We start from the raw sequence: 142,131 nt of genomic DNA on the forward strand, positions 1-142,131 counted from the left end.
TTAGGCTCGCTAAAAGTGAGTTAAGCAACTCCACCATACTTACATCGTTGGAGATACTCTCACATGTTATAAGCTAAGCTTATGTAAGAGACAACACTATAAACTTTACTTGTCTTCCTTTTTTCTAAGAAAATTTTAAAAGTGAAATACACGTGAAGTGATGTTACCTAATAAAAGTAGGACATAAAACAATCTAATCCAAAGGTGTCTTTATAGTTCACATAAAGTTGCAGGTTGCACTAGCTGTGTGAATGCTTAGGAGGGTTGAAATGTTCAATTCATTGTGGATCTTTGTGTTTTTGTTGAAATGTTCAATTTGGCAAGTTAAATCACATTAATCTATTGATCAGATTTTTAACTAATTCAAAACACCAGCTCAAGGGGAAAATTGAAAAGTTATATACGGCGACTAATTAACCATACAAATGGCTAGTTACTATATGACTATGAGCAAATGTATCATCTATGCAAGGAACAAAATCTGATGAAAATTTTTACATTTCTTAACAACAAAATGTTAAGATTGTAGGTAGCTTACCAGAAGGAATGCGCTCAAGTATCTTTAAGTGCAAATAATTGAAAATAAACATGATTAACTAGTTTCAAAAAATTTCAACATATGATTTTTTGATAGTTTAGTTTTCAGTTCTAACTGAATATTACTGTACGTCAAATTTTTTTAAAAAAAAAAAGCAATTTCCTATGCAAGAACAAAAACACAAAATAATGATTTTTTCCTTCTATCTAATATGAAAAATAAGAGCATTGCACATTGTTTGCATCTAGATTATAGATATTTTCTAATTTTGCTTATCTACTATTTACATGAATACCTACCAAGAGATCTTTACAGCTTTTGGTATTTTCTTTTTCAATACTCAAGTTGAATGAGACTGCACCTCAGGCTTTTTTCTTCAAGCTTCCAGCAAATAGTTAAAATCAATAAATAAATAACTATTAAGTAAAATATTTGATGTCCAAGTGATTAATGAACATAAGTCATCCTTTAATGTGTCAAAAATTGACCACACAACTTTGTTTTGATTATAAACTTAAGCTGATTAGAACCTTTTTTTTCCTTCTTATTTGTTCCATCAAAAAGAGAAACACCATGAAAAATAAAAATAAAAAGATAACAACAAATTCCAAGAGTCATTGAAACAACATTTAGTTACCTCAAGAACACGTATGATGTGGAAGATATCGTCGAATTCCTCTAAGAGGAACCTCTCTTGTATAACAACTTCTGCTAATGTTGATAACAACTCAGCAATCTTATCAGCTTGATTATCAACGATTTCAATTTTAACTCCTCCCCAGATGATAACATGACTAATGTAGGGTTATCAAACATACCAATGGTGAAAAAGTAGATAACAAAGACTCCATGGAATTTGTTAGATCAAATGCATGCCTTTGAGCAATGGATGCTAATTCTATATCCTGTAACTGTAAGCTTAGTAATACAAATTCTGTAAATGCAAATTTTTAATACTGGGGTAAGGCCTAAGAGTGTGTTTGGAGTATAGTTGCATTCAACTGAATCCACGTTAAACTTAATGCACCACTCGGATAGCGTGAATAGAATGTCAATCCAAACACACTATAAACGTCTTTAGTTGGACTCACCATTGCACCATCCAAAAGATGAACTCTGCACGCAACAGCATACAAACACTCGTATATTATGGTAATTGCAGTTACATGTCGCTTTTCTATACTTCCCCACACTTGCAATAGCTTCATCTACCAACCCATTACATACACAAGTGAAGATAAAGAATTGAAACTCTAAAGCAATAATGGCCTAATGCAAATGCTATATCTCAATTAGAACCCATTTGAGCCAATTCATTCTTAATTAAGTGAGATACACTACCACACTCACTTGAGAATGTAGTACATCATCTAGCTTCAACTCAAGCTTTTCTCTCTCAAACTCTATCTTCGATAGCACCACTGAATATCGTAAATTGGCTAGACCATCCAAAGCACCTATCAAATTTCCCTAAACACATAAAAATTCACAAAAACATTAATCCCACCGGAGATTAACTATAAAACCATTTCATAAACCAACAATCCAAAAACCTTACACAAAGAAACATAATAATTAAGACTTATAGGTAAATAGTCTAGTCCAGACAACATAAAGGATTTCCACACCATGATTTAATCACAAATTACCATATATGAAAAAATTGTTAATTTTTATCATAACTATCTTAAAACTTATACTTAAGTTTATAATCCAGTCACAAATTGTTATGAACCGTAAATGTGTTGATTTTTTTATGCCTAACATGATTTATGTTTCAAGCACAATTATCCTAAAAGTCGCATCTAACACGTCTTTTGATTGGTTCATTGTATCCTTACATAGAAATTAAACTCAATAATTTTATATTGGTAGAATGTTTCATTTTGTCTTAAATTTGAAGAAACAATCACTTACTTTTTCGAAAGTGTGATCAATATACCATAGCCAGAAGAGACATTCTACGATTCACAGCATGAGCTCTGGCATTTGCAAACCGCCATTGGTTCAATCGGTTATCAAGTAGACGCAACTCATGAACCACCTCGTCTTTGAAGATTTCTTATGCTTAAAGAGATCAAAACCCATGCTCAGAATCTTCTCCATACTCTTGTGTTGAGGCCTCAAGCTTATGTGGACTTGCGGCAATGGCCAGTGAGACTTGGAACTCACGTACCCAATAACCGAATTGTTAGCCTTCTTCATCGCTTTGTGGATCTTCGCCACCCACGAATCATCAGAACCTCCCCCTCTTGTTGCCATGTTCTTAGATGAAACTTTCCTACCTACATATCTCGAACTCCATGTTCTTGGCAGAGAATCCAAATTCAAAATTCGTGTTATCTGATTTTGTATCAATTGGGTTCTTAGAACAATGAAAGTTTTTGTGAAGGGTATTTTATTTTCGTCCAAAGAGATTCCGGGAGCAATATGAGAACTCAGTTTCTTCATTGAGGAAGAACAAGATTTTCCAAAGAAACCACACCTGGTAACGTCCTCATTTTATTGTTTTCTTCGAAGCCATTGGTGTTGTTCCTTAACTCCATGTAACTCCTCTGTTTCATGAAAACAGAGAAAACAAAGCATGTTTTGATGATGATGATGGTTGTGGTGGTTTTGTTCACTTCCTTTGAGCCTTCGTTGCCTACGTGGTCGGCGAGAGTGGTGGAGTTTAAATTATTATTTCTTAATTTTGTAGTAAAAAAAATCTTATTTCTTAATTTTAAAAATTCTCACCTGAGTTTTAACCATCATTCACTTTAATTATTTTATACTATATCTTTTTATTAATATTTTTTTCTTCGATCAAATACCATGGATGTTTCACACATTGAGTAAACTAATACCTTGCGGTATTGATCCATACATGAACCATAATGAACCAACCTTATGACTTATTTTTTCAGTAATATAAAAGACCAAAGTAAATAACATTCTGTAAAATAAAGTACGAAGTACAAATAGCTGGAAAATTGTAAATTCACTCAAAGCTAGGTAACCAATTGAACCAAAATGATCTATAGGTGATATATGCAAATGACAAAAAAATATTTAATTATATATATATAATTACTTTCAATACTTATATTTTTAATAACTTTTTTACTGCATTTTTTAATAACTTATTCTTAAAAAATAGAATAATTATTATTAAATTTTAAGTTAAATTTATTTTTAAATTCAATTTGTTTTTCTAATTTTTTTTGAATTTGATCATTTAATCTAAATTGTAAAAATTATACTTTATGGAAATTCAAAATCATCACTAAGTAATTTAAAAAACCACAAAATACATATTTCCCAAAATAAGAATTGATTTTAAAAATTAAAAAATCATAGTAAAAAAAAGAATCAAATTGAATTTAAATAATAAATTAAAGAACTAAAAATTTAATTTAACCTAAATTTTTTATTATAAATTATCAAAATAATATATATATATATATATATATATATATATATATATATATATATATATACTTCTTTTACACCAAAAAGTTCTTATTCAATTAAATAAATTTATATTTTAAAATCATTTTTTTCTAATTTTTGAATAATTATTAATAATATTATCCTAAAGCAAAAAATAGTTAACTTTCTTTATAATTTTTATTTTTTATTTTTTTATGATCTAGTCATGGGTGTTAGGATGTGGCCAAAATACATATATCATATTGTTCACAACCCATGCAGGCCAAAATACAAATAAGCACGTGTAATGTTGGAGGGTCTTGGCCCCCGTGACTTTTTTCTAAACTTCTAAAATCAACTTAATATTATTATAGAAAAAAGGTATTTAGTGATTTTATAAAAAAATTTATATATTCATCCAATCATAATTTATTATGATAAATTTGTTGATTTTTTAAATAATTATTTTAAAATAATTCAAACGATAATTTATGATTAAATGATAATATAAAATTATTTTAGATGGTTAGTATATGGACATTAAACTTGTATTATTATATCAGAATAAAACATATTTTGAGTTTATGTAAAGTTTAAAAAGTATTAATTTTATTCTCATAAAATTTTGTGTTGATCCTTGTAATAATAAAATACATTTTTGTCGTCCAAAATGTGAAAAAATCATCCAACAAGTGATAAAAAATTAGAATTTTTGAAAATTTTTAATCATCATAAATTATTTAATTCATTTTAAAATATTTTAATCATCACAAATTATTTAATTCATTTATAATTAAATTACATAAGTTGGTTAGTTAAATCAATATCTAATGGAATTATCATTAATGATCAATAAAAATATTTTTTTATTTTTAAAGAAACTAAATTAATACAAAAGATTTTACATGATAAAATTAATATTTTTAAAAATTTATAGAGATTCTAAACATATTTTACTCATTATATAAAACTTTTCGTCTTTTGTATGTTTTATTTTGTCAGCTTTAGTAATTAACTAAAGGCTTTGTTATACATTGGACGTGGCTTTTTTTTTCCTGGTATTTCACTTTATATATAATTATATGTTTTAAATATATTTTTTATTTTTGTAAATTTTTTTTCTAATCTTTATAAAATGTGTTTATTTTATTTTTCATTCTTAAAACATGTTAGATAACCTTTGAATAGTACAAAAAATATTTTGAAGAGTAAAAATAGTAGTATCTAAAACATTTTAAAGATGAAAAACAAAAGAAATACAATTTATAAAAACTAAAATAAAAAAATTGCAAAAACAAAAAAATATATTTAAATCTAGTTATTTTTATTATTTTATTAATTATTCAACCCCGGCGGTTCTAAAGGACAAAACTGCATTTAAAAAGGGGACAAATTTATGAGCCAGCAAATCAAAATTGACTTATTTTTATTATTTTTGCTTGCTACAGAGGTAAAAGTAAAAAATTGATCACAAAAATACTTAAAGCATTAACTTTTGTAAAATTGATTAGTTTATTATGTTTCGGTTATTTGCTCTCTTTTTTACAAAGAAAATTTAAGTTATATTTACAAAGAAAATATTATTAATTAATTGGAAAGAGTTTTAAATTTTATATAAATACTCTTAAAAAATATAAGATAAAATTTGAAAGACCATTCAATATTTTTGATTAGTAAAATATATTTTGATCAATTATATATATAGAAGACACATATTAGATGAGAACATATTTTAAGTGAGAGTTAAAATTAAAAATTTATTTAACATTAAAATCATTAAAAGATTTATGAAACAAAACATCAAAATATCTAAAGATTTAATTTGTCATCCTCAAAGATCTCAAACATATTACTAATATTACTATTATGATGACAATCACCTTCTAACCATTTTTAGCATAACTGTCATGGATGTCACCCACAACCACCATCATAACAGTGAAAAATTTAAATATATTTTTACTCCATATCAATATGACTAAATTCTTCAAACATTTTACTGTTAATTTTGGTTTCATAAATTTAAAAAGTGGGATCAAATTTGACTTAAAATAGAATGAATTAAACCTATTTTATAAACTAGAAAAGCTAATTAAACTTTTAGATTAAAAAATCAAATTAAACTTAATAAATAAATTAAGAGACTAAAAGAATAATTTAGAAGGAGAAAAAAAGAAGCTGAAGACGTTATTTAAGCCAAACATAAAATATAAAAATCAAAGTTAACTTGGTGTTGGTGGAACTTATCTTTGGTTTTCCAACCAAAGGTGTCACTAGCAAATACACGTGTTCCTATAATCCCAGGATGCATGTAACGATCATAGCCCATTGTCTTTTAAAAAACCACCACTTTACTTCCCCTGGTTTTGCAACTTTTCCCATGTGCTTCTCTCTATATAATAAAGACCACCTTCATTTCATTTCCTCATTCATTCAACTAAAAGCAAGAAGAATTACTTGAGTGTTTTCTCTTGTCACATACAAGTCATCTAAGAAGAATTACAAGATCATCATCACAATAACAAGATGAGTTCAGGAATTAGAGCATGGAGTGTGGCAGCAAGTGTTGGAATTGTGGAGGCCTTGAAAGACCAAGGCATATGCAGGTGGAATCATGCCTTAAGATCAGCTCAACACCATCTCAAAAACCATGTTGGCTCATTCTCTCAGGCTAACAAGCTTTCTTCTTCTGCTATGATATCCACAACACTAAAACATGAGAAGGCAAATCAATCAGAAGAGTCTTTGAGAACTGTCATGTACTTAAGCTGCTGGGGTCCCAACTAGATATCATAAGCCCAACAACAAAATATTCTTTTCTCTTTTCAATTCTAGGAATCAAGCAAGCTTAATTAGTCTCAAATGATGATGAGTATTGAAAGAATATTGCTTGTCTTTATGGCAGTCATTATGTAAATTTTGATATTGATAGTGTTGAGCTGTTGCCAAATTTTATTTGTAGTGTTCTTTATGGTAAAGATTGGCAAATAACTCGTTTATCAATTGTGATTAACTCGTGTACTTACAGAAGGCTCTTTTTCATTCATTTCAGCAATCTTACTCAAGATATGGTAAAGATTGGCAAGTAACACGGTTATCAATTGTAATTGTAAGTTCATTAATTAAAAGACAGAACATCACAAACTATTCGGTTTGATTTTCATGTATAAAAAAAATTTTGATAACTTTATGCCTTTATATTTTATAAATCTTTGGATAAATTGCATTTCCACACCTTAAATTTAAATGATATGGTATTCGAAACCTCTTTTTTTTTTCTTATCCTTACGCAATCATCCTCAATTAGTCAAATTAGGAAAGGCTAGTCACAAATTAAAAACAAAATCTGTGTTGACAAAATAGATACGTAATGTTACGTTCTTATATAAATTTTTTTAAAATAAAACTGAATCAAGTAAAATATAAAAAGAAGAAAAGAAGAAGAAGAATAGAACAATTCGACGTAAATTCAAAGAAAATGTAATTTTCCGTAATAACTAACAAATTATTTTATAAAAGTGATTACAGCCATATAAATTTCTAGTTGAGGGTAAAATTGTCCCTTTTCAAATTCTTCTTATATTATCTTGTTAGTAAATAATATGCAGGTTTGATTTTCAATTTTTTTCTTGGCTCGTTAATATGTAAATTTTACTGTAATTTTGCTTTACCAAAATAAAAATCTCCTTGTAATCATCAAACTCGTCATGGCAAAGTTCCTCGCAAATAGATTCCCTGACCCTATTGATTGTCAAATTCTAACAAGGAGATGGTATTGGTAGGGTCCAAGCTTTGAAGGAACTGGTTATGTTACTTAGTGTTATTGTTCAATATACTTATTTACTTGCATTGTTTTTCTTTTTATATCTCTATAAAATCTAATTCTTTCCTTAACACTACCTATATTGATTGTACTGGTTATGTAAGGTCTCCGCATAATTAAATGTCAAATAATATGTAAGGGTAATTTAGTCTTATTATATGTTGATTTTATATTTTCTTTTGTCTCTTATACATTCGGACTTCACCTTTTTGTTGAATAGAGCTAAATCTCTTCATCTTTATTTTTACATTCTCTTTCTCCCTTGAAAGACCAAGGTATATGCAGGTGGAATCATGCCTTAAGATCAGCTCAACACTATCTCAAAAACCATGTTGGCTCATTCTCTCAGGCTAACAAGCTTTCTTCTTCTGCTATGATCTCCACAACACTAAAACATGAGAAGGCAAATCAATCAGAAGAGTCTTTGAAAACTGTCATGTACTTAAGCTGCTGGGGTCCCAACTAGATATCATAAGCCCAAAAACAAAATATTCTTTTCTCTTATCAATTCTAGGAATCAAGCAAGCTTAATTAGTCTCAAATGATGATGAGTATTGAAAGAATATTGTTTGTCTTTATGGCAGTCATTATGTAAAGTGCCTAAAGTGGCATGGTTTAATTGATATCACAAGATGCAAAGTTAGCTGCACTTATTAAGTGAGACTAATTAATTAATTAACATATAGGCTCTCAACAAAGGGTCCATTTTCAATAATTCAATTTGCTTCCCGTGCCGAAAAAATCGCTGGCTTTCCTTGCCATTGGTTTCAAAAAACTTTTGACATTTACCTTAAACTCAATGAGAATTGTACATGGCAACACATTAGTATTCATTGCAAGCTATCAATATATAGTTCAATATTTTATTTAGGTTAAATATGTAATGATGAACCTAACTAGTATGATTTATTAAAATGAAATTGCTCTCTTCGACATTCTTCAGTTTACCGAGTAAAATAATTCACACTTGGGCTTGGAACTCTTCACAGGAATTTGCAAGATTTAAAAAAATTCTCTCTATATTTCAATGTGTCGCGGTTAAAAAAATTATAATCTCACTTGATTATACTTTATTTTATTTCAGAAACAGCTAATAAATCATACTAAGACATATCAACAGCGCCATGCAAGGCATTTCATAGTTACTTCACAGAATCAAGCAAGATGTTTACATTAACATTGTACTTTTCTAAAGAGTAGTTCGACCATGGTGTTTTGGAAGTCATTCTTCCACTCTTACACGTTTGAACTTTGAACAATCTCTCTGAAGTGAACTTTTTCAGCAGAAAAAAATATCACACCTGAAAACCAAACAAATGGCCAAAATTAGGAATAAAGACTAGCCTTTTATCATTTAATATATCTAATAACGAAGCTGCAATAATTTATACAAAATAAAAATGTTTTCACCAATAAAAATGCTCACCTCAGGAGTTGTGACAATGTTGTATGTATACATGTATATAATTTATATTTGTTTTACGGGAAAGATTTCTTCATATACTATTAGGGCATATGATCTATCTCCGATCTTTCTTTTCTTTTTTATTCCTTGCAGGGTTTGTGAGATTTTAAAAAAATTAAACACTTTTTCATGCGCTAAACAACTAGCTAATTATGGATTTCATCTCACACCACTTCTCTTTACAACCTCTATCTTCTAGATTTTACTCTTAAGTTAACTTTGTTCAACAAAGTACTTTAATTTGTTGAGGAGTTGTGGAATTTTGTGAAGTAGTTAATCTCATAATAATCTAATTCAACAAGAGGATTTCTTTAGCGAATTAAAAATTCTTATAGGAAAATCTTCTACACAAATTCCACAACCCCTCAACTAATTAAATTACTCCGTTAAACAACGATAATTCAAGAATAAAATCTAAAATATAAAAGGTAGTAAAAAGAAGTATGTGTGAGATGAATTCTATAATTACCTAGCTCTTTAGCACATAAAAACGCATTTAATTTCTTTAAAACCTCGCAAATCCACTGCAAAGAAAGGGAGAAAAAAAGAATGGAGATAGTTCAGATGCCCAAGAGTATTATTGTTGCCAGTATTGGAGCTATGAGAGGCTTTGAAGGATCAAGGGTGTTTGTATAGGTGGAACTAGGCTGTAAGGTCAACTCAAAATTGGCTTCAAGTGAATGTTATTGGGACCTTGAGGATGGTCATGAACATAAGTTTCTGGGATTGGGGTATTGTAATTGAAAAGAAAATTATTTGAACAAGGATATGATAGAATAAACTGCAATACTACTCAATGAAGAAAAAATTGGGTGTAAAATGAGATGAAAGCTATGTCTTATATAGATGATTTTCACTGCCCAAGACACTTCAATCTGAGTTATCTTTGAAAAATACGTTGCATTCAAATCACAAGTTGTAGTGTATGACGTTACTTTAGACTCAAAAGATTGGTGTTACTTAAACATTTTTATGAAAAAAAGTAAAACATAGACGTTAGCATAAATGTTTTAATTAATATTTAGGATATTAGTATGCCAAATATTGAATAATTTATTTAATTCCTTAAAAAAGAAGCGGTTTCATTAATATAAGATGCCAAAATAGTGTGCGTTTTGTCTTTATTTTACATTATTTTAAATGAAGTCATAGTATGGGTGTGGTTGGTTCTTCTTTGCCAGCTATAAAACTGAGTTGGTGTTTTTTTGCCACCTATGGCAATTTATTTTTATTAAATGTGCAATATTAATATAATATAATTTTTTATCTTTTAATATTAATTAATTAATTAATTAAAATTAAATGGATGAATGAATAAAAAATCATTACGAAAATTAATTTTTTAAGTCGATGAATTGATTCCCTCTCCTATGTATTTCTCAGCCAATGAGGAATTCAAAGTCATGTATTTTTTAAAAAAAAATATTTGTCGAGTTGGGTTGTTTTTCTATTAAGTATTATTTTAGTTTTCTCTGAATAAAATAAAGTATTATTTGAGCATATAAACACAGTGAACGTTTATTTTAGGTTTTGAAAGGGTAAGGATTACTAAGTCGTCATATTTCATTATTCTCTTTATTTTATTTTATTGTAAATGAGAGCGGCTAAAACCCCAAAGAAACAACAATCAAAGCCCCGAGGAGAAAACGTGGAAGAAGCATATGCTAAAATAGCAAAATATAAAAAAGAAGGAACAACTCAAAAAATCTTTAGGTGGCCCTCCATGGAATAAACATAATTAGCTAGCAAATTCCCATCTTGATTAGTCTCCCATAAAGTATCAACCAACAAGCTAAAATCTAAAAAACTCGTATAAGATATTATTGTGTTTATATGAGTGGAAATTGTTTATTTAATGGAAGAATTTATGTTAAATTCTTATTATGTGTGCAAAAAAAATTTGTATTAGTGAAAATCAATCGCCACAAGTGGAATCAATTTTTAACCAAATGGATTGGAAGACATGAGAGATATCTCATCCAGCACAAAAATAAAAACCAACAAGCGCGAATCATGAGACTCGGAACAACCGTGATCGTGACAAAGGAGAGATCAATCACCATTGAGAATCTCATTCCATAGTGAATGCTACATAGCTCAAAATGAGTCTACAATATCCAATATTTGCCACAGAAAATAAATTTAAACAGAACCCTTGTGATCTTGAAAGACACCATCATCAGCAACTGCTTGGCTTGAATTAAGCTTGACCGAACCATCACAGTAAAGTTCAAAAATTAAAGGGTGGTAAAAAGAGATGCATGTGAGATGAATTCTATAACTACCTAAACGAAAAACATGTTTATTTTCTTTAAAACCTTGCAAATCCACTGCAATGGAAGGGGAAAAAATGCAGATAGTTCACATGCCCAAGAGTATTAATTGTGGCTACTAGTACTATTGGAGCTATGAGATACATTGAAGGATTAAAGGGTGTTTGGAGGTGGAACTAGAGTGTAAGGTGTTATTTTCACATCATTTTAAAATTGTCTTCAAGAAATTGTTGTTATGACCTTCAGGATGGTCATGAACATGAGTTGCTGCGACTCTACAAATATGATGCAACCGTTTCAATATGAGGTGTATGTAGGGTAATTAAAACAATATTCCTGTAATTTGTGTTGGGTATCTCTTATACCTTTTTATAAATATATTTCATATATCTTTGCTGATTAAAAAAACGAGTTGCTGGCATGGGACTGGGGTATTTTACTTGGAAAAATTGTTAAAACAATAATATGATAAAATAGATGGCAACTGTAATGTTAAATAAACTGTAACAGTACTTCTTAAAATGAAGAAAATTCTGTGCCTAAAGTGGCATGGTTTAATTGATATCACAAGATGCAAAGTTAGCTGCACTTATTAAGTGAGACTAATTAATTAATTAACATATAGGCTCTCAACAAAGGGTCCATTTTCAATAATTCAATTTGCTTCCCGTGCCGAAAAAATCGCTGGCTTTCCTTGCCATTGGTTTCAAAAAACTTTTGACATTTACCTTAAACTCAATGAGAATTGTACATGGCAACACATTAGTATTCATTGCAAGCTATCAATATATAGTTCAATATTTTATTTAGGTTAAATATGTAATGATGAACCTAACTAGTATGATTTATTAAAATGAAATTGCTCTCTTCGACATTCTTCAGTTTACCGAGTAAAATAATTCACACTTGGGCTTGGAACTCTTCACAGGAATTTGCAAGATTTAAAAAAATTCTCTCTATATTTCAATGTGTCGCGGTTAAAAAAATTATAATCTCACTTGATTATACTTTATTTTATTTCAGAAACAGCTAATAAATCATACTAAGACATATCAACAGCGCCATGCAAGGCATTTCATAGTTACTTCACAGAATCAAGCAAGATGTTTACATTAACATTGTACTTTTCTAAAGAGTAGTTCGACCATGGTGTTTTGGAAGTCATTCTTCCACTCTTACACGTTTGAACTTTGAACAATCTCTCTGAAGTGAACTTTTTCAGCAGAAAAAAATATCACACCTGAAAACCAAACAAATGGCCAAAATTAGGAATAAAGACTAGCCTTTTATCATTTAATATATCTAATAACGAAGCTGCAATAATTTATACAAAATAAAAATGTTTTCACCAATAAAAATGCTCACCTCAGGAGTTGTGACAATGTTGTATGTATACATGTATATAATTTATATTTGTTTTACGGGAAAGATTTCTTCATATACTATTAGGGCATATGATCTATCTCCGATCTTTCTTTTCTTTTTTATTCCTTGCAGGGTTTGTGAGATTTTAAAAAAATTAAACACTTTTTCATGCGCTAAACAACTAGCTAATTATGGATTTCATCTCACACCACTTCTCTTTACAATCTCTATCTTCTAGATTTTACTCTTAAGTTAACTTTGTTCAACAAAGTACTTTAATTTGTTGAGGAGTTGTGGAATTTTGTGAAGTAGTTAATCTCATAATAATCTAATTCAACAAGAGGATTTCTTTAGCGAATTAAAAATTCTTATAGGAAAATCTTCTACACAAATTCCACAACCCCTCAACTAATTAAATTACTCCGTTAAACAACGATAATTCAAGAATAAAATCTAAAAGATAAAAGGTAGTAAAAAGAAGTATGTGTGAGATGAATTCTATAATTACCTAGCTCTTTAGCACATAAAAACGCATTTAATTTCTTTAAAACCTCGCAAATCCACTGCAAAGAAAGGGAGAAAAAAAGAATGGAGATAGTTCAGATGCCCAAGAGTATTATTGTTGCCAGTATTGGAGCTATGAGAGGCTTTGAAGGATCAAGGTTGTTTGTATAGGTGGAACTAGGCTGTAAGGTCAACTCAAAATTGGCTTCAAGTGAATGTTATTGGGACCTTGAGGATGGTCATGAACATAAGTTTCTGGGATTGGGGTATTGTAATTGAAAAGAAAATTATTTGAACAAGGATATGATAGAATAAACTGCAATACTACTCAATGAAGAAAAAATTGGGTGTAAAATGAGATGAAAGCTATGCCTTATATAGATGATTTTCACTGCCCAAGACACTTCAATCTGAGTTATCTTTGAAAAATACGTTGCATTCAAATCACAAGTTGTAGTGTATGACGTTACTTTAGACTCAAAAGATTGGTGTTACTTAAACATTTTTATGAAAAAAAGTAAAACATAGACGTTAGCATAAATGTTTTAATTAATATTTAGGATATTAGTATGCCAAATATTGAATAATTTATTTAATTCCTTAAAAAAGAAGCGGTTTCATTAATATAAGATGCCAAAATAGTGTGCGTTTTGTCTTTATTTTACATTATTTTAAATGAAGTCATAGTATGGGTGTGGTTGGTTCTTCTTTGCCAGCTATAAAACTGAGTTGGTGTTTTTTTGCCACCTATGGCAATTTATTTTTATTAAATGTGCAATATTAATATAATATAATTTTTTATCTTTTAATATTAATTAATTAATTAATTAAAATTAAATGGATGAATGAATAAAAATTCATTACGAAAATTATTTTTAAGTCGATGAATTGATTCCCTCTCCTATGTATTTCTCAGTGAGGAATTCAAAGTCATGTATTTTTAAAAAAAAAATATTTGTCTAGTCAGGTTGTTTTTCTATTAAGTATTATTTTAGTTTTCTCTGGAAAAAAAATAAAGTATTATTTGAGCATATAAACAGTGAACGTTGATTTTAGATTTTGAAAGGGTACGGATTACTAAGTCGTCATATTTCATTATTCTCTTTATTTTATTTTATTGTAAATGAGAGCGGCTAAAATCACAAAGAAACAACAATAAAAGCCCTTAAGAGAAAACGTGGAAAAAGCATATGCTAAAATAGCAAAATATAAAAAAGAAGGAACAACTCAAAAATCTTTAGGTGGCCCTCCATGGAATAAGCATAATTAGCTAGCAAATTCCCATCTTGATTAGTCTCCCATAAAGTATCAACCAACAAGCTAAAATCTTAAAAACTCATATAAGAGCTAATGTTACCACCAGGCACCAGCAATTGCAACTTTTTTTGGTTTCCTCTTTGGTGCGGTTTCATGGCTGAGGAACATATTAATCGAAGATAATTCTCCACCGCGTGTCATAGTCATCCAAGACTCTCTTCAATTACTTGGGAATGGGACCATTCCTTGCATCACCCTTTTGCTTGGTGGTAACCTCACTCAAGGCTTGAAATCATCAAATGTCAAACCGCTGACCCTGATCAGCATCATCATAGCTCCACTTTTCTTACTACCTGTTATTGGTTGATCTTTTTTTTTTTTTTTTTTTTACTTATGACAATGATGTGGAATATCTACCAATTTCGTCAAAGAATTTGACTAATCAACTTTAATGAGATTTCTCATTCAAATTATATTTTTCTTTTATTCACAAGACTCGAATTACTTAAGAAAATGAGTCCAATAACACTCGAATCAACAACTCGTTGGTATCCTTTATTTCAGTATGTGCTAGTGATGCAGTATGCCATGCCACCAGCTATGAATATTAGTACCATGGCTCAGCTGTTTGAAGTAGGAAATGAAGAGCGTTCAGTTATCCTCTTGTGGACATATAGTGCTGCAGCCATAGCACTCACTGCCTGGTTAACATTCCTCTTGTGGCTATTTCTTAAGGTGTCTTCAGTTCCTGGCTTCACTGCCTCTGAAGCCATCAGAATACTTTTCCAAAAAAAAGAAAACTCGTCAAAAGATCAACTCTTCTATGCAGAACCATATATTATGGCTGTGTGGCTGACAATTTTATACAGAAATTCTCTTTCACCCCTTTTGTTCTAGTCAAGGTCACATAAAGAAAGAAGAATGGCATGCTTTCAAATTTGAGTGAAATTTTGGCAATGCTTGACCCATGCCACACAACAAAGAAGTTAGCAGGTTGAAGTGTTTTGGCTTTCATGTCCCCTTTTAATGTAGTTCCCCCTCCATTGAAAAAAGAAAAAAGTTCACCTAAACAAAAGATATCCGGTTAAAGATTCTTATTATTTTTATTAAAAATAAATAAAAGAGAGGATTGTTAGACCGAATGTCTAAAACTTTTATAATGTATCTTTAGATAAGTGAGTTCATTCTTTGAATATAGACTATATAGTGGAGTTATTTTAATGCCTTAAAAAAAGTTAAGCAGAAAACAAGCAATTCAATCATCTCCTCCCAGAAACCGGGGGTATGCATTAGTATATTGATTTTATTAAAAATAATGTATCCTTGATTTGATATCCTAAGATGCAAACCGTGTGCGGGAGTAGTCTCCTACTAGTGATTAGTAAAACCAGGTGCAACTAACTAGCTGGTGACACTTTAGTGAACTCACATGTCATGTGGTCCTACAAAAACCACTGCCTTCACATGCCACTGCTTTTTCCAAATATTAGGCATGTGTTTCACCTCTACCTACTACTTTCCACTCTATATATAACTAACCCCTTCTCTCCAATTTTTTTCATCCAACCAAACATGCCAGTTTTCTTACGTTATACTTTTACAAATCAACTTTGGTTGTTTTCTTCTGTCATCCCAGAAAAGCAAGGAACTAGTAGAAGATGAGTTCAGCACAGAGAGCTTGGATTGTTGCAGCCAGTGTTGGAGTTGTTGAGGCCTTGAAGGACCAAGGGGTGTGTAGGTGGAATCACACTTTGAAGTCAGATCAACATGTCATAAAGAGCCATGTTGGATCATTTTCACAGGCGAAGAACCTTCTTTCCTTTTCTTCTTCTATGGTTTCCACCTCTTAGAAAAATGGCACTTCTTCACTCTTGTCAGTGTATGTATGACAATTAAATTATATCTTTAACACAAAAGACAAAAGAAAATGAGAAAAAATGGTGATAAAATAAGTGATCTCTAGAGATAGAAAAAAATAATAATATAAAAATATATTATATCAATAATATAACTTTAATCTAAAGGTGTATATTTGCATAATTTTATTGCACGATCAAGTAAAATGTTGTTTTTTTATGAAAAGAAAGTATCTAGGGTGAAGTCTTCTTCCAATATTTTTGTTTATCTATAAGAATTAAAAACATGTATCATGGGGGTTTATAACATTCAAGCGGATCCAGATTTTTATAAATAAAAAGTAAAGATTCAATTATCATGTACATTAAGATTCGGATAAAAAAAATGCTATTTTTTCTCGTTCTTAACATATTTAAAAAATAATAATGACATTTAAAAAAATTTAATATTAAATATTTTACTATTAATGGCATTTTAACTTATTTAAATATTTTTAAGTTCTTTAACCTGTGTTGCCTAAAGGCACACGCCATAACAAAATCCAAACTTTATCTATAAAAAAAATCCAAACAAAATAACGTTAATGGAAGTCATGACTTGTTAAACTAGTTTGTTGTTGCTTCTCTTCTCTTATAAGGGATATCTAATTCGTTTTTCTCTCTATCTTGTGGCTGCGAAGGGTGCTGAAAGCAGGTTGATATTGTTATATATATAAGTGGAAGAGGTTTGAACAGTTGCAAAGAAAATTTGCAAGTCGTATCACCACCTCTTTTTTAAAAAATTATTTGAATAAACTCAGACTTAGATTTAGGTATATGTATATTTTTTTTCTTTGAATAAAAATTATATGTATATTTCATGAAAAAAAGTATAAATATACCTAAATTTGAGTATATATTAGTATTTTTTATTTTTGCAATCAGGAAATATTTTTTTAAAAAATTATTTGACAAAACTAATTTTCCTTTAGGTTGACTTATTTTAAAGTAAAGTTGTCTCCAATTCTGAATTAATGATGAAACTGAAAATTAAACCCATATCTTGATTAAAGAAGGTAAATGTCAAACCACTGTATACTAACATATGTATACTGGTTTCCATCTTTTGGAGTCAATTACGATAGCGAAGTATTTTATCTATCTAGCAAAGTCCAAGCTATTCAAGGATAAGGCTTAGTCAATAATATCTATTTGGATAAACTCTTTTATAATTATTTATAAAAAAAAAAACTTCTCTTATATCTAATTATAATAAATTTGGAAAAATTTGATGAAAGAGTTTCATAAAAGTAAGAGTATATAAACAAAAGAGTTTAACTTTTATATTATCAATCAATAAAAAATTTTAATTAATAAAAAATTAAAAATAAATATTATAAAAATTAATCAATTTACGTACCACATACATAATAGTTTGTTATTTGATGTCATGGATCATTTTCTTTTTAAACAAAAGACAAACTGAGACATAAAATATTTAATAAAAAATGAAAAGATTTTCTAATGACAAAAAAAAATCATAGGATTTATATAAAACGAGATTATTCTCGTTTGCATTCTTCAGTTTACCAAGCAAAATAGATTCACTTGAGCTTGAAAATCCTGACAGGAATTTACAAGATTAATTAATTTCTGTCTATGTTTCAATATTTCGTGGTAAGAAAATAATAATTGCTTGATACTTTTATTTTAAAAACTACCAATAAATCCTACTACGACATATCAGTATATAGTCGTATAGTCGTGCAAGGCATTTCTTAGTTGTTTCACTGGAATAAGCAAGACGATGCTTACATTAACATTATACTTTTCTAAAGATCGAGTAGATGACCATGACGTTTTCTAAGTCATTTTTCCACCTGTACATGTTTTTTAAGACGATGTTTACATTAACATTATCATCTAATTCATATTTAAGAAACTGATTCATTTAAATTATACAAAATAAAAAATTTTCCACTAATAAAATTAAAATACCCACCCCAGGAGTTGTGACAACATTCTATATGCATACCATATCAGCTATATTTGTTGTATTCAAAAGATTTCTTCATATACTATTGGGGTATATGATCTAACTCCAATCTTTCTTTTCTTTTTTATGATATTTTCTTCCTTGCAGGGTTTGTGAGGTTTTTTAAAAGAACTAAAGTCATCTTCATGCGCTAAAGAACTAGTTAATCTCACATTAATTACTTCTTTTTGCAACATCTATCTGTTAGATTTTATTCTTGAAATGGTATCATATAATTGCAGGAAATGCAATTCATACTAAACAAAAGTGTTTTGTATCCCTCCAACACAGGATTTAGTACCAATACATTTGAAATAAAAGTCAGATTACTACTACAAGTCATAAAATGCCAAGATTAAGAGACAAAGTAAAATCAAAATTCAACATAATAGATTAAAACTGCACCTTCTACACCAGAGTGATAGATACCAAGACCAGCCCAATACACAACCATTCATGGGTGTCAAGTCATACACATTCAGATAAACGGGTGTTTTGCCAGGTCCATAGCCAGCTGAATTGACTTTGCGAAATAAAGAAAAACGGGTCGCCGATTTTCCTTTCAAATGAAGTGGTACAATAGATTTCCATCCTTTCTTAGACTTGAATTTCTTCTTTCCCTATAGGGAACACCGGCATAGTACATGCATGCAACAAACATGTAACCACAAGCATGTCTGTTTACGTTCACATCTTCAGTTAATAAGAACAGAAAACTGTTTGGTAAACTAAGATTTTGCCATTCATTTCTTTTCTAAAGACAATCAACTCATTCGTTCATTTTAAAAGTTAAACAACTTAGTTATATAAGATAAATTGATACAGGAAAATCCAATTAAAGATACATTCAGATTTGATAAATGCACTATTTTAAACGGAAAAAACAAAACACCTTACATATTGATACAGACTCCGCAGGCTTGCATACATGTTAGACAAATTTAGTATTCAATTTAACTTCACCGATCAATTTTAGTAATCAGTGAACATCTCTCTCTTACTTACTTTGCTGGAAAAAGATTGTCAAATTATAGCAAAAAGAAAATCATAACAAACTTTATGTGAGATATGATAACTCGAAATGACAAGGGAATTTTGAGCCCGAATCACTTTGCTCCCCCTCAATTTTACAAGATCTTCCAAACACTTTCCAGAAGCAAAAAGCCCAAAAAGATTGTTAATTTCAGTGCAAATACCTTCATGGCCACAAATGCATGAAGCAAAATCAGAAATGAGGAGCATATACATAACAGAATCAACATGATGATGATGATGACGACGATGAAAGAATGGAACTTGCAAGTGTTTTTTATTTCTGAAAAGGGTTAAGAGCAACCAAATCAAGCAGGGCATAAACTAGAACCAGAAGGGGAAGGTTCCAGCTTCAGATCTAGCACAAGGAAGAGTACAATACAACAATGAAACTAGTGAAAAAGTAGTGGTACAGAAAAAAATGGTCCCAAGATGCCAATGCAGCAACTGCAGAAAGAAACAGTGACCTCAAAAGGCAGAACCGAATATTATTACAAATTACTGAGTGCAGAGAAAGAAAATGAGAAAAAATGAAGAGGTTACAGCTGCAAGTTGAAAGCGTGTTGCCATTATTGAGAGAGAGAATAAAAAAATCGATGAAATGAAGTGAAGACTCAGATTGAGACGTGCAAAGGATCATAACTGTGGTTTGAGACTGAAAGAAAGAGAGAAAAATCAAAAAACAAGAACACACAACAACCAACCTGAGGTTTAGGAAATGGGAGCGTTGACCTCTCGCTACCACTCTAGAGGAGCTCATCTTCGTCGCTGTCTCTGGTGGAAGGAGAAGACGGAAACGGAAACCATGTTCCTCGTGGGAGGAGATATTTTGAGTGGAGCTAGGGCACAAATAAAGGAGTATGAAGAGAAGGGCATGTAGATTGAACAATAAGTTCAGGATATTAATTTGAAAGACAGTTTTAACAAAATGGTTTTTGATTATTTAATTTTTAAGATAGTTTTAATAAAATCATCTTTGACTACTCAATATTTAATATGGTTTTTAAAAAAATCATCATACCTCTCATGTTATTTATAAAATTATTAGGCGTCACATTCTAATATAATTTTATAAGAACGACACGTTGTACAAAATCAATTTTTTAATAGTACTTTTTTACAAAGTAAGTCAATTTTTTAATAGTACTTCATTGAACAACTGTAATTCAAGAATAAAGTCAAAAAAAATAAAAGGTGGTAAAAAGAGATGCATGTGAGATGAATTCTATAAATACTTAAACGAAAAACATGTTTATTTTCTTTAAAACCTCACAAATCCACTACAAAGGAAGGGGGAAAAATGCAGATAGTTCACACGCCCAAGAGTATTAATTGTGGGTCCTAGTACTATTGGAGCTATGAGACACATTGAAGGATTAAAGGGTGTTTAGAAGTGGAACTAGAGTGTAAGGTGTTGTTTTCACATCATTTCAAAGTTGTCTTCAAGAAATTGTTCTTATGACCTTTTAAGGATGGTCATGAACATGAGATGAGTTGCTGGGACTCTACAAATATGATGCAACCGTTTCAATATGAGGTGTATGTAGGGTAATTAAAACAATACTCCTGTAATTTTTGTTGCGTATCCTTATATCTTGTTATTAATATATTTTATCTTTACTGATTAAAAAAAAATGAGTTGCTGGGACTGGGGTATTTTAGTTGGAAAAAATTGTTAAAACAATAATATGATAAAATTAATAGATGGCAAATGTGATGTTAAATAAACTGTAACAGTACGTCTTAAAATGAAGAAAATTTTGAGCCTAAAGTGGCATGGTTTAATTGATATCATAAGATGCAAAGTTAGTTGCACTATTAAGTGAGACTAATTAATTAACATATAGGCTCTCAACAAAGGGTCCATTTTCAATAATTCAATTTGCTTCCCGTGCCGAAAAAATCGCTGGCTTTCCTTGCCATTGGTTTCTAAAAACTTTTGACATTTACCTTAAACTCAATGAGAATTGTACATGGCAACACATTAGTATTCATTGCAAGCTATCAATATATAGTTCAATATTTTATTTAGGTTAAATATGTAATGATGAACCTAACTAGTATGATTTATTAAAATGAAATTGCTCTCTTCGACATTCTTCAGTTTACCGAGTAAAATAATTCACACTTGGGCTTGGAACTCTTCACAGGAATTTGCAAGATTTAAAAAAATTCTCTCTATATTTCAATGTGTCGCGGTTAAAAAAATTATAATCTCACTTGATTATACTTTATTTTATTTCAGAAACAGCTAATAAATCATACTAAGACATATCAACAGCGCCATGCAAGGCATTTCATAGTTACTTCACAGAATCAAGCAAGATGTTTACATTAACATTGTACTTTTCTAAAGAGTAGCTCGACCATGGTGTTTTGGAAGTCATTCTTCCACTCTTACACGTTTGAACTTTGAACAATCTCTCTGAAGTGTACTTTTTCAGCAGAAAAAAATATCACACCTGAAAACCAAACAAATGGCCAAAATTAGGAATAAAGACTAGCCTTTTATCATTTAATATATCTAATAACGAAACTGCAATAATTTATACAAAATAAAAATGTTTTCACCAATAAAAATGCTCACCTCAGGAGTTGTGACAATGTTGTATGTATACATGTATATAATTTATATTTGTTTTACGGGAAAGATTTCTTCATATACTATTAGGGCATATGATCTATCTCCGATCTTTCTTTTCTCTTTTATTCCTTGCAGGGTTTGTGAGATTTTAAAAAAATTAAACACTTTTTCATGCGCTAAACAACTAGCTAATTATGGATTTCATCTTACACCACTTCTCTTTACAACCTCTGTCTTCTAGATTTTACTCTTAAATTTACTTTGTTCAACAAAGTACTTTAATTTGTTGAGGAGTTGTGGAATTTTATGAAGTAGTTAATCTCATAATAATCTAATTCAACAAGAGGATTTCTTTAGCGAATTAAAAATTCTTATAGGAAAATCTTCTACACAAATTCCACAGCCCCTCAACTAATTAAATTACTCCGTTAAACAACGATAATTCAAGAATAAAATCTAAAAGATAAAAGGTAGTAAAAAGAAGTATGTGTGAGATGAATTCTATAATTACCTAGCTCTTTAGCACATAAAAACGCATTTAATTTCTTTAAAACCTCGCAAATCCACTGCAAAGAAAGGGGGAAAAAAAGAATGGAGATAGTTCAGATGCCCAAGAGTATTATTGTTGCCAGTATTGGAGCTATGAGAGGCTTTGAAGGATCAAGGTTGTTTGTATAGGTGGAACTAGGCTGTAAGGTCAACTCAAAATTGTCTTCAAGTAAATGTTATTGGGACCTTGAGGATGGTCATGAACATAAGTTTCTGGGATTGGGGTATTGTAATTGAAAAGAAAATTATTTGAACAAGGATATGATAGAATAAACTGCAATACTACTCAATGAAGAAAAAATTGGGTGTAAAATGAGATGAAAGCTATGTCTTATATAGATGATTTTCACTGCCCAAGACACTTCAATCTGAGTTATCTTTGAAAAATACGTTGCATTCAAATCACAAGTTGCAGTGTATGACGTTACTTTAGACTCAAAAGATTGGTGTTACTTAAACATTTTTATGGAAAAAAGTAAAACATAGACGTTAGCATAAATGTTTTAATTAATATTTAGGATATTAGTATGCCAAATATTGAATAATTTATTTAATTCTTTAAAAAAGAAGCGGTTTCATTAATATAAGATGCCAAAATAGTGTGCGTTTTGTCTTTATTTTACATTATTTTAAATGAAGTCATAGTATGGGTGTGGTTGGTTCTTCTTTGCCAGCTATAAAACTGAGTTGGTGTTTTTTTGCCACCTATGGCAATTTATTTTTATTAAATGTGCAATATTAATATAATATAATTTTTTATCTTTTAATATTAATTAATTAATTAATTAAAGTTAAATGGATGAATGAATAAAAAATAATTACGAAAATAAAAGCCCCAAGTCGATGAATTGATTCCCTCTCCTATGTATTTCTCAGCCAATGAGGAATTCAAAGTCATGTATTTTTTTAAAAAAAAATATTTGTCGAGTCGGGTTGTTTTTCTATTAAGTATTATTTTAGTTTTCTCTGAATAAAATAAAGTATTATTTGAGCATATAAACACAGTGAACGTTGATTTTAGGTTTTGAAAGGGTAAGGATTACTAAGTCGTCATATTTCATTATTCTCTTTATTTTATTTTATTGTAAATGAGAGCGGCTAAAACCCCAAAGAAACAACAATAAAAGTCCCGAGGAGAAAACGTGGAAGAAGCATATGCTAAAATAGCAAAATATAAAAAAGAAGGAACAACTCAAAAATCTTTAGGCGGCCCTCCATGGAATAAGCATAATTAGCTAGCAAATTCCCATCTTGATTAGTCTCCCATAAAGTATCAACCAACAAGCTAAAATCTAAAAAACTCATATAAGAATTTATTTTGTTTATATGAGTGGAAATTGTTTATTTAATGGAAGAATTTATGTTAAATTCTTATTATGTGTGCAAAAAAAAAATTTGTATTAGTGAAAATCAATCGCCACAAGTGGAATCAATTTTTAACCAAATGGATTGGAAGACATGAGAGATATCTCATCCAGCACACAAATAAAAACCAACAAGCGCGAATCATGAGACTCGGAACAACCGTGATCGTGGCAAAGGAGAGATCAATCACCATTGAGAATCTCATTCCATAGTGAATGCTACATAGCTCAAAATGAGTCTACAATATCCAATATTTGCCACAGAAAATAAATTTAAACAGAACCCTTGTGATATGGAAAGACACCATCATCAGCAACTGCTTGACTTGAATTAAGCTTGACCGAACCATCACAGTAAAGTCCAAAAAATAAAGGGTGGTAAAAAGAGATGCATGTGAGATGAATTCTATAACTACCTAAACGAAAAACATGTTTATTTTCTTTAAAACCTTGCAAATCCACTGCAATGGAAGGGGAAAAAATGCAGATAGTTCACATGCCCAAGAGTATTAATTGTGGCTACTAGTACTATTGGAGCTATGAGATACATTGAAGGATTAAAGGGTGTTTGGAGGTGGAACTAGAGTGTAAGGTGTTATTTTCACATCATTTCAAAATTGTCTTCAAGAAATTGTTGTTATGACCTTCAGGATGGTCATGAACATGAGTTGCTGCGACTCTACAAATATGATGCAACCGTTTCAATATGAGGTGTATGTAGGGTAATTAAAACAATATTCCTGTAATTTGTGTTGGGTATCTCTTATACCTTTTTATAAATATATTTCATATATCTTTCCTGATTAAAAAAAAATGAGTTGCTGGCATGGGACTGGGGTATTTTACTTGGAAAAATTGTTAAAACAATAATATGATAAAATAGATGGCAACTGTAATGTTAAATAAACTGTAACAGTACTTCTTAAAATGAAGAAAATTCTGTGCCTAAAGTGGCATGGTTTAATTGATATCACAAGATGCAAAGTTAGCTGCACTTATTAAGTGAGACTAATTAATTAATTAACATATAGACTCTCAACAAAGGGTCCATTTTCAATAATTCAATTTGCTTCCCGTGCCGAAAAAATCGCTGGCTTTCCTTGCCATTGGTTTCTAAAAACTTTTGACATTTACCTTAAACTCAATGAGAATTGTACATGGCAACACATTAGTATTCATTGCAAGCTATCAATATATAGTTCAATATTTTATTTAGGTTAAATATGTAATGATGAACCTAACTAGTATGATTTATTAAAATGAAATTGCTCTCTTCGACATTCTTCAGTTTACCGAGTAAAATAATTCACACTTGGGCTTGGAACTCTTCACAGGAATTTGCAAGATTTAAAAAAATTCTCTCTATATTTCAATGTGTCGCGGTTAAAAAAATTATAATCTCACTTGATTATACTTTATTTTATTTCAGAAACAGCTAATAAATCATACTAAGACATATCAACAGCGCCATGCAAGGCATTTCATAGTTACTTCACAGAATCAAGCAAGATGTTTACATTAACATTGTACTTTTCTAAAGAGTAGCTCGACCATGGTGTTTTGGAAGTCATTCTTCCACTCTTACACGTTTGAACTTTGAACAATCTCTCTGAAGTGTACTTTTTCAGCAGAAAAAAATATCACACCTGAAAACCAAACAAATGGCCAAAATTAGGAATAAAGACTAGCCTTTTATCATTTAATATATCTAATAACGAAACTGCAATAATTTATACAAAATAAAAATGTTTTCACCAATAAAAATGCTCACCTCTGGAGTTGTGACAATGTTGTATGTATACATGTATATAATTTATATTTGTTTTACGGGAAAGATTTCTTCATATACTATTAGGGCATATGATCTATCTCCGATCTTTCTTTTCTCTTTTATTCCTTGCAGGGTTTGTGAGATTTTAAAAAAATTAAACACTTTTTCATGCGCTAAACAACTAGCTAATTATGGATTTCATCTTACACCACTTCTCTTTACAACCTCTGTCTTCTAGATTTTACTCTTAAATTTACTTTGTTCAACAAAGTACTTTAATTTGTTGAAGAGTTGTGGAATTTTATGAAGTAGTTAATCTCATAATAATCTAATTCAACAAGAGGATTTCTTTAGCGAATTAAAAATTCTTATAGGAAAATCTTCTACACAAATTCCACAGCCCCTCAACTAATTAAATTACTCCGTTAAACAACGATAATTCAAGAATAAAATCTAAAAGATAAAAGGTAGTAAAAAGAAGTATGTGTGAGATGAATTCTATAATTACCTAGCTCTTTAGCACATAAAAACGCATTTAATTTCTTTAAAACCTCGCAAATCCACTGCAAAGAAAGGGGGAAAAAAAGAATGGAGATAGTTCAGATGCCCAAGAGTATTATTGTTGCCAGTATTGGAGCTATGAGAGGCTTTGAAGGATCAAGGGTGTTTGTATAGGTGGAACTAGGCTGTAAGGTCAACTCAAAATTGTCTTCAAGTAAATGTTATTGGGACCTTGAGGATGGTCATGAACATAAGTTTCTGGGATTGGGGCAGTGTAATTGAAAAGAAAATTATTTGAACAAGGATATGATAGAATAAACTGCAATACTACTCAATGAAGAAAAAATTGGGTGTAAAATGAGATGAAAGTTATGTCTTATATAGATGATTTTCACTGCTCAAGACACTTCAATCTGAGTTATCTTTGAAAAATACGTTGCATTCAAATCACAAGTTGCAGTGTATGACGTTACTTTAGTCTCAAAAGATTGGTGTTACTTAAACATTTTTTATGGAAAAAAGTAAAACATAGACGTTAGCATAAATGTTTTAATTAATATTTAGGATATTAGTATGCCAAATATTGAATAATTTATTTAATTCCTTAAAAAAGAAGTGGTTTCATTAATATAAGATGCCAAAATAGTGTGCGTTTTGTCTTTATTTTACATTATTTTAAATGAAGTCATAGTATGGGTGTGGTTGGTTCTTCTTTGCCAGCTATAAAACTGAGTTGGTGTTTTTTTGCCACCTATGGCAATTTATTTTTATTAAATGTGCAATATTAATATAATATAATTTTTTGTCTTTTAATTTTAATTAATTAATTAATTAAAATTAAATGGATGAATGAATAAAAAATCATTACGAAAATTAATTTTTTAAGTCGATGAATTGATTCCCTCTCCTATGTATTTCTCAGCCAATGAGGAATTCAAAGTCATGTATTTTTTAAAAAAAAATATTTGTCGAGTCGGGTTGTTTTTCTATTAAGTATTATTTTTGTTTTCTCTGAATAAAATAAAGTATTATTTGAGCATATAAACACAGTGAACGTTGATTTTAGGTTTTGAAAGGGTAAGGATTACTAAGTCGTCATATTTCATTATTCTCTTTATTTTATTTTATTGTAAATGAGAGCGGCTAAAACCCCAAAGGAGAGATATCTCATCCAGCACAAAAATAAAAACCAACAAGCGCGAATCATGAGACTCGGAACAACTGTGATCGTGACAAAGGAGAGATCAATGACCATTGAGAATCTCATTCCATAGTGAATGCTACATAGCTCAAAATGAGTCTACAATATCCAATATTTGCCACAGAAAATAAATTTAAACAGAACCCTTGTGGTCTCGAAAGACACCATCATCAGCAACTGCTTGGCTTGAATTAAGCTTGACCGAACCAGTACAGTTTATACTGACTGTTACAAGGAGGGTTCCAACAAATGGAGGTGGAAAACTGTTGGAATTTAAACATTTTTAAAACTAACTAAATGGTGATAACTAGTTTCAATGACATCCACTTGACAAATGTAAAAATCTCATAATACCTGGTTAAGAACCAATATATCATTGTTCGGTATTATTGTATTCGGTTTGGTTAAGTAAAATTCGGGTTTGAGGTTTGTAAATGAAAAAAAATATGATTGAGAAAAAAGATCTTATTAAAGGTGATAAATTTGATTTTTTTCAACGAAAATTAGTTATCAGCAAAGCAGATAAATATTTTACATCGATGTAATAATGACCCAAAAAATTAAATAATTAGAGAATAAATCTAAAATAGTTATCACTAATCAATAGTTCTTAGCTTAATTACTGTTTTAGTCCTTAAATTTGAGAGTATGATTTGTTTAGTCCTTAAAATTTAAAAATAATTATTTTGTCTCTAACTTTAGCATTTTGTTTTTTAGTTTCTGATAACTGCTAAATAATTGTATTTTGATAGTAGAAAATTAGTCAAATATTGGCCTGAAATTAATTATTTAGCAGTTATTTGTGATTAAAAGTTAGAAAATTAATTAAATTGAATTTTTGGGTGCAGATATAAAAATTGGAGGTGTAACAAGCAAAAAGGGCAGAAAAATTGAAGAAAAGAAGAAAATTTGAAGAAGGCCCAATCCAATACGCGCGCTCAGCGCGCGTCACGGGCTAAGCGGGCCAGGAAGTACACGCGCTAAGCGCAGGGTGTCACGCTAAGCGCGCCTACGAAGGCCCAAAGCCCACTTCAGCAGCTATAAATAGAGAGTCAGTCCAAGGGACAAAACACACCACCACAGAACCCCCTCTCCTAGGGGTTTCATTTACTCTTTTTTTTTTTCTTTCACCCCCTTCTCATTGTAAAGCCCTCAATGGCCATGAGTGGCTAAACCCCCTTAGTTAGGGCCTGACAGGCCTAGAAGCCAATGTGATGTATGATGTACTCTTCACTATTTATCAATGCAATACCAGGTTTTTCTTTTCCGTTTTTACCTTGCATACTCATCTTTATATTGGTTAGATGCTCGGGAGAGGGTAACTTCTAAATAAAATTTAAAGAAGATATGCATGCATTAGTGTTAGGGGTTAGACGCTTGGGAGAGGATAACTTCTAATAGAACAAGAAGAAAAGATATCATAATAAAATCATTGTTAGGCATAGAGTGATTGCATTATGCCCATGCGTCAAAGCAAACATCTAGAATTAGAACTTCATGCATTTTATCTATTGAGTCTTTGCAAAGGCATTTGGGAGATAGATAGGTAAAATAGGCTGGCCAATGTGAGGCATCAGGGGCAAGTAAATGAATAGATGTGGGTAGGATAGAATCACCCGAATTGGTAAAGAAAAAAATCATAAACTCATACATCCTAGGCAGACAAGGCAAGTCAGTTCCTAACACTATTTTATCTTGAATTTATCTTTTTTTATCTAAATCTTTTATCTTTCTTATCTTTCACTTTTCTAATCTTCTTCCTTTTTCTTTATCTTTTAATTTTATCTTTGATCTTTTCATTTATCTTCTAATTTTATCTTTTCTTATCTTCTATCTTTTTCTATTTTTTATTTTAAATTTATTATCTCTTGCTTGTAGATTGAGTTTGTATTAATCTAAGTACAAACAAAGTCTCTGTGGATTCGACACTCGGACTTCCGAGTACTTTACTACTTGTGACAAATTTGGTACACTTGCCAACGAGTTAACAGTTTCTAACATAATAAATTGACATTTTATGACAATTTTTGGTACTTTGTAACAATTTTAAGATGCAAATTCAAACGAATAAAAACTACAAACTAATTTATGGCAACTAAACAATGCTACAAAATATCAATTATTATGTCAAATACTACAATTTGTCAAAATTCAGGAAAAAAAAACAATTTTAAATTTAGGAACTAAAAAATGCATATATTCCAAATTCAAAGACTTAAATAGTAATTAAATCTTGTTTTAAATTAGTTTTGATACCAATAAAGACCAATTTCTATACTTATTTTAGAAGGTGTTGGAACCAATTTTGCAAGAAAATGAATTGATTTTTTTAAATTAAATCATAATATTGATTCATTCTAATTATGCACTTTGTAATTATCACAAAGTGCTAAAAATCATTACAAAATACTAAAAATCATCATAAAGTATCAATTTATTATATGAGGGGCTAAAAAACAATATATCAAAAGTTAGGGACTACAAAAATATTTTTAAATTTCAGGGATTAAAAGAGTAATTAAAATAATTGTTTACAGAAAATAATTAATTTTGATCTTGCAATCAATTAACATTAATTAAGATTCTATAAAGATTAAAATATACTTTTTATCCTTGTGAAATACCCAAAGTTCATTTTAGTCCTTGAAATTATTATTTTTTATGTCTGTGTATTTCGTTCTTGTAAAATTAAATATGTGACTTTTTGATTGAAAGTTAAATATGAACAAATCCAAACTTAATGATATTTTTTATTTAAATTTTAAAATATAATTTATGGGGATTAAAAACTATCATGTGAATCCAGAGGTTCTTCGTATGTAGATTTAATCTTGATTTTTTGCCACCATTGACGTTCCGCCGCATTCGTGTCGCAATTACAGCAACATCAGCCTCGATCAAAATTTAGATCACACCAGTGAAGCGCTACAACCAGCATCGTCATCACCATCGTGTCTTCTACGGATAATGTAGGCATGGATGGAGATGGAGGGGTGGTTGAGGAAGCTGACGATGGAGAGAGGACGATGAGGATTGGGTTGGCGTCGTGGATATGTTTTAACACGTGGCGGAGTTTAATTGGCTAATGGACCAACATATTTTTACAATTAATAGGTAGTTTCGAATAAACCTAACTCTAGCTCTGATTAAAAAATAATATTATAATTTTGTATGGATGAAAAATAGATGAAATTTTTTTTACGACTAAATCCAAACTTTGGTATTTTAACGGGAAAAAAATATTTTTAATCTTATACAAACTTATAGCTATTAATAAAACAAAAAATTTAAAATTTAAAAAATCAAAGCGAGAATTATTTAGGCATAAGGGGATTTTTTTTTCTCTATTATATTTTATTTTAATCAAAGCATAAAATATAATAGATTTAACTACAAATTTTCCTATCTAAATATTATTTTATGAATTTTATCATTGAAGTTTTTTTATGCCCTTATCCATCATTTTTTTCTTTTAAATTTTACATATTTTATTGATATCTTAAATGTGTAATAAAGTATTCATGTCTCTATGTAAATGATATCATCTTATCATCAAAGTTTTCAAAATAATGTTATTTTGTTAACAATATGTCATTGTTAGGTATTATTGTATTCGGTTTGGTTAAGTAAAATTTGGATTCCAAGATTGTAGATGAAAATAATATGATTGAGAAGAAAGATCATATTAAAGGTAATCAGTCTGATTTTTTCAACGAAAATTAATTATCAGAAAAACAGATAAATATTTCACATCAATGTAATAGAGACCCAAAAAAATAAATAATTAGAGAGTAAATACAAAATAGTTATCACTAATTAATAGTTCTTAGTTTAATTATTGTTTTAGTACTCGAATGAGAATATGATTTGTTTAGTCCTTAAAATTTAAAAATATTTTTTTGTCTCTGACTTTTAGCATTTTGTTTTTTAGTTTCTAACATAATAAATTGACATTTTAACTTTGTAACAATTTTAAGATGCAAATTCAAACAGATAAAAACTACAAACTAATTTATTGCAACTAAACAATGCTGCAAAATATCAATTTATTATGTCAAATACTACAAATTTTCAAAATTCAGGAAAAAAACAATTTTAAATTTAGAAACTAAAAAATGCATATACTCCAAATTCAGAGACTTAAATAGTAATTAAGTCTTGTTTAAAATTAGTTTTGATACCAATAAAGATCAATTTTTATACTTATTTTAAAAGTTGTTGAAACCATTTTTGCAAGAAAATGAATTGATTTTTTTAAAATTAAATCATAATATTGATTCATTCTGAATTTGTATTTTGAAATTGTCATAAAATGCTAAAAATCATCATAAAATACTAAAAATCACCATAAAGTATCAATTTATTATATCAGGGATTAAAAAATAATTTATCAAAAGTTAAGGACTAAAAAAGTATTTTTAAATTTCAGGGACTAAAAGAGTAATTAAAATAATTGTTTATAGAAAATAGTTAATTTTGATCATGCAATCAATTAACATTAATTAAGAGGATAATTTTATAAAGATTAAAATATATTTTTTATCCTTGTAAAATACCTAAAGTTCATTTTTAGTCCTTGAAATTTTTTTTATCCGTATTTTGTTCTTGTAAAATTAAATATGTGATTTTTTGATTCGATGTTAGGTATGGACGAATCCAAACCTAATGATATTTTTTATTTAAATTTTAAAATATAATTTTAGAAACTATCATGTAAATATGGAGGTTCTTTCTATGTGGTTCTAATCTCGAATATTTTTTGTGAACGCTGATGTTCCACCGCATGGTGTCACAATTGCAACAACATTGATCTCGATCAAAATCTAGACCATGTCAACAAAGCATTACAACCAGCATCGTCGTCACCATCGTGTCCTCTATGGATGATATAGGCGTCGATGGAGATTAAGGAATGGTTGAGGAAGCCAGCAATGGAAAGAGGACAACAAGAACTGGGTTGGCATCCTGGATGAGAGAGGGGTATATGTTTTAACACATGACGGAGTTTAATTGACTAATGAACCAACATATTTGTATAATTAACCGGTAGTTTCAAACAAACCTAGCTCTAGCTCTCATAAAAAATTAGCATATTATAATTCTCTAGAGATGAAAAACAAACAAAAATTCTTACAATGTTAAATTTAAACTTTGGTATTTTAACGGGAACAAAAGATATATTTTAGTCTTTTACAGACTTATAGCTATTAATAAAACAAAATTTTTAAAATATAAAAAAAACGAGAACTATTAAAAGCATAAGGAGTAAAAAGATATTTTAGACTTTTTTCTCTATTTTATTTTTAATTTAATCAAAACATAAAATACAATAAATTTAATTACAAATTTTACTATCCAAATATTATTTTATAAATTATATTATTGAAGTTTTTTGCCCTTATCTATCATTTTTTTTCTTTTTAATTTTTACATATCTTATTGATCTCTTAAATGTATAATAAAGTGTTGACGCCTCTATATAAATGATGTCATCTTATCATTAAAATTTTCAAAATAATATTATCTTGTTAATAATATGATAATAAAATACATAAAAATTAAAATATGATGATAAAATATATGAAAAATAAAAATTAAATGATAAATATGTGTAAAAATTAAATATATAATAATAAAATGAGTTAAAAAACTTCGATGATAAATTTTGTAAAATAATGATAGTTAAACTTAATAAAATGCGTGGTTAAGCCTAAACAATAGGAATTAAAACTGCATATTTTAGAATAATAACAGATTAAGAGAATAAAAACAGTAGACAGAATTAAAAATAAGGAGGCGAAAGTATAATTTAAGCCTCCAAAATGTAAAAATAAAAGCGAATTTGCTGGAACTTTATGTTTGGTTTGGCAAGCAACGGTGCCACGTAAAGTTAGATAGCAATAATCAAATACACGTGTTGCTATGCATGTAACTTATTCTGAATCACAGCCCATTGTGTTCCCCAAAACCACACTGGTTTTCCCATTTCCATCATTGCTATTCTCATGTCATGTGCTTCCCAGTATATAAGGACCACCTCACCTTCTTTTCATTTCCTCATTCATTCACAAATCTTAGTTACTTTATCAGTATCATTCATTGTCACTACGATTGTTCTAAAAGCAATTATTACTCTTGAGAAGAATTAAAAGATCATCATCACAATAACAAGATGAGTTCAGGAATTAGAGCATGGAGTGTGGCAGCTAGTGTTGGAGTTGTGGAGGCCTTGAAAGACCAAGGCATATGCAGGTGGAATCATGCTTTAAGATCAGCTCAACACCATCTCAAAAACCATGTTGGCTCATTCTCTCAGGCTAACAAGCTTTCTTCTTCTGCTATGATCTCCACAACACTAAAACATGAGAAGGCAAAGCAATCAGAGGAGTCCTTCAGAACTGTCATGTACTTAAGCTGCTGGGGCCCCAACTAGATATCATAAGTCCAATAAGAAAATATTCTTTCTCTTTTAATTTCTAGAAATTATCAAGCTTAGTCACAAAGGAAGATGAGGGTTGAGATTTCTGGGGTCACATTGTATAGTATTTAAAGTTTGTTTTGCTCATGTGACAATCAGTTTGTAAATTTAGATAAATGATAGTGTTTAGCATTGCCAAATTTCATATGTCTTCTTTAGCTTCTTTTTTTTCCACTTCCAAATGCCCAATTTTATGATGGTTAAATATCAGTTGGTATTAAAATTTGTCAACTCAAACCTCCTTAAGTTCGATCGATCTTGGCTTGTGTGTACAGAAAAAGATGTCAATTCTTCAAATAGATTTCAATATCTTGAGGATAAAGGATCTCAATATCTTGAAGATTAGTCTTTTTGGCTTTCGGTCGAGAAATAGATTTATATACGATGTTGATGCTACTGTGAAGTGTCTTCTCTATGAGTTGATGCTCTGAAATTCGTTTACAACATATTTAAATCAACGCTGGATTTTGCTACAGAAGGATGATTTTGGTGTAATGTATATCTGATATATCTGTTCTGTTTTGTTTTATTCGATAGCACCATAAATATAAGTTTAATTAAAACAAGTTTTCTTTTTCTTTTCATCCAACAACACTCGTTGATAACTACAATCTGACACAAACATCACTTGAAATATTAAGAGTTTATATCTTTTACGTTATTTTAAAAATAATTTCTATTTCCAGTTCAATAAATTAGTTTGACAATTTCGTTAAAAATACTAATGTAGATATTGGTGAATGTTTTTTTATTAATCAAAATTAAAGAGGAATAATATTGGACGAATGTCTATCCATCTTTTTATAACGTATTTTTAGATAAGTGGGTTTATGCTAATAGTCATTCTTTGAATGTAGTCGAGCTATTTTAATATGTTGAAAAAAGTTAAGCAACAAAGAAGTGTGGGAAAAAAGTATCCATTATTTTATATCCTTAGATGAAAACCGTGTGTAGTGTAGGAGTTGTCTACAAGTGAAACCGTGACTCTGTGTGACTGCGTGGAATTTGGTCCTACCAACAATAATTAACTAGTACTAGTTTGCTTACCCCTCACCAAAACAAAAACCAGTGGCTTCACCTGCCACTGGTTTTTCCAAATATTTCGCATGTTTTTTCCCCTTTACTTACTTTTGTGGAATCTTTATATAAGTAACCCCTTCTCTCCATTTGTTTCATCAAACCTGCCAGTTTTCTTCTAACAATTACCTCACACTTTTAGATATCAACTTTTGTTGTTTTCTTCTGTCATCAAGAAAAGCAAAGAGCTACTATTGATTAGAGAAGCACAAGGAGATGAGTTCATCACAGAGAGCTTGGATTGTTGCAGCCAGTGTTGGAGTTGTTGAGGCCTTGAAGGACCAAGGGGTGTGTAGGTGGAATCACACTTTGAAGTCAGCTCAACATGTCATAAAGAGCCATATTGGATCATTTTCACAGGCTAAGAACCTTTCCTTTTCTTCTTCTATGGTTTCCACCTCTTCAAGACTAAAGGGAAAGCAATCAGAGGAGTCCTTAAGAACTGTTATGTACTTAAGTTGTTGGGGTCCCAACTAGAGAACAAGATCAATAGGGATATAAAAAAAAAAATTGATTTTTGAAGCTAGGCCATAAAGACAATATAGAGGCCTGAGATTCTATGGTTGTATTGGTTCTTGTATAGCGAAAGAGGTACTGTTTGTCCACTGTGACAAATTGATGATGTAAACGTAATTATAAATGAAAAGTCAGATTTTTCCAAATTGAAAATGCCTTACACTTCATCATTTATCCATATTCTCACTTTTAGTCTGAGAACTTCAAGTTTAGTATAGCGATTGGAAGCAGCAGCCATGCTTACAAAGGAATGCGCTCAAGTATCTTTTAAGTGTAAATAATTGAATAATTAAATGAACATAATTAATTACTCTCAAGAAGCTCCCAACATATGGTTTCTTAGTACTTTTTAGTTCTAACTGAAGAATACTGGGTCAAACTTCAAGTAAAATAAGCAATTTTCTATTCAAGCACTAAAGCCCAAAATAATGATTTCTTCTCCTTCTTCTCTAATCTGATAAATAAGAGCATTGCATTCATTATAAACAAAAATAGAAAACAAGTATTAAAAGAATGAGCTTACACGAATAATAATATATTGCATAACAAAGTTTAAAATGTTTACGCAAATAAACAGAAACTAATCCTGCATGCTCATAAAAAATAAAAATAAAAATAAAAAATTTGAGAGGTTGTATGAACAAATGCTAATGCTATCTATGTTAGCAGCATTTATATACAAATACTTCTTTACCATTGAACATCGTTTGTAGTTTATTGTTTACATGTTGATTATATGTATTTGTTAATTTTGCTGATCTACTATTTACTCGAATACCTAACATGTAATCTCGGACAGTAATTGCAGCTTTTGATATTCTCCTTTTCAACACTTCAGTTGAATGAGACTGCACATCAGGCTCCTTTCTTTAAGCTGTCAACACATAGTGAAAATCAATCATTAAGTAACTAAGTAAAACATTTCATGTCTAAGTAATAAATGAACAAGTCTTCTAATTTGTCAAAAATTGACCACAAATCTTTGTTTTGATTGACATAAACAGAAGCTTAACTAAGCTGAACCTTTTTTTTTCTTCTTATTCATTCCATCAAAAAGAGAAACACCACTGAAAAATTAAAAAGATAACAGCAAAATATCAAGAGGCATTGAAACAATATATAGTTACCTCAAGGACAGACATGTTGTGGAAGATATCATTCAATTCCTGTAAGAGCAACTTCTCTTGCGCGACAACTCTCGCTAACTCTGATAGCAACTCAGCAGTCTTACCAGCCTGATTATGGAGGAATTTCAATTTCAATTTTAAGTCATCACCAAACAATAACAAGACTAGTGCAGGGAGATATAAGGTTGGCCCAATAGTTGGGGAAGGGTGAAGGGAGAAGTGAGGGGAGAGAGGTCATGGGTTAGAATCCCTCCAAGGCTCCAATTGAAATTGCTAACAAAAACCAACAAACTAATATTTGTCAAAAAAAATAAAAAAACAAGGCTAGTGCAGTGTTAACAAACATACCAAGGGTGAAAAGGTAGATAGCACTGACTTTATAGAATCAGCTAGATCAGATGCACGCCGCTGAGCAATGGACACTAATTGCATATCCACCTGTGAGCATAAGTATAAGATTAAGAATTCTTTAAACAGATGTTCTTTTTATACTGAGGTAAGGCCTAATTGTCTTTTAGTTTACTTACTTTTGCACCTTCCAAGAGAGGAACTTTGCATACAACAGACTGCAAACACTCTTTCATTATGGTAATTCCAGTTAGATGTTGCCTTTCCATACTTCCCCATGTTTCCAACAGCTTCATCTATCAACCCATAACAAACACAAATTAAGTAAAAAATTAAGCCTCTTAAGATAATAATGGCATAATGCAAATACGCACTTATCAATTAGAATCCATTTCAATCAATTCAATCTTAATTAAATGAGATACACCACTACACTCACTTGAGAATGCAGTACAAAATTTAGCTTCATCTCAATCTTTTCTCTCTCAAGCTCTATCCTCTTTTGCATCACTGAATGCCGCAACTTGGCTAGACCATCCAAAACATATATCAAGTTGCTCTACACATGTACACAACAATTCACAAAGACATTAACCCCGTTAGACATCCAATATAAAACCATTTCATAAACAAGCAATCCCAAAACCTTACACAAAGAAACATAATATTTATACATTACTAGCATGTTTTGATTTAGCTGAGTATGGAAAAATAATTGACAGTATCATTCTATTAGAAAATGTCATGTATGGAGTAAGTTCATTAACTTTCATAATAACTATCTTAAACTCTTCATCATTCTAAGAGCATTCATTGTTTTAAGGATGATTTATGATTGGTTAACAGTATATGCATATTAAAACTTTTAAAACTCATTATGCCTATTAGTATTAAACTATATTCTTTTTTCCGAAAGTTCTTTAGTGAAGGTGCAAAAATAAGTGATTTCTCCAGAATGAACTGAATAAAAATCCTTAACAAATCTGTGTACTCCAATTGAGTTGCAAACTACAAAATTCATGAGTGTGAGCAATACCTCAGCCTGAAGAGACATGGTGTGATTCGCATCATTTGCTCTAGCATTTGCAAACCGCCATTGAATCAACCGGTTATGAAGCAGACGCAACTGATGAACCACCTCACATGTTGAAGGTTTCTTAGTCCTAAAGAGATCAAAACCCATGCTAAGAATCTTCTCCACTCTCTTGTGTTGAGGTCTCAAGCTTGAAAACGACAACGGCTTGTCCTTACTTTCCAAAGACAAAGGAGGTGACCCTGATCTCCCAGGAGACAATGCCCACTGAGACTTGGAACTCATGTACCCAATAAGCGAATTAGCCCTCTTCATAGCTTTCTGTGTAATAAACTTCTTCATCATCCATGAATCATCAGAGGATAAAGGGTCTGAATCAGAAGCTTCTCCTTTTCTACCACTTCTTGTCATCATGTACTTAGATGAAACCTCCCTACCCAATTTCCTCGAACTAAATGTTCTTTGCAGAGAAACAGAATCCAAACTCGTATTATCTGATTCAGAATCAATTGAGTTCTTAGAACAATGAAAGTTTTTCTTGAGGGCATTTTCATCCAGAGAGAGTCTTCCCGGAGCAATATGAGAACTCGGTTTCTTCACCACCGGCGAAGCAGGAAATTTTGCAGAGAAACCATTCCTCGTGGACTTGCCATTAATGTATTGATCTTGATCGTTTTCTTCCGACCCATTGATGTTATTTCTGAACTCTCTGAGGCTCCTCTGTTTCGTGAGAACAGAGAAAACAGAGCCTGTTCTGTTTGTGGGTGTCTGGTTCTGATTCTGATGATTTTCTTCCCTTTCTTTGAGCCTCTCATTGCCGATATGATCCGCGAGAGTGGAGGAGTTTCTCTTCGCTGCCCGGTGGAACCGGGGAAGCGGAGAAGCTGAACCGGGGAAGCGGAGAAGCTGAACCGGGTTCGGGCGAACCGGTCGAGTGTGGAGACATGAACCGGGAACTTACTTGACGGATTCTGGGTTTGGGAGAATAAGGAGAGACAGAGTCATTGGAATCGCTCTTCATGGGAAGAAAAAAATGAAGGATTATAGAAACTGGGCTCAGGAAACAGAACAGAACAGAGTGTTTGCAGAGGTAGCAGAGAACAGAGGATGTTTTAATGTGTGAAACAGTGAATGTAACATAACACTGTAACAGCGAGCGATTGAAAAAGGCGCGGCAAAATATTAATACAGAGATGTGCTCTGGCAAATGTGGAGATGGTTCCTTTTTACTTTCAGTTTAAATTATTCAACTATGTTCTTGTTGAGAATTAGAGACAGAGGAGATTCTTGGATGCAAATATATAAGGTAATTTTTATATAGAAAATTTATCATCTTATCATTCATATTTTCTTAAAACCATCTTATTCTTATAATTTATTATTTGTTGCAACCTGCAAGTAATCATTAGAAACCGTAATACTAATTAGTTTTGAAAATATAAAAAACCGAAAGATTATATTACTTAGATATTGAAGCATGTCGCGGCACGTTAAATAATATTTGAAAATATAAGTAATGGATTCTTATAAATATTTAAAAAATATTTTCTTTATATGTAAATTAAAATAACTACTTTAAATGAGAGTATTTTAAAGAATTGTTCTCGAAGGATAGTATTTTCAGAAATTTTTATTTAATGAGAGAACTTTTAAAGATTTTTTGTTTTACCAAAGACAATTTTTGAGGGATTGCTCTTACTCTTTTATTTCTTTTATTTCTTTTAACATTTTTTCATTTATATTTTATACAAAATTTTAATATTTTTAAAACAAATTATTAACAGTTTAGAATAACAAAAATAATCGTGTATTGTTTTTGTTTTAAAGCTAACATATAAAAATACAAAGAGAAGAGAGCAAAGTAAAAAAAAAAAACTTGAAATACCATTCAACCAACACGTGACATAGTGGGATAGTTTCTATAATATTATTGATAATATTGTATTTTAATAAATCTAAAATACAAGTTATATATTCAAAATATTTATTAATTATAATTTTTAGGTAATATAAAGTAAATTTTTATTTTGCATATTGCACATATTAAGAATGTATTGTAAACATTATATTATGGTCCTAAATTTTTTTTTCAATCCTTGCTAATAATGGAGACATAGATGATAACGATGATGGCAGCTGATATTGTAGCATTAATGGGACAATAAAGGATCATATTTAAAACCTCTAGTAAGTTAGAAGTAGTGGTTGATTGGAGGCAAATATGGGAAAGTGATGGTTTTGTTTTAACAAAGTGGTGAAATTGTGAAGCCAACAAGGGGAGAAGTGTTTATGCTGAGAATTCCGCCAGTTTCTGTAACGCCGGCAGTTTGATTCTCTGAATATCTGCTCTTGTTTCTAACTTTGGAATGTCAAAGGGACTTATTTATAAACTTTAATTATTACTATTAGTATTTTATTTTTAATGTTGATATGTGAATTGTACAGGTGAAATTAAATATGTTAATTTTATGGCTGTAAATTGTAATTATTGATCATAAAATATGTAAAAACAAAATCATATAGTATAATTAAAGTAAATATATATTAAATTATATTTATAAAAATTAATAAATTTATTTACAAAGTATCAGTAAATAGGAGTATTTAAATATAATTATTATCAACGTAATAAGTCGAAATAATTAATTAATATTTTATATATATATATATATATATATATATATATTCAATCAATATAGTTAAGATTATGAAAACTAGATTAGGTAAAAGATATAGGAATTTAGATAAATAAGCGATAAAAGAATTTTAAATCAATATGCAAATTTAAAATAAAAAAGGATAACTAAAAGAGATAAGCATAATTCGTTTCTAAGAAATCAGATCAATCTTCCATAAAATTAAATTGAACATGAAAGGGGACAATTAGTTTAAATTAGATAAGAGATAAAAGAATTTGAATAAGGAGATAACAGAGAAAGAAGATAAATTTTAAGAAAGAAACTGTTGAGAGTGAGTAATATTTGCGACGGGAACACCTATACTTCATTTTTGTTTGAGAAAAAAAAAATCTAAACAAAAATAAACATGAAATAGTGAAGCTCTCTGGAGGCTGTATAGCTTTTCTAATATAGTGAATTACTAATTTAGTAATACCTTTATTCTTATATATTTTGTTTTCAATTAGGAGTATCTCTCACCTCACTCTATAGGAAATTAATAACTCCATAAGAAATTAATCTCACTCACATTATATAATTAAAAAAAAATTGTACACATACAAAATCAAAACAAATTATCTCAGTTAAATAAATTTTTTTCTTAGGGACATGTATAAGGACACAAATAATACTAAATTAGAACATTTTTATTTTTTTTATTAAATGAGAAACAAAACCTACTAAAAGTTTTAATTTTTAATAAATTTTAACTAATCACAGAGAGAATTTAAAAAAAAAAGTGTTAAGAAGAGACAGATCGTTAACATTTTTTAATCGTAGTATGAATTAACATGTACTAAGGGATTAACAATAACTCACGTACCATAATCAATTAAATGAGATAAAATTGATAAATCATCTATGTCTCTAGATTAAAAGAATCCTTTTTTAGGATAAATTAAAAGAATCCTACATGCACGTATTAATTATTGACTAAAAAATTATAAATTAATTTATGATATATACAAAATTGTCCTCATGCACGTATTAATAATTGTCTTTTATATTATTATTTTTAAATTAAAATATCATTAATTACTTTACAAATTTATAGTCAATAAATAATAAATATTGAAGATTTTATAAAATATCATTCTATTTATAGTTTCCCTTCTAAGGAATATAAAAGATTTTTTGTGTGTACAATGAAGACAAAGAGGACCAAATCTAACATGTCATGCATCTATCTCAATTTGCATCACTAGGTTCATCCTAGTGGGTATGAAATGAATAACATGACTAACAACATTAGTTAATTAAGGTAAAAAAGTAATAAAGTGGAATGAGTGAGGTGACCAATCCCACTAATTTTAGCATAATTTTTAATAAATAATACAAATTATTCACAAATTTAATGTTACTAACAAAATTAACTAACTTTATTAATGAAAGTGAATTGGTTAAAAGAATCATATATAAAGGGTGAAGGAATTATTACTCTTTCAATTTGCACACAAGTTTTTTTTTGTTAGATTTATAAGTACTAGAGATAACTAGCGAAAGTTTATAACAACTCATACATCCTACTTAATCACCTGAATTAAGACCCTTGATTGTACACACAAGTATTTCATAACTACTAAATGGAATTTAATTTGATTAATGGGTTAGCAATTATTCAACTTAAAAAAAACTTCTTAATAAAATAAAAACTTCAATATATTTTTAATCTCTCAAATTTGAGAAACTTTTAGATTTGGATCTAAAAACTAATAAGTAGTGTCTCGTTGCGATAAAGGAACCCGCACATGAACACTGCCAGCTAAAGCATGTGCAATTCCAAATCTAGAAAGAACTGAAGTTGGGTGGTTTCACTGTGTTTGGTAGACATGATCGTGAGTCTATTGGGTGTGTCAACCATGGGGTTGGTTTTTGCCTATTTGAGTCAACTTTTGTTGGTTGTTGATAACTATTGTGTATAAGTATATTTTGGGATTAAATCATATAAAACCCCTTTCATTAGCTAGAAGCAGGAGAAGCCATCATTAGGACTCATTCATTCATTTCATTTCCTTTCTTATCTATTTCCTTCATTACTCATTACCCTCTAGCAATTGTAAAGTCTCTCATGACAATGAGAGACTAAAACTCCTTTTTATTGGGAGCTTAGCAACCAACTGCTCTTTATGTAATTATTCTTCCTATCTATTTAATATTATTTCTTTTTCATTATCATTTTCTGTGCTTAATTTTTTTTATGGTTTGATCATCCATATGCATGATAAGTTTTAGGGGTGACACTGGGAAGTGTTATTTTATTCTCTAATAGAACTGAAAATGTATCTAAATAATTCATCTCTAGGGATAGAATGATCTTATTTGGCATGTTATATATCTTTATTCTTAATGTAATTTAACTATTTTACCTCTTAAAGAGATTTGAGAGAGAAAATAGATAAATTAGACTCTTTCAGTTCATGGATATGATTAAAGTATATGAGTAGATGCATATGATAATTGGAATAATCTTAAATAGAGAAAAATCGTCAACATTACATTAAGAGTAGCTTTGGTAAGCTAAGCTCCTAACATTCTCATCTCTTAAGTCAACTTTTCTTCTAATATTGACTTCTCTTATCTTTTTTGTTTTAATTAATTGATTTACTTTTATGGTTGTTTTTCTCTCTTGTGTATTTTAATTTAATTTTATGCCAAAGTATTTTACTATTCTTTTCATAACCTTTTAAACCAATTTAATTATTGTTTGAAAAATTTATATTTATCTACCTAAGTATAAACAAAGTCTCTGTAAACTCGACACTTGGATTTTTATTTTAACTTTACTACTTGTATACATTGGTGTACTTGTCAATTGATCAACAGTTGTTTATGGTCGCATATCTATAAGGCACTTGACGGTTCTTTCACTTTATATTGGGGGGTTTGATTTCAAGATCTACAGCGCAAAAGGGGGAAAATATACCATTTTCAATTGCTTTCCTCATTGTTCTTGTACTTAATAGATTTCGCCAAAAGGAAAAAAAAAAAAAGAGGTTACCAACATTTGGAAGAAAAGAAAAAGAAAGAGAAAAGAACTTGTTACAACGATGGTCAACATCGCCAGAGGGAGAAAAAGGATATGTGAGAAAAATACATCTTGTAGTAGTGGCTAAAAGCCGAATTTGACCGCTATTATCAAGGTTGACTTTAAAAGTGATAGAAGGATCCTTCAAAATCATTGTAAAAAGATAAGAAGATCAAAATGAATTTTTGAAAAGAGAAAATACCAAAGTAAACAATAAATAAATAAAAGATCAAATAAATCATTTAATTAAAAATGATAAACACTTTACTTTTGTACTTAAATTTGTTAGACACTGACGACGATTAGGTCTCTCAAAGATGAAAAATTAAATTTTTGTTCTCGAATTTGCAAAAAGTGTAAACGGGCCCAAGTCTATGGACTGGCCCGTGGGGCCCATGGTCCGCGTGGGTTACGAACTAATTTTTTTAAACAGTTCATGGTTATGTCATATTTTTTGACCCGCCCCGCTTAACCCGCGGACTTTGCGAGTTTGGCCCGCGGGTTGCTCTCATTTGACCCTGACCTAATTATATTAGGTTTGATTTTCTCTTTTTCACTCTAAACTTTTCTTTTAAAATAACAGATAAATAAATATATTAGATATGATAAAGATTTAAAGATAAAAATAAAAGATTTAAATTAAAATATGATAAAGATAAAAAAGGATAAGATAACAAAAATAAAAGATAACAAAAATAAAAGATTAAGATAAAAAAAGATAAATGATAACATGCTAAAAATATTTCTTTTTGATATTTTTTCGATCTTTTTTTCTTTTAATCTATCATTTTCATATCTATAAGACATAAATAATAAAAATATAAATTCTTATCATTTAAGCTAAAAATAATTGTTAAATAAATATTTTTAAAGATATTTCAATATATTTTTATTATAAAAAATAGCTCACATCATATATAGCAGTTATCATTGTAGGCTAAGAACACTTTTTTCTTCACGGTTTTTCTCTACCACGTAATTACGCACGCGCACAAGTCATACGACTTTTTCCCTTACAAGGAAAACAAAACGCGACTCACATCGAGAAGGCTCAAGCTACTTCAAATATGAAATCATTTGTTGGAGATGTTTAAATTTCATATTTTAGATTTATTGCTTGAATTTTCTTTTGTTAAGACATTATTTATTTTATTGATGTAATTGACTAATTATTGAGATTTTATTTACATTTATATTGAACTTAATTTGATTATATTGTATTTTTATTAAAATTAAAATTCTTTTAAAATTAGGCTCGCGGACCTGCCAGTTTGACCTGCAGAGCGGGGGCGGACCAATTTATTTGATCCGTGGAAGAAGCGGGGCGAACTGGCCCGATCCGCTGCCAATGCAGACTTATGCGAGCGGACCTTACGCGGGACGGGCCGGTCCACTTATCCACCCCTATGACAAACTAATCATATTGTTAGTTTTTTCTCTTAACTCAAATAGTTAGATCTACATGATATTCTTAGTTATGACATACACTACTGGATGAAAATAACTTAAATGATATAACTATAGGAAGAATTCAGATGAAAATAATTTTAATGACAACTAAAATAACAATAAATAATTAAATTAAGAGATTAAAATACTAATAAGTGATTAAATTTATGGATTAAAATTACAGCAAGTGATTCAACGAACAAATAAAATAAGATCTTTTTAATACATAATAACAATGTCAACTATCAATCGTCATCGAAATCATTTAGGCACAGTCCTTTGAGTTTACAAGAGGAAACTAACAATAAAATTTATTTATTATATTTTTACAAATTTAAAAACAAAATTTTAATTTTTTTATATTTCACGAAGTATATGTAACACCTAACAAATTGTATTCCCCCATAAAAAAAATAAAAATAGTGAGTTAAAGATAATCCTTTTTGGAATAGGGCAGTAGTAGCACTAGCACCGTAGCAGGAGGCAGGAGGCAGGAGGTGAGTTACCTTATATCGTGGAGTGCAGCAGATTGAGAGCACTTGGTTACCCTTTTCACTCAAAAACAATGCGAAACCTTTTGTAGCCGAAGGCAAACTCAAATAACCATGTCCACCACCACAATCCCTTCATCCCTCTTATCTCCCAGCCTATCCTCCTTCAAACTCTCGTTCCCTTCCACCAAACTCCAACCCTTGAGTCCCCAATTCAGATGCAACCGTATTGGCTTTTCCTTTTCTTCCCCCACCTTCTCTCCGTGGAAGCGTTTCGCTGTAAACGACAACAACAAGGAGAGTGACAACGGCGATGTTTTGACTGGGTTGGATGAAGTGGAGAAAGAGGCGCGTGGAAATAGCACCATGCCCGAACGCTTTAGGTACCTCGCCAAAGAAGTTCCGAGTCTTCCTGTTAGGTGGCCATGGCTTGTGGGTCAGTCCCATTTCTCTCTCTCTCTCTCTCTCTCTCTGCATTTTCTTATTGAGGGAAATACAGAAAAAAATGATTTTTTTTTCTTTTTTTCATTTTCAGCTGAATAATTAATTGTGTTAATCTGATTTGGAAAGTTATTATGAAGAATGGTGTTAGGCATTTTGTGAAGGTTATATTTGATTGAAGGGTAGATGGGCAAATAGGACTGTTTGAATTTTAGTACTGTTTTTTGCGTTTTGTGTACTGGTTAAACATTTTGCATACACAGTCATTCACGGACTGGGACTTTGATATACAAAATGATACAATTTTGGTGGATGATATTGTTCAATTCTGATGAAATTCAGTTCCAAATCTTGACAATTTTAGGGGTGCTGTAATTCTATACGATCTGTTGGAGTCTATGAAGCAGACTCTGACATGGACACTGGGGGACACCCTATACAAACACAAACAGAGAGATTCTAATGAAATGAAATGAAATGAGTAACATATAACAAAATATCTAAATTTATCAACCTTCTATGTTTTTTCAAGTGTATTAGTTGTGTAAAGGTGACAACTTAAGTGTTCATGCCAACAAAATATAATTTTTAAATTGGACACCTAATAAGAAGTGTTTAGGGTTTGTCGATGTCGGAAATGTGTCCAACACAGCGGCACTCTGAACAAGAAAGATGTCCGAGCTTCATAGGTTGGAGTAGTGATTATATAAACTATAAAGTCGATTGGAAGAGGTTATCATGCATCCCATGGGTGATGGGTGTGTATTTAGGTTTTTCCTCCACGAGGGGTTTTCTAAATCAAATAAAATTGTTGTCCAATTAAAACTGAAACTGATGAAATTAGAAAACCATTTTTTTTTTCGTTGTAGTTTGGTTTGATTTTCAGTATCTATTGTTAAAACTGAGTTGAATAAAGCTGACCTACACCTTTAATGTACTTATATCAATTTGAACCATTACATAATAGTATTTCAAACTTTTGATAATGGTAGTATGTGATTCCGTGGGTGTTGGGCATTTTGTTTATGCTTAAACTATGAGTTTAATGACATTAACAATGCATAACCAATTAACACTATGTGACTTTATTTACTATGAATGGTCCACATAATAATATTTATTGCTCTATTGCTCATTGTTATGTAAATATCAGTTTTAAGGGTTGATGATGACATAATTGGTTATTAAATTTCACTTTATTTAGTTGTCAAATTAAAAACAATTTTTAAAGTCATAAAAATATTAAAAAAAATTGTTAACAGAACCCCATAAGATCAGTTTACCGTGGTTCATATTTGATATTGCACCCAAATCAAACCAAACCACAGAATTTCTTTTTGGTATTTGGTTTGGATGGCTTTTTGTCTAAAAACTAAACTATACTAAATTGTGAACACCCATACACTACCTTATTGATGTTGTTTACAAATATGAAACTAACCTTAGATGTGGAAGTCAAAAGTTATATGCTCTTGGTTACCATTTAAAACATTTTTTGTCCCACTGTTTTGTTTCCTTACTGACTTGTTTCCTCTTTTATGCGATCATGTAATAATTTGATTTCACATCAATGTACAGTACTGGCTTTTATGGTCTATGCTTGGAGAGCTGTTCTATTTGAACTGTCAAACTGGAAGAATGGTGCATTTGCAATTGTTCGTTTTTTAGGATACCTCTTGAAATACGCTTTTGCAGTAGTCTACCAATTCATAGGAAGTCCAATCACATTTTCTATTAGATGCATAGAGGATTTATTTTACACAGTTCGGGCTTCTTACTCTTGGATAATTCACAATGCTCCTGTACCAGACCTGACCATCATCATTATGCTGGCATCAATTGTTTTAGCTATTGGTGAAGCTACTGTACCAAACTCCATCAACGACCAACATAATGTTTTGACTGTATCTGGTCTTATTGGCTATGCTGCTGTTAGAGGATATATTTCTGAACTTTTTTTCTGGACCATTCTGCTTGGGGTGTATGCCTTTTCAAAATTTGTCAAGAAGAGAGATGATGTTTCAGCTGCAATGCCTGTTGCAGCTGTGCTTGCTGGTGTTGGGGAGCCTTGGGTTAGAGCTTTGGTGATTATTTCATACACTGCCTTAGCCATATATCAGTATTCCAAAACGTCCACAGGAGGGAAAGAAGTTGGAGAAGTTGAAACAAGACAGATGAGGCTTCCAATTCCACTTCTTCTTGCATCTTTTGCTATTGGTTTGCGGGTTGCTGCTAAGTGGGTTGGGTATCGGCACTTGACATGGATGAGCAGATGACTGCTGAGAATCGTGTATCTGAGTCTAGGAAAGAATGAATTCTGGTGGTCTATATAGTTGAGGTAGGATTATGATATGGATGGATAGGGGTTTATTTTGTTCTCCATGATGCAATTATTGTAGTGTTCTTTTCATGCTTTTAAATAAGCAGTGAATCACAAGGCTGTGCCTGAGAATATAAGTTCTTGTCAGACTTCAGTAAATGCATTTTGCAATTTTGATTTGTGGCCAGTGCAGCCTAGATCTTATTTGTCATACCAACATTGAGTTTTGTGTTTGAAATTTTGTAGAGAATTATTGGAATGAAATGCAAGAGAAAGGGATGGAATAGAAAAGGAATTTGGATTACCAACAAGGCATATAAATTATATCTCAAGTACAAACAATTCTTTGTAAAATAATTATTTTTTTAAAGATCTATTCTATTCTTGAATCTCATTGTTTAAGAAATTCATATGCTTTAGTTTACAACATGTAATATCTGAGTCAAATTTGAATTTTTATTAGGAAGTGTGTTTATATTTACTTATTTAGTACTCTTTCTTTTACATAAATTTAAGTGAAATAACTAATATAAATTTGAAAATTAAGACATTTTATTAATACACAATTAGTAGAAATGTTTTTTTTTTAAATGTAAGACATGAGTCAAATTGAGATATTTTAAGATATAATTTAAGTCTGTTTTTATAAATTATCAATTCTAATTTCTAATATCTGAATGTTCAAATTAAGTTAAAAGTCAAATCTAATTAATAAGATAACACACATCGTTAACACTATAAAGACACATGTAAGACCATCTTTAATGATGTTGATATAGACAATTTAATTTATATGACTTTTATTTTAAGTAATTCAAATAATTTTTTCTTTAATAAGTATTTTTATTAATAAATTGTTTAACTCACAATTATTTTATTTATTTCTCTTATATTTAATACAAAATTAAGTAACTCATGGATAATAGTTGTTTATATAAATAACTCTCCCAATTTTAAAAAACTCAAAATCACATATGACACATCAAAATATTTTTTTAAACATCCCCATTAAACTATTAAGTCTAATTTTCAATTGACAATAAAATGTTTTCTATCTATTCATACATTAAAATCAGAATTATAGTAATCATACATTTTTCGTAATATTATTATTATTTTTTTCTATTTCTCTTCATCACTTCAACTATTTCCTCCAACATTTTCTTCTCTTTTTCTTAGGTGTCTTGTTTTTTATACAGAAACTACGGTTTTTTTTCCTATTTATATAAATACATTTTCTATTAAAATAAATATTTAGAGAAGTTGAAAAATATGTATAAATTATTATAAATCAATAAAATTTTGATATCTTAGTTCAATTGTTAAAAAAAAATAACATATACAATACAACCATTAAAAATTGGACTGAACCCAAATTTGGACGCCCAAACCCAACCCAAATAATTTAAATCGGGTCGGGTAAGGCTTTCTTATGCTACAGCAACACACATTCCACCGTTGCAAAGACAGAAATTTTAGGGTTTTGGTGTGCCTATATAAGCCTAGCAGCGAATAGGGTTAAGCCGCACCAATTCAAAATCATCGACACTCTCTCGAAGTTAGGTTAGGGTTTAGGGTTTTCCTTCAATTTTTCGCAAAATGCTTCTCCGCACGATGCCTCCCGGGCCTCTCTGAAATCCCACATGACGTGAACGCCCCGATGCACGTGCGAAATTTCCGCCGTTCGTGTTGCAATTTAGCCCCAATTTTTTCCACGGCTGATCTGTGTCAAAGTAACGGCCAAATTTTTCCTCTTTTTCCAATTAGTCTCTCTTTTAGTTTCGATTTAGTGTGTTAAATGCTTACTGAATATTCGCCTTGCTATACCTTCAGCTTCTTTTCGAACACCACCACGTGTTCTCTGAAAACGGAGCTAGTCCTAAAGGCGCAAATTGAAACGCGGTCGTTTTCACTTTGGGGGGCGAGGGTGCTTCCTTTGTTCCTCCGAAAACAGCCATCACATAACTTACTACTCAATTTAGGGTTTATTTATTTGTTTGTCTCGGAATTTCTCGGCGATGATATACCTTATCCGCGCTTCTGAGTTTTCTCGATGAAGCACAGTTGGTTAAAATTTGGTTGAATTTCTTGATATGAGCCCTGCTTTGTGATTAAAACATGTTTTTTATGTTTAATTGTTTTCAATTTTACCTTACATGTGGTTTGCTTTATCAATCATTGGCTATGAGGATACATATATTCAGCTTTAATGCCAGTTCTGCTTCTGAAAATTTGTGATTGAAAGAGCTGTTTAATATCTCTGAGCCTCTCGATGATGTTATATTTAACATTTTTGTTTTTTTTAATGAATTTTTATTGAAATAGGGTATTATTTTTAATACTTGACATTTATTATTATGTGATTTGGTATTTGGTGTATATGAGATTGCTGATGATGATATAATCCACCTTGTTTGAGATGTTGTGGAGCCAAGACCCTGTTTACAGGGAGAACCTCCTTGGTGAAGCTACATTCATATGATATCAATGGATTTAACTGAGGCTTTATGCTATGAGAAAGTATACCCTTGATTTAACAAGGAAGCCTTATACCACTAGGAGAAGTTGTCTACATGGATTATATGATGTCATTTAACACGGTTAAAACCCAAAGCTTCCGATTATTTAATCATACATCTCCCTTGATGATTTCTTCCTAGTGATATTTTAGACTAATAGTATTTCTGAATGACTTCGAATTTTACATATAGTTTTTGTTTACCATTTTGTATCTAAGAAATTATTCCTTGTAGCTTGCTAGAAAGTTACCTATTGTAAATTCACCAATGATGTTACAATCCAACTTGTTAGGTTGTAGTTGATCCAAGACCCTGTTTTCAGGGAGAACCTACTTGGTGTTACTACATTTCCAATGACAGCGACGATTGAACTGAGGTTACCTAGTATTTATATATTTGCTTGTGTTTATGGTGTTTTGGTTAAATTTTGATTTTTTTTTTGAGTTTCACTATACCCTTTTCTTGAATAATTGGATCTGGGTCTGAAAAACTCAAAGATTGAGTGTTGTCATCAGCTTCATCTCTTGTTTAACCCACGAGATAGGAGTTAAATAACAGCACTACATATGTTTTAGAAACATTTTATAACATTTTGTGGATGTCTTTGCATTTTGCACTATTTTGAATGCTTGATCTTGAATGGTTAGTTATTTTTTTTGTTAAATTTATTCTATTGTAAGTGAGTTTTCTGTTGTCTTCTCATGATTACAATTTGTGAATTAGTAATCAGTATTCCTGTATTATTCATAATGTATACTTTTAATGAAATTCCGAACTAATGCTATTGATGTAAATTACTTTGAAGTTTTCTGTGACTCAGCGGTGCAAGAGGAAGAGGTATGTACAAGAGATGTCGTGCAGTATCTTTGTAGGGATAAGTGATTGAAGGTTGTGATGTGAGCTTTGCCTTGTGGTTAACAAACCATGGAGCCATTAAGTCAATTTAGAAATTAATAAAAAATTGAAATAATGATATTATGTAAAAAAATTCATAAGACAATTTTTTTATATGTATTTATTTTTCTTAAGTATTGACAAAAATATTTAAATTATATTTAATGAATAATTAAGTTAATAATATTTCTTTGAGATTGTCATGTGAATGCTTTTTCCTAGATTTTATAGAAATGGATATATAATATAGAAAAGTGTATGATATATACAACTGAGATAACTTTCAGAAAATTATAAAATTGTAAAATTATTTTTACAAAATTGTAAAGTTATAATAATAATGAAGGTGATAATGCCCTGTTTTATTTCCTTTTCGGAAGGTAAGAGAAAAGATAAACTTGAAAAAACATGAAATTTTTTGTTAATTAAAATTCAAGTTTAAAACTCATGTAAATAACTTCCTTTATTCTATATTTAATGAATATATTTTATCTCTTAAAAAACTTTAAATTGTAATTTAAAATTATAAATTATATTAATCAGTTATTTTATTTTATTTAATAGTTACTAAATATTACTAATTGGGTCACTCTTATCCAAATTCATGTGGTTTGTTTGATTAAAAAAGGCTTATTTCTATTTTGGTTAGCTTTTTTTTGAGTCTAATCTGATGCTAATTGCGGGTCGATCCCTGAGTTTAGGTCCTTTTGTCAGATCTAGAGTTTACATATTGGCATCAGATCTAGAGTTTACATATGGTACTCCGCTTTTCGAAATAATGAGAAGTATAACATGCTGAAAGTTCAGGAAATATATCCACTGTTAGAAGGACCCAGATATCTCTTGAACTTCAATCTGTATTCAATTTGAGGAGTACAAACCTAAACTTGTTGATGAATGGAGTGAACTACATCTGTCTTGATGATGATTGAAAGGATTTGGTTAATTAGTAAAACCAAGTGTCCAAAGCTTGTCGTTGATAAGTTTCTTGACCGCCAAATGAACCAAAAACTAACCAAAAATATACCCTGATTTCCAATAATGTTGTGACACATCTAATACTCAAAGCCTCCATGATTCCATCAGGGAAGAGTATTCCAGATTTGTTGTACTTTACATTGAATTAAAAAAATATAATTAACATTTTATAAGTTTTTTTAATTTAATTTTATCGCACTTTTTTTTGAGAGGAAAATTTTATCATATAATTTAGTAGTATAATTTAGTGACTTTTAAAATTAAGGGAGTGTTTAGATAGAGTATTATTCATGGACAAAAATAAAGTGACTGTTTGAAAGATGATCTCTTTCAAGCGGAGTTATTTGGCCGACAAAACTAGTCTCACCAACTGCTGAGCATTTTGCCACCTCAAGATAACTATCATAAGAAAAATTAATACAGCTTCGATTTTAAAGTGTTAGGATGGAGAAATTTAAAATTTTAAAAAATTTTAAATTTTAAGAATTTTAAATACATTAGTTATACGTATTTATATGTATTTTTTTATATGTTCACATTTGATCAATATTTTATAAACTTTTTTGAAATTTTAAATTTTACGATAATATTTTATAAACTTTTTTGAAATTTTAAATTTTTCATTTATCGTAAAAAGTATTGAAATAATGAATTTTAAATTATAAAAATTTAAATTTTTAAAATTCTTTATTCAACTTTATAATTAAGAGAGAATAAGAGAATATAAAAGATTAAATTTAAAATGTAATAAATTTTATAACAAAATATATAATTAAGAGAGAATAAGAGAAAAGATTAAATTTAAAATGTAATAAATTTTACAACAAAAATATATAATTAAGAGAGAATAAGAGAAAAAAAAAATTTAAAATATAATAAATGATAAAATGGAAGAACCAACTCGTGGAGTAATTGGCATGTGATAATTTGTTTCAAAGAATAACTTTTTTCCCAAAAAATATTGGACACATTTTTTTAATATACATTTTAGTATTAAGAGATTTTTTTTAAAATGAGAAATGGATTTGAATTAAAATGTGATTTTCAATCAGAAGGAAAGAAGTATGTATATTCAAAAAATTTAATCCTCAAAAGGATAAATATGTAATAAATATATCCGACCGTTTAACTTTCGGTGGATAGGTATGTGATATAGAGGGATGAATTTGTACGAAAATATCGTTTTGAACGAAAATATTTATAATTTTTTATTAGAAAAAATGTTATTAATTTTTTTTGAACTTAAAGTATAGTACTAAAATGTGAATAAATTATTATTATTGAATGAAAATGTCAATAATTTTTTTTATTGGACCTAAATATTGGTGTGATTCTATTAGATTAGTTTGATTAAAAATTTTGTTTCATTTAAGAATAAACTATAATTTTAGATTAAATTTTCGTCCTTCTTTTTATCATTATAAGCACAACATTATAACAATTACTTAAAAAAATATATTGACAAACATAATAATAATGATAATATTGATTATCAATCATAATTTATCTTTCACAATAGAAATTATTCAAAATAAATATGATACAAATTTACCAAAATACATCGTGCATCAATCAGTACAAACTTTTTCAAATTATAATAATTAATTAATATCTATTATTAATAAAAGATGAATACATTCCATATTTCACTTCTTTAAATCTTGATTATTTCATTAGTGGAATAAAGTTAAAATCTGATAATAAGAGAAGTTCAAATCTTCATTATTATGTCCAAGAAGATTTAATCAAATTATATCCAATTGTTAAAAGATAAAGTGAAACTAACATTGATTCAATCAGGAGATCACATGTTAGGACTTACTACCACCTATGTATTCGATCCTGTTTAGCTTTGATTGAAGATTGTATGGTATTTGGTTGAGACTTGCAACTGTAGATCATTACTTGTTTCCCCACAAATTGTTTATGCATTCCGCATCTGTTAATATTTAATATTGCTATCCTCATGAAATAAGAGCAATTAATCATCAAGGAAGTCTGACTTTAAATCTTTCATATTCTCAACCCAGCCTTTATAAGAAGTCACAACTTGGATAAAATCTCATCTTCCAAGTTCATTTGCAGAGCAAAAGTTTACAGGAGATGGGATAGAAGTTCATGTTGGTTAATTTGAAAAATCCAGATGATACTGGATAAATCTGAAGTCGTGTATAACACTTTCAGATTGAATCAAATTTCGGGGTTCAACCAAAATTGTTCAATCGGATAAAATCAGAAGATTATAATTCAAGAGTTTTGTTTTGGTCTTGAATGTTTTGTCACCCGTTATGCTTTCTGAACCAGAATGATTATTTATGATCAAAGAAAATGTGGTTTTTGGCGGTTGATGGAAGTTATTTCTTTTTAAAAATTGTCGTTGATGGAAGTTTTAGTAACTTCCATGTAACTTCCAACCGTTGATGGAAGTTTTAGTAACTTCCATGTAACTTCCAAATGCCTAAACCGAACATCTCATTATTACATTAAAACAAGCGTGCACTCTTATTTTAACATAATAAAAAGATCAATTACACTAAAATGTCCAACAAACCTCCCCCATTTTAGTGTAATTACCGATCAAATCACCAAAGTCATAACATACAACAAACTACTGCATAAATGAAATATCGTGACGATTGAATTTCATCTTAGCAAATTACACGTTTCAAATATTCGAATATCAGGGTGTCACTAAGGATTGAACCCTTTCTATTCATAATAAATACATGAAGATAATTTGCACAATAGTTTATAACATTACTCTTGCTCGACACTAGTTTACTAGCCTGTGTCCCTATCCTTCATAAGCATATCAAAGCCAAGTCCCAACTTCTTGAAGCAGCTAAATTTCATGCTTATATAGGTAGTTCTTTTCTTTCTTGCACCTGCAAATGCAATTTTTCAAAAGAACCATTGAGAAGTTATACTTCAACCTCCTTAACTTGCAGAATCGAACACATACCTTTTGGGATACTTTCGATGATGTGTTCCAATCTCTACATGTTAAGCTTTCCACATTGAATTTAGCACTTAATGTCATATTAGATGGGAATTGGGTATCTTAACATGAGAGATTTCAGATGTACTTTAATCCTAATCCCACAGCCGACCTTTTCACGAGATCTCTACTTAACCCTTTGGTTAAATGATCGGCCAAATTATGTTGAGTTCTCACAGCCCTACATCCCCAAATTTTGAGATAACTCAAATTTGGTGTCTTTTTGTGCCAAAGTTCATATGGGGTAACCTTATTCCTTTTGTTAGGAATTCGGTTCAACAAGTAGCAGGCTGTCAACATAGCCTCACCCAAAATCCTTAGGATAACATGGAATTCACCATTTCTTTCAAGGTTCTATTCTTCCTTTCGGCTACACCATTCTATTGTGGTGTATAGGGAGCTGTAGTTTGATGTATTATTTCAGTAGATTGAAAATAAACTGGATCATAATACTCACCTCCCCTATCCGTACGAAGAGTTTTGATTAGCCCATTTTGATGAAGTTCTACCTCTTTCTTATAAATTTTAAATTTATCAAGAGCTTCATCTTTTGTATTTAATAAATATACATAACAATACCTTGATGCATCATCAATAAAAGTAACGATATTTTTTATGACCTAATGATGGAGTAGCATGCAAATCATACAAATCACTATGAATAAGGTCTGAGACTTTAGTCTCACTTTTAACATCCTTAAAAGGTTTCCTAGTGGTCTTGGTCAACATGCAAGTTTTGCATTTTTCAATGTTCATATCAAAAGGAGGAATCATACTTGTTTTTGACATATCTTTTAATCTTTTGTAATGAACATGTCCTAATCTAGCATGCCAAATTTCTGATTTTGTCATATTAGTTATAGAACTACACGAGGCCATACAAACAGATTCATGAACAAAAGGAACATCAATGTTTAATTTAAACATTCCATTACAACGATAACCAAATCCAACAAACGAACCATGTCTTGACAAGATGTACTTGTCACTTTCAAGTACTTGCTTGAAACCACAATTATTTAAAACCATACCAGACAATAAGTTCTTACGAATACCAGGTACAAATAAGACATTATCCAAATACAAACTTTTTCCGGAAGTAAAAACTAAATTCACACAACCTAATCCTAGGATTGGTTCAGTTGCAACATTGCCCATCTTCACAATAGAGCCATCATCGATTGGTCTAAATTCCTTGAACCAACGATAATCTTTGCACACATGGCTTGTTGCTCCCGAATCAAACCACCAAGCAACGTCATCATCCTGCACATAGAATGCATCAGATATTAGTGATACATAATTTGAATTCATATTCAAATTAAAATTATTCACTACAATCTGACCTTGTTGCTTTTCAGGATCATTAGACCCACTTGGACCAGCCTTGTTCTTTCCTTTGAACACCCGGCAATCCCTCTTTAAATGACCAGGTTTCCCACACTTCCAACATGACAATTTTGTCTGTTTGTTTGGACCTTTGTTCTTATTTCCTTGAAATTTTCGTTTGTTACCTTTAGCATTGTAATTTTGCTTAACTGTTCTACTTTCCTCTACCATATTAACGGAAGAGGAACCTGCTACGTTTTTATCATTGACTTTGTCAATTTCCTGAGCCCTCAGCGACTCCTCAATCATGAAATGACTACCAAGTTGAACCAGAGTCAACTCTTCCTTCTTATGTTTCAAGGTATGCTTGAAGTCTTTCCAAGAAGAAGGCAATTTATCAATTATAGATGAAACTGCAATGGATTCATCCATTTTCAAATCATGTTGAGTAAACTGACCCAAAATCCGCAGCAGTTCATTATATTGTTCCATAACAGGCCTCGAATCAATCATTTTGTAATTAAAGAAATTACTAACTAAAAATTTGTTACTTGAGGCATCTTCTGCCATATACTTGGATTCAAGAGAGTCCCATAATTCCTTAGCAGACTCAACATTTTGATAAATATCAAAGAGAGAGTCAGACATACCGTTCAGAATGTGTCCACGACAAATGTAATCGTCGTTCTCCCATTTCGAACGCTTCCTTGTTTGATCCAGAGTTTCGTCTTCCATAAACACCGGCATCGGTGTACTCAGCACATACACCACATTCAATGTTGTCAAGAGAAAGTGCATCTTCTTCTGCCATCTTCTGAAATCCTGCCCTTCAAACTTGTCCAACTTCGCAAACTTGCTTGTCATCTTCGAACTATCGTTCGTCATCTCGAAAGATTTGATTCAATCTTTTGTTGGTTAATTTGAAAAAATCGAGATGATACTGGATAAATCTGAAGTCGTGTATAACACTTTCAGATTGAATCAAATTTCGGGGTTCAACCAAAATTGTTCAATCGGATAAAATCAGAAGATTATAATTCAAGAGTTTTGTTTTGGTCTTGAATGTTTTGTCACCCGTTATGCTTTCTGAACCAGAATGATTATTTATGATCAAAGAAAATGTGGTTTTTGGCGGTTGATGAAAGTTATTTCTTTTTAAAAATTGTCGTTGATGGAAGTTTTAGTAACTTCCATGTAACTTCCAACCGTTGATGGAAGTTTTAGTAACTTCCATGTAACTTCCAAATGCCTAAATTGAACATCTCATTATTACATTAAAACAAGCGTGCACTCTTATTTTAACATAATAAAGAGATCAATTACACTAAAATGTCCAACAGTTCAAACAGGATGCCAGGTTGTCGTTGTTAATGACAAGGATATTACAGTGAAGGTGAAATCAACGGGAGATGTTTGCTTAGTGTCACATGGGTTGATTGTCTATGTGATTTTGTGGAGGAAATTATAAAAAGATAGAGGAGAGAAGAGAGACAATATGTACGTAGAGGAAATAGAATTATTCTATTCTAATTCAAATTGTTCTAAGCAGTGATACAATAAATAACAAAAGATAAACTAATTAGATAACAAGATATTAGTAAAACAGAATATTAAAACTAACTTGCTCCTTAAAGATAAGAATCACTTATTCACTAGCCTAATCCATTAAAATTGACTTATTCCTACAATATAAGAAACCAACTTATTTAATAAATTATATTTTAAAAACTGAAAAATAAAATATTATGGAGTTACAAAAATATATCTTCAACAACGGTCTGGTCAACATTTCAACTCTACAAGTTATAAGGGACTTTATGGAAGAAATTGGGCAGGTGCTGCTTCATTCCATGCACTTCTGAAATGTTTTTTGCCCCACCCTTTATTCTTGTGTATGTGCGTGTCAGCATGTGCACGTAGTGAGGAAGGTACTCCAGCTTTTTTAGTATATTACATCAGATCCAACATGTAATCAATAATTTTCTCTTGGCTTATAATCACAATCAACTATTGTATGGGTAATCGTATCCGTATAAACGAGAAGTGCAGACTAAAAGGCATGTACTAGCAACTAATGAATGGTTGCGTGTGAAGGGATGTGAAGATGTGTATGCCATTGGTGACTGTTCTAGCATAACTCAACGTAAAATCATGGTATTTATTCTTACTTGTAAGCTTATTTAATATGGCAATGTGCTGCATCCTATCTGATCGAATACAGATATGACCAGCCTAATTGGGTTTTGATGAAGCCATTTGATTATTTCTGATTAGTTCAACAAAGTTGTTACATGTACTTAAATGCTATAATTTCTATCATGAGATGAGAACTGAGGAATTTATGTCACCCTAAGACAGTTATGTAAATGACGATTGAATTTATCTGTCATAATTAACTTGTTACCTTGGTTTCTAGGATGATATCACATCCATATTTGAGGCTGCAGGCAAAAATAACTCCGGCACCTTAACTATTGAAGAATTCCAGGAGGTGATGGATGACATTATCTTAAGATATCCACAAGTTGAGCACTATCTAAATCAGAAGCATCTGCATGATTTTACCACTCTGGAAAGATTTACAAGGGAATGAAAGCAAGGAAATAGACATCGAAGTGTTTAAGCTGGCCCTTTATCATGCAGATTCACAGGTGAAGAGTCTGCCAGCAACTGCACAGGTATACACCATTTCGGCAGTAACTTAATGCTTCCTTATGCAGATGCTTTTTGCTGTCGCATATCTTATACACAGTAAGTTTTTAATGTATCGATATATCTAGGTTGCTGCCCAACAGGGTGCATATCTAGCTAGATGTCTTAACTGCAGGGATCATGCTGAAGAGAATCCTGAAGGTCCTCACGATTTAGCGGATCTGGACGTCATAAGTTTCTTACCTTCAGGTAAACCATGTACTTCATGTTGCTTATAGTTGTGTTTCCTGTATTTTCTGTCTATGGAGTGGTTTGAAGATATACTTTTGTAATGACATAATATTTTATTTTTTCAGTTTTTAAAATAGGATTTAATAAATAAATTGGTTTCCCATATTTTAAAAGTAAGTCAATTTTAATGGATTAGCCTAGCCAATAAGGATTCCTATCATTTTGTTATCTAATTAGTTTATCTTCTGCATTGTATCGTTGCTGAAAACAATTTGATTTAGAATAGAATAATTCTATTTCTTACGCATACTTATTATCTTTCTTTTCTCCTCTGTTTTTTTATAATTTCCTCCACAAAACCAATCGAAAATGCAAGATTTTGTACAGTATGTGAATAAAATGCCAGGGAAATCCAGTATAACTGTTAAGTTGGTCACTAATCCCATTATGTAGTGATTACTTCAAATTTGAAAGCAGAAGTTGATAAGAATTAAGAAACACTGCCGTGAAGGGATTAGATGTCCAATTAGGCAAGTTGTGCACTCTATGGTCTACTCAATGTCACTATGTAAATAAGATTCTTGACAACAAATAATTGCTTTGGTTGATTTTTATGCCATGGCATCCCTATGGAGGACCTTCTTCCACTTCCTGAGATGAAGCATTTTGTTTCTACTTGAAAGTTGAAACCACGTTCGTATGTTGGACTTTAAGGTCTGTTACATATGAGGCCTATTGCTCAACTGTTCAAGCAAAATATAACAATTGTGATTTGTTAAAACGCCTGTGAAAGGATCAATTTTTATTTTTTTTTGGGTGAGCCTGGGGCATCTCCTAGCCAATAGCCAAAGACTACTTCCTTGAGATATTGAGATCCATTTAGTAACTAACCACCCCCAACATATGCTTTTCTATGCATATGGACCTATGGATCGAACCCTTGACCACACGCTTAAGGGGCATGGTTATTTGTCAACTGTACAACACTATGTTGTTAAAATATTTGACCATAACTAACATGCACCTTGTTCAAGCTATATTTTATAATAAGATATGAAAATAACATCTAACCAAAAGATAAAGTATCACATATAATGATCATGATTCAAAATTAAACACTAATTGGGTTCAAAGATGTTTCAATAACCATTTTGTGTTAGTTTTTTCTCTAGTTAAAGACATAATATAATAGGTAATGATGTTTTTATGCCCTTTTCTTTTGCTTGCTTTATCCATGACTAATCAGTGAGAGGTTGGTTACCTTACCTGTTAACAAAAGGTATAGGCATTTGGGACAATTTGCTCCACTGTGTGGGGAGCAGGCAGCTGCAGAACTTCCTGGAGACTGGGTTTCCATGGGCCACAGCACTCAATGGCTTTGGTATTCTGTATATGCAAGGTAATTAAAGATATGCAAAGCATACTTGTTTGACACAGGGCAACTAAGTTAAGTTATGTGCATAACCAGGTACTTTTATCTAATAACTCTTCTGTTCAACATTCAGCAAGCAAGTGAGCTGGGCCACAAGGGTCTTGGTCATGTCTGATTGGACAAGAAGGTTCATATTTGGCAGGGATTCAAGTAGAGTTTAATTTGACACCTTCTTTCCCTCTTGTTAATTTTTGTACCTAATGTATAGTGATATATGTTGATTGAACAACATTTTACTCCATCCTCGATTGGAAACAGTTTGAGATCAACTGTCATTTGATTTTGGTTGAGTGTTTCCTTTTACAGCTTCCATTTTGCATCCATATATATGTGTGTGGATTTGGATTGGATCCTTTCAACATGTTCCTTCCTATATTATGTGAAAGAAAAGGATATGGAATCAAATTTGATGGATTATATCATAGTTATTTCTGTCTTTTTGTCGTGACCAAAGAATTAATTGAACATAAAAGAATTCAGAGTCAAATCTCACGTAGGGTTCATTATTATTTAAAATAAGGAATTTGGAATGACATTGAATTGATTTAGATTTAAAATAATTTAGAAGACAACTTTTACACCAAATTTTACCGGACAGAAGTAAAATCAAATCATTTTTAATTTAATAACTTTAAAAACAAGTGATTTTGTTTCAAAATTAAATCAATCACTTATATGTGGAGTTTGAACTCGTAGAAAAATGCATGGCCAAAAACAGAAGATGATGTAAAAATGGCTGAATAAGAAGAATGACAGAGTGAGAATAATGTATTTAAAGGGAGATCTCATGTCTGCAGTGGGGGTTGGGAATACCCGTACTCTATGATCAAGGAAAAAAAAATATCTGTAAAAGAAAATGAGAATAGGCTACTCCGAGGTTTGAGCAAAGTTGCACTTTGACTGCTTAATTCTCGGATCATTATGTAATGAATCATCATACAATAATAATTTTTAATTACAATGTGTTTTTGGCCATGCATTTTTCATCGTGTTCAAACTCCGCATGCACTGGAGATCTATTCCTCGTACTCGTACAAAAGGGCAAGTGTACTATTTCCCTTGATTTAACAAGTCAACATAAGAAAATGCATTTGCATACTACGTGCCAGTAGTAACAACTTTGACCGTGCCATAGTGTTTGAAACCATACCTTAAAATTCTGTTACTCTTCCGTTGTTCTCTAGCACTCAAATATTGTATTTTCATTTTTTCTTACAAAGAGAGCAAAAGTAACATATAGGAACAAGCACTGAAGAAGACAAATTAGATAGCTAGCTAGGGGTTTCACAATGCGTTGGTCTTCCTTCTACCACACAGCCTCCAGGGTTTTCAATGAGTATCCATCATGGTCCAAGTCTGTTGTTGTATGCACTGTCATCAGGTCTAACATACTCTCAAACGTTCTTGCATTTTTTTCTTCTTCAATATGTTGTGTTCTAGTCCAACTCTACAACAACTTGTTCAATATAAAAAAGGGAGTCTTTGTATATGTCGGGTGAGAAATTATTATATAGACCAGAAATATGTAGTTTTGGTCAATCTTTACATGACATATAATCATATTTTTGAATTTATAAGAAAAAAGTTAATAACATATCATATGAAGATTCGTTAAGACTACATGATTCTAAATCATGTAATAATTTTGGCATTGTAACAACATTATGTGTGGAATAAAGCGTACTTGGTGAAGGTGGCAATGGAGTGACATATTTGGTGGTTTAACATCGTTACCTTGTCATGTCTGCTCAAGAAATTGGTTGCAGATCTCGTGAAGTATCTCATATACTTGGATTGGATAAGACTTTGTTATTTTCGTCGACTTTGTCTGTGTTGATATAATCTTTATTTAACGGAAAATTAAATTGTTACTCTAAACATTATGAATTTACATCAACAATATAATTAGATTCACGTTTTATATATATACTAAAAAGTTGTTTAATTTACGGTAGACAAGAGTTATACCAGTAAAATCAATTAATATTTTTTTTGTTAGTACGTAACAAATTTTAGTGAGTGATTGATCTTCTTATAAGTAGTTTGGTATTGGATTTTCTTTTTGTCCTAGTTTTTGTTTCATTTTATATTTATCTCTTTCTTTATTGGGTTAAGCAGTAGTGGAGGTCTAGTGGCATATTGCGATGCCAAACCAGAATATGCTAATCAAAGTCAAAAAAAGAAGGTGGTGGTGCTTGGAACTGGCTGGGCTGGAACCAGCTTTTTGAAAAACATGAAAAGCAACTCCTATGATATTCATGTGGTTTCACCACGTAACTACTTTGCATTCACTCCATTGCTACCAAGTGTCACGTGTGGCACAGTGGAAGCAAGGAGCGTCGTTGAACCGATTCGCAGTATCACACGAAAGGTATTCCCTTAGATAATACTATCTCTTTTCCTCATTATAAGAAACAAGTTATAATAAATCGATTAGCAAGATATAATAAATTGATTAGCAAACACCAGAAGGTATTCCCTTAGATAGTACTATCTATGTTCTTTATTATAAGAAATAAGTTGTAGTGTATTTAAACTATAACTTGTTTCTTATAAATAGGAACAAAGATATAGTATTGCATAGTGTATTTGCTTCAAAATTATATTTTAGTCGAACCATAGTTATAGTACATACACTTACTTACAAGGAGAAACTGTGTCAACAGAGCGGTGTAAATATTCATTTCAGTGAAGCTGAATGCTATAAGATCGATAACAAGAACAACAAAGTTTATTGCCGTGCTAGTAAAGACAAAAAGTTGGGTGGCCAAGAAGACTTTTCCATTGATTATGATTACCTGGTAATAGCCATGGGAGGCCGTTCTAATACCTTCAACACACCTGGTGTTCAAGAGCATGCCCATTTCTTGAAGGTATATATCTTTTATAGTAGCAATTCCTTATATGGTTTTATTATTATTATTCTCCAAATAGAAGTTTCACCAAGGCGACCTATATTAATGTTTAATGTAAACTAGCACCAGATGTAATTAAGAATTGTATATATGTTTTGTTCTATCTTATCTAGGAGAAATTATTGTATGGTCTAAGACTTCATGTGTTCATAGTCTCCCATTTTTGTAAGACACATAATCGAGATTTTCAATGTACAAGAAAGAGTTAATAACATGGATAAAACTTAGATGCAATACCTAAAGTATTGTTTGTTCTGTTCTTCAATTAGAATTAGAGTCTTATCTCGGTAATAAGCATAGTAAAAGTCTACATTAAAGGATGTCATGGATTACCGAAGTGAATCTTTAATTCTTATTGGAGAACAGTAAAAAACAACACACAAGATATTGTATCTAAGTTTTTTCCTTATAACATTCAATTACGTGTAACGTGGAGATTGATAAGGAGTATGGTGATCCTGGATCATGTAACAATTTCTGCTTTTCCAGGTGTGCATGTGAGTGTATTCATATGAAAAAAGGATCCTTTTAATTAGATGATATGCTAAACTAAACTTAAACTACTCTTGATGCTCTCTGAAGGAAGTGGATGAAGCTCTAAAAATTCGTCATACAGTGGTTGACCTTTTTGAAAGAGCTAGCCTTCCTTCTTTACCAGTGGAAGAGAAGAAAAAACTTCTGAGTTTCGTAGTTGTTGGTGGTGGTCCAACTGGGGTAGAGTTTGCTGCTGAGCTTCATGACTTTGTGCTTGAGGATATGGCTAAGTTATATCCTTCCCTTAAAGACTATGTGAAGATTACTCTCCTGGAGGCAGGCGAACATATCTTAAACATGTAATATATTTTTTCTTCTTTATTAGCATATAAAGATTAGGACAAAACTTAGATACAGTTTCATAATAAGTGCTTTTAGTGTTGTTGTTCAATTAGAATTAGAATTTCATCTCAGTAATCTATGATGACCTTTAATGCAAATCTTTATTACTTGGAATACCGAAGTGAAACTCCTATTCTGATTGGAGAATAACACCAAAAACACCTGTGAAATTGCATCTAGGTTCTTCATTGCATGATTGGAGTTACGATGAACATGTGAAAATTTAAAAATTGTTTTGGATGAGACATATTTTCACTCTAATAAAGCATCCTCTTTTTTCCATCAACAATTTTACCTCTTTGTTGTTTAGATGTGAGAGTCTATGATATAATCCCTTGGTTCATTGCAGGTTTGACAAGAGAATTACAGAATTTGCTGAACAAAAGTTTGCCAGAGATGGCATTGATGTGAGGTTGGGATCTATGGTTGTCAAAGTTGGTGAAAACGAAATCACTGCCAAAGAAAGGTCAAGTGGACAAATTGTTTCTATACCTCACGGAATGGTAGTTTGGTCAACTGGTATTGGTGCTCGCCCTGAAGTAGTTGAATTTATGAAGCAGCTTGGCCAGGTTTGTTTCTCACAATCCAAAGGCAAAATTTAGAAGTAAGTCATAGTCAGTGTTTAAATTTTGCTAGCATTGAAGAATTCTTTATGTGACAGGTTAATAGACGTGCACTGGTCACTGATGAATGGCTAAGGGTGGAAGGATCTGACAACATCTACGCTCTAGGTGATTGTGCTACTATAAATCAACGTAGAGTTATGGTAGGTGCAATCTATGCATTGTGCATTCTATAAGCTTCTTTTTTTTAACCTATGCTCCTTCATTTAGCCTATAATGTGATGTGATTATGGAAGGAAAATAGTATCAGGCTATTATCAGCTAGTAGCTACCACATTATGTAAGTGTGAGTAAAAATTTCTACATTTGATAGATATGAACATGTTGAGTATCAGGCTATTTCCTAACACTTGTTGACTATTGATTAACCATTGACATCAAATGTTACTTTTGCTAGGAATCATTGACATTTTAACAACACATCATGGTGCTGCAGTGATCTGCTATTTCTTTAAGTTCTAATGTAACTTTTTTCTCTTTGTGTGTCATGGTTTTAACAGGAAGATATAGCCGTGATATTTAGCAAGGCTGACAAGAACAATTCTGGAAAATTAGATCTTCAAGAATTTAAAGAAGTTGTTGGCGACATTATTGACAGGTATCCACAAGTGGACATTTATTTAAAGAAGAACCAAATGAAAGACATGGCCAGCTTGCTAAAGAAATCTCAAGAAAGCAATATTATAGTGGACATTGAATACTTTAAAGAAGCCCTTTCCAAAGTAGACTCTCAGATGAAAAATCTTCCTGCAACAGCTCAGGTACATGTATAACATATACCACTTAAGGGCACTGGTTAAGAAATTGAAAGATGGAAGTTTTATTGAAAATTATAGGAAAATGCATTTTTGTGCATTCGAATAAAATACTTTTCCCTTTTACTTCTCTATCCAGTGCTCTTACTTATAAGTTGAAACTTTTCCTACTTATAAACTAGGGGTTATGTTACGTATGCTTTGGTCCTTTCAACTTTGAATCATTATAGGTAGCTGCACAACAAGGAGTCTATCTTGCAAACTGTTTCAACCGCATGGAGGAGTGTGAGAAGTATCCAGAAGGCCCTCTCAGGTTCAGGGGAGTTGGACGCCATCGGTTCCGTCCCTTCAGGTATGTGAGAAATTATTATATGATTCAAGACTACTATGATTCCTGTGAATATCTAAGTGACATGTAACCATGTTTCATGAACTCTTTCTAAATTAAAAAAACAATTGGTCAGGACTTTGAACATGTGAGAGGCTTCGACTATGTAATGATCTCTCTATGTATGGAGATGCTTTGCATTGTACAATTTAATCTTCCAAATTCCAAAGTAACCAAATACTTTATAAAGGGTATTGTTAGCATAACCAACTAGCAACTAGGGTTAACTGCAAATAAAGAACAAAAGTATTAGGGGATTCTAAAATCTAAACTATGCTAATTCATGTGACATAAAGTACGGTTAATTTAGTTAAATAAATAGTTTATGGTTAATGTGTTTGTAATTCACCATAAAGTAAACAAATGGTTAAATTTAAGTGCTCGATTAATTTTGCGTGTGTAACCAAAATGGTGCATGATTAACTGAAATAGTATGGATCAACAACTTGAGGTCTAACTCTTAATTTCATTATTTATTTATTGAAAGGTACAAGCATTTGGGACAATTTGCTCCTCTAGGAGGAGAGCAAACTGCAGCTCAGCTTCCAGGAGATTGGATTTCAATTGGTCAGAGCACCCAGTGGCTATGGTATTCGGTGTATACAAGGTAATCTATTCAACAAACTCGTAAAATATATTTTTAGTCCCTTAAAATATTAATTTTAGTCTCTATAAAAATTTAAGAAGTATTTAGTCTTACATTTATTCAGGAACACCGCTTTTTAGTCCTGATAAAGGACAAACAAAAACCATATTACTTTTGGTAAATTTAGAGACTAAAATGGTACTATTAAAATTTCCAATAAACTAAAACCAATTATTCGAAATATTTGGAGGGATAGAGAACATATTATACTCAAAATTATCATAGAGGCTTAGTGTTAGTACTTAGTATGTTTCCATCTTCTAACGATTCCCAAAACATGCAGCAAACAAGTGAGCTGGAGGACAAGGTTTTTGGTGGTTGGTGACTGGGGAAGGCGATTCATATTTGGAAGGGACTCAAGTAAAATCTAAGATCTCATTGAAAGCTAAGGCCTACTTCATATAGATTTCTTGGCACAGCAGAGTAAATGATCCACAAAAAATAGAAAGAAAAAAATGTGTTTTTTTTATGCAACTTTCTTTTTCTCTTTCTCCCTATCTTATAGTATATTAATTGTAATTGATAAACAACCTTATGTTTTGAATTGGTTTTGGTTGCCAAACAAAAAAGATCACATTTACAGGGTCCACTTCATCTTGTGCAATAAATCAGTTTAGAGTTTTGAAAAGCTTATATGCTGCTAGTTTACCAGACACACTGAAACTCAACCCACAAATTATAAAATAATAAATTTTGCATTGCAACTAAACCATTTTTCAGGGGTTTTTCTAGTCCAGATCATAATGTGGTAAGACGGATATGCGATGCATTATTGGGCCATCAAATAAGGTGTAGTACAGTCTGAAAAGTAGTGTTGTTTGTTAAGCATCTTTAATTTGTAGGGAAGGACAGTTAAACGTGAATGATGCCTTTTTAAAAAGAAAAATATATTGTACCTGTACAACAAATCTGTAGAATGATGAAATAGGAAGAAAAACGGCGAAGATAAATGTTTAAATATGCTTTTAATCTTTGAAAATAATACTATTTTCTCATTTAATTTTTATAAGAAAGAATATTTTTAATTTATACATTTATTAATGTGACACAATTTGGTTTAAACCCAAAAGACATGAGACAAGATTATTTCTCACTTATATGATTTTATTTTTAATGGAGATATTTTTAATGGAGATGGAACTTGGGTTTTATGTTATTGTTACTCTTTACTAAATTAAAGACTAAACCTACATCTATGAGTTTTTAAGAATTAAAAAGCAATAAAACATTATAAAAAATAAAAATAAAAATCCAGATATTTTAAGGAATAAAAATATATTTAATTTTAAAATAAACAATGTGATAATGAGGGATAAAAAAGTATTTGTTTGCAAGTTATATATAAAAAATTAATATAACAGTTAAAAAAAATTGAGATAAACAAGTAGACAAACAAGTATGGTTAAAGTTGATAATCCACGCTAATCCCAAAATCTTGATAGCGATATCAAATCTCAGATGTCATGCTTCTAACATAATCCTAATATAATCCAGAAATCTCCCAACACCCATCCTAGTTAATAAAGATCACCAACTACACGATTTTAAAAATCCCTTGAATTAAACAAAACTAATTTCATACTAAAATCGATTGCTTCTTCAAGGCATGGCCAATCATCATGTTGCATTATATTGTAATTATTTTTCCTGATTATTTTTTTCTTTCAATTTTACGAACTTTGCTTAGAAATTACTCTTACTCCGTAATTGGGAAATCGAAGTCCAATAAGTTCTATACAACTTAAAATTTACAAGTTAATCCGCAAAAAAAAAAATAATAATAATAACTTACAATTTACAAGAAGAAAGCTGAAAATAAAAAAGGGTTGCAAATTGAGTGTGGTAGGACGCGAAGCAGAGGATACTAGCTAGCCCTGGACCCAGCAACTGAAGTACATAACTTTCCGAAGAGACTCGTCGGTGTGGCCATGTTTATCCTCCACCACCACGTCACTCTTCGCGGCGGGTCTAAGCTCCGACAAGTCTCCGGCGGAGAACACCCGTCGCCGGCTCTTTGGGGAGTGGCCCTCCGCCGCGGCCACGGTTGTCGGCATCCAAAGGCGGAGCAAGTAACTCATCTCTTTATGGTTTTTGTTTTGTTGTTTTCGGAGTGGTGGCACGTTGTTGGGGACGAGGAAACTGAAAGGGGGTGTGAGACAGTGAGTGTGTCTTTATAGACGAAACAGGGGGCAGTAGTGGTTTTGCATATGCAGCTAAATGTAAAAGGGTGGTTTTGCTAGTAATGGTGGGGCCTTCTCTTTACTTGGATATTGGAGACATGCATCCAATCTAACACAAAATACACTACAATACTATTTTGGACAATTTTTTAAATAGGTTGGAATTTATTAAGGATTAGGAAACTAAGTGGGTTACTAAATTTATTTAACAAATTACATTTATTTGATTATCTATACATTTGTACATACATTAGATAAAGGACCTAATGATTAGTTAAAGTGGTAGGATTTAGACTCCTTCAGCTTGTGATCAGGGGATTAATTTTTGACTGATGCATTTGGAGAAATCATTATTGAGAAGGAGTAATTTACTTATGATTGTAATTAGATTTTTTTGGAAGAGTTTAAAAAATTCCAGTGAACAACCATGATACTTTTTTGCAATTAAATGCACAGAAAAAAATACATAAAATATAAATTACAAGTAATAGAATACTCCTTAGTCCTTATTTTTTAAAATAAGTGTTAGATTTGAAAAGAAAATTGTGTTACAATAAATGTTATGTTAATTTTTTTAATGTAATATTGATTTTTTTTCACTAATACTTCTACTAACTATCACTTTGACTTTTTAATATAATATTAATAATAAATTTAATTTTGTAAAATTATTACTTTTTTTATCTATTTATTGGTTTTTATTTATATAAAATAATCTAAGATGATACTTATTTTAAAATAAAAAGAATATTATTTTAATTTAATGAATAATTTTAAGTTCAAATTTAGATATATAATTACACTAAATACTCAAATAAAAAAATTATCGCTGATATTGATTTCATTTGACTCACCTCTTATAACACTATTGTTACTCATAAAAGATATTCACATTTAATTTCCATCTTTTTGTAAACTTTATTCTTTGACTACTTTAAACCATTAATTACTCCATTCTGATCTTATTTTCTCAGTTTTTATTCAACACATTTAATGTAATAAAATTTATATTTTTTTATTTAATCTCATTTTCTTTATTCAGTCTCTCACATGCATTTTTCTTTTATTTTTTTCATAGTTTCTTATAAAATAAATCACGATTCTTGTTTTAAAAATACATACCAAGGTCACATTAATCTTTAAAACTAAAAAAATTTAAAATAAACTCCTAAAATTTGAAGTTATTTTATGACTTAATTTTCAATTTAGTTCCCAAATTATTTTAAATCTCTAAATCTTTTTTTTAACATGATTCATATCTAAATCTCTAAACTTAATAATTTATTTTCATTAATTTTTGTCCTTACTTAATATTATTATTTAAGTCCCACGTATCAATAGTGCTAAAAAATGATTTTATTTATTACTGATTCAAAAGTTAAAACTAACATTAATTACTAATTTTTAAGTATATCCTTATGTATATTTAATATCACAATATTTAATATATTTATTATTAAAAAATACTCAGAAACTCTAAAACAACAATTGTTTTAGAAAAAAAAAATAGAAAACTTAATAAAAAGAACCATTAAAAAATTTATTTGACTGTGAAACTGAAATAAATATAGTATCAAACTCAAAAGATTGGAATGGAGATGTAGAATGAGAGGCAGTGAAGTGAGTAATAAGAGTAACAGGTGGCGGGCTTATCCGAAGAGATATGGATGAGTCACATAGGTAGTGGGCCAATTAAAACCCTACACCACCTACTAACTTCACCTTCTGTCTCTTTCTTTTCTTCCTTCCTATCAATCTTTATTTTATTTTTATGCTACCATGCTAACGGATAAGGTTTAAAAAGGGTAATAAAAACTTGTCTAGTTTTATATTTGTGTTTCTTATATGGAAATATCTTTAACTACATTAGCCTCCCTAGTGTATTAAAGAGCTGTGTTTAAAATTCTAGATTTTAATTAGAATATATACTATAAAAAATTTATAATATAATACAATCATGGATTATCTATATTAATAAAAGAAATATAATATACTTTTTTGGTGTTCATAAATTTTGCACAATTTAATCCCTTTTTTTTATTATCAGTTTTTAATCTTTTATTACTCTATTCTAATAACTACTCACTACTCTCATGTGTTTTGTAAGTTATTTTTGTTTTAATTTCTATTTTTTTTAATTTAAAATATGCAAAGGCTCCCCCCCTAATTGTATAATAAAATTAATGTTTTTTTTTGCAATAATTGTGTTAAAAGTTATATGTTATATGTGTGGCAATTTTAATTAGTTAATTTTGTAAACAAATTTTAACCCACACTGTATTAAAATTAATTTCAAAATTTTAAGGCTGTGGAAAAAATTATTAGAGGGCTTAGTCAAATATAAATCTTCAATTATTCCTTAAATTATTTTTAATTTTTAAACTATTTATCAAAGTCTTATATTCAAATGATTCTAACATTTTATTCTCGATAAATAATATGGTTAGTTTATTTAATCTATATATATATTGTAATATAATTGATATTAACCATTTTAAATTCAAAAAAATATTTTTTACCAGTATCAATCATTATAAATTAGCATTGTGTAATGATTTACGTAAAAATTAACATTGAAATGTTAAAACTCTTCATTCTTCCTCAACAATTACTCATTTTTACCATGAAAAATTGTTTTTCAAGTAAGAGTTTGATTTAGGTAAATGTACATAACTATTTTGAAAAGAAAATATACATCTATATATATAAAAATATTTACAATCAGTTAGTTAAAAATCATTCTAGTAATGATTACAAAAAGATGACAATCTCATCATGTATGAAAAATTATATTTAGATAGCAATGCAAAAGATATTAACACTATATATAACAACATTTTAATTAATTCTTTCTTATCATTGAACTCATAAGTCAATTGACATATAATTATTTTAATTTAATTAGTTTTCTTAAATTCAAGTCCTACATATGTAGTTATATTAAATGTTTAGAAAAAAATTATTGTTTATAATAGTCCTATTTGGTTCAAATTAATAAAATTACCTCCTATAAAAAAAGCAACACATATAGACTTCTATCAATAATATTTCTTCAAATAATATAGTAACCGAGAAATTATTAACTAGTTCAAGATTATCACATTATTTATGATTATGACTAATAATCATGTTACACATGAACAATCAAATATATATTTACTAATTCTCTAATAGTAATTAATTGTGTTATCTCTTAATTTAAAAAATCTTAATCAATTTAAAATATTAAATTATTTATGTGCTACATAATTATTGATAAGAATTATAAACAACATGATAATTCTAAATCACCAAATAATTTCCTATTAGACAATTATCTTAATGGTCTATTTATACACATGACATGCTTAAGCCTCCATCCAGTTTAGTTGGATAAATTAATAAAATATAAGTTTGAACTAAAATTAATTAAATATTAATTTAGAATTTAGTTTTGTTTTATATGCAATGACAACAATGAGATAATGTAAGATTTCATGCAAGCTATCCAAACTTTCCACTACTAAGTTCAGTGGCGGAGTTTCACTAATTAACTTGAGGGGGCCAAAGTAATAAATAAAATATTTATATATGCAAAATTTATAATATGTAATTATATTAATTTGTTTCCATAAAAAAATTGTATTAAATTGTGCTCATATATAAATCATTAATATAATATATACTGCCTAGTTCAAGATTTTGCTATGAGAAATACAATATATATGAAATAAAACTATACAACAGTATGGAAAAAGCAAATACATCTACTCAGAGTACTGTTATTTATTCTTTCAAATGCTTAAAAGCATTAATAATTAAATCAGAATTAAACTTTTTGTTAGTTTTTATGCTTGATTGTTGTACCTTTTAAAAAAATTACCCTAAATTAGTATGAAAATAACTATATAACTCAGAAAAAATAAAATAACAAGAAAGTAATGAAAAATACCAACATGTTAAATTAATCGATAGATAAAAGGAATTTTAACACATTTTATTGTAATCTAAATATATTTATTAATATAATATAATATAATATGAAAAGGTTTTGCTGCTTTTGTGCGTTTAAATATTAATTTTGCAAGTCGATTAAATCTGCATGTTATAAAATTATATATCATATACATTTAAGGGGGCAATTTTATTTACTTTTTTAACATAAAAAACTAATCTCCAATGACATAATAACTCCACCACCTTTACGTTCCTACTTGTTCTTTCGAGCCAGCGTAAATATCACAGCAATATAATCTCCAATGACAAAAAACTGACACCATATATGTCACTGGCTCGCCACGTTTGCCAAAGAAGTTAATTAACATAATGTAGAGCAAAACATCATTGAACCTGTATAATTGGTTGCCTTGTATAAATATTAATGTTAGGAAAAAAAATCGTTGGGGCTCATGGCTCCCCTATCCCTTCTAAGATGCGTCTCTGACTAAGTTGATCCTAGTGGATTATTTAAAATTTAGTAATTAAACTATATTCTTATTGAATTTTTATTAAATATACATTAGATTCATAGGACAATATAGACGAGACAATTATATGCTAGTATATGTAAAATTATTACGACTAAGAATAATAAAAAACTAAACAAGTAATTATATCATGAAATATATAGTAAGAGATTTTATTTATATATTTTATAATAAAAGTAAAGAGAGTGATTATGAATAATATAACATGAAGCATTATAACCTAAGCTAATTAACACTTGCTTTCGTGAGAATGAGTGGTTAGCGAATGGCTTTCGTTAGTAGTACAGCATCTAACTTCAATTTGCCAATGAGTTAATAAGGTGGTTTGCAAAAACAAATGGTGATGTTGAGTAAGTAGCTTAACTTTCATTGGACATTTTAAAACTCAGATGTCATAGAAGTATCATACCAAAGATGAAAAACAAAGGGGGGGAAATATTTGAACAGAACAAAGTTGTTTGTCTACTAAAATTATGTAATAAGATAAAAGAGAGATAGAATAGAGTTTATCGCTACTTAGTTTACACATGTTTAATCCAATAAGGTCTATAAAATACCAGCAAATTAATGTTTCCTTTGATTGACTTTGAATACTTACTATAACTCAAATTCAAGATTACTGTGATTATGTGATGTTGAAATAATTTTATATATATATATATTTTTTACATGATTATATCAGTTAATTCACATATTCAATAATTTATTTAATAATATTTTAATCAATTAAAATGTTACTTTTTGAAGTTTTATCTCTCTCTCACATCACTTGTCCTTATTTTATCCCTCACATTCTTTGGTTATATGACAATTTTTAAGAAGGTATGATAAATAATTCCTTTAAATGTATTATTTCACTTGCCTCCATACAATTAGAAAGCTAACTTATATAGTTATATTTAATTATGCTCACATAATATACTGTCACTGATAGACTTTTAAAAAACATGATATATGATAAAAAAATTTAATTTTTATAATAATTATTTGAAAACTTGTACCAAAAATAATTTTTAATTGCTTGATAGTATATTTTTTTTACAGCACACATCTATTAAATTTATAGTTTCTTTTTTACAAAAACTTCTCATTTATTGAGAAGGAAAAAAGAATTTAATACATCAAGATCCATAAGGTTAGACACACTCTCACATAATTCCATGAAAATAGGTACTTATTTCGTCCTAAAATAACTATAGTTTTAATATTTAAAAAAAATCAAATTAACTATTTTTTACACTTTTTAATGAAATATTTAAATATTTATTTTAATTTTGTTCTCTAATAAATATTGTTGTCGTAAATGACTTAATAACGTATTTATTAAATTAAGAAAAAAAGTAAGAATATTTTAGTAAAAATATTTTGAGACAGGAAGTATTGTAAGAAGAGAAACCTTTATTCCAGCAGTTTAACGACTCAAGGCAGTCAGCAGTGTAAAATTATTAGTTATCACCTTCCCTCAATATACTTATCGCAATTGAATATTTTTACAGTTGTAGTGCCTTTTAAATATTTTTATATGAATTTCTAATGGAAATGTGCTTTTCAAATATTTTTATATGAATTTTTAATTGAAATTAAAGTTTCCCTTAAATGACTTGCCTATTAAAAACTAACATTAAATGATGGCACTATTCATCAATGTAAATTTTCAGCTTATATTTTAAAATGAGTTTAATGATGATGCTAAAGACCTAAAGAAATTTTATCTTATCGTCCAATAATAAATTATCATTGATATAACTTTTAAAATAATTGAATGAGTTATAATTAAATAATAATATAAAATTATTTTATGTCTGTGCATATCCTATTTTCTCTTTTAAAATAACAAAAAACTTAAATATTACCCCAAAATTTTATTCTTTCCAAAATTGACACATACCACCAATTTTTTTGATGTAAAAGAGCATAGCTTCTTGCTATTCCCCCACCCACATTTGTATATTTGTGTAACATGTTTAGACTAGAGATGCTACAGTTCACCAATCACCAGCATAAAATCTGGGGCAAACCAATCCACAGCAATAGTTGCGTGAAAGTAAAACATCAACTATGGAAAGATCAATTACATTTGTAGATATCCATCTACAAATTATAAGAGCTGATACAGAAGCATAATTTAGTACCACCAATCATTGATTCAATCGAATCTAAACACGACAAACATGCTACCTAAATAGAACAAAGAAATGCCTTCACAATATCTATTTAGGGAACTTTTACTAGGTCACTCAACCACATTTGACATATGCAGTGGCCAAGGAATTCAATTTCTGGACATACAAATGGGAGAACATTAAGGACACAACCAAAAAAATAAAAAGAAATATTTTACACTGAATCTACCACTTCAACCTGCTGCCTGGCCAGGTATCTTTCTCTTCTTTCTTTCTACACACAAAAAGCAATGAATACGAATGAGATAAAATGAAATGAGAACTTGAAATGTGAATGAGATGAAATGAAATGAGAACATGAAATTCCAATACAAACTAAACCAAAATGAGAGAAAAAGAAAAACTTGATTAATATGTCTGACCCATTCATCTATAACAAGTCCTTCACCAGCAACTCGAGGACCTGTCTCCTCCGGGGGCTTCTTTCTTGCTTCCAATGCAGCCTCAGCCTCAGCTAGCTGCCGTTTAAGCTTATCCAAAGCCTTTGAGAAACCATGTTTCAAATTGGAGAAGATAATTAGTACTAACAGTTCAGTTTACAAACAGTATGATATGAGGTGCAACAAATTTAATGGTAACTGATTGTTGTTACAGTTCATAATGTATGATCAAGCACAACCTACTATGTAAAACTACTTGAGTTTTCGCTCGGGAAATTAGTAACTACATTTGGTGACGGAAAATTTGTTTTTCCCTTGCTAATTTTGGGATCATTAAACTTTAGTTATGGTTTATTTAACATTTATGTTTGAATTTTTCCGGTCACTAATTTTAATTTTTCTAATTATTAGTCTTACAGGGCTAGGGCGTTCAGGGTCCAGAAAAATGACACGCAAAATTTGCTCGTCTGCTACATGATCCCTTTGCTCATCAAACTGCATGATGGATTACATGACACAACTGTAATCAGTATTTAAAAGCATTATCGATGAAGTATGAAGAGTGACGCCAGACACCATGCAAAAGGGACATTAATACATTACCAGTTCTGGTACATAGTCCATTTCGCCTTTCACTTTTAAGCTCATGATTTTAAACTTAACCCTGCTTTTCTGATCAATTGGTTTCTCATTGTTCTCTGGTGGCTCCACAAACTTAAACACTGCCAAATACATGACACAATTGTCAGAGAATTCCCCAACTTGCAAGCATTCACCTATTTGTGTTTAACACTAGTTTAGAAGGATTAATTACCAGTTGCAATTATACTTTCACCAGGTCCAAGAATACCACCCGGAGGGCGCATATAACAACTCTTGGGTGCAGTTGTTTGAAACTAAGACAAAAGAAAACAACACTATTAGTAGTAGCCTCAACGGAGGATAAATAGAACAAGCAACAAGATGGTATAATTATTTCACTAAAGTCAATACACAACAATAGAAGTACTTATACTACAAAATAAAAGCAGGGACACCAAATATGAAGATAATCATGTGCAAAATGTTAAACTTTTTATCTATCCAAATATCACCTAATTATAGCAAAATTTCACAAGAGTTTGAATCTGTTTTAAAATTTTAATGAAAACTGTTAATTTTTAAGAAATATTCTAGTTTCTCTAAAGAAATGTTTCTCCAGTCTTGCCACAGTTGGAGAAGCAGTCCAGCTAAGACACTTTTGACCTCACATTTCGTCATTGTAGAAAGTTGAATCAAAGCTAAATGTTTCCCAAGAATGTCAACACAAATTGACTATAGTGTCGGCAACATTCTAAATTTCCAACACGGCCAAACTAACTAAGCACAATCAGTCTCCAATTTTATCTTATGTGTAACATGACAAAGCTACTAGTCAAATACCACTTTCTGAATCCAATAACACAAGAATAAAACAATAGTAGCCATATGCACCGCACCTTGAAAGCTACATGAGACTTGCAAGTGTTTTTAATTGCGATGGCGCTCCTAACTTGCTTACCAGGTTCATCTTCAAAACAAAGGTCACAGATCATATCAGACAAGAGACAAAACCAACATCCAGTGCAAACTCCACACATCCATGTTCTTCCTATGCATTACAACAAAGCACACACAAAAAAATATGGTTAAACCATTCATTTAGTCCTTATACTCATCCTCATTTTTAGTCCCTACACATACTTTTTTGGTAGGGGTCACAGCTAGAAAGTTTTTGAAATGGTTTTACACTACTAGAAATTCTTCTCTGGACTTAGCAAGACCAAAACTTTAACTTTTATCCATGTGTAGAGATTAAAACTTTTAGTTTTCTCTTATAAGGAGACAATAATAGGGGCCAAATGAATAATTTAACCAAAAACTAAACTCACAATGGGCACATTAGTCATGACCAATCCACTCTCAAGCAATCAAATGGAAACAAGATACAACAAACCACACTTTGAATTAGTTAATGAAACAAAAACACAAAACAGATTACTGATGCTAAAAAAAAAGCAAAAAGATTAATAATGAGAGACATACAAGGAAAGTAGAGCTTGTTGGGAGGATCAAGACGGAGCCTTCTCCTTGTGGGGAGAAGAGATTTAGCCACAGAAGAGACAGTGGTGGAAGGTTGATGAGTGGATCTATCAAGAGACTGAAGAATCTGGCTCTGATGGTGAACACTATGATGCATAGAAGAAGTTGTTGGTATTGTTGTTGTTGTTGAAGAAGAAGATGAAGAAGCATGAGTTGTTTGCCAAAATGGCATGCTGCAAAAGCTCCAAACTTTCCCATCAGAACCCACTTTGTCACTCTCCACCGCCATTCTTCGCCGGAAAATGGGACTTCCGGCAACTGGGTCGCTGGATTGATGCCAAAGTTTGAAGCTTTAGATTTGTGTTTTGTTTTGTGGGTGAAGGTGGATTTTTGGCACTAAGTGTTGTATCAGATCAGATACCCTTCTTGGGTTGTCTTTGCTTATGAAAGCTCTTTTACGTAGTTTGCCTCAGCAGCAAAACGAAGATTGAACGTGACCTTTCGTTGTTCGTGACTTACAACTTTTTCATGTTTTGTCCAAAATGGTGGTTCTTAGTACCTTTATGATTGAGGTAATTTGGCAGCACAGGGAAATTGGGCAAATTTTTATAATTATAAAAATCTAAATAATAATATTTTTTGTATAATTATATTAGAATCATCTGTTTATGTTGGGAGTGCTACTATGCACCCAAAAAAAAATAACAAATAGGAGTGTTTCCAAAGTAGATTGAATCAAGGAAAACTCATATGTTGCAATCATTTTAATTTTCTTAATTTATCCTTCGGATTGGTTCGGATTAAAATTTCAATCTATCTCGATCCAATCCATTTTAAACACAATTTGGATCAGTTGTTAGTTTTATTCTTACTTTTGTATATCTTTGAGGAAAATATTAAAAATAATAAAATATATAATATAATAATAAAAATATCTTATCTATATAAGTCATTATATCACTAATAGTAATGTAATTCTTTAAATGTATACTATTAAAAATAAATTTATACAACTAAATAATAATTATATTTATGTACCTGTTTTCAAATAATTACTAAAAATATCTCTAATTAAATACATTTTTCATTAATAAGCATAAATTATGTGATAATTTTATAAATTGATAAGAAATAAAAATTTAAACATGAGTAATATCATAAATTTGTAAATAAGTTCAATTTATATATATATATATATATATATATATATATATATATATATATATATTCAATTTGTATTAGATTAAATTGGATTGGTTTTTTTAAAGGATTTTATGAATTGGGTTGGTTTATAAATACTCCTCATTTATATCATTCAAACTATACCAAATGTTGAGTTTAATAGAAATGTTAGTTTTTCACACCAAATTAAAGTTTGAATTTTTGTTAATAGAGGTGTCACATTTAATAAATGATTATACTTCAATAAGATTACCTCTAAAGAAAAAGACATGTGAAGAACAAAAAAATAATCATACATAACAAAATTTATAAAGTCATACTTGGAATAATTTATTTTTGTTTCTATGATTTAACTATGTTAATAATCTTAAATGTTACTTGGTTTTTATATTTTAATTTATATTTTTATCATGAGTATAATAAAATTTTTAATATTTTACAATTTATAATTTTTATATTTATATAATCATATGTATTGAATAAACAACCGTAGAATTTTCTTCAAAAAAAAAAAAAAACGTAGAATGTATGAGTATTTGCTGGTTATAATAATTGGTGTGGAAAGGCAATTAAAGCATGAGAATATGGAATTTATTGAATGCCATCTAATCTTCAATTGCTGAATATCCGATTTTGGGTATAGCATTTCACTTTCCCTGAAATTTTCCTTTAAACTCTTCATAAAAAATAAATGGTAGTATTTTTTTTTTTCTTCACATTTCCCATTTCATTCCTAAACACTTCTTGAAGGACTCAGATTTGAGTGATGTGAGTTTTCTGTATTTGATATATGCCTTTGAGGTCCAACTGTGTGTGGGTTCCCGGGCTTTACAGTTGGTTGGATTCTACCCTCTATGCAATCATTTGCAACTTCTTTTTGAGATTTCACTTAAGATTTGGCATCCCCACCTTTTAATTTCCCAAGTAATTACTGAATTTGTATCCCAAAGTATTATTTGAGAATCTTTGTTTTCTTTTTTTATTCGCCTTCGAATCTCGCTACTCAAATTGTTCTGTAATTGTCCACAAAATGATTCAACAATTGCAACAACAAAGTTGTATGATTGTATCCACATGTTTTTGGTTATTATGATTTTTTTTTTTAATTTTTCATTCTCTATTTTGCTAATTGCACACTCAACTCAATTGGTAAACAGTAACATAGAAAAAGGTTGCTTGTTTTATGGCTTGGACCCTTTTAGCAAAAAGCAAATAAGATAAGAACAAAAACGAAATCAGTGTCGATAATCGACTTGGCTTGAAATCTAAACCACAAAAGGTGAGCAAATATGGGGAAAATAGAAAAAGCCTTGGATATATGCTTTTACCAAATTGACATCTCACTCTTCTTTTCTTATCCCTCGATGTGATCGAATCGCACTGTGCTTGAAAAGAACAGATAGATAGATGAAAGGTTTTTTCTTTAGGCTTAGAGACTATTTCAAAATGCCATGATAAGCTATGATGTTAGGACATTACAAGTTGGTGGTGTCATTAAGAATGACAACACTGGAAAACAAACTGGTCCTCCCATGTGGCCCTCTTGCACAACGGCATCTTTATCTCTTTTGTTCTAGATTTATAAAATTCATTATGAATTGGCAATTATTTCAAGCTCTACCAGTAATCTGCCATGGAATAATCCAACAGTCTTTGCAATAAAAAAAGTTACTTTTTCTCTTTATATATGAGTATGTTCTCGGTTGGGATAGATTTTTAGGCAAAAAAGTCATATTCAGTTTTTTAATTTGCTTTTAAATGATTTTAAAAATTAATTTTAATTTGAGATCTAATAAAATAAATTCACACAATACATAACTTAATAACTACTTGAAATTTTCTTTTAAGGATAACTACTTGAATGTTAAAAATCCAAATATAAACAAAGAGAAAAAAAGGAGAAAAGGTTTTAAGGATAACTACTTGAATGTTAAAAATCCAAATGTAAACAAAGAGAAAAAAAGGAGAAAAGGAGTGCAAAAAAGGAAGATAAAGAGATTTAACTCTATTCAACAAAAAGACAAATCTAAATGCACAAGAGATAAAGGAAAATATAAAGTCAACAAATAATAAGATTAAACTACCCTTACAAATAAGAAAAATAACAAAAATTGGACCAAACCTTTTTTTAGAAGATACTGCAAAAATAGATTGATTGGGAGTGAGCAAAATTTCTTTTTTTTTTAGTTTGAAACTTAAGTGGAGTCTCTTAAGCTAATAACTCATTAACCACAAAATGAACACTTGAAAGGAGATTGCGGTGCAATTTCGTTCTACAGAATCCTTCAAAGTCATCTTGTCAAGTGATCACAAACATCTTCTCATGTTTCATATTATGTGAGTTGAACCCCTATTGATTACAAATCAGAGTTGTTGATCCAAGTGAACATCTTTAAATTATTTGTTTCTAATAACCGTTAATTATGAATATATTTTGGGATTAAATTATATAAGAATTTGTAATTTTCTCCCTTAATTCTTTTTTTTAACTAATAATTGTTAAATTAACATCATTTAAGTTTTGGTGCAAAGAATATTAAAAGTAATGAATTTATAATACGTAGTGAGTAAAATAAAACCTAAAAAAAGCAGAATAATTAAGAAAAATAGGATTAATTAAGGAAACCAAGAAAAAATATGACTAATTAAGAAAAACAGACTAATTCAGGAAAATAAAGACGGACTTAGCACGAGAAACCTGCTTAGCACTAAGTTAATCTATACCTATAAAATAATAAAATAGAAGAAAAAACACCCAGAAGTGAAAGGCTAGAAGAAGGAGAAGTAATCATTAGAGGTTATTCCTTCCCTCTATTCCCTTTCCTTATCTTATTTCATTTCACTAAATATTTTCCTCTTGTAATTGTAAAGTCTTCTATGACTATGAGAGACTAAACTCCCTTTGTTGGAAACTTGGCGGTCAACTACTCTTGATGTAATTTCTCTTCCTATCTATTTATGAATATTACATTTGCATTATCTTTTCTTGTGTGTAATTTTATTGCTTGTGGCTTGATCATCCATTTGCATAGTAAGTTTCGGGGATAACGTTGAGAGGCGTTATTTTTTAATAGAATTGAGAAAAAGTATCTAAATAAAGTCATCACTAGGGATAAATTGATATTTGTTTAGCCTGTTGTATATATCTATTCTATTCTTAACGTAATTTACTATTTTAGCTCTACAAAGGAATTTGAGAGAAAAAATAGATAAATTAAGCTTTTTCATGTGGGAACCGAAGTTAGAGTATATTAGAAGATGTAAGTGTAAATTAGAATAATTATAAAGAGAGAAAACATCAAACAATAGCTCTGGTAGGTTAAGTTCCCAACATTTTCATCTTCCGAATTTAACTTCTATAATAATTGACTTTTCTTTTCCTTTATGTTTTTAATTAATTAATTCAAATTCTTGTTCAATTTCTCCTTTTGTTTAATTTAATTTTTTGTCAATTTAAATTATTGTTTTTTCATAATCTTTTCAAATCAATTTTCTTTAACCTCTTTTATTAATAAAATATTTATCTACTTAAATACAAACAAAATTCTTATGAGTTCGATACTCGAATTTTCGTTTTAACTTTAGGACGAATTAGTGCACTTATCAATCCATCAATAGCTTCCCAAGATTTTAACTTTGTTTCATATTTTTCGTCCTATTTATTTATTGGTTTAACAAAGGCTCTAGATACATATCCTCACATCCTCTTGTCTTTCAAAAAGTTTCACAACACATAACTCCAATAAGAATAATTTTACCCATTCAATTGTGCACTAATAGATCGAAGATAATCACCCCTTTCACCAATCACTGCTAACACTCACAAGTAAAGAACAACAAATTGAACAAAAAAATTGATTTGTGCAAAACCCTAGGTGCAGAGCTTCAGATAATGTCAACGAAAAACTGCAAATGGGTTCTCGAATAGTTTCTATTTTCTATTGTGAATGACTATCGCAAATGTTCACAAATAGGAACAAGAAAGGTGAAAACCCCCCAAACACAATTGCTTATGTGAATAATGTTTCTCCCTCTTTATATCTTCTTTTGACGATCCAACCGTATAAAACAAAGAAAATCACGTGTATTAAACTTACTGTCCAAAAATCATCATGATTCAATACTGAGCAAATGTGCAAAATTGAAAAATTATTGTCTAGTGAAATGCAAACTATGCGAATTGTACTATAGATAACTAACAATTGGATTTATGAAAGTTGTGATTTAAATCGAACTTGTTCTGGATATCATGTTAACAATACAAATATAAACACAGAAGGAAAAAAAAAAAGAGAGAAAGAGAATGTAAAAATAAAGATGAAGAGATTTAGCTCTATTCAACAAAAAGGTGAAGTCCGAATGTATAAGAGACAAAAGAAAATATAAAATCAACATATAATAAGACTAAATTACCCTTACATATTATTTGACATTTAATTATGCGGAGACCTTACATAACCAGTACAATCAATATAGGTAGTGTTAAGGAAAGAATTAGATTTTATAGAGATATAAAAAGAAAAACAATGCAAGTAAATAAGTATATTGAACAATAACACTAAGTAACATAACCAGTTCCTTCAAAGCTTGAACCCTACCAATACCATCTCCTTGTTAGAATTTGACAATCAATAGGGTCAGGGAATCTATTTGCGAGGAACTTTGCCATGACGAGTTTGATGATTACAAGGAGATTTTTATTTTGGTAAAACAAAATTACAGTAAAATTTACATATTAACGAGCCAAGAAAAAAAAATTGAAAATCAAACCTGCATATTATTTACTAACAAGATAATACAAGAAGAATTTGAAAAGGGACAATTTTACCCTCAACTAGAAATTTATATGGCTGTAATCACTTTTATAAAATAATTTGTTAGTTATTACGGAAAATTACATTTTCTTTGAATTTACGTCGAATTGTTCTATTCTTCTTCTTCTTTTCTTCTTTTTATATTTTACTTGATTCAGTTTTATTTTCAAAAAAATTATATAAGAACGTAACATTACGTATCTATTTTGTCAACACAGATTTTGTTTTTAATTTGTGACTAGCCTTTCCTAATTTGACTAATTGAGGATGATTGCGTAAGGATAAGAAAAAAAAAGAGGTTTCGAATACCATATCATTTAAATTTAAGGTGTGGAAATGCAATTTATCCAAAGATTTATAAAATATAAAGGCATAAAGTTATCAAATTTTTTTTTATACATGAAAATCAAACCGAATAGTTTGTGATGTTCTGTCTTTTAATTAATGAACTTACAATTACAATTGATAACCGTGTTACTTGCCAATCTTTACCATATCTTGAGTAAGATTGCTGAAATGAATGAAAAAGAGCCTTCTGTAAGTACACGAGTTAATCACAATTGATAAACGAGTTATTTGCCAATCTTTACCATAAAGAACACTACAAATAAAATTTGGCAACAGCTCAACACTATCAATATCAAAATTTACATAATGACTGCCATAAAGACAAGCAATATTCTTTCAATACTCATCATCATTTGAGACCAGTTAAGCTTGCTTGATTCCTGATTCCTAGAATTGAAAAGAGAAAAGAATATTTTGTTGTTGGGCTTATGGTATCTAGTTGGGACCCCAGCAGCTTAAGTACATGACAGTTCTCAAAGACTCTTCTGATTGATTTGCCTTCTCATGTTTTAGTGTTGTGGATATCATAGCAGAAGAAGAAAGCTTGTTAGCCTGAGAGAATGAGCCAACATGGTTTTTGAGATGGTGTTGAGCTGATCTTAAGGCATGATTCCACCTGCATATGCCTTGGTCTTTCAAGGCCTCCACAATTCCAACACTTGCTGCCACACTCCATGCTCTAATTCCTGAACTCATCTTGTTATTGTGATGATGATCTTGTAATTCTTCTTAGATGACTTGTATGTGACAAGAGAAAACACTCAAGTAATTCTTCTTGCTTTTAGTTGAATGAATGAGGAAATGAAATGAAGGTGGTCTTTATTATATAGAGAGAAGCACATGGGAAAAGTTGCAAAACCAGGGGAAGTAAAGTGGTGGTTTTTTAAAAGACAATGGGCTATGATCGTTACATGCATCCTGGGATTATAGGAACACGTGTATTTGCTAGTGACACCTTTGGTTGGAAAACCAAAGATAAGTTCCACCAACACCAAGTTAACTTTGATTTTTATATTTTATGTTTGGCTTAAATAACGTCTTCAGCTTCTTTTTTTCTCCTTCTAAATTATTCTTTTAGTCTCTTAATTTATTTATTAAGTTTAATTTGATTTTTTAATCTAAAAGTTTAATTAGCTTTTCTAGTTTATAAAATAGGTTTAATTCATTCTATTTTAAGTCAAATTTGATCCCACTTTTTAAATTTATGAAACCAAAACTAACAGTAAAATGTTTGAAGGATTAAATTCAAATTTAGTCATATTTATATGGAGTAAAAATATATTTAAATTTTTTTATGTCCAGATGTTGGTTTGAAATTTTCTTGGTATTGGAAAATCAAAATTAACATTTGAAAAAAAAGGTAAAGTTAAATTTTTGACAGTCCTAAAAAGAAATGTAATCTACTAGGGTCGATTCTGTAGCGAAATTTTTAGGTTGAATACATGATATTATAAGTACTAACGTCAATGTGATAATTGTACCTTAAAAAAGTGTCATAAAAAATAATATTATTTAATTAAGATTTAAATAAATTTTTTATGTTTTTTTTTTTATTTTAGTCATGTTTGTTTTGTTTTTTTATTTTTAAAGCGTTTTAAATAACACACAATAAAAAATATTATCTAAAATATTTTAAGGATGAATAACAAAACAAATATATTTTACAAGAATTAAAAAATTTATGGAAACAAAAACAAAAAAAATATTAAATTACAGGAAGGAAAAATATAATTAGGCCTTGAATTAATTATTTATTAAAAGGGCTTTTTTATAATAGGAGCTTAGAAAATAACATTTTGAATAGAAGGATTCTAGGCGTTAATTTCAATCTAAACTTGTATGAGTGGTAGTTTAGTTTTGATAAAACTTATTTTAAAAAATTAATCACAGACAACAAAGGATTAATGGAGCATGAAATGTCCAAACAAATAAGGCAAAGAAGTAACCAGAAAACAGGAAAAACAACGGGCAGAACAAACAAAATAAGCTAGTGGTTTTGAGTGGATAAATCAATTGTCTGGCTTCTGTATATAGATATAGATAATTTCGTACGTGCTCCATCATCATCACTCATCAGTTTCTCTGAGTTTTCTTCACATATATACATGTTAAGTTTTATTTCAATTCAAGACAAAAAGCTAGCACGCAGTAATTTGTATTTGTATCACATGATACGATGTGGTGAGGTTGAAAACTGAAAAGGATAGAATAGCCAGATAAAACAATCAGAACTTGAATAAAACATAAAACATAATAAACAATTGAATAGATATAATATTTAATATAAATATTGCTGTATGTTTAGATTATCTTGTGAATACAGTATTACATTAAGCATCGATCACACAACTGTTATACATAAAATTAATATTTTTTTAAGGACGATTTATGTATGTTCAGGACTTCAGGGTGTTTAGTAACATGTTTTTTACAATATTATATATATTGTTTAATTATATAAGAAAAAACTAATTACAACAATTCAAACTCAAACTTAGAGAAGAAAAAAACAAGTTTTATTGGCGCTAGCCTACATTATAATTATAATTTTATTGGCGCGATCGACAAAATTCTGAACATCATAATTATAATTTTAAGGTTTAAGAGTTTTATAGATTTGTATTGTTAGTGGTCAAAGAGTAATATTTTTTATACAGTCAATTAATTTGATCATTGAAAGAAAAATGTGATATGTATCTGAGATACTGTTCTGCCTTGTTTTCATTCTTTATGCTAATAAAATTTGTTCTTTTGCCTTGTTAAAAAATGTGACTTCATTACTGCTTTCAATTCTAATCAATGAAACGACTTACACAAAAATTGGAGAGAAGGGGTTAGATATATATAGAGTGGAAAGTAGTAGGTAGAGGTGAAACACATGCCTAATATTTGGAAAAAGCAGTGGCATGTGAAGGCAGTGGTTTTTGTAGGACCACATGACATGTGAGTTCACTAAAGTGTCACCAGCTAGTTAGTTGCACCTGGTTTTACTAATCACTAGTAGGAGACTACTCCCGCACACGGTTTGCATCTTAGGATATCAAATCAAGGATACATTATTTTTAATAAAATCAATATACTAATGTATACCCCCGGTTTCTGGGAGGAGATGATTGAATTGCTTGTTTTCTGCTTAACTTTTTTTAAGGCATTAAAATAACTCCACTATATAGTCTATAGATAGACATTCGGTTCAACAATCCTCTCTTACTTTTGTAATAAAAAGAATATTTTCACAGGTAATTATTTTTAAGATTAAATATGCCTAGGTCTTTTATAAATTAATATAATTTAGTGTTTGTTGTCTCATCATTTTTTTTATTGAATTTAAAAAAAAAAATTTTTTATTTAATTCTTGATAAATTAAGAATTTTTTTTATTCTCTCGTAAATTTTAAAAATTATCAGAGATCAAATATAAAAATTTGAAAAAATGTCAAAAGGAATTCAATAGAAAAGAATTTTTTTTATCAAAAATAAAAACACATTTTAACATATATTGGATATAAAACAAACTACAATTTGTTTTTTACGGATTAAAGAATGAAAACAAGGCAGAACAGTATCTCAGATACAAACACCACAAGCATTCTTCGGAAGCAAAATCAAGTGTTGGTTTGTATATTTTAACTAAGCAATGACTTTTTAAGGTTAACTATCCATTTGTAATTCAATCAGCCAGCATAACCAGCAAAATTTAGAAACAAATCAATTCGAGTTTGAGTTTTGGCCTGCAATAAGTTTGTTTGCTGTTTTTACGGATTAGTAATGTAAATGTTCTTTGTATTCACTGTTTTACTTGTTTATTGCTAAAATTGCATAGACTTGAAGAGCACAACAGACTTCCGTGGATCAATTGCATGATAGTCACCTTTTTTAAACAAATGAGTTTCGCTATTCCAATATCAATAGGGATATCCCAATAGCTCAAATCAAATAGATAACACTGAATTGAATGAAGAGAATTCAGTAACATCCACTTTGCTTTTTAGCAATACTCTTCTGATGGATTCTATATAGTCATAGTCATACTCATACATACCCTTAATTATTTAAATTGATTAAGGAAAGGTGCTGCCTCCATCTCCTCTTGATTTTTTCCCCTTTTGAAATCAAGGAAGTTTGTGCAGACAAATTTTAATAGAATCTGATTTTCTACCGTCAAAAATTAAAAATTAGGCATAGGGAAGTGGGAAGAAAACTGAAGACATATAAATTTGGCAATGCTAAACATTATCATTTAACAAAATTTACAAACTGATTGTCACATCAGGCAAGCAATCTTTCAATACTATACAGTATGACCCCAGAAATCTCAACCATCATCATCCTTTGAGACTAAGTTTCATTTCTAGAAATTGAAAGAGAAAGAATCAATTTTTTTTATTGGCCTTATGGCATCTAATTGGGACCCCAACAGCTCAAGTACATGACAGTCCTTAATGACTCCTCTGACTGATTTGTCTTCTCATGTTTTAGTGTTGTGGAGCTCATAGCAGAAGAAGAAAGCTTGTTAGCCTGAGAGAATGAACCAACATGGTTTTTGAGATGGTGTTGAGCTGATCTTAAAGCATGATTCCACCTACATATACCTTGGTCTTTTAAGGCCTCCACAACTCCAACGCTAGTTGCCACACTCCATGCTCTAATTCCTGAACTCATATTGTTATTGTGATGATGATCTTGTAATTCTCTTCTTGAGAGTACTGATTGCTGAACTTTAGTGTTGTGCTTTAGAAGGAAACCGTATGAATGAATGAATGAGGAAGTGAGAGTAAGGTGGTCCTTATATACAAGGAATCACATAAGCATACCAACGGTGCAAACAGATGGAAATGGCCATAGGTTTTGGGAAAACCACAGGAAGCAAACTAGTGGTTTTGGGGAACACAATGGGCTGAGATTCAGAATAAGTTACATGCATAGTAACACGTGCATTTCCTGATTGCTATCGAAGTTTACGTGGCACCGTTGTTGGGAAATTCTCGCATCGATCACAACCGTTAAATATAGATTAAATCATTCATATTTTATCTTAATAAATCTAATTTAAATATCATTATTCTAAGGCTCTAAATCACAAATGTATGAATGCAAATATTCCATTTTGGTTCAATTTAGTCCTTTCAAAACAAGATCGTTTTCGATTAGGAGACAGAATTTTGAACTCCCTTTTAAGGTATTCAAAACATGAAACTTGTAATGTTCTATATGCAAAACATGACAATAATATTCAAAACATAAATTTAATCAATATGCTTGATGAAATCTCATGTATAATTACAAAAGTATGCATATGAACATATGATTAAAGGGACTCTATGCCAAGAGACTGGGTGAAGTCTATAATCATGAAATTTGATCATGAACTTCTAATACATGCTGGAATTATGTTGAACCATGATGAATTACAAAGGATATGAACACAAAGGAATTCTAATTACTAACTACCCTTACCATCTATTAAAAACCCTTCAAAAAATTTATAAGCATAATAGTAGTTATTTTATGCACAAAAAAAATATTTTATAAAAACTAATATCAAATATTATTTTTTTGAATATTTTGTTGATGGACTCTAAGGTTCACTTGTTTTACCCATAAGTGTGACAAACTATTTTCCCTCAACCCTAAAACTGTATATTAAAAACTCCCAACTTTAGAGAAAAGTGATTCTAGGGGTTCAACAAAGATATTTGGCAACTGGCTTGGCGATGGAATCAGAAGCAATTGAAAAAGATATGACTGCAGTTTCTCGCGAACCATATGATAGTCAATGTGATGTGTTTCTGAGTCATCACTAGCAGCGTAATACCAGGTCCTTGTGATAGCAACAGAGCAACACCAGAAGAAGACACAGAGGAAGCAACAGACATAAACACAGGGGTACAAACAGCAAAACCGAAAAGGAAGATTACCAGGCCCGCATACCTCAGAGATTATGCTTGAAGAAGGAATTGCAAATGATGAGGAGTTGAGCTGGCAGCACAGGATTTGCTAGATCAAAATGTCTCTTGCTAGGAAGCATCGAGAATCAAATTCTGTTATGCAGATATTCCTGCAAATATGGATAATTACATGTAGCAATTGGACATTATAAATATATGTAAATAACTAGCAAATGAATAAGAACAATTACGCTCCTTCTTCATTACCTTCGTGACTCCCTTTATCCCTTTTCTTCTTCTTAGGAGGCCCCTGGCCCTCGAAGCCAGCAACCCGAGCACGAGTACCGTACCAATTTGGTGCTCTCGTTGCTCTTCACCATGGTTGACCCTGAACCCGCCTCATTTTCGCCGGACAACCTGGAGGATGTCCTCAGCCGACTCACTAAACAACAACTATATCTTGGAGAGTCTGTCAATGCCATGACTCTCAAGATTGACGAACTCATTCAACGAGTTTCTCCAGTGTTCTCCACCACGCCACCCACTCCACCGCCGTTACCAGCGCCGGCACCTACACCCATACACAGATTGAAATTAGATGTGCCAAGATTTGATGGGTCAGACCCACTTGGCTGGATTTACAAAATAACTCAATTCTTTGAGTACCATGGTACCCCAGACTCAGACAAACTCACCATTGCTTCCTTTTATATGGAAGGTCGCACGCTTGCCTGGTTTCAATGGATGAACACCTCTGAGCAATTTCCGTCATGGCCTGCCTTCTTGCATGCACTGCGCACTCGCTTTGCCCCTTCACAATTCGAGGACCCTTCAGGAGCTTTGAGCAAGCTTACCCAGACCGGGACGGTAACCCAGTACCTCTCTGACTTTGAGGACCTCGCTAATCGCACGACGGGGTTGCCCTCCACCTTCCTTCTTAGTTGCTTTATCTCCGGCCTCATCCCGGAGATACGGAGAGAAGTTCAAGCCCACCAGCCGGCCACCCTGGTTCAAGCCGCGGGTCTCGCGCGCTTGCAGGAGGAGAAGTTCTCCGAGATGCGTCAACACCCTCGTCCTCGTCCTTCCCCTTTGCCCCAATTCCAGAGATCACCCTCAGTGTTTCCCTCCTTTCCCCAAGTCAACACTACTGCCCCCGTATCCTCTCCACCCCTTTCCCCTATCCTCAAGACACCCTCATCGCCACTTTCTTCGACCTTACCACCTCTCTTACCACCCCCGCCCCCGCGACCACCGCCCCAAACCTGGAAACGGTTGTCCCCAGAGGAAATTGCCTCTCGAAGGGAACGTGGCCTCTGTTTCAATTGTGAGGAGAAATTCCATCGAGGGCACCGCTGCTCCTCTAGGTTTTTTCTCCTCATAACTGATGAGGAAGACCCGCCCCTTTCTCATATACCCAATTTTGACCCGCCCATTACTTTAACTCATGACCCGGTACCTATCCAACCCACAGACCCACCCGAAAGCCCACCTTCATACTCAGCCCAAATTTCACTTAATTCCCTTGCTGGCCATGTTGCTCCGGAGACAATACGCTTCATCGGTGCCATCTCCGGCCACCCTTTGTTGCTACTGGTTGATGGGGGCAGTACCCATAACTTTGTTCAGCAACAATTGGTGACCCAATTGGGCCTCTCTTGCCGGACCACTTCTCCTTTGCGTGTAATGGTGGGTAATGGCCAATATTTGGAGTGTCATTCCATATGTGACACCATTTTCGTTCAGATTCAGAATCACAGCTTCACGGTCGACCTCCATGTCCTCCCAATCTCGGGTGCCAACGTGGTCCTCGGGGTCCAGTGGCTCAAATCCCTCGGCCCTGTGTTGACTGATTACTCAACCTTAAGCATGCAATTCATTCACAATGATCAATTGATTACTTTACAGGGAGACCCCGAAGCTAGCCTGAGCTCCATGACTTCGTCCCAGTTTCGCCGTCTTTGTCGGACACAGCCCCAGGGCCTTTATTTTCAGATCACGGTCCTTTCTGATGACACCCCACCTTCTTCCCCAGACACCTTACCCCCTTCCCTTCAAGCTCTACTCACCAAGTACGATGTCCTCTTTCAACCATCTCCGACACTCCCACCACCACGTCCCACTGACCACCACATTCATTTACTACCCCTATCAACGCCGGTCAACGTTAGACCTTATTGTTACCCCCATTTCCAAAAACAGGAAATCGAATTGCAAGTCGACTCAATGCTTCAGAAGGGTTTGATCCAACCCAGTACAAGCCCTTTTTCCTCCCCAGTCTTATTGGTGAAGAAGCATGATGGATCATGGAGATTTTGTGTCGACTACCGGGCACTGAATTCCCTCACCGTCAAGGACAGATTTCTGATACCCACCATAGACGAATTACTTGATGAATTGGGGGGCGCTCAATGCTTCTCCAAGCTCGATCTTCTCCAAGGTTATCATCAAATACGCATGCATTCAGAGGATATCCCTAAAACTGCATTTCGAACTCATCATGGACATTATGAGTTCAGAGTGATGCCCTTTGGCCTCTGTAATGCTCCATCTTCCTTTCAAGCTACAATGAACCTCATTTTCAGGCCCTTCCTCCGTCGCTTTGTCATCGTCTTCTTCGATGACATACTTATCTACAGCAGCTCTTTTGATGATCACTTGCACCATCTGGACTTAACTTTCCAGGTTCTGCTTGACAACCACTTCGTTCTTAAGAAATCTAAATGTTCCTTTGGTCAATCACAGGTTGAATATTTGGGACATTTAGTTTCCCAACGCGGAGTTGAGCCCATGCCTGATAAGATCGCTGCCATTGTTAATTGGCCTCAGCCTCACTCCACCAGAGCTGTTCGAAGTTTTTTGGGGCTCGCCGGGTTTTATCGTAGATTTATTCGGGGATATGCCATGATTGCTGACCCTTTAGTTAAGGCCACCTCGGACCCCTTTCGTTGGACCCCACAAGCTCAACAGGCCTTTGAAGACCTCAAATCGGCTTTGTCAACTGCTCCTGTTCTTGCACTTCCAGACTTTCAGGAGCCTTTCACAGTGGAGACTGACGCTTCCGGCAATGGCATGGGCGCTGTCCTGTCTCAGAGAGGACACCCCATTGCTTATTTCAGCAAGCCATTCCCTAAGAAGCTCCTCAGGGCCTCCACCTATGTTCGTGAATTATTTGCTATTACCTCTGCAGTGAAAAAGTGGCGCCAATATCTCTTGGGCCACTCATTCACCATTGTCACCGATCATAGGAGCTTGAAAGAGTTGCTCACCCAAGTTATTCAAACACCCGAACAACATATGTACCTGGCCTGATTAATGGGATTTGATTATCAAATCCAGTACCGCTCCGGGAAGCACAACCAAGCAGCTGATGCCCTCTCACGGTCACCGGAATTCACTCCTTCACTTTCGTTGCTATTATCTATTCCTTGTTTGACCTTTCTTGATGAATTACGTCAGCAGCTCACCAATAATTCTCAGTATTGTCAGCACCGACAGGACATCATCAATTCTCCCACCACCTACCCCGATTACACTCTTAGTCAGAATTTCATCCTTTACAAGGGCAAAATTTGGTTACCCCGCGAGCTTCCTCTCATTCAGACACTCATGCTAGAGTACCACGCGACGCCGATGGGGGGCCATATGGGCGTCGCAAAGACGATAGCTAGGCTATCGGAAAATTTCACATGGCCGGGACTCCGTTCTGATGTTGCGACCTTCGTGGCCAATTGCCCTGACTGCCAATTCACCAAATATGAGACGAAACGCACAGCCGGGTTGCTTTGTCCCTTACCTGTTCCCTTTCGGCCATGGGAGGACCTCTCCCTTGATTTCATCACTGGGCTCCCTTCATATCAGGGCAAAATGGTGTTACTTGTTGTTGTGGACCGATTTTCTAAGGGTATTCACTTGGGCACCTTACCCACCGCGCATACGGCACACATGGTCGCCTCTTTGTTCATTGACATCGTGGTCAAACTCCATGGTCAACCTCGGAGTTTAGTTTCAGATCGCGATCCACTTTTCCTGAGTACCTTTGGCAGGAGCTTTTTTAAATTGAGTGGTACAAGGCTTCGAATGAGTTCAGCCTACCATCCACAGAGTGATGGTCAGACTGAAGTCATGAACAGAGTAATAGAGCAATATTTGCGGGCTTTCGTGCACCGCCGGCCGGGGACTTGGGGCAGATTCCTTCCCTGGGTTGAATTATCGCATAATACTTCCTGGAACGCAGGCACGGGCTCTACGCCGTATGAGATAACGTTTGGGCGGAAACCTTTCTCTTTTCCAGACTATATCACTGGCTCCTCCAAACTAGATGCGGTGGATGATACTCTGAAGCACCGTGAGGAAGTTTTTCTTTGCATTCGTCAGAAGCTATTAAAAGCCCAAGCTACGATGAAACGCACTGCTGATACTAAACGGCGTGAAGTTGACTATGAGGTTGGTAATTGGGTATTTTTAAAGCTTCGGCCCTACCGATAGCGTTCGGCCAAGGATGCTCAGCACAGCTCCGGCAAGTTAGCTAAGCGCTTCTACGGTCCCTTCAAGATTCTCGAGAGAATTGGTAAGGTTGCTTATCGTTTGGAATTACCAGAGGGCGCGCGAATTCATCCCATATTCCACTGTTCACTTTTAAAACCTTTCCATGGGGATCCCGCCATCAGTCAGACCCCCTCACTTCCAGACCAATTCTTCAATAATCAGCCAATTATTTCTCCCTTGGCAATTTTGGATACTCGTCGTGCTGCAACCACTGAGGGACCATGGGAGGTTTTAGTTCAATGGAAGGGGTTACTTCCTGATGACACCTCTTGGGAAGATTGGGATCAACTGAAGCGGACCTATCACCTTGAGGACAAGGTGATTCTCCAAGGGCCACGGGAAGATGATAGCAACAGAGCAACACCAGAAGAAGACACAGAGGAAGCAACAGACATAAACACAGGGGTACAAACAGCAAAACCGAAAAGGAAGATTACCAGGCCCGCATACCTCAGAGATTATGCTTGAAGAAGGAATTGCAAATGATGAGGAGCTGAGCTGGCAGCACAGGATTTGCTAGATCAAAATGTCTCTTGCTAGGAAGCATCGAGAATCAAATTCTGTTATGCAGATATTCCTGCAAATATGGATAATTACATGTAGCAATTGGACATTATAAATATATGTAAATAACTAGCAAATGAATAAGAACAATTACGCTCCTTCTTCATTACCTTCGTGACTCCCTTTATCCCTTTTCTTCTTCTTAGGAGGCCCCTGGCCCTCGAAGCCAGCAACCCGAGCACGAGTACCGTACCACCTTGCCTCTACCACTTATGATTAACTTCTTCAATGGTTGACTTATTTGCCATAAGATCTTCAATTGTGGAGACAATTTGTGGAGGAAGTGATAATGATAAAAATGATTAGTATCATTGGTGTTGGTGATATAATGTCACAAACAATGGTGGCGGGCTGTAGTAACATAACAAGGAGAACAATTACTTAATTTAGACTAAGTTTAATAATAATAATAATATAAAATGTAAAGATTTATACTTAGGAAATTTTAGTTTTAGTTATATTAGAATTTAGTAGAATTGAATATTAGACTTTGTTTTTATAATTGTGAAATTTGGGTTTAATTGATAATCAAATTTGATTAAGAATTATTAGAATTTTTTTACTTTATTGTTGTTTTTAATAGAATAATGAGATTTTTAATGTCATCTTAATTATTGATCAGCAAGATCCAAAAGAAGGAAATTACATGTGCTTAGGAGGAAAATTAGTGTAAAAAAGAAAAGTTTGGAAGAAAAAGTTGAAGATTAAGACAGTTTGTTTAACGTATAAGACAGACTTAGCGCTTGTTTGACTTAGCGACCCGCTCAAGCTTAGCGGAAGATCCACGAAGAAGCTCAAAGGCGTACTAGCGCATCTCGCGCTAAACGCATGATCGTCGTCATACTCGCTAAGCTCAAATGCCGTTACGCCAAACACGTGATGACTGTCATAATCGCTAAGCCCAGAAGTATGCGCTTAGCGCGAGGTCGTGAAAAGTTACCTTAGGGCTATAAAAGGAGTATGGATAAAAGGAGAAAGACACAAAGACTCAAAGTTCTCTATTGAATACACCCAAAGCCTCAGGATCTCAAATAGGAGAAACTCTCTTCTAGAGTTATTCTTCCCTTCTCCTCCTTTATTTATCCTTTTTTTTTCTTCTATCCCATCAAACCCTAAAGTGTAAAACATCTTATGACAATGAGAGGTTAAACCCCATCTTTAAGAGCCTAGCGACCCACTCTTGTAATGTAATTCTTTCTTACTATCTATTTAATTAATGCAATTTTGGTTTTTATTATTCTTTTTTATACTATATTATTATTGATTGTGGTCTGATAACTCATATTCATGCATCTGTCTAGGAAGTAATGCATTGGGAGATGATTATTTTCTAAAGAACTCGGGAAGAGCATCTAAATGAAATCATGTCTAGGAATAGAGTCATGTTTGTTTAGCCTATTTTATGCATCTTTATTCTTAATGTGATTTACTATTTTAGCAAAGGAATTTGGGAGATAAAATAGATAAATTAGACTCTTCATGCAGGAAACCAAAGATAGAGTATCGGAGTAGATATGAGTAAAAACTAGAATAACATTAGATAGAAAAAAATTATTAACATTGCATCACAAGTAGTTTTAGCATGCTAGGTCCCAACACAGATGCATTCTGAATTAATCTTTTGCGTTCAAATTGTTTTTCTTGTCTTCTTATCTTTTACTTTTCCCTTTAAATTTTCACTTACAATTCCTTATCTCGTTTATTGCTTGAAAATTGAGTTTGTACCAATCTAAGTATAAACAAAGTCCATGTGAACTCACACTCGAACTTTCGTTTACTTTACTATTTGTGACAATTTGATGCACTTGTAAATTAAAGAGTTTTCAACTCAAAAGAATTCCTATACATCACATTCATCTTTGTGCAAAACAAAGCCAACAGAGGAATAGAAATCCCAGGCCTCATTCATCTTTGTGGATTCAAATTAAATAAAAAAAATTTATGTCTACTTAGTGGTCTAATTGGGATCCCAACAGCTTAAGTACATGACAGTCCTTAAGGACTCCTCTGACTGCTTCTGCCCCTTTAATCCGCAAGAAGTAGAAACCATAGCAGAAGAGGGAAGCTTCTTTGCCTGTGACAAAGATCCAACGTGGCTTTTGACTTGTTTCTGAGCTGATCTTAAAGCATAGTTCCACCTGCAGATGCCCTGGTCCTTCAAGGCCTCCACAACTCCAACACTAGTTGCCACAATCCAAGCTTTCTGTGCTGAACTCATATTGCACTGCTTCTATACATGATCACAACTCTACTTTTGAAGTTTCGTTTGGATGACAGAAAATAACTGACTGATACTAGTGTAACGTGGTAATCAAGCACTGGAAAGTTAGATTTTTGATGAAGCAAATGGAGAGGTGTTGTGTTACTTATATATAGAGAGGGAGGCTTCAATAGTGATGCTAAACCAGTGGTTTTTGGTGGGGGGAACAAAACTAGTTACCATTGATATTGCTGGCTCATGATGGATCCTCCCTTGTAGGACCACATGTCTTTGTCACTTCACTTAAGTGTTGTCTACTTGCATACAGATAAGACTCTGGCTTCACTTCAAGACAACACGAGCACACGGTTTATTGAAAGATACACGAATCCTTTCCTCCAATTTGTTGTTGTCATTCCAATGATTTTGTAAGACTTTAAATATCTAATGTGAGGAGCATGTGACCAATGATTTATGAAGGAATTAATAAATAAAAGGACTAAATTATAATCGAGTAAAAGTTTTCTAAAATATTTGCTGTCTAATGGGAGTAAAAATCTCTCATTCTATTTCTGAAACATCATCGTCCTGTTTCTTGAATAAACGTGGTCTTTGATATCTTGTCATCACTAATGTAAAGAGAAATCTATTTCTATTGATTTCCAAGCAAACTGAAGACACGACTTCTGTTATAGATAGAACATAGATGCACTATTCCTCCGCTATAGATAGATGTATGTATTCTCTCTCTGGAATTTGTGAGAATCATATACTTGCAAGGTGTTTTCTATTATTAAGGAAACTAGAAAAATTACCACAAACCAAAATTTTATCCTCTTAATTTTACATGCTAGTGAAGTACTTGAAATTTTGTCAGGTTTAAATCATGTTGTTTTTATAACTTTGATCAATGACCATTAATTTATCAAAATTTTATATATTCTCACTCGGTAAACAATTTTGAACCTGCATCAAAATCCTATTTTTATCCAACACAGCTTATTGAGAATGACAAGTATTTTCTTAACTCTTTTATTCTGCTAACTTCTATAAATATGTAAGCCGATAAAAAAAATTCCAAGTTCAGTTTATAATTTTGCACATCTCTTTTCATTTGTAATTCTGCATCTGTAAACATGGTTGCGGCTTTCAATTGCTATACTGAACTTGAAGTTCTCAGATTAAAAAGGAAAGCATGTAAGTTGTAACCACGATCCGCATATGAGAGTGAGAATATACATAAATGAACAAATGAAGGCATTTTCAATTTGGAAAAGCTGACTTTTGGTCTATTACATTTACATCAATTTGTCACAGTAGACAAACAATACCTCTTTTAATACACAAGAACCAATACAATCATAGAATCTCTTTATATCCCTAATGCCCTTGTTCTCTAGTTGGGTCCCCAGCAGCTTAAGTACATAACAGTCCTTAAGGACTCCTCTGATTGCTTTCCCTTTAGTCTTGAAGAGGTGGAAACCATAGAAGAAGAAAAGGAAAGGTTCTTAGCCTGTGAAAACGATCCAACATGGCTCTTTATGACATGTTGAGCTGACTTCAAAGTGTGATTCCACCTACACACCCCTTGGTCCTTCAAGGCCTCAACAACTCCAACACTGGCTGCAACAATCCAAGCTCTCTGTGATGAACTCATCTCCTTGTGCTTCTCTAATCAATAGTAGCTCTTTGCTTTTCTTGATGACAGAAGAAAACAACAAAAGTTGATATCTAAAAGTGTGAGGTAATTGTTAGAAGAAAACTGGCAGGTTTGATGAAACAAATGGAGAGAAGGGGTTACTTATATAAAGATTCCACAAAAGTAAGTAAAGGGGAAAAAACATGCGAAATATTTGGAAAAACCAGTGGCAGGTGAAGCCACTGGTTTTTGTTTTGGTGAGGGGTAAGCAAACTAGTACTAGTTAATTATTGTTGGTAGGACCAAATTCCACGCAGTCACAGAGTCATGGTTTCACTTGTAGACAACTCCTACACTACACACGGTTTTCATCTAAGGATATAAAATAATGGATACTTTTTTCCCACACTTCTTTGTTGCTTAACTTTTTTCAACATATTAAAATAACTCGACTACATTCAAAGAATGACTATTAGCATAAACCCACTTATCTAAAAATACGTTATAAAAAGATGGATAGACATTCGTCCAATATTATTCCTCTTTAATTTTGATTAATAAAAAAACATTCACCAATATCTACATTAGTATTTTTAACGAAATTGTCAAACTAATTTATTGAACTGGAAATAGAAATTATTTTTAAAATAACGTAAAAGATATAAACTCTTAATATTTCAAGTGATGTTTGTGTCAGATTGTAGTTATCAACGAGTGTTGTTGGATGAAAAGAAAAAGAAAACTTGTTTTAATTAAACTTATATTTATGGTGCTATCGAATAAAACAAAACAGAACAGATATATCAGATATACATTACACCAAAATCATCCTTCTGTAGCAAAATCCAGCGTTGATTTAAATATGTTGTAAACGAATTTCAGAGCATCAACTCATAGAGAAGACACTTCACAGTGGCATCCAGATCGTATTTGAGCAACACTCTCATGATGGATTCTATAAAGTCATACCCTTCAACCGTGATTCAATTGATCTTCCTGTAATTTAACTTTAATCAAGCAATAGAAATAGATGCTAACTCCATCTCCTCATATTATACTCTTTCGAAATCAAGGAGGTTATTTTTTAGCGTGAAAAAGGTATTTCTCGACCGAAAGCCAAAAAGACTAATCTTCAAAATATTGAGATCCTTTATCCTCAAGATATTGAAATCTATTTAAAGAATTGACATCTTTTTCTGTACACACAAGCCAAGATCGATCGAACTTAAGGAGGTTTGAGTTGACAAATTTTAATACAAACTGATATTTAACCATCATAAAATTGGGCATTTAGAAGTGGAAAAAAAAGAAGCTAAAGAAGACATATGAAATTTGGCAATGCTAAACACTATCATTTATCAAAATTTACAAACTGATTGTCACATGAGCAAAACAAACTTCAAATACTATACAATGTGACCCCAGAAATCTCAACCCTCATCTTCCTTTGTGACTAAGCTTGATAATTTCTAGAAATTAAAAGAGAAAGAATATTTTCTTATTGGACTTATGATATCTAGTTGGGGCCCCAGCAGCTTAAGTACATGACAGTTCTGAAGGACTCCTCTGATTGCTTTGCCTTCTCATGTTTTAGTGTTGTGGAGATCATAGCAGAAGAAGAAAGCTTGTTAGCCTGAGAGAATGAGCCAACATGGTTTTTGAGATGGTGTTGAGCTGATCTTAATGCATGATTCCACCTGCATATGCCTTGGTCTTTCAAGGCCTCCACAACTCCAACACTAGCTGCCACACTCCATGCTCTAATTCCTGAACTCATCTTGTTATTGTGATGATGATCTTTTAATTCTTCTCAAGAGTAATAATTGCTTTTAGAACAATCGTAGTGACAATGAATGATACTGATAAAGTAACTAAGATTTGTGAATGAATGAGGAAATGAAAAGAAGGTGAGGTGGTCCTTATATACTGGGAAGCACATGACATGAGAATAGCAATGATGGAAATGGCCATTGGTATTGTATTGGGAAAACCAGTGTGGTTTTGGGGAACACAATGGGCTGTGATTCAGAATAAGTTATATACATGCATAGCAACACGTGTATTTGATTATTGCTATCTAACTTTACGTGGCACCGTTGCTTGCCAAACCAAACATAAAGTTCCAGCAAATTCGCTTTTATTTTTATATTTTGGAGGCTTAAATTATACTTTCGCCTCCTTATTTTTAATTCTGTCTACTGTTTTTATTCTCTTAATCTGTTATTATTCTAAAATATGCAGTTTTAATTCCTATTGTTTAGGCTTAACCACGCATTTTATTAAGTTTAACTATCATTATTTTACAAAATTTATCATCCAAGTTTTTTAACTCATTTTATTATTATATATTTAATTTTTACACATATTTATCATTTAATTTTTATTTTTCATATATTTTATCACCATATTTTAATTTTTATGTATTTTATTATCATATTATTAACAAAATAATATTATTTTGAAAACTTTGATGATAAAATGCCATCATTTATATAGAGACCTCAACACTTTATTACACATTTGAGAGATCAATAAGATATGTAAAAATTAAAAAGAAAAAAAATGATAGATAAGGGAAAAAACTTCAATAATATAATTTATAAAATAATATTTGGATAGTATAATTTGTAATTAAATCTATTGTATTTTATGCTTTGATTAAATTAAAAATAAAATAGAGAAAAAAGACTAAAATATCTTTTTACTCCTTATGCTTTTAATAATTCTCGTTTTTCTTTTTTATATTTTAAAAAATTTGTTTTATTAATAGCTATAAGTCTGTAAAAGACTAAAATATATCTTTTGTTCCCGTTAAAATACCAAATTTTGGATTTAACATTGTAAGAATTTTTGTTTGTTTTTCATCTCTAGAGAATTATAATATGCTAATTTTTTATGAGAGCTAGAGCTAAGTTTGTTTGAAACTACCGGTTAATTGTATAAATATGTTGGTTCATTAACCAATTAAACTCTGTCATATTTTAAAACATATACCCCTCTCTTATCCACGACGGCAACCCAACTCTTGTTGTCCTCTTTCCATTACTGGCTTCCTCAACCACTCCTCTATCTACATCGACGCCTATATCATCCATAGAGGACACGATGGTGACGATGATGCTGGTTGTAATGCTTTGTTGACATGGTCTAGATTTTGATCAACACCAATGTTGTTGCAATTGTGACACCGATGCGGTGGAACGTCAACATTCGTAAAAAATATTCGAGATTAGAATCACATAAGAAGAACCTCCATATTCACATGATAGTTTCTAATCCCTAGAAATTATATTTTAAAATTTAAATAAAAAAATATCATTAGATTTGGATTCGTCCATACCTAATATGGAATAAAAAAATCACATATTTAATTTTACAAGAACAAAATACAGACAAAAAAAAAATTCAAGGACTAAAAATGAACTTTGGGTATTTTACAAGGATAAAAAATATATTTTAATCTTTATAGAATTATCCTCTTAATTAATGTTAATTGATTGCATGATAAAAAATTAATTATTTTCTATAAATAATTATTTTAATTACTCTTTTAGTCCTTGAAATTTAAAAATAATTTTTTAGTCCCTAACTTTTGATAAATTATTTTTTAGTCCTTGATATAATAAATTGATACTTTACGGTGATTTTTAGTATTTTATGATGATTTTTAGCATTTTGTGACAATTTCAAAATACAAATTCAGAATGAATAAATATTATGATTTAATTTAAAAAAAAATCAATTCATTTTCTTGCAAAAATGGTTTCAACAACTTTTAAAATAAGTATAAAAATTGGTCTTTATTGGTATCAAAACTAATTTTAAACAAGACTTAATTACTATTTAAGTCTCTGAATTTGGAGTATATGCATTTTTTAGTTTCTAAATTTAAAATTGTTTTTTTCCTGAATTTTGAAAAATTGTAGTATTTGACATAATAAATTGATATTTTGCAGTATTATTTAGTTGCAATAAATTAGTTTGTAGTTTTTATCCGTTTGAATTTGCATCTTAAAATTGTTACAAAGTACTACAAATTGTCATAAAATGTCAATTTATTATGTTAGAAACTAAAAAACAAAATGCTAAAAGTCAGAGACAAAAAAAATATTTTTAAATTTTAAGGATTAAACAAATCATATTCTCATTCAAGGACTAAAACAATAATTAAACTAAGAACTATTAATTAGTGATAACTATTTTGGATTTACTCTCTAATTATTTAATTTTTTGGGTCTCTATTACATTGATGTGAAATATTTATCTTTTTTTTTGATAATTAATTTTCGTTAAAAAAAAAATCAAACTGATTACCTTTAATATGATCTTTTTTCTCAATCATATTTTTTTCATCTACAATCTTGAAACCCAAATTTTACATAACCAAACCGAATACAATAATACCTAACAATGACATATTGTTAACAAAATAACATTATTTTGAAAACTTTGATGATAAGATGATATCATTTACATAGAGACATCAATACTTTATTACACATTTAAGATATCAATAAAATATGTAAAAATTAAAAGAAAAAAATGATGGATAAGGGCATAAAAAAACTTCAATGATAAAATTCATAAAATAATATTTAGATAGGAAAATTTGTAGTTAAATCTATTATATTTTATACTTTGATTAAAATAAAATATAAAACAGAAAAAAAATCCCCTTATGCCTTAATAATTCTCGCTTTGATTCTTTATATTTTAAATTTTTTGTTTTATTAATAGCTATAAGTCTGTAAAAGATTACAAAATATTTTTTTTTTCCGTTAAAATACCAAAGTTTGGATTTTGTCCTAAAAAATATTTCATCTATTTTTCATCCATACAAAATTATAATATTATTTTTTAATCAGAGCTAGAGTTAGGTTTATTCGAAACTACCTATTAATTGTAAAAATATGTTGGTCCATTAGCCAATTAAACTCCGCCACGTGTTAAAACATATCCACGATGCCAACCCAATCCTCATCGTCCTCTCTCCCTCGTCGGCTTCCTCAACCACCCCTCCATTATCCGTAGAAGACACGATGGTGATGACGATGCTGGTTGTAGCGCTTCACTGGTTTGGTCTAGATTTTGATCGAGGCCGATGTTGCTGTAATTGCAACACGAATGCGGTGAAACGTCAACAGTGGCAAAAAATCAAGATTAAATCTACATAGGAAGAACCTCTGGATCCACATGATAGTTTTTAATCCCCATAAATTATATTTTAAAATTTAAATAAAAAATATCATTAAGTTTGGATTTGTTCATATCTAACTTTCAATCAAAAAGTCACATATTTAATTTTACGAACGAAATACACAGACAAAAAAAATAACAATTTCAAGGACTAAAATGAACTTTGGGTATTTCACAAGGATAAAAACTATATTTTAATCTTTATAGAATCTTAATTAATGTTAATTGATTGCAAGATCAAAATTAATTATTTTCTGTAAACAATTATTTTAATTACTCTTTTAGTTCCTGAAATTTAAAAATACTTTTTTAGTCCCTAACTTTTGATAAATTTTTTTTTAGCCCCTCATATAATAAATTGATACTTTATGATGATTTTTAGTATTTTGTGATGATTTTTAGCACTTTGTGATAATTTCAAAATGCATATTAAGAATGAATCAATATTATGATTTAATTTTAAAAAATCAATTCATTTTCTTGCAAAATTGGTTCCAACAACTTCTAAAATAAGTATAGAAATTGGTCTTTATTGGTATCAAAATTAATTTTAAACAAGATTTAATTACTATTTAAGTCTTTGAATTTGGAGTATATGCATTTTTTTAGTTCCTAAATTTAAATTTTTTTTTCCTGAATTTTGACAAATTGTAGTATTTGACATAATAAATTGATATTTTGTAGCATTGCTTAGTTGCCATAAATTTGTTTATAGTTTTTATTCGTTTGAATTTGCATCTTAAAATTGTTACAAAGTACCAAAAACTGTCATAAAATGTCAATTTATTATGTTAGAAACTAAAAAACAAAATGCTAAAGTTAGAGAGAAAAAACTATTTTAAATTTTAAGGACTAAACAAATCATACTCTCAAATTCAAGGACTATAACAGTAATTAAGCTAAGAACTATTAATTAGTAATAACTATTTTAGATTTACTCTCTAATTATTTAATTTTTTGGGTCACTATTACATCGATGCAAAATATTTATCTGCTTTGCTGATAACTAATTTTCGTTGAAAAAATCAGATTTATCACCTTTAATAAGATTTTTTTTCTTAATCACATTTTTTTCATTTACAAACCTCGAACCCAAATTTTACTTAACCAAATGGAATACAATAATACCGAACAATGACATATTGGTTCTTAATCAGGTATTATGAGATTTTTACATTTGTCAAGTGGGTGCCATTGAAACTAGTTATCACCATTTAGTTAGTTTTAAAAATGTCTAAATCCCAACAGTTTTCCACCTTCATTTGTTGGAACCCTCCTCGTTACAGTCACTATAAACTGTACTGTGATGGTTCGGTCAAGCTTAATTCAAGCCAAGCAGTTGCTGATGATGGTGTCTTTCCAGATCACAAGGGTTCTGTTTAAATTTATTTTCTGTGGCAAATATTGGATATTGTAGACTCATTTTGAGCTATGTAGCATTCACTATGGAATGAGATTCTCAATGGTGATTGATCTCTCCTTTGTCACAATCACGGTTGTTCCGAGTCTCATGATTCCAGCTTGTTGGTTTTTATTTTTGTGCTGGATGAGATATCTCTCATGTCTTCCAATCCATTTTGTTAAAAATTAATTCCACTTTTGGTGACAAATTTTTTTTGCACACATAATAAGAATTTAACATAAATTCTTCCATTAAATAAATAATTTCCACTCATATAAACACAATAAAATCTTATACGAGTTTTTTAGATTTTAGCATGTTGGTTGATACTTTATGGGAGACTAATCAAGATGGGAATTTGCTAGCTAATTATGCTTATTCCATGGAGGGCCACCTAAAGATTTTTGAGTTGTTCCTTCTTTTTTATATTTTGCTATTTTAGCATATGCTTCTTCCACGTTTTCTCTTAGGGGCTTTTATTGTTGTTTCTTTGGGGTTTTAGCCACTCTCATTTACAATAAAATAAAATAAAAAGAATAATGAAATATGACGACTTAGTAATCCTTAACCTTTCAAAACCTAAAATCAACGTTCACTGTTTATATGCTCAAATAATACTTTATTTTTTTCAGAGAAAACTAAAATAATACTTAATAGAAAAACAACCCGACTCGACAAATATTTTTTTTTAAAAAAAATACATGACTTTGAATTCCTCATTGGCTGAGAAATACATAGGAGAGGGAATCAATTCATCGACTTAAAAAATTAATTTTCTTAATGATTTTTTATTCATTCATCCATTTAATTTTAATTAATTAATTAATTAATATTAAAAGATAAAAAATTATATTATATTAATATTGCACATTTAATAAAAATAAATTGCTATAGGTGGCAAAAAAACACCAACTCAGTTTTATAGCTGGCAAAGAAGAACCAATCACACCCATACTATGACTTCATTTAAAATAATGTAAAATAAAGACAAAACGCACACTATTTTGACATCTTATATTAATGAAACCGCTTCTTTTTTAAGGAATTAAATAAATTATTCAATATTTGGCATACTAATATCCTAAATATTAATTAAAACATTTATGCTAACGTTTATCTTTTACTTTGTTTCATAAAAAAGTTTAAGTAACACCAATCTTTTGAGTCTAAAGTAATGTCATACACTGCAACTTGTGATTTGAATGCAATGTATTTTTTAAAGATAACTCAGATTGAAGTGTCTTGGGCAGTGAAAATCATCTATATAAGACATAGCTTTCATCTCATTTTACACGCAATTTTTTCTTCATTGAGTAGTATTGCAGTTTATTCTATCATATCCTTGTTCAAATAATTTTCTTTTCAATTACAATACCCCAATCCCAGAAACTTATCTTCATGACCATCCTCAAGGTCCCAATACCATTTACTTGAAGACAATTTTGAGTTGACCTTACAGCCTAGTTCCACCTATACAAACACCCTTGATCCTTCATTCTTTTTTGAGTTGACCTTACCTAGCTCCAATACTGGCAACAATAATACTCTTGGGCATATGAACTATCTCCATTCTTTTTTTCCCCCTTTCTTTGCAGTGGATTTGCGAGGTTTTAAAGAAATTAAATGCGTTTTTATGTGCTAAAGAGCTAGGTAATTATAGAATTCATCTCACACATACTTCTTTTTACTACCTTTTATCTTTTAGAATTTATTCTTGAATTATCGTTGTTTAACGGAGTAATTTAATTAGTTGAGGGGTTGTGGAATTTGTGTAGAAGATTTTCCTATAAGAATTTTTAATTAGCTAAAGAAATCCTCTTGTTGAATTAGATTATTATGAGATTAACTACTTCACAAAATTCCACAACTCCTCAACAATTTAAAGTACTTTGTTGAACAAAGTTAATTTAAGAGTAAAATCTAGAAGATAGAGGTTGTAAAGAGAAGTGGTGTGAGATGAAATCCATAATTAGCTAGTTGTTTAGCGCATGAAAAAAGTGTTTAATTTTTTTAAAATCTCACAAACCCTGCAAGGAATAAAAAAGAAAAGAAAGATTGGAGATAGATCATATGCCCTAATAGTATATGAAGAAATCTTTCCCGTAAAACAAATATAAATTTTATACATGTATACATACAACATTGTCACAACTCCTGATGTAAGCATTTTTATTGGTGAAAACATTTTTATTTTGTATAAATTGTTGCAGTTTGAGGGCGAGCCCTGGTGCAGCGGTAAAGTTGTGTCTTGGTGACTTGTTGGTCATGGGTTCAAATCCGGAAACAGCCTCTTTGCATATGCAAGGGTAAGGCTGCGTACAACATCCCTCCCTCATACCTTCGCATAGCGAAGAGCCTCTGGGTAATGGGGTACGAAGTTTTTTTATAAATTGTTACAGTTTCGTTATTAGATATTTTAAATGATAAAAGGCTAGTCTTTATTCCTAATTTTGGCCATTTGTTTGGTTTTCAGGTGTGATATTTTTTTCTGCTGAAAAAGTTCACTTCAGAAAGATTGTTCAAAGTTCAAACGTGTACGAGTGGAAGAATGACTTCCAAAACACCATGGTCGAACTACTCTTTAGAAAAGTACAATGTTAATGTAAACATCTTGCTTGATTCTGTGAAGTAACTATGAAATGCCTTGCATGGCGCTGTTGATATGTCTTAGTATGATTTATTAGCTGTTTCTGAAAAAAAATAAAGTATAATCAAGTGAGATTATAATTTTTTAACCGCGACACATTGAAATATAGAGAGAATTTTTTTAAATCTTGCAAATTCCTGTGAAGAGTTCCAAGTCCAAGTGTGAATTATTTTACTCGGTAAACTGAAGAATGTCGAAGAGAGCAATTTCATTTTAATAAATCATACTAGTTAGGTTCATCATTACATATTTAACCTAAATAAAATATTGAACTATATATTGATAGCTTGCAATGAATACTAATGTGTTGCCATGTACAATTCTCATTGAGTTTAAGGTAAATGTCAAAAGTTTTTAGAAACCAATGACAAGGAAAGCCAGCGATTTTTTCGGCACGGGAAGCAAATTGAATTATTGAAAATGGACCCTTTGTTGATAGCCTATAAGTTAATTAATTAATTAGTCTCACTTAATAAGTGCAACTAACTTTGCATCTTGTGATATCAATTAAACCATGCCACTTTAGGCACAGAATTTTCTTCATTTTAAGAAGTACTGTTACAGTTTATTTAACATTGCAGTTGCCATCTATTTTATCATATTATTGTTTTAACAATTTTTCCAACTAAAATACTAACTGATATTTAACCATCATAAAATTGGGCATTTGGAAGTGGAAAAAGAAGAAGCTAAAGAAGACATGAAATTTGGCAATGCTAAACACTATCATTTATCAAAATTTACAAACTGATTGTCACATGAGCAAAACAAACTTCAAATACTATACAATGTGACCCCAGAAATCTCAACCCTCATCTTCCTTTGGGACTAAGCTTGATAATTTCTGGAAATTAAAAGAGAAAGAATATTTTCTTATTGGACTTATGATATCTAGTTGGGGCCCCAGCAGCTTAAGTACATGACAGTTCTGAAGGACTCCTCTGATTGCTTTGCCTTCTCATGTTTTAGTGTTGTGGAGATCATAGCAGAAGAAGAAAGCTTGTTAGCCTGAGAGAATGAGCCAACATGGTTTTTGAGATGGTGTTGAGCTGATCTTAAAGCATGATTCCACCTGCATATGCCTTGGTCTTTCAAGGCCTCCACAACTCCAACACTAGCTGCCACACTCCATGCTCTAATTCCTGAACTCATCTTGTTATTGTGATGATGATCTTTTAATTCTTCTCAAGAGTAATAATTGCTTTTAGAACAATCGTAGTGACAATGAATGATACTGATAAAGTAACTAAGATTTGTGAATGAATGAGGAAATGAAAAGAAGGTGAGGTGGTCCTTATATACTGGGAAGCACATGACATGAGAATAGCAATGATGGAAATGGCCATTGGTATTGTATTGGGAAAACCAGTGTGGTTTTGGGGAACACAATGGGCTGTGATTCAGAATAAGTTACATGCATAGCAACATCTGTATTTGATTATTGCTATCTAACTTTACGTGGCACCTTTGCTTGCCAAACCAAACATAAAGTTCCAGCAAATTCGCTTTTATTTTTACATTTTGGAGGCTTAAATTATACTTTCGCCTCCTTATTTTTAATTCTGTCTACTGTTTTTATTCTCTTAATCTGTTATTATTCTAAAATATGCAGTATTAATTCCTATTGTTTAGGCTTAACCACGCATTTTATTAAGTTTAACTATCATTATTTTACAAAATTTATCATCCAAGTTTTTTAACTCATTTTATTATTATATATTTAATTTTTACACATATTTATCATTTAAGTTTTATTTTTCATATATTTTATCACCATATTTTAATTTTTGTATTTTATTATCATATTATTAACAAAATAATATTATTTTGAAAACTTTGATGATAAGATGAAATCATTTATATAAAGACGTTAACATTTTATTATACATTTAAGAGATCAATAAAGTATGTAAAAATTAAAAAGAAAAAAAATATGATGGATAAGGGCGTAAAAAAAACTTCAATGATAAAATTTATAAAATAATATTTGGATAGTACAATTTGTAATTAAATCTGTTGTATTTTATGCTTTGATTAAATTAAAATAAAATAGAGAAAAAAACTAAAATATCCTTTTATTCGTTATGCATTTAATAATTCTCACACTTTGCTGCTTTATATTTTAAAAAATTTGTTTTATTAATAGCTATAAGTCCGTAAAAGACTAAAATATATCTTTTGTTTCCCTTAAAATACCAAAGTTTGGATTTAATATTGTAATAATTTTTGTCTGTTTTTCATTTCTAGAAAATTATAATATGCTAATTTTTTTATAAGAGTTAGAGCTAGGTTTGTTTGAAACTACTGATTAATTGTATAAATATGTTGGTCCATTAGCCAATTAAACTCTACCATGTGTTAAAGAATATACCCCTCTCTCATCCACGACGTCAACCCAGCTCTTGTTGTCCTCTTTCCATTGCTGGCTTCCTCAACCACCCCTTCATCTCTTTCGATGCCTACATCATCCGTAGAGGACATGATGATGATGACGATGCTGATTGTAACGCTTTGTTGGCATGGTCTAAATTTTGATAGGAACTGATGTTGTTGCAATTGGGACACCAATGCAGTGACACGTCATCGCTCGCAAAAAATATTTGAGATTAGAATCACATAGGAAGAACCTTTGTATTCACATGATAGTTTCTAATCCCATATTCACATGATTGTTTCTAATCCCCAGAAATTATATTTTAAAATTTAAATAAAAAAATATCATTAGGCTTGGATTCGTCCATATTTAACATCGAATCAAAAAGTCACATATTTAATTTTACAAGAACAAAATACGGACAAAAAAAATTCAAGGTCTAAGAATGAACTTTGGGTATTTTACAAGGATAAAAAGTATATTTTAATCTTTATAGAATTATCCTCTTAATTAATGTTAATTGATTGTATGATCAAAATTAATTATTTTCTATAAACAATTATTTTAATTACTCTTTTAGTCCCTGAAATTTAAAAATACCTTTTTAGTCCCTAACTTTTGATAAATTATTTTTTAGCTCCTGATATAATAAATTGATACTTTATGATGATTTTTAGCATTTTGTGACAATTTCAAAATGCAAATTCAGAATGAATCAATACTATGATTTAATTTTAAAAAAATCAATTCATTTTCTTGCAAAAATAGTTTCAACAACTTTTAAAATAAGTATAAAAATTGGTTTTTATTGGTATCAAAACTAATTTTAAACAAGACTTAATTATTATTTAAGTATCTGAATTTGGAGTATATGCATTTTTTAGTTTCTAAATTTAAAATTGTTTTTTTCCTGAATTTTGAAAAATTGTAGTATTTGACATAATAAATTGATATTTTGCAGCATTGTTTAGTTGCAATAAATTAGTTTGCAGTTTTTATCCATTTGAATTTGCATATTAAAATTGTTACAAAGTACTAAAAATTGTCATAAAATGTCAATTTATTATGTTAGAAACTAAAAAATAAAATGCTAAAAGTCATAGACAAAAAAAATATTTTTAAATTTTAAGGACTAAACAAATCATATTCTCATTCAAGGACTAAAACAGTAATTAAACTAAGAACTATTAATTAGTGATAACTATTTTGGATTTACTCTCTAATTATTTAATTTTTTGGGTCTCTGTTACATTGATGTAAAATATTTATCTGTTTTTCTGATATCTAATTTTCGTTGAAAAAATAAGACGAATCACCTTTAATATGATCTTTCTTCTCAATCATATTTTTTTCATCTACAATCTTCGAACCCAAATTTTAGTTAACCAAACCGAATACAATAATACCTAACAATGACATATTGTTAACAAAATAACATTATTTTGAAAACTTTGATGATAAGATGACATCATTTACATAGAGACGTGAATACTTTATTACACATTTAAGATATCAATAAAATATGTAAAAAATAAAAGAAAAAAATGATGAATAAGGGCATAAAAAAACTTCAATGATAAAATTCATAAAATAATATTTAGATAGGAAAATTTGTAGTTAAATATATTATATTTTATGCTTTGATTAAATTAAAATATAATAGAGAAAAAAAATCCCCTTATGCCTTAATAATTCTCGCTTTGATTCTTTATATTTTAAAATTTTTGTTTTATTAATAGCTATAAGTTTGTAAAAGATTAAAATATATATTTTTTTCCGTTAAAATACCAAAGTTTGGATTTAATCCTAAAAAAAAATCATCTATTTTTCATCCATACAAAATTATAATGTTATTTTTTAATCAGAGTTAGAATTAGGTTTATTCGAAACTACCTATTAATTGTAAAAATATGTTGGTCCATTAGCCAATTAAACTCCGTCACGTGTTAAAACATATCCATGATGCCAACCCAACCCTCATCGTCCTCTCTTCATCGCCAATTTCCAAAAGAATAAAATATATATATTTTTTCGGTTAAAATACCAAAGTTTTGATTTAATCCTAAAAAAAATCATCTATTTTTCATCCATACAAAATTATAATGTTATTTTTTAATCAGAGCTAGAGTTAGGTTTATTCGAAACTACCTATTAATTGTAAAAATATGTTGATCCATTAGCCAATTAAACTTCGTCACGTGTTAAAACATATCCATGATGCCAACCCAACCCTCATCGTCCTCTCTTCATTGCCAATTTCCTCAACCACCCCTCCATGTGCATCGACGCCAACATCATCCGTAGAAGACACGATGGTGATGACGATGCTGGTTGTAATGCTTCACTAGTGTGGTCTAGATTTTGATCGAGGCCGATGTTGCTGTAATTGCGACACAAATGCGGTGGAACGTCAACGGTGGCAAAAAATCAAGATTAAATCTACATAGGAAGAACCTCTAGATCCACATGATAGTTTTTAATCCCCATAAATTATATTTTAAAATTTAAATAAAAAATATCATTATTTTTTAATCCTCATAATAAGATCTTTCTTTTCAATCATATTTTTTTCATTTACAAACCTCAAATCCAAATTTTACTTAACCAAACTGAATACAATAATACCGAACAATGACATATTGATTCTTATATAATCAGGTATTATGAGATTTTTACATTTCTCAAGTGGATGCCATTGAAACTAGTTATCACCATTCAGTTAGTTTTAAAAATGTCTAAATCCCAACAGTTTTCCACCTCCATTTGTTGGAACCCTCCTCGTAACAGTCAGTATAAACTGTACTGTGATGGTTCGGTCAAGCTTAATTCAAGCCAAGCAGTTGCTGATGATGGTGTCTTTCGAGACCACAAGGGTTCTGTTTAAATTTATTTTCTGTGCAAATATTGGATATTGTAGACTCATTTTCAGCTATGTAGCATTCACTATGGAATGAGATTCTCAATGGTGATTGATCTCTCCTTTGTCACGATCACGGTTGTTCCGAGTCTCATGATTTCAGCTTGTTGGTTTTTATTTTTGTGCTGGATGAGATATCTCTCATGTCTTCCAATCCATTTGGTTAAAAATTAATTCCACTTGTGGTGATTGATTTTCACTAATACAAATTTTTTTTTGCACACATAATAAGAATTTAACATAAATTCTTCCATTAAATAAACAATTTCCACTCATATAAACACAATAAAATCTTATACGAGATTTTAGATTTTAGCTTGTTGGTTGATACTTTATGGGAGACTAATCAAGATGGGAATTTGCTAGCTAATTATGCTTATTCCATGGAGGGCCACCTAAAGATTTTTGAGTTGTTCTTTCTTTTTTATATTTTTCTATTTTAGCATATGCTTCTTCCACGTTTTTTCCTAGGGGCTTTTATTGTTGTTTCTTTGGGGTTTTAGCCGCTCTCATTTACAATAAAATAAAATAAAAAGAATAATGTAATATGACGACTTACTAATCCTTACCCTTTCAAAATCCAAAATCAATGTTCACTGTTTATATGCTCAAATAATACTTTATTTTTTCCAGAGAAAATTAAAATAATACTTAATAGAAAAACAACCCGACTCGACAAATATTTTTTTTAAAAAAATACATGACTTTGAATTCCTCATTAATTGGCTGAGAAATACATAGGAGAGGGAATCAATTCATCGACTTAAAAAATTAATTTTCGTAATGATTTTTTATTCATTCATCCATTTAATTTTAATTAATTAATTAATATTAAAAGATAAAAAAATATATAATATTAATATTGCACATTTAATAAAAATAAATTGCCATAGGTGGCAAAAAAGCACCAACTCAGTTTTATAGCTGGCAAAGAAGAACCAACCACACACATACTATGACTTCATTTAAAATAATGTAAAATAAAGACAAAACGCACACTATTTTGGCATCTTATATCAATGAAACCGCTTCTTTTTTAAGGAATTAAATAAATTATTCAATATTTGGCATACTAATATCCTAAATATTAATTAAAACATTTATGCTAACGTCTATGTTTTATAGCTGGCAAAGAAGAACCAACCACACCCATACTATGACTTCATTAAAAATAATGTAAAATAAAGACAAAATGCACACTATTTTGGCATCTTATATTAATGAAACCGCTTCTTTTTTAAGGAATTAAATAAATTATTCAATATTTGGCATACTAATATCCTAAATATTAATTAAAGCATTTATGCTAACGTCTATGTTTTACTTTTTTCCATAAAAAAGTTTAAGTAACACCAATCTTTTGAGTCTAAAGTAACGTCATACACTGCAACTTGTGATTTGAATGCAACGTATTTTTCAAAGATAACTCAGATTGAAATGTCTTGGACAGTGAAAATCATCTATATAAGACATAGCTTTCATCTCATTTTACACAATTTTTTCTTCATTGAGTAGTATTGCAGTTTATTCTATCATATCCTTGTTCAAATAATTTTCTTTTCAATTACAATACCCCAATCCCAGAAACTTATGTTCATGACCATCCTCAAGGTCCCAATAACATTTACTTGAAGACAATTTTGAGTTGACCTTACAGCCTAGTTCCACCTACAAACACCCTTGATCCTTCAAAGCCTCTCATAGCTCCAATACTGGCAACAATAATACTCTTGGGCATCTGAACTATCTCCATTCTTTTTTTCCCCCTTTCTTTGGAGTGGATTTGCGAGGTTTTAAAGAAATTAAATGCGTTTTTATGTGCTAAAGAGCTAGGTAATTATAGAATTCATCTCACACATACTTCTTTTTACTACCTTTTATCTTTTAGATTTTATTTTTGAATTATCTTTGTTTAATGGAGTAATTTAATTAGTTGAGGGGTTGTGGAATTTGTGTAGAAGATTTTCCTATAAGAATTTTTAATTAGCTAAAGAAATCCTCTTGTTGAATTAGATTATTATGAGATTAACTTCTTCACAAAATTTCACAACTCCTCAACAAATTAAAGTACTTTGTTGAACAAAGTTAATTCAAGAGTAAAATATAGGAGATAGAGGTTGTAAAGAGAAGTGGTGTGAGATGAAATCCATAATTAACTAGTTGTTTAGCGCACAAAAAAGTGTTTAATTTTTTTAAAATCTCACAAACCCTGCAAGGAATAAAAAAGAAAAGAAAGATCGGAGATAGATCATATACCCTAATAGTATATGAAGAAATCTTTCCCGTAAAACAAATATAAATTATATACATGTATACATACAACATTGTCACAACTCCTGAGGTAAGCATTTTTATTGGTGAAAACATTTTTATTTTGTATAAATTGTTGCAGTTTCGTTATTAGATATATTAAATGATAAAAGGCTAGTCTTTATTCCTAATTTTGGCCATTTGTTTGGTTTTCAGGTGTGATATTTTTTTCTGCTGAAAAAGTTCACTTCAGAGAGATTGTTCAAAGTTCAAACGTGTACGAGTGGAAGAATGACTTCCAAAACACCATGGTCGAACTACTCTTTAGAAAAGTACAATGTTAATGTAAACATCTTGCTTGATTCTGTGAAGTAACTATGAAATGCCTTGCATGGCGCTGTTGATATGTCTTAGTATGATTTATTAGCTGTTTCTGAAATAAAATAAAGTATAATCAAGTGAGATTATAATTTTTTAACCGCGACACATTGAAATATAGAGAGAATTTTTTTAAATCTTGCAAATTCCTGTGAAGAGTTCCAAGCCCAAGTGTGAATTATTTTACTCGGTAAACTGAAGAATGTCGAAGAGAGCAATTTCATTTTAATAAATCATACTAGTTAGGTTCATCATTACATATTTAACCTAAATAAAATATTGAACTATATATTGATAGCTTGCAATGAATACTAATGTGTTGCCATGTACAATTCTCATTGAGTTTAAGGTAAATGTCAAAAGTTTTTAGAAACCAATGCAAGGAAAGCCAGCGATTTTTTCGGCACGGGAAGCAAATTGAATTATTGAAAATGGACCCTTTTTTGAGAGCCTATAAGTTAATTAATTAATTAGTCTCACTTAATAAGTGCAACTAACTTTGCATCTTGTGATATCAATTAAACCATGCCACTTTAGGCACAGAATTTTCTTCGTTTTAAGAAGTACTGTTACAGTTTATTTAACATTACAGTTGCCATATATTTTATCATATTATTGTTTTAACAATTTTTCCAAGTAAAATACCCCAGTCCCATGCCAGCAACTCATTTTTTTTAATCAGCAAAGATATATGAAATATATTTATAAAAAGGTATAAGAGATACCCAACACAAATTACAGGAATATTTTTTTAATTACCCTACATATACCTCATATTGAAACGGTTGCATCATATTTGTAGAGTCGCAGCAACTCATGTTCATGACCATCCTGAAGGTCATAACAACAATTTCTTGAAGACAATTTTGAAATGATGTGAAAATAACACCTTACACTCTAGTTCCACCTCCAAACACCCTTTAATCCTTCAATGTATCTCATAGCTCCAATAGTACTAGTAGCCACAATTAATACTCTTGGGCGTGTGAACTATCTGCATTTTTCCCCCTTCCTTTGTAGTGGATTTGTGAGGTTTTAAAGAAAATAAACATGTTTTTCGTTTAGGTAGTTATAGAATTCATCTCACATGCATCTCTTTTTACCACCTTTTATTTTTTGGACTTTATTCTTGAATTACAGTTGTTCAATGAAGTATTTTAATTTTCTAAGGGTTTGTGGAATTTGTAAAGAAGGTTTTCTTATAAGAATTTGTAATTGACTAAAAAACACCTCTAGTTAGTTGAATTATAGGTTGTCTTGGGACTGACTCCTTCACAAAATTTCATAACTCTTCAATAAATTGACTTACTTTGTTGAACAAGATTAATTCAAGAATAAAATCTAACAGATAGATGTTGCAAAAAGAAGTAATTAAAGTGAGATTGACTAGTTCTTTAGCGCATGAAGATGACTTTAATTTTTTTAAAAACCTTACAAACCCTGAAAAAGGAAAATATCATAAAAAAGAAAAGAAAGATTGGAGTTAGATCATATACCCCAATGGTATATGAAGAAATCTTTTGATAATATAGCTGATATGGTATGCATATAGAATGTCGTCACAACCCCTGAGGTGGGTATTTTTAATTTTATTGGTGAAAGCATTTTTATTTTGTATAATTTAAATGCATCAGTTTCTTAAATTTGAATTAAATGATAATGTTAATGTAAACATCGTCTTAGAAAACATGTACAGGTGTAAAAATGACTTAAAAAACATCATGGTCATCTACTCTTTAGAAAAGGATGTTACTGTAAGCATTTTTGCTTATTCCAGTGAAACAACTAAAAAATGCCTTGCACGACTATATACTGATATGTCGTAGTACGATTTATTGGTAGTTTTTTAAATAAAAGTATCAAGCAAAAGGGATTATTTTTTTCTTACCACGACATATTGAAACAGAGAGAAATTAATTAATCTTGTAAATTCCTATCAAGAGTTTCAAGCTGATCAAGTGAATCTATCTTGCTTGGTAACTGAAGAATGCAAACGAGAATAATCCATTTACTGACATCAAATAACAAATTATTATGTATGTGATACGTAAATTAATTAATCTTTTATAATATTTATTTTTAATTTTTTATTAACTACATTTTTTTTATTGATTGATAATATAAAATTTTTTTATATAAAAATTAAACTCTTTTGTTTATATACTCTTACTTTTATGAAACTCTTTCATCTAATTTTTCCAAAATCTGAGTTGTACAAGTTTATTATAATTAGATATAAGAGAAAGTTTATTTTTTTTATAAATAATTATAAATAGGTTTATCCAAATAGATATTATCGACTAAGCCTTATCCTTGAATAGCTTGGTCTTTGCTAGATAGATAAATACTTCGCTATCGTAATTGACTCCAAAAGATGGAAACCAGTATACATATGTTAGTATACAGTGGTTTGGCATTTATCTTCTTTAATCAAGATATGGGTTTAATTTTCAGTTTCATCATAAATTCAGAATTGGAGACAGATTTACTTTAAAATAAGTCAACCTAAAGGTGAATTAGTTGTGTCAAATAATTTTTTAAGAATATTTCCTGATTACAAAAATAAAAAATACTAATATACCTAAATCTAAGTCTGAGTTTATTCAAATAATTTTTTTAAAAAGAGGTGGCGATACGACTTGCAAGTTTTCTTTGCAACTGTTGAAACCTCTTATATATATATATATCGGAAAAACAATACCAAACTGCTTTCAGCATCCTTCGCAGCCACAATTTAGAGAGGAAAACGAATTAGATATCCCTTGTAAGAGAAGGGAAGCAACAACAAACTAGTTTAACAAGCCATGACTTCCATTAGCGTTATTTTGTTTGGATTTTGTAATGGCGTGTGCCTTTAGGCAACACATTAACTGCAAAATATTTAATATTAAATTTTTTTAAAGTGTCATTATTATTTTTTAAATATGTTAAGAAAGAGAAAAAAATAGTATTTTTTATGCGAATCTTAATGTACATGATAATAGAATGTTTACTTTTTATTTATAAAAATCCGAATCCTTATGTTAACTAAAGATATTAATGTGTGTTGGTCTGAAATAAAAGAATTAAAATTTCTTAATTTATGATTTTAAGTTTAATATCAAGAATTATTATATTGGGAGGGAGCTATTCCAAATGTTTAATTGATTTGGTTGATTAGGGCGCACGAATGTTATGAACCATGATATATGTTTTTAATTCTTATAGATAAACAAAAATATTGGAAGGGGAGTTCATCCTAGATGCTTTCTTTTCATAAAAAATAACATTTCATTTGATCGTGCAATAAAATTATGTAAACATACACTTTTAGATTAAAGTTATATTATTGATATAATATTTTTATAATATTATTTTTCTCTATCTCTAGACATCACTTATTTTATCACCATTTTTTCTACCTTTTCTCATTTTCTTTTGTCTTTTGTGTAAAAGGTAGAATTCAATTGTCATACATACACTGACAAGAGTGAAGAAGAGCCATTTTTCTTATATTTTGGATTGGATCGATCAACAGTATATAAATTTGGGCCCCAAGTCTATTCTTTCAACTATACCATGTAGAATATTTGGCTTCCGGAGGAGATTTATGGCACAATTGATAAAACAAATCATGGCTTTATTTAGGGTAGCCCTCATGTTCATTGGGTGAATTGGAATACTTTAATTTAACCGAAGAAAAAGGGTGGTTTAGGGGTTCGAACAACTATAGATCAACAAGCACATGCAACTCTTCCTGGTAAACATATTTGGACCTTTCTTTATGATCCTAGAAAGTTATGGATCAGAATTCTTAAGGACAAATATATTATAGCTAGTTCATCTTCGTTCCATGCAAGTTTAAAGAAAGGTACGTTCATCATACACTTTGTCGTCTATTATATTGGCTCTTCAAGACTTGAAATAAGCATTAATTTAAGATGAGAGTGAGGCGTGGTGATTTTTCCTTATTTTATGATAGATGGCTGGAAGAGGTTCCTATATGTGAAGCACTTGATTATGCTCATATTACTGATACTCATCTGGGAGTTAAGAATTACTTGATTCATGATACTTGGCAATGGAAGAACATTGCTACTCCACTCCCTCCCGACTTGAAGAATAAATTGTTGAGTGTTGTTCTTGATGATACCACTGATGATGATCGATGTTGTACTTTGGAGTCAAACTTCCACTGCGATTTATTCCACTTAATCTGTCTAGCTATCTTTGGTTATTTGACGTGCTTGTTGTTCATTCGTCCTTTCTAGAGACTTGGGCCTACATTGGGAATATGAAAATTTCAAAAACTTTGAAACCCTTTTTTTGGTTACTTTTTCATGGTAGCCTCCCAATTAACTAACCATGTTCGCTTGAAGCAACATCTTTGTTTTGACCCTTTTTGTAACAAGTGCGGCTTGGAGAAGGAGACTATTATTCGTCTTCTTCGTAATTGCAACAGTGCAAAAACTGTTTGGAGAGTTCTTGGTATATTGATGGTGCCAACGACTTCTTCATATTTTTACGTCAAACAATGGATTTTGGAACAACTTTCTACATCCAATGGAAGCTTATTAGCTTGTGCTTGTTGGTGAATTTGGAGAACTAGGAATTCAGAGGCCTTTAACGACCAGGTCTAGTCTTAGTGGTATATTTTAAACTAGATTGTCTCGCCTGATGTTGTAATATCTACTTCAACTAATCAACATAATGATTATTCTTCTTTAGGCAATCTTGGTGATTATGATTTTGGAAGTATCCTTTGTGATTCTTGGGGTCGATGGCTTGTGGGTTACTCAGGTTTTTGCAGTCACTACCAATGTTCATGCATAATTAATGTTAATTTATTAGGGTTTTTTTGTTAATTAATTAGCTTTAAACTCTGGGTACATGCATGTCATTTGTGAATCGAACTCCAAGAATGCTTTGAATTTGATCAACAATCAAGATTCTGCTTTGCATCCCCATGCGTCCCTCATCAATCGTATTCACTCTTTCTTGGATAAGCCTTAAACTCTCTCTTTCTGTCATGTGTATAGAGAAGGGAATCAATGTACTGATTGTGTAGCTAGGCAAGGCTCTAAGCTTAGAGATAGTTGAAGATTTACGATCCTTTTCTTCCTACTCATGTCTTTTTGTTCTGGAAGATGTTGTATTTTTCTGTGTTGATTGTTTTATTTCTCAATGATAACAAAAAATACACCATCAGCTTAAAATATCATCCCATCACAAATCAATATTATTGTAATTTTTAAAATAATTATTATAAAAATTAATAAATTTATCATATAATAAATTAAATTATTATTAAATGATGATGCAATATTACTTTACACTGATAATATAAGGTGTATATTTTTTTTTGTCTAAAACATTGTACAAAATTGAGTATAACTAACAATTCGCTTTCAATTAACCTTCGTGGTCATGAGCGAAAGAAAAGATTGTTTTATCGATCATCAAAATGAAACCAAAATAAAACAAAAAGAAGACAAAGGATTAATAAGAGATTTCAACGATATTAGTGCATCTCCTAAAAAAGCAATATTAGCCTATATCTATTTTTTTATTTTATGAAAATATTAAATAAAAATAAAAAGTAAATACATTTAATAGTTTAATACTACTATTTATTTTTTTAATTTTAATTAAGTAAAAAGGATTAATAAAAGATTTTGTAGGGGATTTTGAAAAAGAAAGGTACATATTTCCACGTGTCATCACATCATTGTCTCCTTGGAAAAAAAATGAAGAAAATTTTTCATTATCAGAGAGCGTGGATAAGCTTTTGTTTCTGCTTGAATTCACAAAAGCCTCTTACTCTCACTTTCCGTGACCCAAAGCAAAATGCTGCAGATGCATCTCTGCCTCTGAATATATATAAATATATTTTCACTGCTATGCCGAAAAACCTTTGATCCCACCAGCCACCACTCTCTCTCTCCGATGGCCACTGTTACTTCTTCTTTCTCTTTCTCCACTCTCACTCAATCTTCTTCGCCGAGGAACCTCTCCACACTCTCTTCCAATTCACCAACTTTTCGCATCCGCGTTGGTTTCTCCTGTCACTATGTTGGAGTTCGAGCTTCCAATTCCGCTTCCAAAATAGTCGTTCGATGCTCCTCTGCCGTCGCAGGTTTGTTTGGTTCCCCACTGAGTGTGGGGGACAAAAGGGTACAACTTTATAAGTGTTTTTAGCTCTTTTCAACTTTCTGAGAAATGGGTAGTTTTCAATTTTTGTTTTTTTTTTTAAGGTTTGGAGTTAAAAAAATTGATATTTTGATTGTGGATGTATGGCTGTCCAATTTTTATGTCTGTTTTTGAAATTTGGTGTTGCAACTTGATTTTTGAGTGAGAATTTGTTTTATGGGGATAATGTTGCAATTGGAAGTGTGGTTGATGAGGTTTGATTTGAACCTTGTTTTACAGTTTCTTTTGTAATCAATTGATGTAGTTGCTTGTGGCTCTATGTACAATTGACTTGAAAATTCTCTTGATCGATGCCACCTTGTTCTGTTAGTGATGAAATTTTGTGTGAATGTGGAACTGAACTTGTTTTGCCGCTCTTTCTTGCAAAATTGAATGTAGTTTAAATTTTAATATTATCATCATGTGATTTGGTTTTTAATTTGAAGATACTGTTAGAATTACATGTTGAGGGCTTAATTCTGTTAGTGAGCATGTGATGTAGTGTGTGTGTCAAATGGTGTGAATTGTTCCAAATTGGGTTCCTTTTATTGTTGTAAGATTCATAGTGCCAAATGGGCAAAAGAAATAAAAGATGAAATGGAATCTTGTTATCAAAAGTTGGTTATGGGTTGTCTACATACTTGATCTGCAGAACCTCCAACTGTTTCTGAGACAAAGTTAAATTTTCTCAAGGCATATAAGCGGCCAATTCCTAGTATCTACAACACCGTGCTGCAGGAGCTCATTGTCCAGCAACATTTAATGAGATACAAGAGATCGTATCGCTATGACGCCGTATTTGCCCTTGGCTTTGTCACTGTATATGAGCAACTCATGGAAGGGTATCCAAGTGATGAGGACCGAGATGCCATCTTCCAAGCATACATTCAGGCATTGAAAGAAGATCCTGAACAATACAGGTTAGTAGAATTAACAATTTGGCCTTTTCTTCTACTCAATGATCAAGAAATGAGAACTAATGGGACTGGAGACTATTTCACATCAACTCACCAAGAACCTAATGCTGTGCTTGGGGGGCATTTGGGAGATTCTAAACATGGTTTTGAGTGTTGTAGGCAGATGCTGCAAATTGTAGCTGCTTGCAACATGATTTTGTTATTTGTGATTTGTGAATCATGTTTGGTTTGCTCTACTGTGCAGTTGACACTTGGCACACATACTAACTGCTTAAAATATTATTTGAAGTGGAATATGGCTATATGGTACAATCAAATGACTCCCTGCTTGAATAATTAACTCTGATGGATTCTTTTTCTGTTGCAATTGGGGGGTATAGTACTCACTGACCATCCAGGCATTGTTAATGTCCTTGATTATTGCTGTGAAATAAAAAATAAAAGTTATGAAATTTAATCTGCACATTGATGAGTAAAAGAGTGAATTGCTTTTCCTAAGATCTGTTGAATCATTAATTCCATCTTAGGAAATGTACCTGGAGCTGTAGGAAAAAATTGTTAGCTGAAATGAAAGGAGAATTATGTGTACTATGTAGATTTTTTTCGTTATATCAACTGATTTAGAATAAATTTCAATTTTGAAATTTTTATTGTACATCAAATGATCTTTTATATTTCCCTCTACAGAGTAGATGCAAAGAAATTGGAAGAGTGGGCTCGGGCCCAAAACCCCACTTCACTAGTAGATTTTTCATCTAGAGAAGGAGAAGTTGAGGGTATATTAAAGGATATCGCAGAAAGAGCAGGAGGAAAGGGGGATTTCAGTTATAGTCGTTTCTTTGCAATAGGCCTCTTTCGTCTTCTTGAGTTAGCAAATGCAATGGAACCAACAATTTTGGAAAAGGTTACCCAATTCATTTATGGCATCATGATATATTGATTTGATTTGATTCATATATTTTGTTTATACAATTTGAAGTTTGAACTTCCAAGTCTAGTTCCCATTTACACCAGTTCTAGAAAACTACAAATTCAAGACTTTCCAACTTTTTTAGATGACCTTTTTCTGGCCTTGGCCTCATTGATGGGGTTTACTCCCATCATTTTCTTTTAGCTATGTACAAAAAAATGATTTCTCTATTTTGCTTCTACTGAAATAATTGAATTACTCTATGACTTGTGATGAAGAATACTCCATCTTTGGTAATAAACATTTAGGGTGTTAGCATCATAGGCACCAAAATCACAGATAAAACTAACAATATTAAGCATAAGAGATGATATGACAATGGCATTGTGTAGGATGCATTTGACATCATGATTGTAAGTAAAACTATCTATTTTCCAACGCATAATAACTTTTTGTTTAGGATTATTTATCAATTTATCTCTGGTGTCAATTCAACAGCTCTGTGCAGTTTTGAATGTCGACAAAAGAAGTGTGGATCGGGACTTGGATGTCTATCGTAACTTGCTTTCTAAGTTGGTCCAAGCTAAAGAGCTTCTAAAGGAATATGTTGACAGGTAAAAGCATCAGATCTGGGCATCTTGCAATGCTATTTAGCTTAGCTGTTCTCCCTACTCTGGACTCGGGAGTTTTCATCCATGATATAATTATAATCTATGATTGTAGCATTTAATGATTTTTCCCCATAATAAACCCTTTGTATGCAGTTGTAAATCTACTCATTCTTTAGCAGTTTAGCCCATTAAGTCCATGGACACATTATTCTAAATGTCCTTTTTTATATAAAAAAGAAGTAACATCACAAACATCAGTGCGTCATACTAAGAACTTTGGTATGAACTTCTCATTGAAATTTGAGGTGGTTTTACATGGTCTATTTATTAAGCTCTTAAGTTTAAGATAAAGATTCAACATTCTATTCTCAATATACTTTTTAGAAAAGATTGCAAACTTTCAAGTGGTTCACTGAGAACATTTGTATCAAGCTGACTTTTGAACTTTGCGGTAAATTTATTGTGGTGAAGTTATTTTACCATTGATATCAATTTGAGATCCCATTTGCTCAATAATGCTTCATGTAGCCTGCATTTGATACCCTTATCTGTTCAGCAGTCAAAGTCTTTGGATTCCTTAACTTGAACTGTTGTTTCAGTAGATGTTATAGTTACCTTGCTTGTTTTCCTCAGCAAGATCTTGATTCTTTGAAAATAATCTTTTGCTTCAGGGAGAAGAAGAAAAGAGAAGAAAGGGCTGAACCACAAAAGTCTAATGAGGCCATTACACAACAACAGCAATTTTCTAGCCTTTAGTTATGGGGTTCCTCTGAAATGATCACCTTGTGAAGATTTGGTATTCTTGACTTGCTTTTTTTTTTTTTTCCGTCTGTTGGTCTGGGGCATTCGTAATCAGAGTGGGGCACTTCTATCATCATGGTTTTACCTACTGTATTTGGTGTATCTTCTTTCATGGTGATCCATCCATCAAAGTCCTGCTTTATGCTCAACCTCAATTTACCTGTCTTACACAGTCGTGTAATCTTTTCATACATGTATTTTTTTTTCCACCACACAGTCGCAGATGTATTTTGTAGTTCTCAAGTACATGCCTGCACATGTTCTGGTAATTGAAATTCTTCATATTTCAGCATCTCGCATTTTCTGGGGTGGATGTTTAGTTCACATCCATGTACAAAATAAGGTTTCACAACCAGAATAACAGTACGCAAAATATGCATTTTAGATTCATGAACAGACTTTATTTCCTTCTTAACTTGCTTTACACTTGAACCGGAAAATATGAAGACCATGGTATATTGGATAGTCACCTAGCATATGTTAACCATAACTTTACTAGTAACATTGGTTTAATTGAATTTTGATTACCAAAATTTGCACAGTAGTGCTCTATGTTCGTCACGCACCTTGCTAGCCGTTCTGGTAAATTATACTCCTTCCATTGCTATTTGTAAAACTCAAATTAAAAGTTATACTTGTTTCTTTTAATAAGATTCAATCTATGTTATTTCTTGCATCTATTAATTTTAAACTTAAATACCTCTAATTAATTGTACTGGTAAACAATTAATTAGAAAAAGAGAGAGAAGAGTTTATACCAAATCAAAGAAGAGAGAGAAGAGTATTAATAATAAAAATAATTTTAAAAAAATATAAATTTAAGACAAATTTATTGTAATCAAAGCTCTATATGAAGTTAACGCATTAGTTTCTTCATATATAATTACAGTGCAATTGTAACATGTGACAAGTCCGGGACTGAGAAGAGATTGAATTTACTTCTAATCAACAATCTTTCTACTCAAGTCTTTCACAATCTCACGCCAAACTAGTCCTCATACATCGAGTCTACTTGAAATCTATGTATTTCAACTGCAATTATTGTATCAATTATCACGTTTGCGGCCATAATGCTGCTAGAAATGAACAAATTGGTTGTCACATTGATAGAAGCCACAAATATTTGAAGGGGTTAACTACTAATTAGTATAGGAAATCTCAGCTGCATAACACTAGAATGGCTTAATAATGAAGGACCTAACTAAGATGAGAAACATCAACCTCATCTGGGATTCTAAATGTATCAGCTGCTCCAAACTTCCGAAATTCCTCTGCTACAGAGTCTTCTTCATCACTGTCGTCTTCCTCATCCTCATGGTGTGGTGATGAAGGATCATACACACTTTTAGACTTGCAATTATGAGTGGATAGCATGTTAACCTGGCCATGGTGAGAAATCTCAACCATAACAGTATCATCATCAACTGGAAGAGGTTGCTTCCAAGGTTCCCCATCAATCCTCATGAATGTATGATCTGCTGCACCTTTGCGAAACTCAAACTGGATTCTATGTGCCTAATTAACAAGGAAAAGGGCAAATAAATGAATGGTTAGTACTTAATATGGTGTATTTGACTTTTTTCTACAATGGCATAAATTCACGAGTCAACTTTGGAAAATAATTGCAACGTAAATTTGACTTCGATTAAAGGAAGATGCTGGAGTTTGAGTAAAAAAACTACAAAAGCAAATGTGTACCTGGTATTTTAGCATATCACATACCTGAGCAAGACGAGTTCCATGTCCTTTTGGAGCAAGTAAAACAAGTCCATGCCATGCATTTCTAAAACCAACAATTTCTAGAAGGCCATCATCAACAAATGGTGGTGTCAAATCTCTCTGTATTCAATCAAGAAACCTTAGTTTTCTAAGAGAAAAACAAAAAAAAAAACTTGCATGAAAGTATCATATATTCACTAGTTAGTTGCCTAGTACTTAGGGTGAGTTTGTTTAAACTTTAAAAAAAAAACTATTTTAAAAGAAACACTTTAAAAAACAAAACTTTTTTTTTATAAGCACATAGAATTTTCTTCTTAAAAAAAGCAGAAAATTACTTATTTTAAGTAAAAGTGGTTTAGACAAACACATAAGAAAAACATAAAAGTGCTTATTTTATTAAAAAAACGTTTTTCGCAAAATAAACAAGGATTCCAGAATTAGCATATGAAAATTACGTCACTCTGCTTCCTCCTATTTGGTGTACCCCATGGATTGAATCCGCCAGAAAAGCTAGGCAAGTTGAGACATACAATTGACCGGATGCTGTACATATAATGGAAAGTGCCATATTAGGTGTTATTGAACTAAACAGAGGCAGCATGTTACATGAAGCAGAAAGCAGAGCAGAGGAAGAAAAAGTAAAATTCTATTTTGTATACACTATTAGCCTTTCATAAAACATCCATATACAATAAGTTTCCCATGTGAGAGACAATAATCATTCAATAATCAACAATAGCAACAACCATAAAAGCAATTTAGTTCTGAAAAATGATTATAAACATTAATTGATTGTCACTCGAAAGTTTGATCTTTGGCTAGTTGAAAATGCAAGAGTTTTTTCAATAACTTTTTTTTTTGTAATCTTGGCATTTGTGTGTTTCCCCTAAAGATATAGATAATATATAAAATGATTTACCTGGGAGGTATGTCTAGGTCTTGCCATTCACCATGTCTTTTCATGAATTTTACTTTCGCTAGTTGTGCTATGTTCCTGCAATAGAAACCAGATCATATTTACTTGAATAGACAAATGACAAGTTATATGCTGTTTAGTAGGTACAAATGTATGCTACCTAAACTAGCATACAAACATTTAAATTGCTAGAAACACTTTGAATCTCCTACACCAGACACTGTTAAATCAATCATATATTTGAATTTAACAATTTAAACAGGAAAAGAATGTTTTCTGTTAAAAATCAAATAAAGTTGTTCTTTTAAAATAATGCAGAGAGCTGTCATTCTCATATAGTGCCAATCATTATTTCTAATGATTACTAGTTCCAATCACTGGTCAGTGAGTGGCCATCGTGACCGGCATTATTATCAAAGCCCAAACCAAATATCAACTTTTAACAGGCTAGGAGGCTACCTGGTAGATGGTTGTCATTTGGGAAAAAGTAAACGTGCTTTTGAGATCGAACGGGGATACTGCTGTCTGTTTTTATGGTGAGGCTTCACTACGTAGTGCTTCAGCTTTAAAATATTTTTTAGAGGAGCTAACAAGGTGCTAGATGGGATTTTGCTTAAAAATCAAAATCATTGTTTCTGATTGATCAAAGTTACAAGGTGTCTATACGGAGATAAGTATAGGAAAGGAAACACAAAGATTGGAGTTTTTTTTTTTCCAATACTAACCAACTCCATCTAACATGACTGATAATTGGTCATATGGACGAATTATGTGCTATTCATGAAAAAAAAACTTGAATAAAAGCATATTTCATTAATGTATATAAAAAAAATTGGTTGTCTTAAATTGTCTAAGCAATGCACTAAAAATTATCAAGTACATACTTGGATAAAAAGAAGCTTGGAAATTTAGAAAAACTCGGCATACTAAGAGCTAAAACCTTTAAGAAAAAATAGTAAAAATTAAAATGGAATGAAGATAGCTTAATAATAAAATAAAATTTACAGGTGTGAACATTTATGAATTGACAAGACCTACTCATGAAATTTGAGGTGGGTAAAAACAAAATAAAATTTACAAAGGAAAACCATGCAAGTCCTTACAATGAACTGACCTGTCGGCAGGATGCGACATAGAAGCAAAAAACCATCCTTGTGAGCATCCAAGCTTAGCATAAGTAGTCTAACATGTAGATTGAAATCAAGATCAGAATATCAGTTTAAAAACATTTGTTGACAGGAATATGTGACTCATCCAAAATTATCTAGGCTTTCCATTCAAGAGTGCGAAAGTCAAACAATTACTGTTATTAACCAACTGCACATTGTTTTAGCAAAATTATACCACTGAAGGAACAACAGCATACCTGATTAATTAACTGGTTTTTGAATTTTTCAGGATTCTTCTTTCGTTCTGAATGAAATGCGTAAGACACTTGAGCATCCATTCCTACAGTCAACAGTGAGTGATAATTTAACAAGTACTGAAGTAGGGTGGATAGAAAAATAAAATTCCTCCAATATAATCTAACATCTAAAGCATTCTAAGAAAAGATAAAAGTAATCAGGCTAAACAAGAGAAATTGTAATGGTGCTGGTAATCAATGAATTTAATGTAATAGGCAGACTAGCATAATATATCAGTACATATGTCACATTTCTTCAGCTTATGTTTGAAGTGGAAGTTTTCTGTGAAAATTTATTTATACTGGAACTTACGTTGTCATCATTTGCTATTACCTGACCTATAAGAGATCATAGGATTGGAAACAGACCAAGTAGTCCATATTCCATAACATAAAGTTTAGCCACAGAAGAACCCAGGAATAACTATACTTACCCATACTGAAATAATTCCAAAACCCCCCACGAAATGTGTGGCAACCTTCCTGAAAAGCAGTTAGCAACAACATTTTAAAAAGTCAAAATTAAAATAGAAAGTTTCACAGAAATTCTTCTAAAAGAATTACTGTCAGCCTTCAGTTTCAATAACTGAACTCAAAAATCAAAATATTAAAATCAAATAGGAAACCCAATACAATCTGCAGAAGATTTTGTTCTACTTGCTTGAGTCCTCCCCCCACCCCCCAGTGAGCCTAATCTCTATTTAGTGGGACACAAATGGAATTTACCCAATAACAGGGAGTATTTGAAAATAAAGTTTAAAATTGTGCTGCATTTCTCATTAGAATAGGTAGCATATGAAACTCTGAACATGTCATGGCAAAAAGCAATAAATGAAGGTATCTTTTCCTTTTAAGTTCCCAAATTGACCGTGAACCAAATTTAATAGAATATTGAAAAAATAGTAACTGATATAATGCCTTACCATATTAAATTCATCTGATTCAGATACACGATGGAAGGCATGCAAAGAATGTGGTAGCTCAAGTGGTGGAATAGGATCACAGGGACCTTCTTTAGGAGCTCTCATTCTCATGAGAATGTGCCAGCTGAAGTTTAAAATAATGAACAAAAGTTATCAGCAAACAGGATTTTGTAGAAGAAATATATGCAGAAACTGAATAAAAAACATGTTAAACATTCATGTATTTGCTCGGGAGTAAGGGGCATAAGGACTGGGCTAGTGAAGTATAAATGAGGTAAAATGAAAACTCCAAACAATTACAAGGTACTAGCAGCAGCCCAAGATCCATAGCTCAAGGTCCAAGAAAATCATATTGCAATGGCAACAACAAAATGGGAATGAATTAAATGAATCAATCAAAAAGAAAAACATTAATTTTGAATTTGGATTTATGAAAAAATAACATACAGTACTTGCAACACAGCTAACCCATTCACAACTATCCTGCCATTTAGCCCCTCACAAAATCAAACTGGTCACTTGTAGATTTATTCTAATTAATAAAGACACCAGAGGTACCTTCTCAATTGTAGCAAGGAAATGACATCCTAATTGAAGTGTCAACCATCTAGGCAGAAGAATAAGAAGAAAAAAAAGAAATCCTAGAATTGAAGAATAGGACCAAAACTCATTACTTGTCTATTTTCATTTTTGTAGCCTTCATGACTTGATCTAAAAATGCCTCAACGGATCTTTGATCTGTCGCTGGGTTCTTCTTTCCCTGTAAAGTAGCAAAAACTACATATCATCATGCCTTTCTTTACTTTTGCAACCTACTAAATAGGGAGGGAAAAAAAAGGTGCAAGAGTTTCAGGAATAAACCAGCATAATAATATGCTCCCTCTTAACGTAAATACAATTAAAACTATCAAAACAGTGACAGAGTAAGTATAAGTATAGCATTTCACATGCACTTGAAAGTTTCAGTGTAAGTTGTTCCTACCCAACCAAATGCAAAAGGTAGATTATTCCCTGTGCCCAAAGGGACCGTGGCTATTGGTGGAGGATGAGATAATTTGAGATCACAAACAACTCCAAGAAGCCAACCTGCTGTTCCATCACCCCCTGCAACCTAAAAGCCAAAGTACATATATATCACAAACTCAAACAAACAACACCATACCCACCTAAATTTCCTTACACTCAATAAAAAATCACAAGCCATCAAATATTATTATTATTCTTATTATTAGTATTATCACAACTCACAATTAACTTCAATCTCTCCTTGATCTTGTCAGCAAACTGATAACCCCGTACGTTGAGGCCTTCCAAATTAGCATACACTGTTCTGAGAACCTTGTCAGGAGCATGTTCCCCCAAATCAAAAACCTGAAAAAATCACAACAACTTGATGAATTTGAAGAATAACTCGGTTCATGTTTGATTTCAAGTTGGAGAATTGGTTATGAGTCTCGAATAAATTTTAAATACATTTTCACATGTTTGGATTCAAGTCGGAGAAGAATTCAGAATTGATTATAGATTCAAAATTTATTATGAATTGAAGTAACTTTAAGTAACCTTTGCATTGGATCCAAAATTTTATAATGAATTTTACTCATAACTTGATTTGGTAATAAAAATATTTAAATATAAATCATTTAACTTCAAAATTAATTTCAACCAAATCAATTCATTCAAAATCAATTTTATCATCGACCATCTAAACACACTCTTCTCTAAAGTGAGCAACTCTCAATTTATTATTCATTGTCCGGAAAATCAAACAGTTAATAGTACATTTCGTGCAAATGCATAATAAATAATAAATCATGGATGTGTTAGAATATCAATTTGATCAAGATTAAATTGTGAAAATGAAAAGTGACACACAGAAGAGAGTAATAAGAACCTGTTTGGGATTAAGAAGATCGCGATATGTTTTGAGGAGATGTCCGCCGAGTTGACCGCCACTCTTGGAGTTGACGAAAACAAGGACCGGACAGTGAGGCACGTCACCGACATTTTCAACCTCGGAGTCGGAGGAGCCCGGTACGAGAATGTGATCGGGAATTATGAAGTTGTCGAGGAATTGATGAGAAGCCATTGGTCACGTGACCGACGTTGCCGTGCATTCAGCTGGTTCGCGTAAGAACTAACGACTAACGAGGATGTAAGATTAAAACGAAGGCGTTTTGCGAATGGTTAGAACGTAGAAGAACTGAAATTGAGGGAGAAAAAGTTAGAGTTGACCTCTCATGTGTCTCTGTGCAATGAAAATAAAGGGTGGGCATTGGGGGAAGGAATTACGAGGTATCTTGTTTTCTTTTTCTATCGGATCCCAATGTGGGACCGCTGTGTAAGTGAAAGAGAAATGTCTTGTGTAAATGTAAATGTTGTGAGTTTCTCATTGGAAATTGGAAATACTAGTCTACTAATTAAAACTATTAAATGATCTGGACTTTTAAACCCATTAATTAATCATCTTTTACTTTCTTTCTATGCTTACTGTTCCATTAGTAATGATTTTACCTTAATTACCATTAGATATAATCAAAATTAATTCAAAATGAGTACTCCCTTCATTTTCTTTTAAAAGTTAAAAAAATTGATTTCACACATGTTAACTAAATTATGTTATTTTTAATTAAAAAACAAATATTTTCATAAATTATTATTCATTTAGAACTTGATTTAAACACATCTTTTATTAAATATAAGATATTTTAAACATAGTCTCATTAAATAAGATAAAAGTAGTTAAACTTTATTTATATTAAAAAAATTGAACTTTTTTTTTTGCTTATAAAAGAAAATGAAGGGAGTAATATTTTTTTATTTCAAAACAAAAATAAGTCATTAGTTTGAATGGTATTTAATTTCTTTTAATAAGAACTTAATTTGAATTTTGAGAATGTAAAAACTGTGGTTGGAACTTCATACTAATATCATAATAATAAAAAAATTATAAATATTGTATAAAAATAAATGTTATTTTAATTTTTAGATATAATATTAACTGCCTTTTTCCATTTACATCCTTAGTAATATTTACGAAGAACAATAGAAACTATAAATGAATTATAGATGGTAAGATTAAATGTATAAAATTACTGCTGTCTCCACATTCAATATAAGTAAAAGTAATAAATTTTTCCACTGTTGTTAGGTATATTCACAAGGAAAAGGATTCACACCAGTTGTATGGTGATTTGTGGTGGTCCACGGTGAGCGACTTCAGTGGCACCTACAAAAACTCGAATGATCAAATCAGTATATGAATGAGAGAATAGACAATGAGTAAAAATTGTAACTGTTATTTCTATAGGTACCTGCTGTTTAAGTTTAAAAAATAATATAACTCTAGCTTAGGTATGGAAACACAACTAAAGATATCATTTTAAAATAAAATGGTCTGACTTAGTTGGTGATAGAGAGATTAGTGGAGTACCAAATAAAAAATCTTAAATAATTCTTGATTATATAAAAAAAAACATGCCTCAAATAAAATAATTGAACTTAAATTTTAATTGATACACAAGTATCAATTTTTTTTTTATATATATATATATATAAAGTATAGGTAATTTAAGAATTCCTTAAAATTATATCAGAAACAAATATATATAAGTTGTTTAAATATACTATGACATTGTGAGAAGGGCCGGTTAATAAAACATAACAGACTCAAATAAGTTACTTAAATTTGTATATTTGTACTCGTTAGAGATGATTTAATAATTTATAGTCATAGACTAAAATTTTTGTGTCAGTTTATATTGTGTTTAATCATATGGAATTACATTAAGAAGCCCGAGAACATATAAACAAACACATACCTAATGAACTAACATGTTTTTTTATGCAAAACTTATATCATTACTCAGAAACAGGCAACAGTCTTATGTCATTACAAGCAATAGATAATAATCGGGGAGGATTATCCTCTATCCAATATTGTTCCTTCAAAACAGAAGCTAACTGAGCTAAAGCATGAACAACTCTATTTGAATTTCTATGTGCAAAAACAAGAGTGTAAATTTTGAACCTAGTGTGTATCATTAATTATACCAGCAAAATAACTCGTACTCTTTCTCCTCTAGTTCCATTCATTCACCAACCTTTGACAATCTGATTCATATTGGAGACTATAAAAAGAGAGATTGAGAGTAGTCTCAAATGCCCATTTGAAAAGCAAAAGCTTCAGCAATATGGGGTTCATAAAAACAGGAATCAACAGGGAATCCACAGCCAGGACTTTCCCATTATGGTCTCAGAAAATAACTGCCAGCCCTATTCTTCTATTCTGTTTTGGAGAAGCATCAAAATTGACCTTAATAACTTTCTCTGCGGGTCTTTTTTCAGCCTTGAGATCTCTGATTTTTCCTCTGCACAATATGGTTGTTTGGAATCAGAAAAGGCTAGGCCTTCTCCAAAGTATACTGAAGAGGAAATTTCTTTCTATTGAACACCCATTGGTTCCTTTCATACCATATAACCCAAATAAGTTCACTGATCCTTCCCAAAAAATCTGCATCACCAACCTGCGTGCAACCCACTATCCAAGCAACAAAAGAAGAATCATCTTGGGCCTGGATTCTTCCCCCTAAACTCGATGCAAACCAGATTTTGTTAACCTCCCAACACAGCAGGAGCATGAACCACTGTTTCTTATCTCATACCACACCTAGGACAAAACGTTGTGTCAACTTCCATCCCTCTTCATTAATTTGTTTGTTCCTTCTTAAATTCAACCCACGAAAATGATACTAAGATTTCGCATCTACGTCTTGCAGTGATTAGGGATGAGAATAGGTTGTGCCGTCTGACAGCAAAACGTACATGTGAAACCATTTTTATTTTTTTTAGTTTAGGACTTGATAAAAGTTGAAGATTTAAGCTTTTTAAGTTCAAACCACTTCCAAACAATACCAAGGTATAAATATGACCAACAGTGCATATTAAATCATGTAAGAACATCCTACATACAATAATAACACTCATGATATAGTAGCCATATTTTTGTGTAGCATTTACACTGAAAAATAAAATAGCAAGATAAGATATTTATGCGCCAAAAATGAACATTTCAATATCATAAATCACATAGAAGAAACTTTTAAACACCAAATCACACTCAAGACAACACATGCAATAGGATATTAAAAAAAAAGGGTCTAGGATAATCTTCTCTTACCCTTGAAGTACTCCTGAAAAGGAGAGAAAACTCGAGAAAAGTATGAATCTTCCAACAAAATGTTCCATTTTTACCAGACCACCATCCAAACTTCTTGGAGTAAAAGGGAGATGAAAAAAATGAGAGAAGATGATAAAAAGAAGAGAGACACGGTTTGAATAAGAGAAGGAGAAAAAAGGTTGAGAAGAAGCTCAACAAATTGGAGAAATGTGGGGGATCTTAGTCTTGCAAAGTGGAAAGGGCTTTGAAGCTCAAATTGGTTTCTAAGAGGAAAAATAATAAGGGTGACAGAGAAGGGCTACAGGTTTGTCCAAGAAAGGATATGAGAAAAATGATAAGTGAGCCAATAGTAAGAACACTTGTTGGTTTTAGGGTTTTGGGGCCTAAAAAAATAATAGGCATTGGGAACCATTTAGGGTCCTCCCTCCCCTTGGTAAATCCACAACAACACTAGGGAGCCATTGAGTTTCATAATTCAAATAATCTCATTTCTAGTGTGTGTGAAAGAGTATGGAAGTGATGGAAAAAAGTGAGATTTCATTTTAGAGAAAGTTCTTTAACTAATTGGGTTTAATGTTTTTAATGATCAAATTATCATGTTAATGCCATGGAAGGACTAATTAGTCATTAATCATGTTTCTTTTAAAGTTAAATCAACCCTTTTTCTATATTTCTCTGTAATCCCTCATTCAAGTTAACTGTACCTATAATTACTAAAACTACTACTATGTAATCCCTCGTTCGAGTTAACTTTAAAATAACACCCAATAATTATAATACATTTTACGTCTAGCTAGCAATCATTATACTATTAAGCATCTCTAATTTAAAACCATCCTATAAATCTAAATGTCCCTGGAAGTTACCTCTATTCGCTCATCCGACTAGGACCTTACATTGCACAACCAGTGTGTATATATATATATATATATATATATATATAAAAGCTTATGAGAGATATGAGCCATGTAGCTAGCTTGAGATAGAAACAATCACTTATCTCACCCTATTAGAAATGAAAGAAATGAACGATAGTTTTTGAATTCATTCAATTCATTAATTAATTAAAGTATTACATAAAAGCTTATGAGAGATATGAGCCATGTAGCTAGCTTGAGATAGAAACAATCACTTATCTCACCCTATTAGAAATGAAAGAAATGAACGATAGTTTTTGAATTCATTCAATTCATTAATTAATTAAAGTATTACAAAGTTGATATATTTATACAAAGATAGAAAATAACTAACTTGAATAATTAACACTAACTTACTCAAATAACTTCTAGTAACTATAACTTGAGTAACCAACTAATTTATTCAAATAACTTCTAGTAACTAACTAAATTAATTTTATGTGTAATATCCCCCACAAGTTGAAATGTGTTGAAAACACTTATAGCTTGGAGAATACAATACATCAACATTAAAGAAAAAAAAGAAAAGAAAAAAAATCTGAAAACATGAAATATAGCGAAACATGTCGAAAATACATTGGTCAAAATAAAAAACTTCAAGAAATCTTCGACCAACTTCGACGGCTTCCAAGAGTCCAAAGCAAACATCAAAGCTTGTTGGCAAAAACTTTGGTGACGAAGGACAAGAAATTGTAACCGACACGCTCGAAGAGGTACCACAATGCGGTGGCATAAACGAGCACCGCAACTGCTCCACGCCAATTCATCCACAACACCACATCAACAACTAAGCCTTTGTCGAGAACACGATGAAAGGATGAGAAACTAAGACAATGCCAAAATTGTCAGAAGAATGAAAAATGAAGGGGTTAAAATCATCAATGGCAGCCATGGCCATGAGAAAAAAAAAAGAACCAACCAGACATCCAAAAGGTCCCCTTAAAAAATGATTCATAAGGGAGTGACCTACCTTGTTATATAAGAACTGAATCATCCTTGTGAACCACCCAATATGGAACTCACAACACGCCCCCTCGAGTCAGGACTCGATGCCACAAAGCGAGGGCTAACAGCACTATCTACACCACCGGGTAGAACAATAAATAGCTTCAATAGGAAGCAAGAAACACAGAAGCAAAAACTTCTGATACCATATTAGGAATGAAAGAAATGAACGATAATTTTCGAATTCATTCAATTCATTCATTAATCAAAGTATTACAAAGTTGATATATTTATACAAAGAAAAAAAATAACTAACTTGAATAACCAACACTAATTTACTCAAATAACTTCTAATAATTATAACTTGAGTAATCAACTAATTTACTCAAATAACTTCTAGTAACTAATTAAATTAATTTTATGTCTAATACACCCGGAAGAAATTAAACTCGTTTATATCTATATATATTAATTGAAAACACATGCGTGAATGCAACATAGTGCTTGGAACAAATTAACTAGACAGAAACATGAAAGATTCAAAGTTTGTTGGAGTTTTGGAAACCATACACCAATAAAATAAACACCGTATCCACATAATTAACTTAATGTAGTCAACATCAAAGGGATGGTAGATCACTATTTCAGGGAAGCCAATCGTCATCAAGTTTTTTTATATTGCGCCAAGTAATTACCTCGAGCAGGTTATGTGATCTTCAATGTCTATGATTAAGTAATTTAAATATAAATTTGGGCCAATGTTTAAAAATAAAATATAAAAAAATGAATACGGTGACGCAATGTTGTTACCCAGTTCCGCACAATACAATTAATAATTAGGGCTCGAAACGCGAAGTAAGACCATGCATATTTTTTATTTAGAGAATGCATCTCTCACAATAGCAATATTGTTTCCGATTTATTTTTAATTCCATTGATTTAAAATAGAGTTGGGTATAATAGATGTGTTAGCCCATATTTTTGATGAGTTAAAATATGCTCTAAATACACATTAGATGTCGTCTTGAATTTCGAAGCGTATTAAAGAGCAAGAGTCTTGTCAGATCCTGTTCGAATCGAAAAGAAAGAAGAGTTTATTGAAAGGGATTCACGGGATCAAAGAAGTATTTATGAAGTATAAGGCTAAGACAAGAAAGAGGGCTTCGAACCATAGGGCGATTCGAACTGGTGTATGGTCGAGTCGAAGTCAAGGCAGCAAGATTTCTGGACTTAGCACAATTTCTGACAAAACTTCACAAAATCAGTTCGACTTCGAGCAATGTGGATAACCGTTCTAAAGAGCAGTTATATGCATGCAAGGTGTACGTAGCAGGACACTTGGCATTAGGATAATGTTCGACCGTTAGGACAGTTTATTTTCGAATGTCTATATATAGCAGTTTTTAGTCAGATTTCGGGGTCGCAAATCATTTATACAAATCCTTATATACTCAAAGTACCCAGCACAGAGAGAAACGAGTACGCAAGGAGAATGTATGTTTGTGAACCATTTTAAGTTTCTGTAAACTTTACATTTCGAATGCAATGCATTTTTCATTTCACTTTAGAATTCCTGTCTTTTAAATGGTTCATTCGATCGAATGAACTCGTTGATCCTTTAAATTCTGCAATTTACCTTTCCCTTGTCAGTTTACTTCCAACATTTCGATTCTTTCAATGAACTCGTTGCAATGATGAACATTCAAAGCTTTACATCTAAAGCGAACACACAATTGACATGCTCCTGAGATTCACTAGTCAATCTCGCAAGCAACTCGATTAGACTAGCGATTGTTTACCACATTTCAGCGTAAACAAGATGTCCAATAGATGCAATACAAGGAGGCAACATTATAATAAATTATTTATCATGCATGTGAATAATAACTCTCATTCCTATAAATAGTAAAAATGGAGCTGACTTTTGTATATATGATCTCAACGAGAATATGCTAATATTTAAAATAAAAAAAGGAGAAAAAGAATGAACTAAAATAGCATTTGACTTAAATCATACAGTGTTAGATGGAGGGTTGATGAATTTTGGCACCTGATTTTCAAAGTATTTTGAATACATGATATTGCCAGGGATCTAGCTAGCTAGGTGGCATATTCAGCAACCTTCACCTTGCTTGCTGCGAAGGACAAAATAAAATGAGATATCGCTGACTTCATTTGTGGTAAAGTTTAATGACACCTGTCACGGATTTTGTTTTACTCGTTAGAGAGGTCCCTACAACTAGTACTACCATGGAAAATTGGCCTCTTATTCATGGACACGTGTTCAAGAAGGTAACACATCATCATCATCCAATAATATCATGTACATTATACAAATAAGTTATTTATATATAATAGTTAACATAATTTGAATAACAAAGAAAAAAATCAAAATTTTGAGAATCGACAAAACTACCAAATTCAAATACTAGCTATTTCTTCAAAAGGAAAAATACTAGCTAGTTATTAAGTAAGGAATGTTTTGTTTAACGCAAGGAATTAATTCTTTTTAGTTATGTACACTTTCTAAATATAAATTTTGTAATAAAGATTAATTTAAATACATGTGTTAAATTCTACCTAGCTGGTTTATAAAATAATTTGGCACTGATATGCCATGTATTTCAAGAAGAATATAGGAATTAATGGATTTTTGTGTAAAAAAAATAAATAATAGAATTGAAATGCAAATGAGGGGGAAGTTTGTGAGCAAAGGGCGCCATTTTTCTGACCTTAGTCAGCCAACGTCACGCATACATCAGAATCAAAAGAAAGAAAAATGAAGAAAAAAGATGTTCTTTTTACAATATATATAATTCATCTTGTTACACATTTTTGTCTCCTATAATGATTGGTAGAGACATAAGTATTTCCCTTTAACCCTTATTATACGTACCAATGTTATCTATCGGTTTGGTCTCTATACCTTAACCCATGTAAAAATTTAAGCTTATTTTTGCTTTCTCTCAACTTTTCCCTTCACACCCTTGTAAAAATTTGATATATACACAACATTAGTCAAACGAAACCTCAACGAAGCAGTGTAATGAAAGAGAAACAGTAGGCATATTTTCTGCAAATGTTGTTAAGGGGACTTAACAACCGTACCGTCCACTATTATCCCGCACAATACATGCAAACAAAGGTCAAACTCAAGAGTTCAAAAATCGTTTTCTCAACCTGATCTCTTCACTGGTAATTTTACAATGGAAAAGGTCAACTCCCTTGCATGTTCTTTTCAGTTTTGAATTTGATTAACCCCCTTCTGACCTAATGTCACGTGCCACGGTTCATGTGCCAATGCCACAAAAGTAGATATATGGATGTAACTGAAAATCTAGAAACAATACCATATTCTACTTTTCTTAATATTTTTTTAC

The 142,131-nt window shown here is 31.1% G+C and overlaps 17 protein-coding genes, 2 long non-coding RNA genes, 6 other non-coding genes and 2 pseudogenes across 29 annotated transcripts; 16 read left to right on the forward strand and 11 right to left on the reverse strand.

The window, feature by feature from the left end:
- Positions 1-503: 503 nt before the first annotated feature.
- Positions 504-2,800, reverse strand: LOC114416359 (QWRF motif-containing protein 3-like). The gene is made up of 6 exons (XM_028381222.1): positions 2,567-2,800; positions 1,889-2,008; positions 1,630-1,746; positions 1,415-1,449; positions 1,176-1,332; positions 504-560 (listed from the first exon to the last, which is right to left on the reverse strand). Exons 1-6 carry the CDS (start codon positions 2,798-2,800, stop codon positions 504-506), a joined length of 720 nt encoding a protein of 239 aa, XP_028237023.1.
- A 3,581-nt stretch (positions 2,801-6,381) lies between these two features.
- Positions 6,382-34,126, forward strand: LOC114417251. 2 transcript variants are annotated; one of them, XM_028382390.1, is made up of 2 exons: positions 6,382-6,455; positions 33,661-34,126. In XM_028382390.1, exon 2 carries the CDS (start codon positions 33,681-33,683, stop codon positions 33,939-33,941), a length of 261 nt encoding a protein of 86 aa, XP_028238191.1. In that variant the 5' UTR covers positions 6,382-6,455; positions 33,661-33,680; the 3' UTR covers positions 33,942-34,126. The 2 variants fall into 2 exon arrangements, with proteins under 2 accessions (XP_028238191.1, XP_028238190.1); XM_028382389.1 differs by lacking the exon at positions 6,382-6,455 and adding an exon at positions 33,500-33,604 and having other exon boundaries at positions 33,665-34,126.
- LOC114417252 lies at positions 6,400-6,970 on the forward strand. The gene has a single exon (XM_028382391.1). It carries the CDS (start codon positions 6,476-6,478, stop codon positions 6,734-6,736), a length of 261 nt encoding a protein of 86 aa, XP_028238192.1. The 5' UTR covers positions 6,400-6,475; the 3' UTR covers positions 6,737-6,970.
- LOC114416361 lies at positions 14,731-15,533 on the forward strand (annotated as a pseudogene).
- An 897-nt stretch (positions 34,127-35,023) lies between the features above and the next one.
- Positions 35,024-35,725, forward strand: LOC114417253. Its single transcript, XM_028382392.1, has one exon. It carries the CDS (start codon positions 35,280-35,282, stop codon positions 35,538-35,540), a length of 261 nt encoding a protein of 86 aa, XP_028238193.1. The 5' UTR covers positions 35,024-35,279; the 3' UTR covers positions 35,541-35,725.
- A 424-nt stretch (positions 35,726-36,149) lies between these two features.
- On the reverse strand, positions 36,150-37,350 carry LOC114414376. Its single transcript, XR_003667203.1, has 3 exons — positions 37,234-37,350; positions 36,707-37,144; positions 36,150-36,453 (listed from the first exon to the last, which is right to left on the reverse strand). It is a non-coding gene; the product is annotated as an uncharacterized LOC114414376 (long non-coding RNA).
- A 116-nt stretch (positions 37,351-37,466) lies between these two features.
- On the reverse strand, positions 37,467-39,108 carry LOC114416362 (QWRF motif-containing protein 3-like). Its single transcript, XM_028381223.1, has 3 exons — positions 38,956-39,108; positions 38,091-38,807; positions 37,467-37,613 (listed from the first exon to the last, which is right to left on the reverse strand). The coding sequence occupies exons 1-3, from the start codon at positions 39,106-39,108 to the stop codon at positions 37,467-37,469; spliced, it is 1,017 nt and encodes a 338-aa protein (XP_028237024.1).
- A 6,558-nt stretch (positions 39,109-45,666) lies between these two features.
- LOC114417254 lies at positions 45,667-48,755 on the forward strand. Its single transcript, XM_028382393.1, has 2 exons — positions 45,667-46,166; positions 47,750-48,755. The coding sequence occupies exons 1-2, from the start codon at positions 45,845-45,847 to the stop codon at positions 48,445-48,447; spliced, it is 1,020 nt and encodes a 339-aa protein (XP_028238194.1). The 5' UTR covers positions 45,667-45,844; the 3' UTR covers positions 48,448-48,755.
- A 1,212-nt stretch (positions 48,756-49,967) lies between these two features.
- LOC114417255 lies at positions 49,968-52,024 on the forward strand. Its single transcript, XR_003667727.1, has 2 exons — positions 49,968-50,224; positions 50,325-52,024. It is a non-coding gene; the product is annotated as an uncharacterized LOC114417255 (long non-coding RNA).
- On the forward strand, positions 50,099-50,239 carry LOC114417563. Its single transcript, XR_003667824.1, has one exon. It is a non-coding gene; the product is annotated as a small nucleolar RNA snoR134 (small nucleolar RNA).
- LOC114417561 lies at positions 50,505-50,592 on the forward strand. The gene has a single exon (XR_003667822.1). It is a non-coding gene; the product is annotated as a small nucleolar RNA U36a (small nucleolar RNA).
- Positions 50,668-50,762, forward strand: LOC114417527. The gene has a single exon (XR_003667791.1). It is a non-coding gene; the product is annotated as a small nucleolar RNA Z223 (small nucleolar RNA).
- LOC114417532 lies at positions 50,880-50,995 on the forward strand. The gene has a single exon (XR_003667795.1). It is a non-coding gene; the product is annotated as a small nucleolar RNA Z278 (small nucleolar RNA).
- Positions 51,274-51,388, forward strand: LOC114417533. The gene has a single exon (XR_003667796.1). It is a non-coding gene; the product is annotated as a small nucleolar RNA Z278 (small nucleolar RNA).
- LOC114417555 lies at positions 51,472-51,578 on the forward strand. The gene has a single exon (XR_003667817.1). It is a non-coding gene; the product is annotated as a small nucleolar RNA snoR97 (small nucleolar RNA).
- A 1,745-nt stretch (positions 52,025-53,769) lies between the features above and the next one.
- Positions 53,770-61,847, forward strand: LOC114416363 (annotated as a pseudogene).
- A 943-nt stretch (positions 61,848-62,790) lies between these two features.
- Positions 62,791-68,344, forward strand: LOC114417256 (external alternative NAD(P)H-ubiquinone oxidoreductase B3, mitochondrial-like). Its single transcript, XM_028382394.1, has 10 exons — positions 62,791-62,905; positions 63,646-63,895; positions 64,191-64,397; positions 65,022-65,272; positions 65,665-65,884; positions 65,977-66,081; positions 66,439-66,699; positions 66,924-67,045; positions 67,569-67,688; positions 68,011-68,344. The coding sequence occupies exons 1-10, from the start codon at positions 62,814-62,816 to the stop codon at positions 68,096-68,098; spliced, it is 1,716 nt and encodes a 571-aa protein (XP_028238195.1). The 5' UTR covers positions 62,791-62,813; the 3' UTR covers positions 68,099-68,344.
- Positions 68,345-76,407: 8,063 nt separating this feature from the next.
- LOC114417257 (vesicle-associated protein 4-2-like) lies at positions 76,408-79,540 on the reverse strand. Of its 2 annotated transcripts, XM_028382395.1 has the most exons (7): positions 79,001-79,539; positions 78,415-78,485; positions 77,751-77,832; positions 77,540-77,658; positions 77,354-77,431; positions 76,919-77,038; positions 76,419-76,770 (listed from the first exon to the last, which is right to left on the reverse strand). In XM_028382395.1, exons 1-7 carry the CDS (start codon positions 79,284-79,286, stop codon positions 76,711-76,713), a joined length of 816 nt encoding a protein of 271 aa, XP_028238196.1. In that variant the 5' UTR covers positions 79,287-79,539; the 3' UTR covers positions 76,419-76,710. The 2 variants fall into 2 exon arrangements, with proteins under 2 accessions (XP_028238197.1, XP_028238196.1); XM_028382396.1 differs by lacking the exon at positions 78,415-78,485 and having other exon boundaries at positions 76,408-76,770; positions 79,001-79,540.
- Positions 79,541-85,508: 5,968 nt separating this feature from the next.
- LOC114417259 lies at positions 85,509-86,149 on the reverse strand. The gene has a single exon (XM_028382397.1). It carries the CDS (start codon positions 86,035-86,037, stop codon positions 85,777-85,779), a length of 261 nt encoding a protein of 86 aa, XP_028238198.1. The 5' UTR covers positions 86,038-86,149; the 3' UTR covers positions 85,509-85,776.
- A 3,401-nt stretch (positions 86,150-89,550) lies between these two features.
- Positions 89,551-90,115, reverse strand: LOC114417260. The gene has a single exon (XM_028382398.1). It carries the CDS (start codon positions 90,000-90,002, stop codon positions 89,742-89,744), a length of 261 nt encoding a protein of 86 aa, XP_028238199.1. The 5' UTR covers positions 90,003-90,115; the 3' UTR covers positions 89,551-89,741.
- Positions 90,116-91,054: 939 nt separating this feature from the next.
- LOC114416364 lies at positions 91,055-94,537 on the forward strand. Its single transcript, XM_028381225.1, has 2 exons — positions 91,055-91,123; positions 91,532-94,537. The coding sequence occupies exons 1-2, from the start codon at positions 91,055-91,057 to the stop codon at positions 94,535-94,537; spliced, it is 3,075 nt and encodes a 1,024-aa protein (XP_028237026.1).
- Positions 94,538-98,238: 3,701 nt separating this feature from the next.
- Positions 98,239-98,786, reverse strand: LOC114414250. The gene has a single exon (XM_028378550.1). It carries the CDS (start codon positions 98,553-98,555, stop codon positions 98,295-98,297), a length of 261 nt encoding a protein of 86 aa, XP_028234351.1. The 5' UTR covers positions 98,556-98,786; the 3' UTR covers positions 98,239-98,294.
- Positions 98,787-99,773: 987 nt separating this feature from the next.
- LOC114417261 lies at positions 99,774-100,430 on the reverse strand. The gene has a single exon (XM_028382400.1). It carries the CDS (start codon positions 100,192-100,194, stop codon positions 99,934-99,936), a length of 261 nt encoding a protein of 86 aa, XP_028238201.1. The 5' UTR covers positions 100,195-100,430; the 3' UTR covers positions 99,774-99,933.
- A 1,072-nt stretch (positions 100,431-101,502) lies between these two features.
- Positions 101,503-102,159, reverse strand: LOC114417262. Of its 2 annotated transcripts, XM_028382401.1 has the most exons (2): positions 102,030-102,159; positions 101,503-101,969 (listed from the first exon to the last, which is right to left on the reverse strand). In XM_028382401.1, the coding sequence occupies exons 1-2, from the start codon at positions 102,113-102,115 to the stop codon at positions 101,693-101,695; spliced, it is 363 nt and encodes a 120-aa protein (XP_028238202.1). In that variant the 5' UTR covers positions 102,116-102,159; the 3' UTR covers positions 101,503-101,692. The 2 variants fall into 2 exon arrangements, with proteins under 2 accessions (XP_028238202.1, XP_028238203.1); XM_028382402.1 differs by having other exon boundaries at positions 101,503-102,082.
- Positions 102,160-110,122: 7,963 nt separating this feature from the next.
- On the reverse strand, positions 110,123-110,780 carry LOC114417263. 2 transcript variants are annotated; one of them, XM_028382403.1, is made up of 2 exons: positions 110,650-110,780; positions 110,123-110,589 (listed from the first exon to the last, which is right to left on the reverse strand). In XM_028382403.1, exons 1-2 carry the CDS (start codon positions 110,733-110,735, stop codon positions 110,313-110,315), a joined length of 363 nt encoding a protein of 120 aa, XP_028238204.1. In that variant the 5' UTR covers positions 110,736-110,780; the 3' UTR covers positions 110,123-110,312. The 2 variants fall into 2 exon arrangements, with proteins under 2 accessions (XP_028238204.1, XP_028238205.1); XM_028382404.1 differs by having other exon boundaries at positions 110,123-110,705.
- Positions 110,781-123,117: 12,337 nt separating this feature from the next.
- Positions 123,118-127,141, forward strand: LOC114417265 (protein THYLAKOID FORMATION1, chloroplastic-like). The gene is made up of 5 exons (XM_028382406.1): positions 123,118-123,455; positions 124,161-124,428; positions 125,113-125,329; positions 125,834-125,949; positions 126,618-127,141. Exons 1-5 carry the CDS (start codon positions 123,266-123,268, stop codon positions 126,700-126,702), a joined length of 876 nt encoding a protein of 291 aa, XP_028238207.1. The 5' UTR covers positions 123,118-123,265; the 3' UTR covers positions 126,703-127,141.
- A 525-nt stretch (positions 127,142-127,666) lies between these two features.
- On the reverse strand, positions 127,667-134,001 carry LOC114417264 (diacylglycerol kinase 5-like). Its single transcript, XM_028382405.1, has 12 exons — positions 133,605-134,001; positions 132,959-133,081; positions 132,693-132,821; positions 132,385-132,470; positions 131,711-131,834; positions 131,222-131,270; positions 130,749-130,831; positions 130,497-130,564; positions 129,386-129,460; positions 128,922-129,009; positions 128,470-128,586; positions 127,667-128,262 (listed from the first exon to the last, which is right to left on the reverse strand). The coding sequence occupies exons 1-12, from the start codon at positions 133,797-133,799 to the stop codon at positions 127,945-127,947; spliced, it is 1,455 nt and encodes a 484-aa protein (XP_028238206.1). The 5' UTR covers positions 133,800-134,001; the 3' UTR covers positions 127,667-127,944.
- Between the last annotated feature and the right edge of the window lie 8,130 nt (positions 134,002-142,131).

The sequence above is a fragment of the Glycine soja genome, chromosome 6 (assembly GCF_004193775.1).
Source record: "Glycine soja cultivar W05 chromosome 6, ASM419377v2, whole genome shotgun sequence".
Classification (NCBI taxonomy): domain Eukaryota; kingdom Viridiplantae; phylum Streptophyta; class Magnoliopsida; order Fabales; family Fabaceae; genus Glycine; species Glycine soja.

Excerpts from the sequence above, each read along its gene's own strand:
- LOC114416359 (XM_028381222.1), bottom strand. The coding sequence starts at position 2,800 with ATGGCAACAAGAGGGGGAGGTTCTGATGATTCGTGGGTGGCGAAGATC. Across the intron at positions 1,747-1,888 it reads ATGATGTACTACATTCTCAA|ATGAAGCTATTGCAAGTGTG; the intron begins GTGAGTGTGGTA and ends ATGGGTTGGTAG. Across the intron at positions 1,450-1,629 it reads ATCTTTTGGATGGTGCAATG|TTACAGGATATAGAATTAGC; the intron begins GTGAGTCCAACT and ends CTAAGCTTACAG.
- LOC114417252 (XM_028382391.1), top strand. The coding sequence starts at position 6,476 with ATGAGTTCAGGAATTAGAGCATGGAGTGTGGCAGCAAGTGTTGGAATT.
- LOC114417251 (XM_028382389.1), top strand. The coding sequence starts at position 33,519 with ATGTGCTTCCCAGTATATAAGGACCACCTCACCTTCTTTTCATTTCCT. Across the intron at positions 33,605-33,664 it reads AGTTACTTTATCAGTATCAT|TCATCACAATAACAAGATGA; the intron begins TCATTGTCACTA and ends ATTAAAAGATCA.
- LOC114417253 (XM_028382392.1), top strand. The coding sequence starts at position 35,280 with ATGAGTTCATCACAGAGAGCTTGGATTGTTGCAGCCAGTGTTGGAGTT.
- LOC114416362 (XM_028381223.1), bottom strand. The coding sequence starts at position 39,108 with ATGAAGAGCGATTCCAATGACTCTGTCTCTCCTTATTCTCCCAAACCC. Across the intron at positions 38,808-38,955 it reads TCAGCTTCTCCGCTTCCCCG|AGGAGCCTCAGAGAGTTCAG; the intron begins GTTCCACCGGGC and ends CTCACGAAACAG. Across the intron at positions 37,614-38,090 it reads CCATGTCTCTTCAGGCTGAG|AGCAACTTGATATATGTTTT; the intron begins GTATTGCTCACA and ends GTACATGTGTAG.
- LOC114417254 (XM_028382393.1), top strand. The coding sequence starts at position 45,845 with ATGTCCACCACCACAATCCCTTCATCCCTCTTATCTCCCAGCCTATCC. Across the intron at positions 46,167-47,749 it reads TAGGTGGCCATGGCTTGTGG|TACTGGCTTTTATGGTCTAT; the intron begins GTCAGTCCCATT and ends ATCAATGTACAG.
- LOC114417256 (XM_028382394.1), top strand. The coding sequence starts at position 62,814 with ATGCGTTGGTCTTCCTTCTACCACACAGCCTCCAGGGTTTTCAATGAG. Across the intron at positions 64,398-65,021 it reads AGCATGCCCATTTCTTGAAG|GAAGTGGATGAAGCTCTAAA; the intron begins GTATATATCTTT and ends TGCTCTCTGAAG. Across the intron at positions 66,082-66,438 it reads TAAATCAACGTAGAGTTATG|GAAGATATAGCCGTGATATT; the intron begins GTAGGTGCAATC and ends TGGTTTTAACAG.
- LOC114417257 (XM_028382395.1), bottom strand. The coding sequence starts at position 79,286 with ATGGCGGTGGAGAGTGACAAAGTGGGTTCTGATGGGAAAGTTTGGAGC. Across the intron at positions 78,486-79,000 it reads CAACAAGCTCTACTTTCCTT|ATGAACCTGGTAAGCAAGTT; the intron begins GTATGTCTCTCA and ends TTTGTTTTGAAG. Across the intron at positions 77,833-78,414 it reads AGTCTCATGTAGCTTTCAAG|TTTCAAACAACTGCACCCAA; the intron begins GTGCGGTGCATA and ends CTTTTGTCTTAG.
- LOC114417259 (XM_028382397.1), bottom strand. The coding sequence starts at position 86,037 with ATGAGTTCAGGAATTAGAGCATGGAGTGTGGCAGCAAGTGTTGGAATT.
- LOC114417260 (XM_028382398.1), bottom strand. The coding sequence starts at position 90,002 with ATGAGTTCAGGAATTAGAGCATGGAGTGTGGCAACTAGCGTTGGAGTT.
- LOC114416364 (XM_028381225.1), top strand. The coding sequence starts at position 91,055 with ATGGAATCAGAAGCAATTGAAAAAGATATGACTGCAGTTTCTCGCGAA. Across the intron at positions 91,124-91,531 it reads CATATGATAGTCAATGTGAT|GAGGCCCCTGGCCCTCGAAG; the intron begins GTGTTTCTGAGT and ends TCTTCTTCTTAG.
- LOC114414250 (XM_028378550.1), bottom strand. The coding sequence starts at position 98,555 with ATGAGTTCAGCACAGAAAGCTTGGATTGTGGCAACTAGTGTTGGAGTT.
- LOC114417261 (XM_028382400.1), bottom strand. The coding sequence starts at position 100,194 with ATGAGTTCATCACAGAGAGCTTGGATTGTTGCAGCCAGTGTTGGAGTT.
- LOC114417262 (XM_028382401.1), bottom strand. The coding sequence starts at position 102,115 with ATGTGCTTCCCAGTATATAAGGACCACCTCACCTTCTTTTCATTTCCT. Across the intron at positions 101,970-102,029 it reads AGTTACTTTATCAGTATCAT|TCATCACAATAACAAGATGA; the intron begins TCATTGTCACTA and ends ATTAAAAGATCA.
- LOC114417263 (XM_028382403.1), bottom strand. The coding sequence starts at position 110,735 with ATGTGCTTCCCAGTATATAAGGACCACCTCACCTTCTTTTCATTTCCT. Across the intron at positions 110,590-110,649 it reads AGTTACTTTATCAGTATCAT|TCATCACAATAACAAGATGA; the intron begins TCATTGTCACTA and ends ATTAAAAGATCA.
- LOC114417265 (XM_028382406.1), top strand. The coding sequence starts at position 123,266 with ATGGCCACTGTTACTTCTTCTTTCTCTTTCTCCACTCTCACTCAATCT. Across the intron at positions 123,456-124,160 it reads ATGCTCCTCTGCCGTCGCAG|AACCTCCAACTGTTTCTGAG; the intron begins GTTTGTTTGGTT and ends CTTGATCTGCAG. Across the intron at positions 125,950-126,617 it reads CTAAAGGAATATGTTGACAG|GGAGAAGAAGAAAAGAGAAG; the intron begins GTAAAAGCATCA and ends CTTTTGCTTCAG.
- LOC114417264 (XM_028382405.1), bottom strand. The coding sequence starts at position 133,799 with ATGGCTTCTCATCAATTCCTCGACAACTTCATAATTCCCGATCACATT. Across the intron at positions 131,271-131,710 it reads AATCAGATGAATTTAATATG|GAAGGTTGCCACACATTTCG; the intron begins GTAAGGCATTAT and ends ACTGCTTTTCAG. Across the intron at positions 128,587-128,921 it reads ATAGGAGGAAGCAGAGTGAC|AGAGATTTGACACCACCATT; the intron begins GTAATTTTCATA and ends GATTGAATACAG.